Source organism: Lagopus muta, chromosome 3 (genome assembly GCF_023343835.1).
Source record: "Lagopus muta isolate bLagMut1 chromosome 3, bLagMut1 primary, whole genome shotgun sequence".
In the NCBI taxonomy this organism is placed as follows: Eukaryota; Metazoa; Chordata; class Aves; order Galliformes; family Phasianidae; genus Lagopus; species Lagopus muta.
Genome location: NC_064435.1, coordinates 13857655 through 14001833, shown reverse-complemented (window position 1 = coordinate 14001833; position 144179 = coordinate 13857655). Strand labels below are relative to the sequence as shown.

The 144179-nt window shown below is 41.4% G+C and overlaps 3 protein-coding genes and 1 long non-coding RNA gene across 8 annotated transcripts; 2 read left to right on the top strand and 2 right to left on the bottom strand.

Annotated features, from left to right (window-relative positions):
• Nucleotides 1-18917: 18917 nt before the first annotated feature.
• On the bottom strand, nt 18918-36604 carry TNFRSF11B (TNF receptor superfamily member 11b). Of its 2 annotated transcripts, none has more exons than XM_048940832.1 (5): nt 36298-36604; nt 26803-27172; nt 22036-22230; nt 21391-21615; nt 18918-20098 (listed from the first exon to the last, which is right to left on the bottom strand). In XM_048940832.1, the coding sequence occupies exons 1-5, from the start codon at nt 36325-36327 to the stop codon at nt 19710-19712; spliced, it is 1209 nt and encodes a 402-aa protein (XP_048796789.1). In that variant the 5' UTR covers nt 36328-36604; the 3' UTR covers nt 18918-19709. The 2 variants fall into 2 exon arrangements, with proteins under 2 accessions (XP_048796789.1, XP_048796790.1); XM_048940833.1 differs by lacking the exon at nt 36298-36604 and adding an exon at nt 36046-36286.
• Nucleotides 36605-59206: 22602 nt separating this feature from the next.
• On the bottom strand, nt 59207-93913 carry LOC125691446 (uncharacterized). 2 transcript variants are annotated; one of them, XR_007376132.1, is made up of 5 exons: nt 83456-93913; nt 74372-74590; nt 69580-69773; nt 66837-67173; nt 59207-59298 (listed from the first exon to the last, which is right to left on the bottom strand). It is a non-coding gene; the product is annotated as an uncharacterized LOC125691446 (long non-coding RNA). The 2 variants fall into 2 exon arrangements; XR_007376131.1 differs by lacking the exon at nt 59207-59298 and having other exon boundaries at nt 60183-67173.
• COLEC10 (collectin subfamily member 10) lies at nt 82684-102499 on the top strand. Of its 2 annotated transcripts, XM_048940841.1 has the most exons (7): nt 82684-83018; nt 93920-93991; nt 94971-95001; nt 95890-95961; nt 97947-98000; nt 99075-99170; nt 100615-102499. In XM_048940841.1, the coding sequence occupies exons 1-7, from the start codon at nt 82956-82958 to the stop codon at nt 101004-101006; spliced, it is 780 nt and encodes a 259-aa protein (XP_048796798.1). In that variant the 5' UTR covers nt 82684-82955; the 3' UTR covers nt 101007-102499. The 2 variants fall into 2 exon arrangements, with proteins under 2 accessions (XP_048796798.1, XP_048796797.1); XM_048940840.1 differs by lacking the exon at nt 94971-95001 and having other exon boundaries at nt 82688-83018.
• A 16189-nt stretch (nt 102500-118688) lies between these two features.
• MAL2 (mal, T cell differentiation protein 2) lies at nt 118689-134904 on the top strand. 2 transcript variants are annotated; one of them, XR_007376127.1, is made up of 5 exons: nt 118689-118966; nt 121012-121182; nt 126121-126279; nt 128487-130545; nt 131566-134900. XR_007376127.1 is itself a non-coding variant. In XM_048940842.1 (4 exons), exons 1-4 carry the CDS (start codon nt 118826-118828, stop codon nt 128556-128558), a joined length of 543 nt encoding a protein of 180 aa, XP_048796799.1. In that variant the 5' UTR covers nt 118689-118825; the 3' UTR covers nt 128559-134904. The 2 variants fall into 2 exon arrangements, 1 of the variants encoding a protein (XP_048796799.1); XM_048940842.1 differs by having other exon boundaries at nt 128487-134904.
• Nucleotides 134905-144179: the final 9275 nt, after the last annotated feature.

Sequence of the window (144179 nt, the reverse complement as noted above, 5' to 3'; positions counted from 1 at the left end):
AAATATGTCTAGCTCTTGGCTCTCAGTGTATGCAATTTCTGAAGTCTCGCATTCTTAGGTAAGAATAATTTAAGCTGTAGTCTCACATTTGTTGCTGATTTGAGTTCTGTTCTTGTATAGAAAAGATGTTTAATCCCTGAGTGGCAGTGTGTGGTCGGCACCATGAACAACTGCTGGGGAAGCTTCTATGAGTATAATAGGGATGTGTTAACAGCATCATTTTGCACAGCTCAAACTTTATTTGAATGCTAGTCATTCACAAGGAGGTAATTAATTCATAATTATGGAGGGAACTGAAGTTTTTTAATGTTCTTTGCTGAAATGAAATACCATAATTCAACACCTTGGAGCTCAGGGAGCTCATGTGAGACATGGCAGCTTTGGTGACATCTGTATTTTACATTCAGACCATGGTCTCAAAGCTTATTCTTCCCCATTGTAAGTGCCTTCATGATGCATTCTTGGCTTTCCTAAATTAGGGTTCTTGTTCTCTCCTTTTGGAGCTATTTTTCTTCATATCACATGGGATATGCTTTCTGGAGCCAAGAACTTTACTGTGGCTCTCTCATACCTGAGATATGTGCCTTGACAAACAGGCTGTTGTGGAGACTGAGCCGGCTGTTTTCACTGGAATGTACAGGTAGGTTCAGCAAAATTCTTCCTGAGGAAACTGGCACACAGGCTCCCACTAAAATAGGATGGTTTTGACAAATACACACTTTCTAACAAAATGGAAAATTCCATGCCGGTCCTCTACTTGCAGATTTGCCACTTAAGTACAGTTTGCTTGAGAAGACAGGGCAGTACTGTCTGACACCTTAAGAAAATCTTAAAAAATAGTATGAGAACAAGAAAGCAAAATGCAGATGCACTCATAACACACAAAGTCAATAGCATTGTAGCATCAGCAAGACAAGGTTAAATGTTACACTTCTGACTGAACTTCATTCTCATTTCAACTGAACAAAACCACAGTACTCATCTGTTCCCACCCTTTTTTGTCAGGAATCTTTTTGCAACCATTTGGTGATCAGATCCTCTGATTGTTCTGCATCAGGTAGGTCCGATTTCCAATACAATTTTCTTTGTTTTTCTTCTCCCCTTGCATCAAAGGCTATCTACATTCTGAACATCCATGCAGTCATCTCTGAGGATAAATTTTATGTTGAAGGGAATATATGAGGAAAGAGAGCTTCAAGAAAAGACCGCACTTCTCCTTCTCATTACAAATCTTTCCAGTATATTTTCCTTTTCTCTTGCCTGACCCCACTGTTATAATCTGCAAATGATCTTCAAGGGCTATGCAAAGCACTACAGCAAAAGAGCAAACAATTGGAGGACTGTTTAATTTGGAAACAAATAAGAACGGACAGCCAGGTAAAGGACACCTTATTTGCCTTCTTGCAAGAACAAGGAGATATTCAATCATATTTAAAGCAATGTAGTGTAAATCCTACCACAGGGAAATGATTTTATATTATGCAGAAGCAGTAATGCACAGCCACAGGATTTAAGTAAAGCCAAGGTCAATAGGAATAATGAGGGAATTCAGCATTTGTATGAGTAATAAGACTATAAAATTATGTCTGATGGGAATTTGTGTTTTGTTAAAGAAACATTAAAACAGCATGTTTTTAAAAACCATCCGGGGGTGTTATTAAATATAGCTCATAAATGAAGCTGGTGAGAAATGTAGGAAAGACTAAAATACAGAAAGGGTGAGGAAAGTGATCTAGTTCTTTTCCAATATGTGAGCCTGGAGACAGGACAGAACACAGCTCCAACCTCCTCACATCCACCTAAATTATGTGTGCTGACCAAAGATCAGGCAAGAGCTGCCCAGTCAGACTGTGCTGACCCATGGCCACTGTGGAGGGATTCAGTCCAGACAAGGTTGTACCTACTGTGGCCAAGGGAAGAGGAGCACAGAATCATAGAATCATAGAATGGCCTTGGCTGGAAGGGACCCCAAGGATCACCAAGCTCCAACCCCCCTGCCACATACAGGGCCACCAACCTCCACACTTGACACCAGACCAGGCTGCCCAGGGCCCCAGACAACCTGGCCCCAAACACCCCCAGGAATGGACGGGGCATCCACAGCCTCCCTGGGCAGCTCTTCCAGCATCTCACCACTCCCTCCATAAAGAACTTCCTCCAGATATCCAACCTAAATCTTCCCTCCTTCAACTTCAAACCATTTTCCCTTGTCCTGCTATTATCTACCACAGAATCACAGAATCACAGAAAGGCCAGGGTTGAAAAGGACTTCAAGGATTGTGAATCTCCAACCCCCTGCCACATGCAGGGCCACCAACCTTCTAGACCAGGCTGCCCAGGGCCCCATCCAACCTGGCCTTGAACACCTCCAGGGATGGGCATCCACAACCTCTCTGGGCAGCCTGTTCCAGCACCTCACCACTTTCTCTGTAAAGAACTTCTCCCTGACGTCCAACCTAAATCTTCCCTCCCTCAACTTAAAACCATTTCTCCTTTTCCTGCAGTTATCAGCCCTTTCAAAGAGTTGATTCTCCTCCTGTCTGTAGGCTCCCTTTAGGTACTGAAAGGCTGCAGTGAGGTCACCCCACAGCCTTCTTTTCTGCAGGCTGAACAAGCCCAGCTCCCTCAGCCTGTCTTCGGAGGGGAGGTGCTCCAGTCCCTTGATCATGGCTCTCCTCTGGACCCTTTCCAGCAGCTCCCTGTCTTTCTTGTACGGGGGGCTCCAGACCTGGACACAGTACTCCAGATGGGGCCTCACAAGAGCAGAGTAGATGGGGACAATCACCTCCCTGTCCCTGCTGGCCACCCCTCTTCAGATGGAACCCAGGATACCATTTGCCTTCTGAGCAAATCCATCAAGACCCCCATGTCCTTCTCTGCAGGGCTGCTCTCAAGGACCTCTCCTTCCAGTCTGTATGGATGCCTGGGATTCTTCTAGCCCAAGTGCAAAACTTTGCACCTTGCTGTGTTGAACCTCATCAGGTTCACTCAGGCCCACCTTTCTAGCCTCTCAAAGTCCCTCTGAATGGCATCCCTTCCTTCTGCCGTGTCAACTGCACCACTCAGCTTGGTGTTGTCAGCAAACTTGCTGAGGATGCACTCGATTCCATCATCGATGTCATTGATAAAGATGTTAGAGAGCATCGGTCCCAAGACAGACCCCTGGGGACTCCGCTCATTACTGGCCTTCACCTGGACGTGGAGCCATTGATGACCACCCTCTGTCTACAACCTTTCAACCAGTTTCTTTTCCTTCGAGTAGTTCACCCATGAAATCCACATCCCTCCAATTTGGAGATAAGGATGTGGTGAGGGACCATGTCAAAGACCTTGCTCAAGTCCAGGTAAATGATATCAGTCGCCTTTCCTTTGTTCACCAATGCCATCACTCCATCATAGAAGGCCACCAGATTGGTCAAGCATGACCTTCCTTTGGTGAAGCCGTGCTGGCTGTCTCGGATCACATGCTCATTCCTCATGTGATCAAGCATGTGGTCCAGGATGATCTGTTCCATGATCTTCCCAGGCACAGAGGTGAGACTCACCGGCCTGTAGTTCCTGGGTCCTCCTTTTTCCCTTTCTTGTAAAGAGGAGTGACGCGAACCTTCCTCCAGACATCCGGCACCTCACCTGACAGCCACAACTTTTCAAATATGATGAACGGCAGCTTGGCAACCACCTCAGCCAGCTCCTTCAGAACCCTGGGATGCACGCCATCCGGCCCCATAGACTTGTACACATTCAGTCTTATGAGGCAGTCTTGGACTTGCTCTGTTCTCACAGTGGGGGGGGATTTACCACCCCGGCCCCCACCTAGAGGTTTAGGGATGCAGGGCTCAGGGACATGAGAAATACTGGAATCCTGGCCACCAGTAAAGACCGAGGCAAAGAACTCATTCAGTACCTCAGCCTTCTCTTCATCTGTTGAAGCCAGTTCTCCTTTTACATTTACCAAAGGAGGTACACTCGCTTTGGCCTGTCTCTTCTGGCCAATGTACCTGTAGAAAGTCTTCCTATTGTTTTTCATGTACCACACCAAGTTCAGTTCCGCCTGCGTCTTGGCTTTCCTGATCCCACGTCTGCGAGTCCAGACGGCATCACTGTATTCTTCCCAGGTGACATGCCGTTTCCAGAGCTTGTATGCACCTTTCTTCACCCTCATAGAATCAATAAGACTGGTAAGACCACTAGGATTATGTAGTCCAGTCAGCAACTCATCATCACCATACTACTATACCATGTCAGTGTGTCATCTACCCTTTTCTTCAAAACCTCCAGGGACACTGACTCCACACCTCCCTGGGCAGCTTAATCCAATACCTCGTCACTTTTTCTGAGAATAAATTTTTCCTATTATCCAAAATGAACCTCCTCTGGCACAACTTAAAGCTATTATCTCTTGATCTATCACTAGTTACCTGGGAAAAGAGGCGACCTCCTACCTCACTATAATCTCCTTTCAGGTGGGAACATCTTTCATCACATTGGAGCACTGTGCTTTGTATCTCTTTGCCAGAAGACAGGATTTTACACATCTTAATAAAGAGAAATGCTAACAAAAGCTCCACAGTGTTGCTTTCTGTAACATCTTAAAGAGATGTTTCACTTGCTTTCTCATTCCATTCTAAATTTCATTTGTTATCTATGTAAACGGATTGACATGACTTAGCTTGCTAATGAGGTCAAATCCCTTTATCCTAAATCTCTAGAAGCTTTTACTTTACGGAAAAAAAGGCCTTTGTGAGAAATAATTTCTTTCTTAATTTATTTTTATCATTACTTTATCTTAATAACATAGAGAAAACATTAAAGCAATTTGAAGATATTTATTTAAATATGTTTTATTTAAGCAAATGAGGGATTTTCTTGTAAAATATGCTTACTGAAAATGAAAATATTAGGATTATTTAATAGCTGAATGAATTACAACAATGACATTATTCTGCATATATCTATAGCTTCAAGTGTGCACTCTGAATGTTGAGCTGAATGTAGACTGCGTTAGATCTGCATTAGAACTGCAGTATTTGAACAGAAGTATTTTGGACAGCAAAGTCCAACTAAGCCAAAATTTCACATTAGTAAAAAAAGTGACATGCTTAAAATAAAGCCAGGCTTTATTCACCTGTCTGCTTTAAGGCTGCTTTCGCACGTGTGTTAATGAAGTAGACAGTGCAGTCAGAATAACAAATGTTGTGAGTACTGGGTGTGTAACAGGAAGGAATCTTTATTTTTATTTTTTGTTCAATGGAGAAAATAGAAAGATTTGCCCACCCTGATGCTAAAAATATAGAATAATTATCATCTGAGGCAAGTGCACTTCTGACCTAAGAATACATACATGCTTGTCTATTTTCAACTCCACTTTGTTATAATAAACAGATGAATTTTTCTTCAAACACAGACTTGAAAAGCAAATACAAGTGACTGTTGAGGTAAAAAAAAAAAAAAAAAGTCCCAGATGTAGAGCAGAAGAGAGACCAGCTGCCTCCAACTCTTTCCTACTGCTTCCACTGGTAGATGAGGGCTCCAAGACATGCCACAGTCTCTCTGCAGATAGTGGTATCAGTGGCAGTGGCCTCAGTGACATAGCTCTGCCTCATCTGTGGCATCTATGTTCCTGGACAAGGTTCAACATGTTTCATAGCATGGACGTACTTGGTTGCTTTCAAAGAATCACAGAGTCACATACGAGATATGGTTTAGTGGCTTGTGGTAGCAATGGTGGAGGAAGGATGGTTGGACTAGATGATCTTGTAGATCCTTTCCAACTTCATGATTCTATGATTCTACGATAATGGCTGAGGTTGGCAGGGACCTCTTGTGTCCATCTGGCCCAACCCCCGCTCCAGAACTCAGAGCAGGGGGCCCAGGGCCGTATTCATGTGACTTTTGGAGATCTCCAAGGACGAGACTCCACGGTCTCTGGGCAACCTGTGGAGGAGATGGGAAAGCAAACACAGAAGTTCTGGTGTACTCATAGGCACTGAGGTAGATCTGAAAGCCTGGACCCAAGAAGTGTGCCAGAATCAAAAGGTGGATCAGATCCTGGATATGGGTCCAACCTCAGCTCTTTTTAAATGTCACCTCTTCTGAAGTCTTTCGTCCTTACATCATTCCTCACCCTCTAATCCAGTGCCAAAGGAAGAAGGACAAATTGCACTCCCCAAGTATAAAGGTCCCTTTTTACTTAAGGCCATACGAATGCATATAGGCTGCGAAGCAGGAACATCAGCAGTTATTAAGGAATTATTCTGTCTTCCAGAAGGGGCTAAATAACCGATTTCCTCCAGGAATGCTCTTTTCAGAATTTCCATAGAGGTTACAGTTATTCATTTGCGCCGCAGAAAAGAGCTACGCTTCTAAGAAACAATCTTAAACAATGTCAAATAAAAGCTGCTTTCACTGCCAGCTGAATACAAATCAAGTAGTTTTTGTCTGAAAAAAAAAAAGATGGATAACCCAGTCCAGGTGAAAAAAAATGAAGTGAACGTAATCACTCCAAAACCCGACTGTTGTTTTGCTTGGTAAGAAAATCTCCTTTCAATACCTTCTGCCAACTCTCTTCAAAGTTTGGCTTCTCTTCTGAAGAGATGCAGAATTGCAGGCAAAATCCCTCTTACTTTGCAACTTTGGGCCCTGTTTGTTTTGGATGTTGTGATCTATGTATTTGACTCACTAAGCTGACTCTGTGAAGGGGCTGTGCACAGCTGTCCCACACAGACCCACCTGAATGCACAGAAAGACATGGACACAACAGGGTAGAAAGCAGGATGAGGACCTGTAGAAGTCAAATGTATCATAATGCAGCTAACTGGGCATCTTTAAAAAAGAGGATCTAAGCCAAGGGGGTAGCGAGGAAAACCATAAATGCTGGCTTCATTTAATAAACCACTTGCTCCCCATTTTGGTCCCCACCATCGTCTCTGGCAGGAGATGGGGGCAATTAACAGAAGAGAGCTGCTGCAGCCAGGAACACAGGGATGCTTTCAGCCCCCATTTTCTCTTGTCTTTCTTCATAGCAGGCAGTTTTAGGCCAGTACATTGTGTCCTTCATACTCAGAGGAATTAAGCAGTTCTGTTCCTGCCCTGCAAATTGCCTGTGACAGTGCCTGCTAAAGGAAATGTTTTCTCTTTCACTTCAATCTCAGAAAATATATCCACAGTATGTATACACAATGAAAGATAACATTTATTTTCTGTCCTCCAGTCTTCTAAGCAATCCAATCCAACCATTTGATGTATAATCAGAAACACATGACTTAATTATTTCTGAAGGTTTAAGTACACTTTATTTCATTTTTTTTCTGATGTTGCAGACATACACAGTTTTGTGGAACCATTCCACCCACTGTATTCAAGTGGAGTTGCCTTCCATTAAATCAGTCCAGCTCTTTTATGTTTAGAAAATAAAAACAATGGATTGCTCTCTGTCTCTCTCTTTTTAAATTTTAAGTCCTTGAAGTTGAGCGTATTACATTTTCTCTCTTTATTTTTTTTTTTTATTTATTTCTTGGCTGGGATGAGGGGAACGGAATTACCTGCTTAACTTAAAATAAATGAGTCTCTTCAGAAGCAAAATTTCAGCTTAACCCCTGGCTTTGCATGTAAGAGTTCTTTCAGATTTTCCCATGTGAACGATATAAATCCATTGACTTTCTCTGAGGGGGGCCCCTCAGCTCTTCCAGACAGAATAAGGGGAAGTCACTCATGGCCAGAACACCAGAGGTTTTGCCTCCCAGCAGCAATGGCCCTTCCAGGGCTGTGGGAGTGGAGCAGAGCATTGGCCAGATGTGTGCAGACAGTGCACAGCTGAGACAGAGCTCACTCCCCAGCCTTGTTTAAGCAAACCCAATGCCTAATCCTTCTGAGCACAAAGGTGTTGGGCTGAGCAGCAAGACGTGAAGTGTTAGCTGTAGTTGACATAGAGAATATGAAGCACTTCACTTCTCTTCAAGTACACTGATATTGGTTTAATCCTCTTTTAAGAGGAAACAAAACTCATGTCTCAAGAAAACACTGGAGAAGTGACTGTCAGTGCTGAGGAAGCCTTGGTAATATGAATTCGCAGACTGCTTCTCCTAGTGACAACCATACCCTGTGGTACCACAGGCCCAGCACTGCCAGCCAGTCAAGGGAAGGGGTTGTCCTGCTCTGGTCTGTGCTGGTGCAGCCTCAGCTCGAGCACTGGCTGCAGTTTTGAGTGCCACAATATAAGAAGGACAAAAAACTATCAGAGAGCATCCAAAGGAGAGCCACAAAGATGGTGAAGGGTCTATAGGGAAAGACACATGAGGAGAGACTGAAATCCCTGTGTTTGTTCAGCCCAGAGCAGAAGATCTGAAGAAAGGCCTCATAGCAGCTACAGCTCTTCACAGGGAGCAGAGGGGCAGCGTTGAGTGACTGATGGTGTCATTACTGGTGACAAGATGTGGTGTCACCACTATGGGCTGGAGTCAAATTGCAGTCCATGAAGTGGTGACACGACTTCACCATTGAAGAAAAAGTTTGACACACCCCTCAACAACTAAAGTGATGTGCACTGTCCTCTGGGATAGGAAAGGGGTGATTCTTCTGGATTTCCTGGGACCTGGACAAAACATCAGCTTGATCCAGAGTTAAGCCAGAGAAGAAGTCTGTCCTTCTCTTGCAACACAGTAACACGAAATCCAATACCAGTTTGAAGACTGTGGAGTACAGCACAAGCCTGGGCGGCACTGTCCTAGCACACCCACTGTACAGTCTGCATTTAGCGCTTCCTGACTTCCGTCTCTTGGAGCCAATGGAGGATGGACTGCATGGGCAACATTTTCCTATATAGGATGCTGTCATAGCAGTTTTGAAACAGTGGTCACTTCTGACAGTGCAGATTTTTATAAGCACAGCACGCAGGCTCTTATTCACCACTGGTAAAATGCATAGCTTCTGGTGGCGGCTGTGTTGAGAAATAGTGTTTTGTAGCTTTAGAATTTGCTCTGTCAAATAGTGTTTTTGTGCTCTTTGCATCTCTTGTATTTTCCACAGAAATAAAAGGAGGTACTACTTTCCGAGCGACCCACATATGAAGCCTCCTGAGATCTTCTGGTCTAGCCCACAGTGCTGCTCTAGCCACCCGATAGCTAATTTGCTACTATTTTCTTATTATTCATGGCCTCCTACCATTGGTGGAGCTGCAGCAGCATGAGGAATATGCCCAGGTAAGGGTGCTGAGCCCAGCTGCTCTTACAATTTCAATAAATGAAATAAAACTCCAAGTCAATACAGGCAGCCATGCAACACCAATTTGGAGCAAGACCACAATCAGGTCTCCACTGAAAGATTAAATTTCTCTTCACAGTGAAATTCACAAAAAAAGTGCTTGCAGAAAAACTTGTAGACCAGACTTAAACCAGACACATGAGCATAGCCCAGAGATTCTTTGGGCAATCAGGTGCCCGTCTCTGTGGGCTCAAAATTCCCCTTCATCACAACCATTGAACAGTCTCCTGGAGGGAGAAATGAGCAGCCAGTGGAGCTGAAATCTGAGCTTCCACAAGAATTTCTCTGGTCGTTGCTGTTTTCAGGATTGAAATGGCTGTGAGACATGGAGTGGGGCGTCTGGGAGGACTCCCAGCACTGCGGTTATTGCTTGGGTCATCCCAAATGGTATGGTTGCGTTAGAAAGAAATTGCAGTCGTTACTCCTCAACCCATCTTTCCAGAAGCAAGAAGATTTTCCTACTCTGAATAAACACTGAAATAGCATTTTTCAGTATAATTCTTCATCTGAAGACTGCAGCTGTCATACTGCAAGCATTTCCTCTAGCAGCAGTGGGTATCTGCGCTGGCAGTGGTGCAGATTGGCTCTATTTTACTTGCCTGTGGCAATCTTTTTTTTTTTGATTGCTCATTTTTTTAGAGCTTTTACAAACCCAATAGAAGCAAAATGAGAAGAACTACTAGCATAAACCTTAAAGCATAATTGACAAGAAATGTGATACGCAAAACTACATTTCATGGGGTTGAAATCGCCTTATCCTTCTGCCCATGAGCTATAAGAATGGGCACAACAACGAACACCACACCATACATCAGATGCCCTCCACAGAAGGCAATTTTCTAACACATTCATTACAGATCAGTACTTTCTCCTCCATTTCAGTTTTTTGTTTGTTTGTTTGTTTGTTTGTTTGTTTCGCAGAGAAATGAGGATGATGTGATTTTCAAAGTCTGACTATAGAAAAAGGAGAGGAAGAGAGCTAGAGCACCTCCCCTATTGGGATAGGATGAGAGACCTGGGGATCTTTAGAAGAGAAGAGAAGGCTGTGAGAAGATCTTATAGAGGCCTTTCAGTACCTGAAGGGGGCCAACAGGAAAGCTGGGCAGGGACTTTTTATAAGGGCATGTAGCTACAGGATGAGGGGAAATGGCTTTAAACTCGAGGAGGGTACATTCAGAGTAGGCAGGCTGGATGGGGCTGTGAGCAACCTGGTCTTAGAGGTAGGTGTCCCTGTCTATAGCAGGAGGTTGGAACTAAATGATCTTAAAGGTCCCTTCCAACCCAAACCATTCTGTGGTTCTATGATAAGACTCTGTTCAAGGCTTTAGACCCACCGTTTAAAATTTAATACTTAAATTATATTCCTCAGGCACACCACAGAAAACTGAATGAAACATATGCAGATCAGCTAAATACTTATACTAAAACTGAGTCTAAACTCACCCTCCTTACAGCCTTTAATCACAAGAAAACACAAAGTCCTCCTTTCCTCCCTCTTGCTTTCCTACTTCTACAGCTTTCTTCCTCCTTCCTGAGGTGAGCTCCCGACAGTGATAGCAGGGCTGTGCTCCGAGCCACCAGGACCTGTGAGTCAGCATCCTTTCCCACAAGGCTCAGTAATTGGGATTTTTCAGGAAAACAATGCCAGCTTGTTATGTCTCAATGATTTGGGGTTTCTTTTGGAAAACACCTTACATTCAGAAGATGAAAAAAACGCACCACCTAGAACTTTGTAGGTGAGCCAAGGACCCAGTGTCTCCCCAAGGGACACCTTACCAAGACAGTTCTAAAGTGCTCAGGATGGGGGGAAATGACTCCATCTCCCTCCATGCATTTCTGAATACTACCTGCTGAACAGAGACATCTCTGGAGCGAGGTTAAAAATCTCCAGCGCTGGATTTTAAGTCTAGCGTTCTGTTGCAAAAGAGGAACACAGTTGACTACGGAGGAATGGTAGGAATTGTCTTATTATAATCCTTCTAATTTGCTGCTTAATTAGCCAACTCTGGAAGCGCACATTGATTTCTACCATTAAACATTCTATGGGATGGAATCCCTGAGGCATGATAGGAAACTCAGGAAGCTGCTGATTAAGTATTTGCTCATAGGCGTTTTAACCTTAAGCAGGGCCGAGCAGCTAACAGGATGGATGCTTCGTTTGTGTGTTGGATTTATTGTTGCTCCAATTTCACTGGAGCATATTATAGACCTTATAATACCTGCACTGTGGGAGTGATGATGATTCTTCTCAGGACTGTATTTTCCCACTTGAAGGGTTTTCCTAGTCATTACCCTTCATATAACCCAGGCATCTTTGTTGCCAGATTCTTTCTATTCAGCATTCTGTGAGTGTCTGAGTTTGTCCTACACCCTTCAGGATTGTAACCACCCTCCCACTGTGGTATCAGGGGGAGGGGGAAGATGTTTGTGGAAAGAAGTGCAGTTTCCAAAGCACCTTGTAAATACAAAGCATAGCAGGGCACTGCTCTCTGTCACAAGCCGCTGTGCAGCCTTGCATGGGTAAAATGTGTCCAGTAGGTCCAGTTGCTCAACCAGAACAGAACCCCAAACAAATAGCAGCTGATTTTGAATTCATGTTTGCAGTGCTGAACAAGGGGCTGATAGAGTCTCAGGCAGAACTGCAGATGAAGCCCAGCCCCATTGCAGGCCTATACCGTGCTGCAGGCACCGGGAATATTGTGCCAGCATTCAATATCACACAGGGAGAGGTTTGCTGCTTTGAAGGAACTTCTGGAATTAATATGAGGTTATCACAGTTAAAATAAGAAGAAATATTCTTTTTTTTTTTTTTTTGTCTTTGAAAGAAAAGGGCAAACGTGTGGGTTTTATAATCCTTATGGATTCTTGCAGCTGGGTAAAATATAATGTTCAGTCTCATGCTCCAGGCTCTGAAATTAGCGATATAAGAGCTCCTCTGTGTGTTGATTAAAACTTCCCAGGTTCCCCTGGTCAGGATATGCTGCACGTTAGGGTATCATTAATAAAAATGGAATATGTGAGCTAGTTTCAGGCTTACTGTCATAGTTGGGTTACAAAATTAGCTACAGAAGTGACTGTTTCTTCTGGCTGATAAATGAATCCAGAGCTCCTTGGGTCACAGACGTCTTTCCAGTCCCTAAACAACTGCTGGCTGCCCAGGCTCACTTTCTGCTTTACATACTTATCTTTTCTCATTGCCCTCATGCCCATAGAATTCTGTGGAGTCACTCCAGATCTATGTGGACTCAAACTGGGAATGAGGGAACAAGACCCACTACTTTTGGGAGCACATGGGGGACCAGTGATGTTGCTTTGGAGGCACATGGCATTTTAGAGACTACATTCCACCTTATGTCCTTGTGCATCCAAAGAAAGGTATCGAAGCTGTGAAGAGCACAATTTTATGGGGAGCAGCTGAGGGAACTGGGATTATTCAGCCTGGAAAAGAGGAGGCTCAGGGGAAATCTCTCTACAACTCCCTGAGTGAAGGCTGGGGTGAGGTGGGGGTCACCTCTTCTTCCAGGTAACAGGCACAGGGTGAGAGCTGATGGCCGCAGGTTGCACCAGGGGAGGTTCAGGTTGCATATGAGGAACAACTTCTCAGAAAGAGTAGCCAGCTATTGGAACAGGCTGCGTAGAGCTTTTCAAGAAAAGGGTAAGAGTTAAACACAGTTACATGGTCTAGAGTGGTCACAGGCATTGATCCTCATGTTTTTTTCCAACCTTAATGATTCTGTGCCCTGCATGGTACCCACCAGCTCTCCTCTGTCCTCAAGACTTAAAGCCACATCCTCACTGCCAGAATCATCCACCATGACCCTCCCATCCTTTTTTTGGAAGCTGAGCCACCAGGCTGATGGCAGAATGGTGGGTTTAGTCAGGAGGGAAAGCTTGGACCCTGTCCCAGGTGCAGGCAGGATATGGGGGCATCCTCTGCCCCAGGCTGAGTCAGGCCTCTTCCCAGCAGCCTCTCAAGACTGAGAAGTAGGGAATTAAGCCTGGCAGCCTCCTCCTGTCTGGATCTGCTCATGGGCAGGAGGGAATCAGCAGTACCAGGTGTGGCAAGGAAGTGGAGCAACCACCTGCACCCAAAAGGCTCGTTTTTTTGTGTGCATTTTATCAGGAGGTAGAGCTAGGCTATGAGTCCATGTTTCACAAAGGCAATTTCATCCTGGTCTGAAGCCTTTTCTGTGGGGTTGGGCATCCTTGTGTTGAATATAAATTATTAGAGCCCTTGCCAGGTACAGAGAATCTGGGAGCATCACTAGGTCCCCACTTTTACAGCTTGCCATTGATCTTCTTATTGCTACCATTTGCTTGTGAGCAGGCTCTGTCAGCAGAAAATCACCCTAATACTGCTACAACCTCTTGGTTCTTAGTTGTCAAAGCAATCTCAAGAAACAGGTATACCTGTTTCTTCAGCATGCTTTTTTTTGTGATTATTTCAACAGAGGCACTCATTTGGAGGCACAGAGGAATTTTCCTGCATCATTTCTCTAACTTCTTGTGTTTTCATAGAATCACAGAATGGTCTAGGTTGAAAAGGACCACAATCATCATCTAGTTTCAACTCCCCTGCTGTGTGCAGGGTCGCCAACCAGCAGACCAGGCTGCCCAGAGCCACATCCAGCCTGGCCTTGAATGCCTCCAGGGATGGGGCATCCACAACCTCCTTGGGCAACCTGTTCCAGTGTTTCATCACCCTCTGTGTGAAAAACTTCCTCCTAATATCTAACCTAAACCTCCCCTGTCTGTTTAAAACCATTCCCCCTTGTCCTATCACTACCCACCCTCATGAAGAGCCATTCCCCTTCCTTTTTATATGCTCCCTTCAAGTACTGGAAGGCCAGAGGTCTCCCCGGAGCCTTCTCTTATCCAAGCTAAACAAGCCCAGTTTGCTCAACCTTTCCTCATAGTAGAGGTGCTCCAGTCCTCAGATCATCTCAGTGCCCTCCTCTGGACCTGCTCCAAGAGCTCCACGTCCTTCCTGCATTGGAGGCCCCAGGCCTGGTCGCAGTACTGCAGATGGGGCCTCACAAGAGCTGAGCAGAGGGGGACGATCACCTCCCTCTCCCTGCTGGCCACCCCTTTTTTAATGCAGCCCAGAACACAGTTGGCCTTCAGGGCTGCAAGCTCACACTGCTGGCTCATGTCCAGCTTCTCATCCACCAGGACCCCCTGGTCCTTCTCTGCAGGACTGCTCTCAAGCAGGTGTTCCCCCAGTTTGCATAAGTTTTCAGCAAGTCAGTCTTGTTAGACTTTCAAAACACCTCTGACCAGCAGTAACTACCCATTCCTTGAATCCTTATGATGTCTCCCAGCCCACGCGGTGTAAAACCAAGCTGCTCTTCTCTACCTCCCAGAGACCGGAATAGCCTGGTTTCCCGCTGGCTTCACCTGCTGCCAGCCACTCTCAGCTTATTTTGTTGCCATCCAAAAAACACACCCTTCTTGAAGCATTGACGCATCTCCTGAGTGTGGACGCCCTTCCCGAAAATGTGGATCTATGTTCGTCTTCCCTTGCTCTGGCCAAGCTCCTGCAAGCCCCGTGGTATTGAGGCACCTTAATCTTTGATCTCTCTGACTTTCCTCAAGGCGAGGATCTGATCCATCTCTTACTGACAAAGAGTTTCCATTGCCGTGGGACTACTCATCCGTTAGGATTCACCATTTCACTCATCCTTGGTGTCATAGACAAAGCTGAGACATGATACAAATACCAATCCATCAATACTATCAATAGAAAGAAATCTTGCTTTGTGTGCTGAGAAAGTTCTGCACTATCAGAATGATGTATGTCTTAGTTGCCAGAACGTTTATGTAGTTATTTAGAGGTGGATGAAGGCTTTCCTTCTTAGATTAAGGGGGGAAAAAAGAGCAAAGTATTCTCCAGAACTTTCTGTGTTCATGGTTATTGAACCCCACCCAGCTCTCTTCATATATGAAATATTGCCAAAGCCACAATCTTTCATCATGTGGTTCCTTTTAAACAACTTCCTAGGTACTAAAGGTCATGGTGATTTTAAAAAAATAATGTGGTAGTATGAAAGAACTTTTTTTAAACGTGAAAAGACAAACAGAGGAATCCTACGCAAACTTGCCATAAATACAAGGGATTGTATTTGATGATGATGGGTGGAATAAAATATGTTCAAGTTGCATTCACCTGCTTTACTTTTTCTCAATTCTAATATAAAACTAGAATTATTCAGTTCACTGCAGTTCTGAGCCCACTCCAGTAGCCTTTGCCCCTAGATAGCGTAGACCTTTGACTGCTCAGGGAACAGTCACTTCCACAGGGACTTACATCCTTTGCTTTACAGACATTTCTATCCCTAAGTATAGCCAGTACTGGTTCTACCACGTAGGTAGAAGGAAGAAAAATGTAAAACTCTTTCTCTTTTTATTTTTTCTTTCCTTTTTTTCCTTTTCTTTTTTTCCTTCCCTTCTCTCATCACATTATATGAGTGAAGGGTGGGTATTTCCCATATTTGACCTATGCCCAAAATTGAATAATTTCTGATAGTCTGCAGAAATTTCTTTTTTTCTATAATTTGCTTACTTCTGAGACACCATTTGGAATTAATTCAAGGCTCAAAATTTAGACTTTGAAGACGATATACATGCAAATCAGATGCTTCAGCCTTGGAGACTGCAACATTGCAATTGTACCAGGATGTGCAGATGGCTGTCTGAGAGTGATGAAGGGTGCTGGTCGGGCTGAATTCATCACTGCAGCCTGTTAGAACCCTGGTACAAGTTATATTCATGGTGTGAGTGAGTGCAAGTGCATGTGTGTGAGTGTGTGTGTATGCAGAGTTTGGTTAGAGATGCATGCACACTCCTGACCAATCTTTGGAGCCTTAATTATCCATTTCAACTTTTTAAGAGTTACTAAATATCAAGCACTATTTAAAATGTTCAGGCTATAGCAGACAATATTACTGATTGGCAATTTTTCAATGAGAGCATTCACAAGTCACAGCTGGGGACCAGGAATTTATTGTGCTCAGTGATGTGCACAGCGTAAAATATCAGATGATTAAAGAGCTCAATATCTAGTTTCTTCTTTAATTTTTCATCTACCTCAAAACATCTTGTATTTTCTGAGACACAGGAATCTGCCTCACAGGAGGATAGTCTCACAAAAAAAAAAAAAAAAAAAAAAAAAAAAAAAGAAAAGAAAAGAAAAGAAAGAAATAGATTTTAAAAAATGGGTTATAGAAGACTTTGGGATTGCAAGGTTCTGTTCTAAGCCTGCAGTATTGCTTTCTAACATCCCCACTTTCTGAAGCCTGACCAAATATATCCCTTCACCTGAGCCTGGCCCAAAGTAAGGCTGAGAAGGGAACAGGCACAGCTACCCTGGTCGGAGCACCTGGAGCACAGCATCCCTCCTCCAGACACCCCAAGTCTGAGTTCTGGCTGCTGCCACATGCCCCCATCCCTCAAGTCTCCCTCCTTTCCCACCTCACACCTCCTCTTTCCTCCTGCAACCTTCCTTGAAAACAAACCACCCCCCAAACCCACATTTTTTTCCAAGCAACCCTCCCACTTCTGTTTGCCTCATCTCTCCCTCATTATCTTGGGTCTTGCTTTTGTTTGTCTTGGCTATTTTGGGCTGGAGGCTCTTTGGGGAAAGGAATACAGTTAAAACATCGGCTGCTCATCATGTGAACTGTTTGATTCCTTCCAGCTGAGCAAAGCTGAATTGATAAATGAGGCATAGCTGGCTAAGAAGTGCCTACCTTGGTGTGGACACCTGCTTAGCTGAATCAGCTTTAAAAAGCATAATTCATCAAGAATGTACCTTTATGTCTAGGCAAAAAAAATAAAAAATCTTATTTTAAAAAGCACAGGTAACAGCTTAACACTGAAGTTTCAAAGGAAAACTAATGCAGGCTATGCTGTACTGATGCTAATGTATAGCATGTGAAATATAAAGAGGAGTTTATTACTGAATACTTGCACTTGGATCCCAAAAGGGATGTGAAAATTCAGAGAAAAATGAAAGCCAAGTATTTTAAGGCAATATATCTCATTTGCACTCTCAGTAAGAGAGGAAGTATTGCACGAGGCAGCCACAGCATGACTTATACTCAGTGGCTCCGTGCATCTTCTGCAGTACTGTTATTCACAAAGGTCCACAAACATTCACTGTGTTATTTACAAAGAGTTATACATAATGAGTTGCAATATGGTAGTGTACATGCATTCATTAAAAAAGAAAAAACAGATCACGTGTTGAGCAAGAAGCAACTGTGTCGTCCACTGGCCTTTTAGTCTGATAAATTAATTCCAAAGATATTTTTACCACGTTGCCTCTTGAGACTGTAAGCACACTACCAATTGGTAAATTCTTGTATTAGATAGATCTAACATAGAAAGGATCAAGATGGAAATGTTTGTAAGGGGTGTGTAGCATCCCTCTCCATTGTGCTGCAGCACCCTAATGGTGCTGGCAGCAGGACGAGGGTTCTATTTTTGATACCTACATCCCAAACTTCTACACCTGGCAGAATCCTGGAAAAATCTAAGCTCTGTTTTCTAATTTGAGACTCCATCGTTATCATCTTTCAACCTATTTAGTTATATGCTTACATAATTGTCTAACAGCTCCCCTTGTAAAAGCGTGTAACTGGTTTTGAATGAACCAAGACAAATGTAGGATTTTTTCTGTGTGTTTAACATCATTTTTCAGCTACACTGGTAAATGAGATGCTAATATATAGCATGTGAAATATAAAGAGGAGTTTATTACTGAATACTTGCACTTGGATCCCAAAAGGGATGTGAAAATTCAGAGAAAAATGAAAGCCAAGTATTTTAAGGCAATATATCTCATTTGCACTCTCAGTAAGAGAGCCCTTTTGATGAGAACCTATCACTGCTACCAGGATTCTCTTCCTCATTCTTTGCTTAAAATCCTATCATCTGCTGTACTGGAATATTTGTCACGCAAGGTTAATGGCTTTTCCTTCCTTTACACAAGAGAAAGGAATATGTTGAATATCTCAGCTCCGTTTGTGTAGATTGAAGAAAGAAACAGAGCAGTCTCTCCCTGCAACCACCAAAGCCTTTGGCTTGCACTGTGAATGAAATCCTTAAAACTATTTGAGATTTAATAACAGCATTCATATTCTCTCTGCTCCCATTTTTAGTTGCCCATCTCTCTGCAGGTGCCTCATTCTGCAGCTGAGGGCAAAAGTGAATTTTTTTTATATGTGACCTCTCTTTGCTCCCTTCCTTTAAACACAGTGGCAATATGTGAGGCTTTCCAAGCCCCGCAGGGTCAGTGCATCATCTTTCCTCCATGAAATTACAAGCTGTGGTCAGGGCAAAGGTTGTGAGCTCTCCAAGAACGACACCAGGCCAAGAGTGATGCTGGCCACGTATGTCTACAACTCTATAGAGTCGTAACCAGCTGCATCGCATCCACCCAGGCTCTCTGAACTTGGACACTCTAATACGTTGTACATTCTTTTACATTTGTACAGTAACCATGAAAATCCAGTGCTGGTCAATATTTACTTGGCTCACATATGAACTACTAGACCAGGCAGAGAGCAGTGGAGAGCCAAGCCCAAGATAAGCACTGAAATCCGCAGGGAATGTCTTTGTTAGTAGTCCCTACTTCAGTCAGGAGTAAAACACGAGTCAAAAAGCAATCTGAAAAATTTAATTGTTTTATAAAATAAGATTATGAAACTCTATGTAAAAATCCAGCTTCTTAAATACGATACATTCACTTCCTCACAGAATATTTAAATATTCAGGTCACTTATATTTTCACCACATTTGAGATAAAATCATTGGATAAATTAAAACATCCCTACCCAAAGATAACACAAGTTATACAAATAAAACTAAGTAATAATACTTTTTTAAATACCAAATGTAAAGAAATAAACATTTTTTTAGAGCATGCTACAAAATTTTGCCAGAAAAATATATGGGATCATTTCTGTTTAACTAGAAAATATACAGTGTGCTTTTCATTTCTCTCCCCCAAATTCAGTCTCATACAATTTCCATTTAACTTAATAAATATGTACAACAAAAATGTTTATATCTCAAAGAATATAAATAGCAAATACTGCATTAGAGCCTGGTCCAGCATTCTTTTCTCCTTTAGGGACTACAGTGGGGCTTTTCAACTCTGAATGTGCAAAAATGCAGAATCAGGCTCTTAGTGTTACCAACAGGGCTAATAGCTTTTACAAAAATTGATTAAGAAAAAAAACAAAACAAAACAAAAAAGAACAAAACCAACTGAGCGAACAAACAACACAATAAAAAACCTCCAAGAACACTGCAAAAGACTTAGAGCTATTCCAGTCTGGCATTTTTATAAATAGAAAGAGATAATGTAGGGAAACAACGTTCCAGTTTAATTACTGCTGCCAGTAATTAGGCAAAAATTGTCAGTGGAGAATAAAAAATAACTTGAATTAGACACATCTTACTTTCACTGATTTAAGTTGATTTCCTACCATTTCTAAAAAGAGTTTCTGGTATAATCTGTACACTGGAAATCGGTGAAGAAACTTAATGACTTTCTTCAGACTTTGGATGATCCTTTTTGGAAAGTGGTATGTTTTCAAGTGCTTCAGTCCATACATTAAACCTTTAATGGTGTCCTGGTCTCCATTCTTTATTCTCCACAGATTGAGAAGTTTCAGAACTTGCTCTGCGTGTTGACACAGTTTCATTGTGCGCTCGATATCTTCTTTTCCCACTTTCTTGCCTGGCAAACTGGCCATCAGTGTGTTGAGATGTTCAAAGGTGAGATTTGGTTGGCCGAGATGCTTTAAGACACTATTTTCACAAAGATCAATATCTGTAGAAAGCAAAAAGAAAAGAGACATAAGCACAATTTGGATGGGGCCCTGGGCAGCCTGGTCTAGTCTTCAGTGTGGAGGTTGGCAGCCCTGCCTACTGCAGGGGGGTTGGAGATTCATGATCCTTGATGTCCCTTCCAACCCAAGACATTCTATGGTTCTACAGTGCATGATAACTTTAAAATGACCTGCAAAAAAGCTTCCAAAATATCAAGGTAAATATTTCTTCTCAGTTTGTGTTTTTGTTTTTTTTTTTTTTTATTTCAAGTAGTTCTCACAGCAGTACTGGCTTTTTTAAGCTCCAATTTTGAAAAGAACTAAAGAATGTAATTAACTTTGCAGATGCAAACAGCCCCAAATTACATACAAGGTTACTAGCAAGTATTTATTTCAATAAGCCTGTTTCATTTATCTTGCACAATGTTCTGTGTACATGATAGGACTTCTAATATTTGGTTCCAGTGAATGAAAAATTTATTCTTCCTCAGAAATATTTAGGCAAGCTTTGTTAAAGTAGTCATTTTAAGTTCTGAAGTGTTCTAGACACCTCACAATCTGACATAGCCATAAATATTTAAAAGGAGAGGCAAAAAAAAAAAACCCAAAACATTTCTGTAACATTTTTCAAATCTATTCCCTGTAGACAAAAGGTCATTCAAATGTGGTGGTTGTTGATGGTGGCTTACACAAGAGTTAGACTGGCTTTCATACAGCCCCCATGTTAACATTGCGGCACTGCTTCAGCTTCGACACCTGTCTTGGCAGATTCAGCACAAACAAAGCAGTCAGTTGGTATGACAAATAGGTCCCGGAAGGGAAAAAGAAGAGAAAGCATGTCTGTGTATTCTGTATTCCCATGTGCTCCCACTCTCTGTATAGATGTCCTGGTTCAAGCTGTCAATCTCCATTTCATAATAAAAACAAACTGCACTCTCAGCTGCACACATCCTGCTCCCTCTAACCACTGCTCGGATCTAACAAACAGTGGGAAATGCTTTCCCCTGTCTAATCAGAATTCTTCGTATGCTGTACAGCCTCAAAAGGGAATATGGACTGTGACACCACATGTACTCCCAAGGGCCTATGTGCCTGTGAAGAAGTCAGTTCTCTGAGCCGATCAGTGAAGTTTCCTTCCCTCAGCTTCACAGTGCTTACTGCATCAATAAATTTCTGCCAAGCCCTGAGGGGCCTCCTCAGAGCATAACACATCACCAGAAGGAATTCGATCCCAAGCAATTTTTAAAATGCCAATTAGGTTTCTCTCAATGGAAGTGCTAACAACATCAGGTACCTTGAATAATCTTTTTGACCGTATCCTGTTCCTTGTTTTGCTGCTTCCATAATTTCAAAACCTGGAAGGTCTGCTCTTGTGAACTGTGCCTTTGTTTAATCTGTTCAATATTTTCTGTGCTGATCTTTGTCCCAGGCAAATTGTCCGCAAGGGTGTTCAGCCAGTTGGGTGTGAGATGAGTAGGAACAGCAAACCTAAACATAGCCTCTTCACACAGGGTTACATCTGAAACAAAAAGAAAGAGAAAAATAGAATAATAGAATCATTTGAGTTGGAAGGGACCCCTGAAGGTCATCTAGCCAAATTCTACTGCAATGAACAGGGACAACTACAGCTAGAGCAGGCTGCTCATAGCAAAATAATATGTCATCAGTGTCATCTCTGTTGCCCTGCTTGTCTTTGGACTACACAGCATGCAGCAAGAGTAATAAGGAAAAACAGTTAAAATCACTAAAATTAGGAAGCTATCCTTAGTGTTGTTGCTCTCTGTGCTTGAGTTCCATTTAGTCTGGCCTGAAAGAATCAAGACTCTACTCCAGCCACTGCCATATCAGGCAAATGGCTATTTTCATCATAAATGCTGATATTTTCATGTTAGTGGCAGTCAAAGGTATGTTTTCAGACTTTGTTTAATAGGATACACACCTATTCCACATTTCTGAGGTGACGTATCTGTATTTTCCTGACAGATGTTGTCACGAACTGCATTTCCTTTTAATGTTGTTTTGAAACCCAGAGCACTACAGTTTGTGTGCTTTTGACAGACTGCTTTGGATGATGTTTCATTGGAGAAAAATCCCTCTGGACATCTTTTACAAACAGTGTCACTCTCAGGAGTACCTGTGGAAACAAGAAAAAAAATGCACTCAATTACATGTGAACTCAAGTGGTTAAAAAAAATGAAAATATACATTCTTTATAAAATTGTGATCACTTCGTTTTCTTATTTCTAATCTGTAAAGGACTCATTACGGGGAAAAAAAAACACTTCACGTTTTAAAAACAAATAATTTTTTCAGAGAATGATGCTCCTGCTAGACTAATGGAATAAACAGAACTCTTAGATGCACTTATTATCAACTCCTGTAAGGATCTTTAAGAAACTAATTACTTGAATCTATTCAGATATTATCTGACGCCTGACCTTCATCTTTCATCCACACTAACACTGTGTAAAATAATTAAATGGCACAAGACTCTCTGCTAAACTGTACTCTGAAATATCTGCAGAGAACCTTACGCAAATGGATTACTGCAGCTCTAGCCAAAAATAACTCAACTACATATCAACTAAAGACCCTCTGATAAGTATTTCCACTTCTGAAGTATAAAATTACACAGGAAATCATAATTCCACCAACATTTTGAATTTTTTCCTGGCTTGAGTAAAATACTCCAAGTACCATTGAATATATGAAAAACATTTAATACACATACAGATATATTTACACGGTGCTTTAGAAGACATTGTTATGCCCTCAGCAAGTTTGCTGATGACACCATGCTGAGTGGTGCAGTTGATATGACTGAAGGAAAAGATGCCGTCTAAAGGGGCTTGAACAAGCTCAAAAAGCAGAGCTGCTGAGGTTCAACAAGGCCAAGTGCAAGATGCTGCACTTTCGAGTCAGGGATATGAGTACAGACATGAGCCAGCAGTGTGAGCTTGTAGCCTGGAAGGCTGACAGTACCCTGGGTTACCTCCAAAGAGTGGTGGCAGGAGGGAGAAAGAGGTGATTGTCTCTTTCTGCTCTGCCCTCATGCCGCCCCATCTGGAGTATTTTATCTAGACCTGGGGCCGTAGCATGGGAAGGATGTGGAGCTGTTGGAGTGGGTCCGGAGGAGAGCCAAGAAGATGGTCACTTGGCTGGAACACCTTTCCTGCAAAGAAAGGCTGAGAGAGTTGGGCGTGTTTAGCTTGGAGAAGGCTTTGGAGAGATCTCATTGTGGTCTTCCAATACCTAAAGGAGCTTATAAACAGGAGGTAAATTAAGTTTTTATTTGGGTTGATAGTGATAGCACAACAGGGAAGAGTTTTAAAGTAAAAGAGGGGAAATTCAGATTAGATGACAGGAAAAAATTCGTTATTCAGAGTGCAGTGAGGCAGTGGCACAGGCTGCTTAGAGAAGCCGTGGGTGACCCATACCTGGAGGTGTTCAAGGTGAGGTCAGATGGGGCCCTGGGCAGCCTGAGCTGGTGGGTGGCAGTCCTGCTCAAGGGAGGGGGCTGAAACTGGGTCAGCTTTGAAATATCTTTAATTGCTTTATATTCACTCTTAATTCACAGTTATGCAGACATCACTTAAGCAAGTGCCTAAGCTCTACTATACAATATTGCATTACTGAACACAGACTTAAGCACATGCTTAATATTATTTGCAAATAATAATTAACAATCTTATTTGAATATGAAAGTGCCTCCATCTAGTGTATCTTGGTAGTATTTACATGTGGATGCTTACTACAGCTCTAGTTTTGAAGTAAATTTTATTTATTTGCGATATTTCCTCAGAGAAAAGAGTCAAGAGTTTTCAACTAGCCATGAAATACATAATCTGATCTGATACAGATCTGTTGGAACGCATTTAGAGGAGAGCCACAAAAATGGTCCAAGAGATGGAACACCTCTCCTACAAGGACAGCTGAGAGAGCTGGGGCTGTTCGGCCTGAAGAAGAGTAGGTTCTGAGGTGATCTGAGAGCTGCCTTCCAGTATCTAAAGGAGATCTACAGAAAAGAAACAGGCTCTTTAGCAGGGTCTGCTGTGATAGAACAAAGGGAAATGGTTTCAAGCTTAAAGAGGGTACATTTAGATTAGATATAAGGAAAGAGTTCTTTGCAGTGAGAGTGGTGAGGCACAGGAGCAGGTTGCCCAGAGATGCGATTCATGCCCTGTCCCAGAAGAATTTCAAGGTGAGGCCAGACCAGACCCCAGGCTATCTGATCTAGCTGTGCATATCCCTGTTCATTGTAAGGGAGCTGGACTAGATGGCCTTTAAAGGTCCCTTCCAACTCTAAGGATTGTCTGATTCTACGATCTAGCTCTTCTTCCATTAGACCCGAGGTGAAAACAAAGGGGAAAAGTTTAGCTGCTGTGCACCTGGAAAACAGAGGCCCTAGATACTGTCAAGCCCAAACCCTGCAATTTGTGCAGCCAGCAGCAAAGGCTCTGGGTAAGGCTGCATGCACAGCAGCCCTGGCGCTCACTTCCCCAACACACACTGCTGGAGACTCCAGATGATACAAAACTCAAGCCAACACCCGCACCTGAGCAAGCAGCAATTACTTTTTCTGAGAAGTCTGAACTTATATCAGTTTTTCCTTCTACAGACACTCTGTGTTTCATCAGCAAGGAAGAGGAAGAGAGGAGAGTCCCTGCAAACGGTAAGCTGGTCCTTTCAGAAGTTCCCCTGTAACCTTTGCAGCACAAGAGGGAAATAAACAGGCAATCCATTGCTGAGCACAAAGTAGTCCCCCCACCTTTCCAGTTTCTTCACTGCTTATCTGGCTTCTCTTGTTCAGGGCCGCATCACAGCTGCCCTTCTGCCGCTCCCTCCAGGGTAACTGGAATCCCCCTCTCCTGCAGGAAGCAGCAGCACAGCTGGGAGATAACAGCCTGGCAGAAGTCCTGATTCCCAGTGGATTGCTTTGGAAAGCTCTGCCACACACAGGGTTGACTGCAGCAGCAAGGAACAAAGCCTTAATGCACATGCAGAAATGGGGACTACCGAAGTAAAGTATCTTCCCAATGTAGCTGCCATCAGCAGGGCAACGGTCAGATTTCATTTCTAATTCTTTATGCTTTGACCTAGGCTCTGAACCACACTATCACCCTGTGTGGCAGTGGGAGTGTATTCTTCTATATTCAGGTTTTCTTCCCTCTGAATTTAAATCAGTACAAAGTTCAACAGTATAATGTAGCAGAAAGTGGGAAGAAAATGTGGTCCATGCTTACTAAATTCCTAGCCAATGCCTCACTGCAAAACCTGACTATTGGCACAGGAGGACATAATTCTTATAGTCTTTTCATTCCTTATCTGAGGTCTTGCTGAGGTTTAGCTTGTTCATTCTGATGGGCTTCTGGAAACTGACATTCCAATAAATACATGGTTCAACAATTTATCTTCTAAAGTTTGTCTTGCTACAAACTTAGGGATTCTTATCTGTCCACTATGGTTTCACTGTGTTTGTAGGGTTATATCTTTGTCTCCTGGGTGGGCTTTCAGAGAATTTTGTGTCCCCTTTTGACTTGCTGTCAAGGTGTGATGCAACTTCATTAACCCAAGCCACAAGATGTGAAGACCTAGGTTAATGACAGTTTATAATATGGAACCATGGTCACTGCCATAGAAATGCCTAACGGTGGCAAGAGCAGATGTAGGATGAGGGTAGAGAGCTCAGCCAATTACTCAGGGAATGGTGATCAGTAACACTGCTCCTTACATCAGACTAGTTCTGCAACGTAATGTTCATAACCAGAGAGAGGACTCCTGAGCTATTATTCAGCATGTCTCTAAATTTACAGCCAGCCCTTTTGTTTCTCACTTTGTATATGTATCACCTAGGGCAGTCATTCTGTAGTTCTGGAGACTGGCTGCCTACAGGTTTTTATTGGAGGTGCTTTGATTTTCCATATTCCCTTCCTTGGGCTGTTACCAGTCTCCAATACAATGACAGTATATAACTCTTTCAGGCTGTATTAAATATTGGAGCTAAACGCTTGCCAAATGATAAATAATGCATTTTGTTTAGAGAGAAGAGCTTACTACTGGTTTAACAATTCATGCTGTCTCAAATGAAGAATACACTCCACTGGAACGCATTGCTTCACCCTCTATCCCCACCAGACGTACCATGCAGTGTCATTCTGCTTGACAAAAAAAAAGTAGTTTGTATGATAATTGTAACAGTTTCCCTAAGAGTTCCATTTAGGATGCTGGTAATTAATTATTACCACATATTGCTGTGCTTCTAGAGCTATATTAATATTGTTTTAATTATACAGTTGGTGTCAAACACTTAGTGGTCCCGGTGTTTGTTAAGATACACAGTTGCTTGAAACAGCAGATTTCACAATGAAAAACCTTATTATTTATCACACACACAAATACTACATTACAGATAATGTTCCTTTAAAAGAGGCAATCCATCATGTTTCTCATTAGAGTGCAATTTGCTACATTTGCTGCTGCCATTAAGTTACTGCCATTAGGACAGAGGAGGGGGTATTCTACTGAGAAACATTCCTTTGGCTACAGTTCAAATGCGGCAGCCTAGGAGAGGGTTCAATTGCCTTTGTAATTTACTGTCCTGTAACTTCATCTGGTCAAGCCTGTTTCCTAATCCAGTAAGCACCATGAGCTCCAACGTACTGCAGAGCAGTGATTAACTCTGTGCTTCCTGACAAATGGCACATACCTGGCTGTGCAACGCCAAACCCAGGAGGGCACTCCGTGTGCTTCAAGCAAAACTCCAGCTCCAAGTACCGGCCTTCAATGCACTCGCAGACGCGGTCCTGCGTGCTCGTGCACTCCTGCTTGACGTACTGCAGCTCTTTGCAAACAGCACTGCAGTACTGGCACTCGTCGTTGCTGTTCCAGTCTTCGGCGTAGTACTGATCTGGGCATGGGGCACACACCGTGGGGCTGGCAGCCGTACAGTGCTGCTTTACGTAGCTCCCGGGAGGGCACTGGTTGCACATCAGTTGACGAGATGTCCCCGGGTCGTAATGGAGATACTTGGGGGGAGAGATGTCCTGGATGCTCCACTTGACCGAGATGTCCAAGAGCTAGCCACAGGAAAAGAAAACATTGCTTGCTTCAGTTCAGTGAGCACCACAGTCACATACAAACCTACATTTTGGTGAGCCTAACCATGTCACTCTCTTCAAAAACACGTTCGTGTTAGACCGGCTTCTGGTCTCTCCCACATCTGTTTTAGAATGAGAAAAATTTAGTATCTTACTGAGCCGTTCTTCTCCCACCCTTTCAGTATCACTGGGCAATGACCTTTTGCCTCTTGGCACCTGCAGACCTGGCCTGTCAGCTCCGTTGGCATCACATTCCATGCATAGCAAGTCAGGGATTATGCGCTCTGGTGTTCTTGAGTATCAATCACTTCAAACACAAAAGAAGTAGCAAGTATCTGAGCAAATCTGACACATACCAGTAGCACAGATACCTTTAAAAGACAGTACCCAGCTAGAACAACATAAGTGACTTTCATTGCCTTCCATTTAATCTTGAATTGAAATGTGGCAGCTCTGGGGGGCACCACAGGGCAGTTCCTGTCAGTAGTATGAGGTAGCTTCAGACAGAGGCAGAGAATGCTATGATTAAAGGTGCGATAAGGATTTATTCTCACAAACTGGAACAGGTCTGGCTAATGCTTCCACTTCCTATCTAAAAGCACAGGCAGGAAATGCTCAGCACCACTCAAGGACCCAGTCCAGCTCTGGCCAAAAGCCCTTCTGCTTCCTCCAAGTCTGTTTTGCTGGCACAATTCAGGACCTCATGGTCTGAGGTGGCCCTGCCCTTCTGTAGAGACAGCCTTGATATCACGTCATTTTGGTCTTGTCACTAAAATTTTGGTTACGTGATCCCACCAGCCTAAAGTTCTCTCATTTATTTCCCTCAGCACAGCCCCAAAGGGTTTGCCAGGAGCTTGCCCTTCACACTGAGAACCCTGACATACTTCTTGCTTCCCTTCGAAACTCGTACATTTTAGAATCATGCAGCAGACTCTGAATGAAGAAACTTTTCTATGTATCTGTTCAAAGATCCAGCCCTGATGGTCTTTACTGCTATTTCTGGCCTAGTGAGTTAACAGAGTCACAAATTCCATTTCAAGAATGTATTTTCCTCTTTTCCAATGTACAATCCTCAAAGTGTATGTGGAATTAACTCTTCCTAGTCATTCAGATTCTAAATTTTCTAAAGGGGTTTCAACTAAGGGCCTGATTTATGCCACAGAACTGCAGCATTCTTATTAAGGCTGGAAAGGACAATGATTTGCACTAACAAGAGTCATTGAATTTGCACTAAGTAACATTAGGTGCCTAAATTAGGAATTAAAAATATTCTTAACTGCATTTTCATGCTGTCTTTGAATCCATTGTTACACAGCCGTACTGAGACGGGCTAAAGAATGAAATGCACACAGTATGGATTTTCCCCACCGCTTCTGGCCGCTCTTGACTAAGCTCAGTAACTTCTCTCTTCTGTTTGTTGGGTTTTTTTTCTTTACTCTTGTAGAATCCACTTTTCTTTTGGCACTTTCGATGAACGGCCTCTTTCATTGTAAGAAATTCCTTATTGCTCACTGAAGTTTACTGATGATCTATAGCTCATTTTTCTTAAATGACTAGATCTGTTCCATGCAGTCTGTTTAACAAGAGGGTGCAGCACATTTTTTGAATGTGAATGGCTTTCCATCTATGAAAAATGCACCCACCCTTGGTAAATCTACATCTATTACACTAGTAATAAGGAAGTCTTGATAAACACATCAACTGTTGATGCGAACAGTCAGTTTTTCTTCAATGGCTTTTATTCTGTAGTAGATACTACAGCATCCCACAGAGTCCAAGGCACTCCATTTGCAGAACACAACTGTCTGCAATATGAAGCACAAAGGCTACAAAGACAAGAATAAACCCATGTTTTGTGCAGATATGCACGGAAACCCAAGGCAGTATCTAACTCAGATGAAGATCTGACACTGTGAAAATGATCAGGGACAGCAACCAGACAAGCTGGTCATGCCTTTTCTATTTTTGCTTATACGTTTTCAGGCACTGAATGGTTAGATGAACCATTTCAAGGCTGATCAACTGCCTCTGTAACAGGCAGAAGTAGGAACGACAACGTGTGTTTTTCTTACTTGGCAATTTACATTGGAAATCACAGACAAGAGGCAAGTGAAAGGATTAGCTGCCTTTCTCTTGCCTCTTGTGAAGGCAAGTTTCCTGGGTTAAAAGAATTCAATTTCATTAATCCAGACATAAGAGCATGGTGTTTTGTGGGGGAAAATGGAGGTACTCCCTTCCTGAAGAGCCCACTGCCATGAGAAACAAGTCAATTCAACACAGCTGCAGAGAGAAACTGATTCAAATTTTCATTATAGCATCATTTGATTAAAAAATTATTTCACTTTAAAGGTCCAGACTGAGAGGAACAAAAACATACCTGAACAGTATGTATGAGACTGTGCTAAGCTTTAACTCTGGAAGAACAAATAGCTGCCAAGCAAAATACTATTAATCTAAATGAGTGTAACAAATAAACATGTTAATAGGATTAATATATCAGTGTCACCAAGACTATCAGTCTTTGCATTTCATTTTTTTCCTTGAATTTTTAATAGAAAAGCACATCAGACTTGTCTTTCCAGAAACACAAATTATACAGCTGCAATAATCTGTCAATCGCAGGCTGAACCTCATGTATGCAGAAACTCTTTCATTTCATAAATAATTATGGCTAAAGATCTCCCAGTCAAACCAAAGCTATGAATGCAATTAGTATCTCAGTATTTTACCAAAACATCTCATACATCATTTTCAACACAGAGCTGTATTAGACACTGCTACTATTGTTTGACATTTGCAATCCTATCAGTATAGCGACCTGCCATAATTCATTGCCACAAGACAAGTAAGCAGCTGGGTGCAAAATTCAGCAGGACAAAGTAAAGGAGGAACATTCAAATAAGGGGCAATTAAACACAAACATCAGCTCTTAATCAAGAAATCCCAAACCACAAATTGCATGAGTCTGAAAGAGTGTTTTGGAAAAATATCACTGTATTTCCACCTTTCGCTTACATCTCCTCTGTGTATCAACCCTTGCTATAGACAGCATATGGGGCATTTTAGGGATTTTTCTTGGATCATTTTTTTACTCAGACCCAGCACAGCCATTAGTATGTTGCTAAGTGCATTTCAAGACTCCAGTATCATCCTTCTTCATAGAACTGCTATAGATCCCTTGAAAATGCTTAGATAACAGAAGATTGTCTTCTATTCAGACAGAGAGCAGCTAACACAAGTGACTATTATGGGTTTCAATATATAACCTGAAAATCAGAAGTTATCCTTGAACCTAAGCCAAGCATCAAAATAAAGGCAAGCTATTTTTCAGAAGTTTTGCAAAAAAAGGCAGGGAATGTGGTGGAAGGTAATCAAGTATTTTTTAAAGTTTTACTGCAGTGACATGGCACAAACAGAATGAAAAGCTTCCTGTCCCTCAGCCCACGGAGTAAGTCAGAGGGGAAGTTCACTAAGTTGTCCAGTCTCCTAGCGTAAGACATGCTAAAGAACATCCCCCCACTTGTGCTTGGATAACAAGTTAGGTCACCTGTTATAGCAGATCTGTGGTGCAGAACAGATGGTGCTGAACACCTGACATCCACATGAAGCATGATTCAGTGGGGGTTGTTTGGGACTAACTTTAGGCTGCTACCACGCAGTTACAGCGCATCTGGTGTGTCTCCAGAGTCCATCTCTCTGGATTTGCTTTCATCAATCCAGGTTATTTTTGTAAATCCACCTTGCGCACTCTAAGTCTGCTCTGCTGTGCAAACTAAACTGCAGCAAATAAGGATGATCAGGAGAGGCCATTCAAAGACTTCCTGGACCAAATTAAAATGCTAATGAAATGTATTTATGTCATTCCTGCCATTTCTCCTCCTAAGCCACGCTAAGACCAAGTTGAAAGCCAATCCTCTGTCATGTAAAGTCTCTGATTGAACTAGATGCCCACACATAAAGACACACTAAGTATTAAACTCCTGAATCTCTGCTGTAAAGAAACAGCAGTGCTGGAGTACTTGTAAATGTGTCGATCAGAACTTACTAATCCTGAACTGTCAATCTTCCTGAGAGCTGCAATGAAAGCAAGATTTCTCCTAAAATCATGTTGTCACTGACCTGCTTGCACTAGTAGGAGAAAAAGGCATGTTCTAGCTTGAAAGAAGTGAGAAACTGGAAGTCTGGCCTCAGTTTACCTTTTAAACTCTTAAGAAACTGAAGCTGGAGTCTATCAAAAATGCCCTTGGCTAGAATTATGGATTTGTCATTCAATACATTGCACAAAATTCTGTTCATTCTTGTTTAGAAGAAGTTAATGCAAATAAGAAGAAATGTCAGGAGAGATGAGAAGGAAATGGAGAGCATTGCCATTAAGATGTTAACTGTTCAATAGCTTGGCAAGTTAAAACAGTACCTATAGATTCAGTACAGACAGGGAACACAGGGCAAGAGAAGGATTTTCTCAGTTAAAGAATAATGTTAGCAAATAAAAAGGGGATTCTCTTGTCAGAGAAAGTCCAGGAACAGCCTTTTACTGAGAAGCAGGTGCAAGAAACCCAAGTAGTTTAAGTATAGGTCTTGATGCATTTCTGAAAGCTGCTCGGTTTCCTGGAAGAGCTGAGAGATGGATGCAATAGACATAGGCAGTCTCTTTCAATTTTAAAACATAAGCATTTCCTTTCTATCCCAACACTCAGCGCCTTGTTCATCTCAACAAATTAACTGTTAGACTGATTCAGAAAGTCCTGAATTGCAAAGGATTTTCCCATGCTAGCAAAGCGCAAGGTTCAGTTTAAGAAAACAATCCCCAGTTCGTTCATTTATTTTGTTCTGCAAATACGAAATGCAATCAGTAACAAAATTATTGCTAAAACAACAGAAAAAAAAATCTAGCATCATTGACTACAGCTATCAGCCTATTGGGTGAAGTTCATCTCAGCTGGGCACCTCGTGCCCAGTTCTGAAAGGCCTGAAAAACCCAGTCCTCCATCATCTCCGTAAGGCAAATCCTGAGCACCTCTTAGGATGGCCATCTCCATGCAAGTAGTTGGGACGAACTGTAAATACCAAAACACAGTCCTGGTGTAAATCAGTGCCACGCAAGCATATGCTGAGACAACTGAAGGCAGGACTTGCTGATAACCATATTGGAGTCTTTAGCTTAGAGGATGATATCAAAATTGGACTCATGTTTTAAAATATTCTAATAGCTCTGGGTTTATGTATTGGTACTTACAATGCTTTAGCCAAAATGAGTTACTCAAGGCCAAACAACATTTCTTTGATTCTGTCACTCCATACATTAGGCCTAAAGCAATATTTTTCCATACTATCTTCAGTCAGCATACACAAAACACTCAATCCTCACATAAAAGGATTGTGCTTTCCATTTATTTGCGCCCTTCGAAGATGCTTTTGAAAGAGAAATAATGTGATTGTAAAAGGGCATGAAAACAGCACACACCCTTTTCTTTCATCTTTAAATGTAAGGCAAAGAGCTGCTTGTCTTTTCTTGTTGAATTAAAATGAACTGGAAGACAAAGCCCATAAAGCAATAATCTTTCAAGCATCATCCCCTTAAATCACTGCTTTGTGAAGGAAAAGAAAGTGTTTTTTCAACATATGAAAATATTATTATATAGTTTGGTGCTGTGGTTTGGGGTTGTAGACCAAAGGAGAATGTTTAATTTTCTGAGAAAGATAAATCTGTTTCTGTTTTGCATTCCGCAACTATTCTGAAACATATTTTCCTGCTTGATAAATAACTGTTCAAGGCATTTGTCAGATTGCTCCTAGTGTTTGCGTTGGGTTGAAAGTCAAAGCTCTTCTACTTTGATCTTTACACAAGGTATTGGCACAAAGCTAGGGCAGGAGGCCCTCTGTCCTTAGAGCAGAATGCCCCATGCCCAGAACCCAGGGAAATCCTACTGACAAAATATGGAACTGAATGGCATTAAAGAGGTTCACCTAACTAATAGCTTATAGAATCATAGGATCATTAAGTTTGGAAGTAACCACTGCAGACCCCGTACAAGACACTTTGTGCTGAGTCTGATCCATGGCCATCTACTGCAAATAGCCAATGTTAATATATTTTTTTTTCATCTAGGGAAAAAAGAGCCATGTCCATCTGGCCAGCTGGGAGATATTTCATCCTCATCCCCCCTCTGTTTCAGGTGAGAGACCATGCAATCACTAAGTGTAAATTATTTGGGGTGACAGATACGCAGAACTGTTTAGCTCATAATTAGCAGGCTCTCTTAGCACAGACCAGGGGAAATATTTTTTCAGCAGGGCACAGTTTAGCACCAGGCACACAACAATAGCTAAAACAGTTATTTTGGCTGGTTTCAGATCTGCTTATAAAGCTGCTCCACCATTTTGCCAGCTATTTCAATGCAATCCATTCACTTTGCATATTACAGGACCTACTTTTGAATATAGGATACTTTGCAGACTGGTGGCCACTGTCTTATTTAAGAAATGTAATTAGTGACACTTTCGAGCCGTCTGTATTCAAAACTGGATATGGACCACTATTTCTTTCTCTCCTGGGATATGATGTTAGCAATTCAAATCTTGTAGAGATTTTCTAACACAGTTGTCACTCACAGAGCAATTTTGGGGTCTAAACAATTGTTTCATTTCCAGTGGTAGGAAAATAACATTCAACTGAAAAGCAGCTGCGTGCCTTCATTTATGACAGTTGCACTTCACTTGACGATTGTGTTGGGAGAAAGTAGGAAAGACTAACTAGCTACTCACCAAAAGATGTATCTTAACCATAAATCCTATTTTTGAACGTAATTCATCAGTGTGACATCAAGACTTGGAGCTAACACAAACTTGAGATGATACCAACATGACTACAGGTTGCATTGAACAGAACTAATAATATCAGCTAGCAAAACAGTGTGGCTGATACTATGTGCAAACAGGTGTTTTTCCCCCGGAAGACCATCAGTTAGTGAATCTACTAGTATGAAAGTTAACTACCAAAGGAGCAAAATTAAAGTTTCTATGAGATTAGAGAAGTGTGTCTAATTTAAATTCCAACAACTTTTAAAGTTCTTCTGGTAACTTTGGTGCTTTATTTTTATCCAACACACGTGCAGGCAGACAGACAGACAGAAAGAAGGAAAGTCAGACAGAAAGATAACTCCTACCCTCTCAGGCTGCAAAGCCACTGCTGCCTACACACAGCAAACCCAACAGGCAGGCCAGAAAAAGCATGTCACATGCACCCGGAGATCCAAAATAGAGAAAGGTCAAGTTTAAGGGTCAAAATAGTTACGTGACAAGTAACAAGATCCAGCTCTGGGGAATTTCTTTCAATTCAGCCTATTTCATAAGGCTTGTATGTTTGTAAGCTGTTTTAGTGTTCCAACAAACAACACATACATGCGTGCATTACCACAGCAGGTCTCCTTGCTGAAACTTTCAGCAAAGAGGCCAAGGCTGAAAGTACATCATGTCCAAACCATCCTTTTCAGTGATGGTAACTCCAAAACCAAGGCGTTTAAGCCAAACACACACAACTTTGAACTGCTGCTGTGCCTCCTACAAGTGTTCTTACAGAAGGAGTACTCAAACTATCCTCAGAGCTATGGAACATCCAACAGCACTTAAACTTCACAATAACATAAAATAAATTGCCTTTAAATAGAAAGAAAAAAAGAGTTGAATGATGAAGCTCTCTGATATGCACTCCTGTCACTGTGATATATTTCAGCACAGAGACTCCACTGCCCAAGATCATGCTGAACATCACCCAAAACTATGACTTTAAGAAAGAACATGAATAGGCACATTACATTTAAGTAGAAGCACAGTGCTAATGTGAGCACTTTATGGCAACCACAGATAAGAAGCCGAAATGTCCAAATTAGATTTCTGTGCTTCCTCACAGACAAAGAAGGCGCAATGTTACGCCTTAGATGAAAAAGTTGTCTTGCATTTTAGCTTGCCAACCACGAGCCTGACAATTTTTGCTTCTCTTGCACCATTAATTATTTTGGTTTGTTTCTCAAACAGCTCTTTCAGAAAGTCCTACTGAAAGTAATAAACATGCATTACTCATCAGATCCTGGAAATCTTGGTGCATTTATAAAGAGCTTTCAGAATAACTGGAACTCAGTTCTAGTGTTCCACCACAAAATTAATGTCCCTGCACTCACCAAAACAAACGAGAAACAAGTTATTGTGCAGACACACATAACATCCTACTATGAACAGTACTTCTTAAATGTTTTCATATGAATGTTTTCTTATCCAAAAGGTGAATAGTCTCCAAGCAGATGCTACACAGTATCCGGCTGCATGCAGGTTTTAATTAAACTGGCGTCATATAAAATTCCACACAGCTAAACAGATTAAATGGTCTTTTGAAAGATTTATTGCACTGCTAACATCTCTAAATTTGCATCTGGAAGTATCTTTGTAAATCACCAAGTAAACAAAAACTTATTTAATAAGGGGCTTTACCTGATTTAATAACATAATTTTTTTTCCGTAAAAGTACAGACACAGCTCCCAATTCATCATTTTCTTACACACGAAGCTGGATTTTCTTAGCCAAAATAAGCACACATACTTTTTTTCTGGAGTCACAGTGGTTTTTCAGGGAAAGAAAGCCAGCCCAGTATGTGAGACATTGCCTTGTGCCACTGTAGGAACGACTACACAGACAGGCAGGGATGGAGCTTCTGTAAATCAAATACAAACATCCCAGCCTGCTGTTTCTAAAACTCATTCCGACGTACAGTATTTTATATTAGTACAGCACAACGAAGCCTTGCAAAAGGTGAGAGGAAGATAAGAAAGAAGGCAAAAAAAGTAAATCATGCCACTACCTTAAGAAACGGATCAAAATCTCTGCTTCCTTCCTGACGTGAGACGTGTCCAAACCTCACCAGGAAAGCCCAGTGTGATGAAACAAAAAGTGTTCACCAGGAAAATGAAGAAAAGGCAAAAGAAAAAGAAAAACAAAAACAAAGGAAAACACCACCAACAAAAATACAATAGAAAAGCCCTGTGTCTTTTCTGCCTCATCTCTGAAGCTGCAATCCATCTCAAGCCCTATCTACCTCTCTGAAGGGACTTACCACAAGCGTGCAGCACAGGAACTTGTTCATTGTGGTTGGTGGAAGAAACCTCAGCGCGCTGGGAAATCAGGCAGAGCTAGCCAGTGCTCCAGCCTCCTAGCAGCCTGCTGACATCCCCCAACATTAAAGACACGGTATATATATAGTCCCGGTGTAACAGGAAGCTTTGGCTCAGCTTTGATCACTCATTCCCTACTATGACCAAACTTTTCTCTCTCTCCCTTTTTTTTGTTTTTTTTTTTTTTTTTTTTTAGGAACCTGTAAAATCTGATGATTTAATGGAACTCTTTGAGTGCTGTAACCACAGACTGGAAAATGCAGGAGGGAGTGTCAGGGGCCGGCCAGGGGAGGGTTTAATTGGGCTCTGTCTGTCTGTCTGTCTTTCCCCCCCCCCTCTCCCCTATGCAGCTGGCTTGGTGGGGAGACACACTTCCAGGACAACATGTCTCAGCAGTCAGGCTTATAGGGGACGTGTTTAGAAATCACTGCCAGCGGGTGAGCTGCAGACCCCACGGCCCTACAGCCAGCCCCCACAGGGAGCCTGGAGCTCACCCAGGGCTGCCATTCCCCACCGAGCCCGCAGGCTCCTTTCTGCCTGGTTGCCCAGGGATTTCCAGGAGCGGGGCTGGCTGGGAAACAAAGGTCGGGAAGGGGGAGGTGGAGGGGAAGGAGAAACCCTGCTGGTTTCCCTTCCCTGCCGACGTGGGAACGCCAGCAGCGGCTCTGCTGCCTGGCCAAGTGCCCATGCCACCCTTTGGGCAAAGGGCCCCGTGCTTCTTCCTTCTTCCCCATGCGGTGTTTTTAATCAGAAAAGAGCTTTTTTTTTCTTTTCTTTTTTCCTGCAGATCAAACACTGATGATTTTGCATTCCTTTTCTTTGGTAGGCCCTCAGGTACCAGCCTGGAGCTCTGTGGGGGCTCTGACCCGCTGGCCTTCTCTAGGCTGGTACCCCAGGAAAGTCAGCCTGGGTGTGACTTTCCTCTCAGAGGTCTGAACAAAGTATTCCTTTTCCTAACCTACAGATACCCAGAAAGTGATTATCGTCCGTATTTCAGACTCTGTGGGATCCCGGGGTAGAAGCCAAACCTAGTCGTGCATCCAGTTTTCACAGATGGTTTTCTGCCCTTTTTCGTAGGCCAGACCGAAAACCTCAGCTCTGGATATTCCAGCTCTCAAGCATTTGAAATCTGGGGCCCACACTGCCTCTGAATTGTGCAGTTTTGCCCCTCTGAGTCACGAGGCTGTGTGGGATTGGCAACAGGGAGGTGGAAAAAGCCTGCACGTTGTTTTACAAAATCCAGCTATGCTAAGTCAGGAAGCCATAGTCTTCAAGGACAGCCCAGCACATTCCTCCTTATACATCTGTAATGGTCTGAACACCCATCAAGCATAACCTGAGACTGAAACAGATGCTGATTATACTCGTCAACATGATAAAAATTCAAGACACTTGAATTAGTGATGAGTCCTTTCTAAGAGGCAATGTGAAAATTGGCATGGAAATCCAGCTACCCAGAGGCGTATTTCTGACATCTGTCAGGTAGTTGTTATCACTTCATTACTTAAATGGATGCTCTAGATGTTCCTGTAACCTTTTCAGAGACTTCTAGTACTTTGGTATCTACTCTTAGGCATGTTAGTGGACATGCTGCCTAGATAAAGACGCAGCAGTGCTGATAGTCTGGATCTACCCGGATATTTTCTCCGTGGTGTGAAGAGAAGGACCATTTTCTAAATGTCCATCGTTGACCACGTACAAGTAGCTGTACTGAGTGCATTATTTTCCATACAGGGGCCAACTTAAAGTATTACAAAGAATGCTACAACAGCTCCATCAGCAGAAGTTATTTAAGCCAAATTAATGTTGTCATCAAGATCTGGGACACAATAATGCAGTCTTCTGACTGGCAATACCCAGCACCAGAGTCAACTTCTGACCCTGGGGGTAGGTGATATCAATTGCTCCCCACTCAGATACCAGAGAAGGAAAAGCAGCAAATCCATAGCAAGCTCCTACAGATAATCAAACACTGTAAGCTAGTTTCAGTGGGCTTTGAGTTAGGCTTGTCATCTCATTGCTGGTGCCCGCCATAAATATACAACAGCTGGATCTCTGGAGAAATAAAAATGCAGCTCATAAGCCTGTGCTTCTGTCAGTTAATGTTTATAGGGAATACTCTTCGTAGAAGACATTTCTAGAGATCCAGTTTTTCTTTTTATGCAGTGAAACAACTGAAAAAATTAAAAAGGCAGTCAAGTAGCTTAGCTCAAAGTGTGGCTATCATTAAGAAGTGGCATCTTCAATAGGTCTGCTTTTTTTTTTCTTTTGTATATTTGCATTCAGAGTATGAGAATAAGGCAAATCTTCCCTGAGCTCATTCACCTTAATGGAGGTGAAGTGTACCTGTTTCGGTGAGGATAACAGCTCTGGACAGATGCTAAGGAGACCATCATCTTAAAATACACGAATAGGAAAGTTTCAGCTTTCTAATCCCACTGGGATCTGTGGAGCTGGCTGTGAATGGTACAAGGGAACTATATAGCTGTACTTAGCATGTTTGATCTGAAGATCACAAATAGACAATAAATACAGAATCCCACAATGCCATTTTTAGTGTCACTTTCCAGAGAAGAACTATGCTTTAACAAGGTTTAAACTGCAGTTTGAATGTTTTCACAAGAGCTTTACAGTGTTGCCACTTTGCCTTGGGGAATTAGCTAAGATGTGTTTTGCACAGAACAGAATCATAGGACGAGGCAGCAAACCCTGTAATAAACACTTGTCCATGCTACGACCGAGTTGTTCTCGGCAGTGTTTAAAAGAACCACGTTTGTGACAATATGCCATACGGCAGGGAAGAGACACAGCCTGGATTTATTTTATAAAAGTTAACTTCCTTTAATTATTCATTATCCATAAGATAATTTACAAGATGCAATAAGAAAAGGAACTTAAATACCAGGATTTTTTCTTTTTACTGACATACCTAATATAGAAACTATAGGCATTAAGTAGTCTGTGCCACATTACAGGAATATGAGTAGTTTGTTTTAAATGTAATTAGTTATGGAGAAAAATGACTGCTATTATTGGGCAGACTGAAAGTTGCTGATACCACTCTGCCTTCAATCTGTACTGATGTGCTTTTGGTAAGACATCAGCTTATTGATTCAGTAGTAGTCATATTTCCAGACACGTATTTATCTTTCCCTGTTTTTTATCCTGTCTATTTGTAATGCTGTCCTGGATGTTATGATTGTTATAAATCTATTTTTATTCTCATGCATCATTATAATCACCAGGTCTATAAATGGCTTTGCTCTTTAAGCCAGTCTGCTATCTGGAAAAACTCACAAGTCCAAACCAATGAGTTGGTGCTGGCAGGTGAATGCTGCATAGCTTAGTCATCTCCGTATATCAGTGTGATGTTTATTGAACCCAAGCAACAAACAGTGGGAAGATTGTGGCTTCAGGCTTGGGACTCAAGAGTTCACCACATATTGCATTTAGAGAACACTCAGAGCTTCGTCATTAACAGATTTCTGACAAACTAAGGGGAAGAGAGATCTCAAGAAGATCGATTGCCTCTGAAAACAAACATATTAGTAGCTGCAAAGGGAAAAAATTTGGCATTCTACCATGTTACAGCAGTCCCTTAGAAATTAATCTCCCTCTTTAAATTTAAGACCGATGATCTGAAGCATCGTTGGAAAACCTGGGAAATGGAGGCTTAGAGAAACCTGATCATCTGCAAACAAGAACGTGGGGTAGGTAACAGGAAAACGTTTCAGATTTTGCTCCAGTAGGTGAAGCACCCCTGCAAACATTTCCCCATCCGTGTTCTCTCATATAACTCAGGAGCCGAAGAAAAGACTGTGCCAACATAGACTGAAGGAAGAGAAAAGGTATTCAGCTCATAATGTTGTCAAAAGAAAACTCACACCTAGGTGGTTATCTTTGTTTTAACTGTGGCTTATTTTATTTTGCAAACGATTCTGCCTTTATTTTAATTTTTTTTTCACACTGAGATCTTAGCTCCTTTTATGAATCTGAGCCCGTTATGAGGTGTTAATATGCCCAAAGGAGAACTTCATTTGTCAAATATGTATCCAGAGAAGGAAGGTAGATCTCATCCTGTCAAAACACATTTTTATTTGCATTATAGGATTTGAATGTTGCAATGGAGGAACTGAAAAATTAATCACAGAATGTACATACAGTTGCATAAGGATTTAAGTACAAAAATGTCATCCAAATTCATACTAAAGAAGGATATCTGTTTTTTGCCATTCTAGGCTTGCCTATCTAGTGAATTAAGCCAGCTTGCGAATCTCAAGAGTGCTGGTTACCTCTGTGGTCACCCTCAGCTTGCATATAACATTACATGCTCAATTTCCCATTCAAAGTGGATTCACACCACGTCACCAATCTAGATTTGTAAATTTTTCAGGTTGCATAAGCAACCTGAAACAGGTAGGATCACACTTCTTACTTTCACATGGCTGTAGATGAGAGTATGCCCTGTAACTCTGAATGGGAACAACCAAACTGCTGCACTGGAAATATGCATCCCATTATCCTTCACTGTCACTCCCACCTACAGGCAAACAATGGTGAGCAAACGGGGTGCTGGAAAGCTGTGAACTGAGAAATGGCAATTTCATTTATTAATTCCTGCAGTGGCTTTTTTGGCCTTTAATTTCTTCCTAACTCGATCTCTGTGGCACCAGGAAGCTTCATGCAATGATTCAGACCTTTCAAGCAGAAGAAAATTTAATGCCTTCTGAAAAATTTGGTCATAACACCCAACCATTTGATAAGAAGGAATTCATTGTTCCCAGAATCAACATTTCCAGTTAACACCAGTACTCCAAAGGAGACAGCACATACTTTACGGAAAGCTAAGGAAATTGGAACCGAAACAAGACAAGCTGTAGCCAGTAAGATTTTCTGGCTAACAGGTTTTTCTTTTTTGTCTCTACTAATTTGCTTTCTACTCTGTAATTGAAGGTCACTGGTTAAGGAAAATGGTCCCGTTAGCTCATGAGGAGCGACTGTAATTTCATTGCTTTTAGTCTGACTTCACTGTGTATACTTGGGTGCACTAATTTTCCATCCTGCTGGTTTTCCACATACGCAAGGATGTCAGGCCAGCAATGATGCCACGCTCGGCCGTCAGTGAATTTTGCGTGGACGTTTGATTATTTTTGCTCCAGGCTCTGAGTCTCCTAGGTGCTGGGTTCACTCAGCTGTGAACCAACTATCCAATTGTACAGCTTGATGGATGGCTTGCATCATTTACATCCAAACACCTCCACCACCTGTGGATTGCTGTGCTCTTTCCTTCCAACCAGGAAGGTGGATGAAGGCAGTTGTCATCGATGAGAGATTGGCTGCTCCTTGGCACAGGAGCTTGGTTGCTTATTATGGCACTAAACCTAGCAGGGTAGCAGGAACTTCAAGTGCTGAGGCATCTGAAGTACAGACAAGACAGGAGACTGGAATATCAGGTGAAGACTTTTACTGAGGTTCGACAGAAAAAGCACCATGAGAGAGTGCAGCCATTCAATGAAATGGAATAAGAATATTAGGTGTAAAAGTCATATTTTCCAGCTGCAAATACCAGAAAATCTGTGTGTCAGTCTTGTGAGGTATGTAGACAACATTACAAATCCAGTAATTCAGACACACAGTCTGTTCTGTTTTCCCTTAATTATGAAAGGCCCTAACAATACCATACTCCTTTCCTCCTTCCACGGAATTTGTGCAGAATTACCAACAGAAAGCCCCACTTATGACTACACACAGAAAGAATCACAATAAAGAAAGAAAATCAATAATGAAGACTCAATGTTTGCTCCTCAAAAGAGCTATCAGAATTTATTTGTAGTTCCTGCTTTGATGTAAGCTCTACAGCTTCTGGTTTCATAAGAATTGCCATGGTGTAAGGCAAGTAAAAAGGAGAGACCTCTGAGAAGTAACACAAAAGGAATATGCAATTTATGGAAGATGGCACGTCAATCGGAAAGCTTGCCATCTCCCTTCAGAAATAGCACAGTTCATGTAGTAAATGGTCTAAAGCACCTTTTAGGTACTTTTGCTTGTGGCCAGACTTCAAGCATAATGAAGCTTTTGTCCTTTTCTTGGCAGAGAAGCTTCAAAACCAGAAAATGCAGGGGAGAGAAAATGGAAGGAATTTCAGCCTCCTCAGAAGATTCCTTACAGCCAGCGTAGACGGTGCGACATCCTCCCTGGATGCTCCAGCACATTCCTTTGTTCCCTCTGACCACAGAGTTTCTTTTGTTTAGACCATCAGTGACCTGCAAAGTATTTTTTACCTACAAGTCAATGTGGACTGCATTGAACAGTCCTTGTCTCCCAGCACCAAAGTTTCCCTGGATTTAATATTTGTATCATGTGCTGCTTCTTTACTCACTGTGTTAACAGAACTATTAATTATTGTTATTAATTTCTGTTGTTCAATACTGACAAGTGAGCAAAATTAAGCTTTGATGGAAGTGAAGCTAACTGTCAACTTCATGCATATTTAATCCCCTGCCAACACGTGCACAGCAGGGTGGCATAGCCTGAGAGCAACAGCACCAGTGCATTCCAGTGCATCAGCCAACATGGACCAGCGCTTCAGACAAGAGTTTTTAAGGAGGCTGTCCAGAGACAAGTGACTGTTGGCCACAGGGGAATGCTGTTGATTTAAAGATTTTGTATCTACCACACTGTGCCGCAGTTAGTACCGCCAGTGTGCTGTATTTCAGGGGATGTGAATTTCAATTGGACATCTCTCTGCGTAAGATGTACCTCTTCCTCAAACTCACCTTTATTCATCCTCGAACAAATTCTCATCTTCCCTCAGTGCTTTCTTCTAAGCTTATCTGCTCGAAGTGCTTGGGGGCTTTCACCTTTGATTCTCCTCCCAGGTTTCTAGCCTCCACTCTTCTTTTTGTATGGGGATCTTCATACATTCTTCTGGTCTGCTATCAGAGTGAGTAATCCAGCGATGTATTGTGAAACAACTTTGCATCTTAGCACATTCCTTTTGAATCAGGATTCAAGAATATCACTAGTAAAACAAATATCAAGGAAGCAGTCCGTAGTTCATGGTGGTGGGCCGTGAGCCACACTTGTCTCAGTGATTGATAGATCAAAGACTGCTTCCTCATGCCTGCAAGTAAGAGGCACTTTTATTTATTTTCTTAATCGAGAGAACTTGTTTGATAAAGCCATGTATTGCAGACTATCCTATCCACTTGATCTTTCATGGAATTGTTTTGTACATGTTTCTGCAGCTGTGATTTTAAATCTAGGAGCCAGGAGCATGGCTCGTTGGCTGGGTCTGCTCTTGGGCTGGCTCTGAGTCAAGAGTCTTGAGAACTGAAAAGTGAAAAGATGGGAGGGAGGTCATTGTTCACCCTATCAAAAAGGATCAACATAGCAGAGACAAACAGACTTCTTCCTGTGTTTCAGCAGATTTTGCAAACAAGAAAGAGTAATAATCATTTTAAAGCGCCCTCTCAGTTAAAGAATTGAGTGCTGCTACTTTAAATGGTTGATGTGGGCCGCACGAGGAAAGCTAACAGTACTCTGATTTGTTGTGAGAACTTCTGCCTAAAATGTAAAAGCATTTCTTATCAGAGAAAGCCTTTCCCTTCTGCTTCTGCATTCCTTTTTTCATATTGCTATAAAAAGGCTAACATTGATTGTCGATGAAAATGAAAGCAATGTAGAAATACATAGAAATGGCTGCTCTATTTTTTTCCCTCCTGCGAATTCTTTTAAATAATTTTGATCTGCATCCAGAGCAGTTTATGGAGGCACAAAACAGTGCATGTGGAACAGCAGGCAAGAATGTGGAGTGAATACTAATGCGCTTGAGCACCCACCCCCAAGCTCTCCAAGCTTTTTGCAGCATAACTAGCAGTTCCTGTAGGGGTTGCTTATATCCTCATGGAGAAAAGTCCTTTAGCATTTAGTAGAAAATTATTATTTTTTCGTACATGTTTTGAGCTGTTAGAATTTAATGTAAAATTCTCTCCTTGCCATACAATAGTTTAAGAAAAAGAAAAACAAAACAAAACAGACAACTATAAAGAATAAATTCTAAAGGCTGTTTAGGGCAGATTTTGCAGAAGGAAAATACATCCTCATAGGACATGCCTGAATACCTCTTGTTAAATATAATGGGATTATTTTTTCACACTGTTAGCATCTAAAGCTAAGTGGATTATAGTAGGTAAGTTTACCGTGGTAAATTTTGGCTTTTTCTTGCAGCAGAAGAGAAAGGGCCCCTCTCTGAAAAACAGAAGAAAATTGAGAAAATAAAAAACCTGACTTTTTATTTTTCCCAATGATAATACTGTTCTGGAAGCCCAAACACATCTTACACAAAATGCCACAAAAGGCCTTTCTTTATTTTTCTAATTTTAGAGACATAATTGTGGTCCTGTAACACAAAGATGCTGCTGGGTTACACAGAACACAGTTTGGGGCTGAACTGGTATCAAAACACTTCATTTCAGTGAAAAAAGGGATCATATGATCTGTGGATTGTGATAGCAGAAGACTGCAATCAGTGACATCCCCTTTTCTTCTCCCTCAACCTCTTATTTCTCATGAAACATCGACACATTTTTCCACCCGTTTCACCCCTGAAATGCTATTACACATTCAGCCAGAGAGAAGATACACTTAGGCAGCAACATAACAGTAAAGATGTAAAATTTCAGCAGAAGTGCACGTTGGATGCCTCTCTTCTGCATAGACTTCGTCAACTCTGAGGACAAAGCGGCCGCTGTTCCTGCTCACAAGCAGAGCTTGAAATTGCACAGAGATGAAAAGCATCACAGTTCCATAACTAAATGCTGCATATTTACAATTTATAAACCTTGCATGTGGGTGGCTTGGGCTGTAAGCAAATGTTTTTCTGCATTGAATGGCCGGCCTCGTGCTTCTGGGGCCTGGAGCTGTTTGGGGACTGGAAACATGGACGTAAAAGGAGAAGGAAGAAACTGCACATTACTTCCCCAAGGCCGCTTCTCCACAAAAGGATGGGTGGCCCCGTGTACTGCTCTTGAAAGAGCTGACTTCAGATCTCTGCTGTGGCTCCACCTCTCTGCACACTCCCAGCAAGACATTTCAAGTGATGTCCAAGTTATTTTGGTTCAATGAGCAGAGATGGGATCTGAGCTTCTTGCAAGATCAAGCCTGATGTCTATTTTTGTATTTTTGACTTCTTTTTTGTATTCTTTTAATTTTTATTATTAAGTCTGGGTAAAATGCCATAAGCTGGGGTTGTTAACAGATTAATACTTTGAACTGGATGCAGTGAGAAGAGTTGTATAATTACCTTGGGGAGGTAACGAAGAAATGGTGCTGACAGGCCTTGGCATTTACTGCGCTGACTGTGACAATGGAAAGATTTATTCAAAACTACTGTGTCAATTAAAGACTGTACTCTGTTTCACTGCAGTATGCTCCTTGGTGTTTTGCTTTGTAGCTTCTTTAGCAAAATAAGTTCCCTGTTGAATACATCAGCTGACTGTAAAATGAGTCAAAATCTATGGACTGCACAGAAAGCAGAAAAGCAAATCTAAGCCAAGCATTCTGTACAGAGAGATGAAGAAGATTCATCGGCCACCCTGTCAGCAGCAAAGCCAGTGATGGTTATCTCCCCATCTCTTCTCCCCTGCCACTGGGTGGGGACTGAGTTCATCCAGAGAGGGGAGGGAATCTGGTTGTTCGAAGCAGAACCCAGTGCAAGGGCCTCTGCACGCTCTTCAGTGGATTTCCACTGCCCTGCAGTGGTTTTGTCCTCTCCATCAGTCCCCACATTTTTCAAGCAGCCCTGAAGCGTATCCCCTCACTCCTCCCAACTTTACCTCGTCTTCCTTCCAAAAAGGAAGAAACATGAACCTGTGCTGTTGCTTAATGCTATTTCCTCCTCCATTTTGCTTGCATGTTATATAACTTCTTTTGGGACCTCTCTTGACTATTTCTATTTTATACTTCTGTTTTATACTACTCACAACAGGGCTGCAGCTCACTGAATATCACCCGAATAAATAGCATGGTCAAGCACGCAGCAGCAGCACCCCACATGTCAGTTAAGAGTGGCAGGCAAAATCTTCAGCATCAAAACTTAATTGAAACTCAAATAACGTGGTGGTGTCCCCCAGACACCAATAAGTTTCACTGTATCTAAAGCCCTGTTTCCCAGCTCAGCTCCAAGTGTACGAGCAGGCCCTCTGACTTGGATAAACTTACTCATGGTATGAAGCACCTTTCTGAACGGAAGCTTCAGCATTAAATTGAAAAACAGAAAAAGCCCTTAAGATCCAGTGAAAAAGCACTAATTCAAACCCTATGTAAAATGTGGGCTAGTTTGAATCAGCAGCATTATTTCTCAAAAAAAATATACAGCCACCTTGGCAAAGCTTGTTTGTTATTGAATTTATTTTTATACTGCAAGTTACGGGAAATTAAATAATACCTCACATTTTTCTTTGTTATGGTAACAATGCGAAAATATTTTGAGCTTAAAAAATGCTTACATTCTTTAGTAGTCTTTAAAACATAGCTGGAAAATTAACATTCTTTATGATCGTCCTCACTCAAAATCACAGATAAACACAAACTCTTTCTCCCGAAAGAATGGGAAGCCATTTTAAGTAGTTCCATATCCATGAAATGAAATGAAAATTAAATGTAACAGTAGATGTGTTTCTCATTAAGTAACTTCTTTTTTTCTTTTGCAGTCATCTTTTCCAGAGAGCCTTTGCTTTCTCACATAGTGGAAGGCTGCATTGGGAATATCACTCTTACAAGACACTGTACATTTGCCTACCACTGCATTTGTCCTAATTACCTTTCTGTAGAACCACAGTTTGTTCCCCTAAGGGTATTCATAGTGTAAACTTTGTGCATCATTTTAGGGTGTTAAAATAACTGAAGTAAGGGGAATTGGGGAAGATGCAGAGGAATTTCCCTCACCAGTAGGAGTGAAGTAAACAAGCAAGAAAATAAAATTTCATCACAAACCCTCTGAGGTTGGAGTTGGGTCACCATGTCAAGCAGCATAGCAAGAATAGCTTGGTTTTCATGCTCATTAAGTACTCCTGTCTGCTGACATTGCAAGCAAGAATGCTAATTAGCACTTGCCACTGTACGCTGGACTGAAACCTGCGGGAAGTCTAAACGCTCATCGTGTAAAAAGCTGCAGTTTCTTGTGACCTAAGTGATTTTTGAAGCAATGACTTAAAGGTAAACAATTGTTTTCTCTCCTCAAAATGTCTCTTCTTCCATTTTAAGCTGTTCTAGTCTCGCAAAAAAAAAAAACAAAAAAAACTTTTTTTAAAAACCCAATCAATTATTACTTCAATAATAACTACTGCATCTTGCTCAAAGCATCAGTTGACAGCTGTACGATTTTGCACTGAAGCTATCATACTGGATTCAAACAGCTAGAAGGAACTACCACGCTAATGGATTCCAGAGCCAGCAGGATCATCTTGCTTAGCAAATCTGATGGCTTGTGCAAAGCAAATTGTAGATAGAGAAGATCATGGGGAAATAGATCCCATTTTATTGTTGTTCCACTGCTTAATTAGTAACAGTGTAAAAAATGTGTGATTCATCTTGCTTGTATACATGCAGTATCAATTTCCATTTTAAGGAGTTTGCAGAATACCATCCTGCCACCTCAGTATTGAACTCAGCAGCTTTTGTGCACTTTTTCCAAAGAGACATCTAGTCTGTACTCAAAGACATCGAGAAATGGAGAATACACCAGAATTCTTGGTATTTTGTTCCAATGGTTAACCACCACCAAAATTATTTCCTGACTGCTTATTTTCAGTATCTTCTGATTTAAATCACGCAGACAGATCTTCCTGATGTCATTTTGAACAACTACAGCCTCCATTCAACACCTATTTAAATCAAGGGAAACATTCCTATTAATTACAAGGAATAGCGAACCAGGCTCTGAATTGTATGTAACACATCTCTGTGGTTTATGAGGTGAATGCTAAAGAAAGTCTCTCTTCATATTCCAGCAGAGAGACAATATAAATGACAGAGAGAATGCTGCCCTCTTACGGTTTTGTGGTTGAATTTGTCCTCATAATATATTAAAAATACAAAAATAATATTTTTTGGTTGCTGCATGCTGTTTTGCTCTGTTTTATGTATGGCACTGAACAGCAAGTATGCAACAAGCAGGACTCCTTTCACAATAAATAATCTAAAAGCACTGAAAATGCAGCCCATACTGGCAGTACTGAAGGTGATAATGTACAAAGACAGTGGGTGATGTAAGAGACAAGTATGGGACCACTGTTTTCCAGACAGCTTTGTTAGCTGAAGTGGGCTGGGACACAGCTGGGTACTCGTTTTGTTTTCCATGCTTGAAACCAAGAAACCTGTTCCCATGATGAGGACTCCTTTGTTCTCCAGAGGAACTGATTCATGCCCCATGCCTTCCCTGCTGGGGAATGTGGCATCCATGGATACCACTGAGTAGGACGTACAGGGGGACCTCTTCTAGTTTAAGAGTATGTCAGTTCAGGACTGTGCACTCAAATTACTAGAACCTTTTTTCCCCTTCAAATAAGTGATCTCCTTTACATGCATAAAGGAACAGGCATAGGTATAAAATGACTGCAAGCAAATCCAACATGTTCGTCGTAGCTGTTGAGCAGTATGAAACATACACAGCATACTCTGCACACATAACCTACGCAGGGCCAGGGCAGCTGGCCTCCTCTGCCTTCCACGTGCACCCACTGCCTTGCTGACAATTTGACCATTATCGCTTCCATGACCAGTTGAAATTTCACAATGAATCACGTGACATTACAAGAGCAGACCCTGTGCAGTGACCTCCCTGGAAAAGGATATCTGCAGCCTATTCACAGAAGCCTTCTATTTTTTGGTAAGAACTGGGTATAACACAGTATAACCTCAGACCATGAGCTCAGTCATGTCCCACATACAGCAAAGTCCTTCATGTGCAAAACCATGAAAGAGACCACATCAAGATGTGTAGATCATTGAAAACTTTAAGAAAACATCACTCAGATTTATCTATCACTTCTTTACTAGAAATAACCAAATTCTGTCATGACTAACTATTTAGACACGTAGAAATGGGAAAAATGCATAAAATAACTAGTTCTATTTAAACAATTCATATGCCAGAATAGACCATTAGGTCATGTAGCTTCATCTCCTGCATAACATAAGCCACTGAATTTCACCTAGTTACTGCCAACAAGCTGTGTTTAACTGTAACAGCAAAGCACTGGTGTGAAAATTTCAAGAAAGATCATTTTGATCTTCCAGTGGCAGTCTGTGAAGGCTGAATCTCTCTCATTCTTAAGTGTTTGTTTCTCCTTCACTTCCCATTGCAGGACATCTGTCTACCTCTCTGTCACTGTTTCATGACCTTACTGACCAAAGAAATCTCTTAATTTTACAGATGGATAACCCAAAGAGGTGTTACTCAAAGGATATGTTGCTTTTTTTTTAATGCAGGCTTTCAAAAAAATAATGCCTTTACCTCCACAATGGTGTTTCTTAATAGTTATGGCTGTAGTCATGACAACATTCTGTAAAATAAGCTTCTGTTCTGATGTGGGGTGGTAAACTCATGATGTTACTGCACTGAAAGAGGAACTTCACCCTCAGTGCAATTTAATGATATGATATTCCTTTTCTCAAAATAGAACTGAAAGGTTTGAGTTTGGTCAGACATGAAAGGAAGGCTGAAAAATGTCTTAGATACCAAATATAAGTATTCAACACATTTCAGTCCACTTTATTTTGGGACAGGTTATAACCCTGTAAAGGACTGAATGGCAGCAGAGTAATTCTGGTTTCTAGTTGATCTCAGCATGGAAAATCTTCTGTCACTTTTCTCATTTAAGAAGATACTTCCCTCTGAGCATAGGCAGGGCTTTGCTGCTCTTTGGTGTCCTACAGAAAGTCAGAGGTCAGACCTGCCCAGGTATTTGCCCCTGTCTCTTTCTTGTGCCAATATTGTACGTTTTGAAATGTTAAAATAAAGGTAGAACAAAGATATATTGCAAATAAGTTTTGTGGGCTTTGAGAGTCAACCTATACAAAGTCTTACTCAAAAGTTCATTTTAATTCACATCACTGTGCCCTTTCTCAACATAATGACATCAGGAAGAAAAAAAGAAAAAAAAGCAACAAAAAAGCAACAACAACAAAAAGAACAGCACAAAGCAAACTTTAATGTTGCTGTGCAGACCAAAGCACTGTAAGTTCCTGTACTGTTTATGTCTACCCAAGAAAAAAATCCACGCTGACTAAGCAGGCTTACCATGGCCTCAAGTTGCATCAGGGGAGGTTCAGGTTGGATATTGGGAAAAATTTCTTCTCCAAAAGAGTGGTCAGGTGCTGGAATGGGCTGCCTAGGGAGGTGGTGGAGTCACCATCCCTGGCAGTGTTCAAGAAACATCTAGATGTTGTACTGAGGGACATGGTTTAGTAGGGAAATATTGGTGGTAGGCAGAAGGTGGACTGGATGATCTTGGAGGTCTTTTCCAACCCTTGGTGATTCTATGATTCCCTGATTCTTTAATCCTTCTCAAAAGATTCAAGTGGAATAGGTGTCTGGCAAAGCTATCAGATAAGGACCACAGACCTCAAATCAGAGACCTCAAATTTCTATTCCACAAAGATATCTGATGGTGGCAAGCAGCAAGAGATACACACATAGAAAATCCACAGATTTAAAGGGAAATTTTCACAGATCTGTATCTTCTTTTGTCTTCATAATGGTGTATAAGGTTTGTGACTTACTCATACACACAGCTTACTAGCAAGGCTATCTTGTTAACCATGTACTCTGGGTTGAAATTATAAACATTTCCTTAATAGAGGGTTACACTGAAATATGACCAGTTTGCATTTCTTATACTACACTGAAAATGCATATAAGCAGTGATGCAGGTTAAATAACGTTTACCAAAAACTACTCTGGTATTTTGATTTACTCATTCTGCTGGTAAGTGTTCTTTCTTCTTCTCCACAGATGTGGTAAGTGCAGCATGGCATATTTTATACATTTTGGCTTGAAATGCATTTAATTGTTTATATCATGTATTTTCAGCATCTTAACCAGAAATATTCCTTGCCAAGTGTCTGTATTTATGTCACTGACAAAACCTAATGCTACAGGGAAGAACTTCAGAAGACTGTGCTATCTTCACAAATGAAACACAAGTTCTGTATAGCTTTAGTGATGTGGCTCATGGCAATGTTGTGGACTCTCCAGCTTCACACTCTGCATGTGGCCAAGAAAGACTACTGCTACTAAAACTCAAGCTGATGGGAAAAATAGATGAAGTTATTCTAGAAGACACTTCTCGGTTAATGCCACTCCTCAGAACTCCCCTTGAAGGAGCTGATGGGGGGATGCCATAGAACTATCCACCACTGTACAAGAATGCAGGCTCTGAGATAAAAGGAACAAATCATAGGAAGTGCCAACTGCTTGTAGGTATCTTTGGGTGCACTGAGCCCCACTTTTCCCTGACCCTTGACCACAGTGCAGTGCTGGAGAGCACATGGTAGAGACTATATGCCTGTCAGCTGTACCAGACTCAGGTGTTCTCATTTACCCTGCCGTTGCTGCCCTCTTCTCTGTGGAAATCTGTTTACTGGACTTTCAGAGATGAAAATAGCTAAAACACCTCATATGCTGCGAGGTGCTACAAAACAGACTTACCATCTCCTTCTTGCGTGTTTTGCATTATCTGTGTCTTGGGCTTTTATTTTTTTATCCATACCTCATCCTTCCTTATTAGTATGGATAAAGGAGATGATGATTACTGAGATTACAACATTTTTATTGAGTCCCTCAACAGACATTCTGAGCATTTTTACAGCTATTTGTATCTACTCAAAACAGAAATGGGCAAATGAAAGAGAGCTTTATGCTAAGAAAGGACTGAAAGCAATGGGATGACTTAATCTAAAGATGTGAAGGGCAGAAGTCTTCAAAAATAAGTGAAAAATGGCTGTTCTCTACCCACACTGAGCACAAAAGAAGAAGAAATCAAGTTAAATGACAAGAGAGATATGGACTGGATTGTAGAAAATACATTATGCTTGAAAGACAATTAAATGGAATGGACTGCCCAGGGAGGTGGTGGAGTCACCGAGCCTGGGGGTGTTCAAGGAAAGACTGGATGTTGTGTTGAGGGTTTAGTGGGAGCTATTGGGAATAGGTGAACGGTTGGACTGGATGATATTTTAGGTCTTTTCCAACCTTGGTGATTCTATGATTCTATGATTCTATGATTCTGAATACTGGAGGAGACTGTGTGAAGCTATGGCTTCACTGTCACTAGGGTTTTATAAGGAGAGGTTAGACCTTGATCTGGTTAGGCTGATTTTATCTGTTGGCAGCAAGAGGTACTCGCTAATTTTTCAGAGTCCTTTCTAGGGAACAGCCACAGTCTGAACAAACTCTGGCAACATCAGCTCCCCATCAACTGACGCTGAAAGCTCAAGAGCTGAAGTAGGTATGAAAGTCTCAGGAAAACCAGGCAACATTTCCAAAAGGGTTAGGGAAAGGCTGCACAAGCACACCTGAAGACCATGAGCCTATTATATACACTGTCGCCATCCTGAGAGAGGGTTAGCAGACGTGGAAGGATGAAGTCATGTGGTTAAAGGACATTTGCTAGTCGATGTTTACACCAGCAGACAGGAAACCAAATTAACAAACTCTTGGCAGAGTTACCAGGAGAGGGCTTTTTATTTATCACTCATGTGGATGTATTGCTGTTTCCACCCAGCAAGTCTGTGTTCCTTCTCTGAACACAGTTTGACGTATCTCCTGTAAGTTCTAATGCTTGGAGGCAAGGATGTGTTTTGTTTTAGGGGCACATCAGGTGAGCACAAAATCTGCAGGAGAACTTCAGCTGGGGATTTTGGTTTCAAAAGGAGATCCACCCAAGAGCTATTTAAACCTGTCCCTTGTTTTTGCCAGCAAACCAGGAAGAAGTCTTAACACACAGAAAATCTTTTTTTCCTAATACTAGCCAGAGGCCTTGTTTGGGAAACAGAAAACAAAAATCTCTCCCAGTAGAGCTTCTTTTCCTGTTTCCCAGTCAGTGCTTGCCTAGCAGATCTGACAGGAGGTAAAGAGGTGCAGAACAGGTTTGAAAGGCTTGATTAGATATGGAGAGAGTAATAAAACTCAGATTTTGAAGGAGCTCCAAGTGCAGGGCTGAGTTCAGAGTCTGCTCTCTGCAAAAAAATGGGAAGGTGATCATGCCAACTGAGGAAACGGGGAATACACACACAGAGTAATCCCTATAAAATCAATTCACATTGACTTTAAGCCTCTGAGTTGCTTTGAAAAGGCGAGGAAGCATCTTCTAAGGGACCCTTTGTTCAGAATGCAAGTGAGCTGAGAGAAACACAGATGCACATCTGGCATGTGAATCTTTCTCCTGATCACACCAATCTCTGCTGGTGAATCAGGAAGCAAGTTCAAGGGTAGCTGGGCTCTTGAACACACCACAGTGCTTTTCTCTCTGAATGGCAAATCCTCTTCCTGTCCCCCAGGCAGTACCAGGTACTATGTTTCCCAGATATCATACAGTCTGCCATTCTCAACACCCAGTCCATTTTTCTACTGGGCCTTTTCATCTTTGCCAAGCAATTTAAAAGTAAGATACAGCCTTTTGCTGCAGTCTTTTCCAACCATTTCTAGGATTCATCTCAAGTGCGCCACAGCCATGCTGTAGGCTGTGCTCCAAATTAGGTTTAAAGGGCCATTTGTTTTAGTCATTTCTGTACCTCCCAGCACAGCCTAGTCCAGACACTTGCTATCCCAACACAAAAGAGGCTCGCTGTGCCAAGACACGGTCTTCTCCACCCCTTCTCTCCTGAGTGAACTCACTGTCTCCAAATCATTTAATCTTCCCACTTGGCTGTAGGATAGCAGCTGTCTCTTCCAATCAAACTAAAGCCACTGGCAAGCAAACCTTCATTCCTGGGAGTCACACCAAGAACAGTCCATCCGCCTCTTCTGTGATATTTCAGAGCTGTTTCTGCCAAATAGTTGGAGATGGCTATAGAAGGAAATGCATTCTTCAGTCGCAGCAAATTTAGAGGACAGGCCTGGGGAGAGGGGAAGTAACTCGGGAAGGAAAACTATAAAAGAAAATAAAATAATAACAATAAACAAAATCTGATGTTTAGTGCCAGAATCCATGTGGCATTTAAAATGCACAAGAAAATCTAAGTGTGTATGGGGTCTCAGTGTTTTGTGAGTGTAATAAAACTAATGTGGATTCAGTCCGATCTCTAAAATCTTGCCACAGCAGGTTATTACTAATTCTTGAAGATTAAAGCAGTCTTTGGCTCTCCCTCAGTGGCCCAGTATGTATTGCAGGCTGCCAGAAAATAAACAAGCAGTTTTAATTGCCCTCTCTGGTGGTGTTTTTTTACAAGAATGGCTGGCAGTCTCACAGTAGTCATTGCAAGTTGTCGCCACAATTAAGAAGTGGACGAGTGATTACGTAAGCCTTTTCTGGTTTCCTACATTTGCCAGAGATTTATCATACTACAGTGAGTTTGATATTAATGATACTAAGAGTGGACCATATCAAATATTTCTCTTTGAGCATTCATCATCTTGGTTTGGAGTAATCCCAGACATGTACACAGACTGGGAGAACTCCTTGAGAGCAGCCTTCTGGAGAAGGACCTGGGGGTCCTGGTGGATAAAAAACTGAACATGAACCAGCCGTGTGTTCTTGCAGCTCGGAAGGCAAATGGTATCCTGGGCTCCATCAGAACAGGGTTGGCCAGCAGAGACAGGTAGGTGATTGTCCCTGTCTACTGTGCCCTCATGGGGCCCTATCTGGAGCACCGAATCCACGCCTGGGGCACCCAGTATAGGAAAGATGTGGATCTGTTGGGGAGGCTCCAAATGAGAGCCACGGAGATGATCAAAGGGCTGGAGCAACTCCCCTATGAAGACAGGCTGAGGGAGCTGGGCTTGTTTAGCCAAAGAGATCTCATTGCAGCCTTCCATTATTTAAAAGGGGATTATTAACAGGAGGGGAATCAACATATTACAAGGGTAGACAGTGATAGAAGGGGGAATGATTTTAAGCTTAAGAAGGGAAAGTTCAGATTGGATGTCAGGGGGAAGTTCTTTACTATGAGAGTGGTGAGGTGCTGGAACAGGCTGCCCAGAGCAGTTGTGAATGCTCCATCCCCAAGGTGTTCAAGACCAGGTTGGATGGGGCCCTGGGCAGCCTGGTCTAGTACAGATCTAGAGGTTGGTGGCCCTGCCTGTGGCGGGGGCTGGAACTTGATGATCCTTGGGATCCCTTCCAACCCAGGCCATTCTATGATTCTATGATCTACAAGAGAAGCACTGCTTAAGGTACCCCGAGGTTACACTTGTCAGTAACTGAGGATTCAGTTTCATTAAACAGTGGAATTTGCACTGGAATCACAACAGCCTTCTCCTTTTCTGAGCAAAGATTTGACTGATTACAGGATTTTCCAGAAAAAAAAAACACTCAGTGGAGCTTTAATCTTTTAGTTGAAGACTCTTAATTGTAAAACATCTGAGAACTACATTCCAGGGAACTAGAGAGAAAATGAAATAAAAATGGTGCATTTCATTCCATTGTGAGAATTTGGGTGTTTTTTTTCCAGTCTGTTTGTAATATATATATATATATTTTTATCAGCTCAGGTATCAGTTCAGATAGAAGTTCTCAGCTTTTACAATTTTCTGATATATTTCTTATGGGAAAATTGTAAATGTGGTCTTGGATTCAGACTTATTTATGATTCTGTTCTTTTCAGTACCCAAGGGAAACAACCCATTTCCAAAGTTCCTTCAAGATTTATACTTTAGAGATAGTAGCTTGCATGTGAGATCACTGAGCATGCCTCGCCTTTTCACTTTGAGGCCATTCACATAAATTATATTAAGGAAAACATGTTTTGCAAATTGCACTGTTTCCAGGACCAACAGCTGTTATAATGGTTCACGCTTTGGTTTGTACTTTATGGGGGTTTTCTCTGATTTTTAGGTAAAGTGGCAAGAGGAGGCAGCAGGTGGTGTGGAATATTGACATAATTTTCTGATGATGGTAGAAGGGAAGCTTGCAAATGAGATCTGACAGTTCTGAAAAGTTATGTGGGTAGAGGCAAGAATAAAATACAGATCACTGTATTGAATTTCCATTGCATTTTATTTAAAATAAAGGAAGTAAAAAGAAACTGATGGGATGCATAAGCTGTTATTCATTGTGGACTGCAGCTCACGCAAAAATATAAAAAAAACATCACTTTGGAATAGACTAAAAGAAAGGTAGCATTTCCCCAATGTAACCAATAATCTTGAGTAAATAACTTGTGTTGTATAACATACATAGGAAACTAGTACTGAATTCTGTGAGAATGAAAAGCATTATGTTATCATATTTCACTTATGAGATACCTGTATATTCTGGAAAAGGTTAATCAGGCCCTGGGGATTTCAGCCTAGTGATATTTAATAGCCACCTCATGGAGACAGCAGGATACAGCATACACTGCAGATCTGATTTGTTTGTTTCTTGGTCTTTAACCTCTGGTTTTGGCCTCTCTGCTATGCTAGCTTCATCATTAGTTCTGGAGCTTGGATTTGAGAGAAAGGAATCTTTGGAATTCGGCACTCGTGAGTTCCATACACAATCTCTTTGCTTTTCAGTAGCAGCTCTTTTTTCCACTTGATGGCTTGGGAGCAGTTGTAGAGAGTGAAAGAGAGAAGGGTGTCATTCCAGCTTCAGTTTAGCTACAGCCTCACATGAACCAGCAAGGTAGCAGCTCCCAGCTTGTTCTACATTCTTGATGCGGCTGAACACATTTTGCTTTTGGGGACAATGATGAGGCCCAGCCTAGCAGCCATCTTCACTGCAGGACCACAGAGGCACTGCTTTGCTCAGCCCTACTCTGCCTCTACGTGGTATGGCCTAGCCTATGCTGGTGTCTGAAGCATGGCTGCCCACTGCCTTACACTGCCATGCCCTCGATTCAGACAGTGGCACCATGCCACGCTCCCATGGACATGAAGCACTTCTTGGGAAGATTATTCATCACAGTAGTTGCATGGGGATTTTCACAGCAGCAACTCCTTGATGTATTTGTTGTTTGTAATGAAGGCACTGCAGGAGGGCAGCCACGGACTTCCCTGTGGCTGGAGTTTTCTCCTGCAAGAGAAATGCATCTCTTAAATCAGAGGAAATGGTTTCTGGTTACTGGTAGTTTGATTCAGAAACTTACATGAGCTTTCTCATAGAGTTACCTAAAATGTTCTGCTGTGAACAATTGGGTTCTCGTACCCAAGCACATCCTTTCCCTTTCCTCTCTCATTTCTGTGGTTAAAACGTTGCTTACAGGAGCAGGCAAGCAGGAGGTATATTACAAGTCCTCTCTTGTCTGTGTTGTTGGTCATAACAGAGACAACAGATACTGACAGGTCCTGAGACACTCTCAGGCTCTCCTTTCATCAGAAAAACTGTTAGCAGCATTTTCTCCTTTCCCTTCTAGTGATACAAAGGCTATGTTACAGGACGAGGACTCAAAGGTTTGGATCAACAACATCTCAGTATAACTTTGTGCAAGTTAAGAAGGTGTTGAGTCATCAAAAGACTCTTTCCTTGCTAGTGGCAAAACCCAACCAACCTAAAAAACAAATTCAAATGTTACCCTACCTGATTTGATTAATTAGGTAAAGGAGAACTCTATTCAGGTTCTTATGTGATCAAGAAAGACTTCTGGCTAACTTCTTTAGAATGAAGTTAAATAAATGAAAGTAGAACACAGTTATGGTAAATTTTAAAGGATTGAAAGTGTAATATATTTATTTTAAAATCACAAACACATACATAGGCTCACATACACTGTGTCTAGCAAGAAATTGTCATGGTTTAAAAAGTAAAGCCTTTGATAAAAACCCAAAACTCTTGCAGCAAATGTGAGAAGAATGTTTGTGTTCAGCAAAGGAAATACTTGGTGTGTTTTTCCTTAGTGGAAGCAGCACAGAGAACAATTCGTACTGACCTGAAATTCTGTGGTGTCTCAACTTTGTTTAAAACACTTTGTAGAGTCCAACTTTACACCGACTGCTGAAGAATCTACTTTTTTGTTTAATAATTTAGCTGACACACAGCGTCATTTGAAGGATGCAGAGCAGTCAGGGCAATGATAGAGCAACTGCCTCTAAGACATGAGCAGACACAATAACCTCTTGAAAAAGCCTCAGCTCTGTTTTATTGAAATACAGTGTTTCTTATTCATTTAGTTGAACTCTGGGTCTCAGAAGTCTTACAAAATAGTTCTGTTTGTTTTTTTTAATGTCTAAGAACAAATTCAATAACAAAAATCTTTGCAGTAAAGAAGACGAGTACCTAAAAAGGAACAAAATGCAAAATTTTGACTCCTGGTGATTTAGGAAAGCTGTATTTAATTCATACATGCACTTGTAATTGGCTGGGCAAGTCCAGTTACTGCTTTTACTCACAAAGACCACGACTAAGGCTGAGATCTGCGTTCAGAAGCCCTTCTTCTGCCTAAGGCTGTTAGGGATCTATAGAAAAGACAACTGCAGCCATAAATGTATGGATTTGCTAGACGTGCTCACAACACAAGTAGAGTGCACCGAGAGCTGCATTCACAGCTACCTTCATTTAAAGACAGCAGGAAGAAGTGAGTTGTGAAACAACACGAAGATTTCCTTGCCCAAGTAGGAGAGTTGACTTATAGTCCTTCTGACAGAGCTTGAATCTATGGCTCTTGCTTCTCAGGAGAGAGCATAGCCGTGGAGTCATGGGACACAATGAGTAAGTAGCACCTTTTTCCTTCTTGTTGACACAAGGACGCTCTGCAACCTGAATTTGAGATCCATGAGACCAGAGAGGCAGCTGCGAGGAGAACTACAGTTGGAATATTGCAGTTAGGGAAGAAGAGCTTAGCTTTCAGGTGTTTACCATCAAAACACTCAAACTTTTTTGGTCTTTTTGCCTCATGAAAGGGAGTGAATCTTTGATAGTGCTGCCTATGTGCGATATGGACCAAAGCTTGCCCAGAATGGAGCTGGATTGAAATTAAGACCCATTGCAAAGCTTTAAATGAAACATAGGTTAACAAAATTATCCCTTACCCCCTGAAAGTTTTCTTTCCACCTTCCTTCACAAAACAATTTACATTTCCCTTTACTTTTGTCGTGGAGCTCTTTGAAAGGCTTAACAGAAGGCTGCAGACCACCTGTGTGATTTTCCTGCACAGAGTAACTTAAAACTAGCCACAGATCTAAATTATTATTAATTGCCTAAGAATACAAACATATAAAATTCATGGATGCATTGTTAATTTACTCTACAACATAGCCAAGCATTCTTCCCTGTTATTGCTATCTTATTGTTGGGAAAATGCCCAATGCTACTCATTTTTACAACTCAGCAGGTTCTTTTAAGCCAAAAGAATGTTTCAGTGAGAGATGAGCTGGCTTAAATTCACTTCTAAGTTTTTGTTAACTAATTTCATGTGACCTTGGCAATAAGATACTTATTAAATAATTTCATGTGACTATGATGATCAGTGCAGAAATAAGATTTGCAGACAGAGGGCTGCTAGAAATTACTGGCCCCTAAGGCTGAAACAAAGAAACTCATTCTTCTAGGGAAAAAAGAAAAAAAAAAAAAGAAAGAAAAGAAAAAAAAAAAAAAAGGATACTACTTTGCCATTCCTCTGGTTTTGCAATAAACTTTTCCATTTGTGCTGTGCTGTTTGTGTCTGGTGATGAATTAAATTCAACAGAAAACAACAACATCGTGAGTATTTAAAAAAATATATTTTATTTTAAGCCTATTGAAGTAGATAGTACTAATGGATGAAAAACAAGCATAAAATGCTGAAGAATTAACTCCTCTGAGAAGAAGTCAAGAAGCAGAAACTTTCAGTACGAGTACTGTAGTTGCAGGCTGCAAGGACCATTACAGAGACAGAGGATAAATGCAGAGCTCATTAGGAACTGACTACAGCAAGCCAGATATGCTAGCTGGGTATTTCCATCTCTATTTCCTAAATTCTAGTCATTCAGGACACAGAAGAGTGACTTCTCTGAAGCAGTGCCCAATTTGATAAAGGACCAGCTAGCTGAGCCAAATCTCAGTAGGAAGACCATTGATATTTATCTGCTATACAGCTTTGAATACAAAAATTATGATTAGCTAATTTGAGTCTGCATAGATATTTTCTTATCGTGCCCATGTTTGTGGCCCCCCACTCACTGCTGCTCTCAACAAGGCAGTAGCGGCAGAGAAATTCTTTCTTGGGGCTGTTTCGAAGACTGGAGCAGTGAGGAGCTGCTCTGCACTGTCTATGAAGGATTTGGCTCAGGATCTTGGTAATAAGAACCATCAAAAACCCACAGTATACTTTTGGGTGATCTATAAGTAAAAACAAATGCATTTTGGCATCTAGTTTATTTACTTTAGTGGTCATTCAGGAAACTGGCTAGATTAGAATAACGAACTCATTCCTCAGTTAGTTCCTCCTTACATGCACTGTTTCTCAGCTTACGTATGAATTAAGCTTCCAGGCTAGAAATGCTATGTCTTGTTTCAGTTTCATCCTGTTGCATTTCACAAAGCCAGCCTACGGATGGTAGGAAGTCTAGCAATAGCTCTCCTCCAGCAGCGAGAATAAGAGAAGCTTTGGCACTAAAACATCCATCAAAACAGAAGACAGATAAACAGAAAGGGATCCTTTATCTGCTTCCCTGCATGTATTACAGACCTTGGACCTTCCTGGTTTTCAAGATCAGAGAGACTGAAACGTGTGGCAGGATATGAGGCTGAAAGTACTACTCAAATTCTCCATGTAGGACGAGGGCAGTAATGAATTTTATGCCAGCTCCATGGGCAGGTGTGCTTTTCTCTCTGGCTAAAGGACACAACATTTGCTTAACTCCTAACAACTGTGGAATGCATTGCTAACCTCACCACAGCCTGCCACAAGTGCGAATGGCAAACTACTACAGCATGACAAACCTTCCTCTGTGACTTAGCTCCTCGCTTAGGGCCTTCTCCTTCCAGCCACACGCAGCCTGGCAATCATTCAGTCCCTTACTGTCCCTCACCTGCTTTTTGTGAAAACAATGTAATTTCCATTACTGGCATCCAAAACCCAAGGTTATAAATATAAAAATCAGATGGCTATTCCCTCTTTCTTTATGGGATTTTCCAAGATCGTCTTGGATATATTTAGTATTCATGTGTAATGAGTCAGAGTGTCCACCTGTGGTCTCCATAAACCAATTTTGTAAATAGCATTGACTGATGTGACTAAAAAAAAAAAAAAGAAAAAAAAAGAAAGAAGAAGAAGAAGAAGAAGAAGAAAAAAAAGGCCTGTTTCTGTTTTCCAGTTTTAGTCTGAATTCAAACACTGTTTGCAGTTCCAAGAACTCTGTGGGTTTCATACTCTAGGTCAGTGGGTGGAGAATACTGGAAAAGGCCACTCCATCCTGTCCCCTCGTTCCGGTGGGCTGTAGGTCTCAAAATGATGACTTTAGTTTATAGCACAGTGAGCCACCTTTTCATTTAGGAACTGTTTAATATGCAACCTGTAGATGAGGTCCCGGGATACAACATTCCCTGTGTTTGTTCCTCACTTGGAGGTTGCTGTTGAAAAATTTGAATTTTTGCTTCAGCACAGAAAGAGCTGTGGTCTGATTTTTACGGGTGCTGAAGAGCACAAAAGGATTAAGTCTCACTGACATTTCAGTAACACTTTGAAGAACATGGGAGAATAACTTGACTTTGTTATTACGTTATCTAAGCTCAGGTTATCCTCGTGCTTAGATCCAGTACTGGTCACCCTTTGAAGTGCCACCTGAATTGCTTTCTTTGGATTGAAGCCATCTGTGCATGGTGTGAAGCCCTGTGGGGCCACAGGACATGCTCTCAGTCTTTGGACATACAACTTGTAGGTCTGAAATGCTTCTGTGCAAATTGAGAGAAAACTTCCCTGCCTTTTTGTGCAAGAGAGGAGTTTTGGGAAGACAGCGAAGGAACAGCAGCAAGGAAAAGGAGGCAGCTTGAGTCCTGTTAATAACTAATGAGCTGTGTTAACCAAAGCTTGGATTAGCCTCTCTGGCAATATGGATCAATATCTCAAGTTAAAAGTATCATCATGCATAATGTCAGGATATAATGTATATTTAGGTTTATAGTAGACTATAAAAAGATAACTGAAATCAGCTCTGCAATGCAGACAGTCCTCAGCTCCAGAAAATCATACCTGAAATGGAACTCATGGCCCATTTTAAAACGACATTCTTAAGGCTTAAGTTCTTGCCTTGAGATATAGTTTCATGTGCATTCACTTACAGTCTTTGCACAAAAGCAGTGCTTAAGACAGTACTCCTGTACTCATAGTACACTCGTAGTTGTGAAAGGATAAGTTGCCAGTTTGGATGAAGTGGTTAAAAGGACCTGCATAAATGCACAGGTACCAGCATTGAGAATCTGTAAATGATCAAAGAATAACTGAGGAATTGAAGTAAGATGATATGCTTGCTGAGTGCTCCAAAGTTCTGTTGACTTTAGTGGGAGTTTTGGCAAAAGCTAGATGCAGGCTGGCCCCTTACTAACAGAACTGAGTGAAACAGTTTTGACTGTGACCATATTGATATTGCTTGTTTCAGGGTTTCAATGAGGTGTGCTGTGATTGGGATCTAGAAAGCGATTCCTAACTCACAGCATTTGTATCAAAAGGACCGTTAATATTGACATAGCCTCTGAATCTGCTCTGAATTGCAAACATAATGATACTGCATAGTTTTCTTTCACCAAAATTTTAGGAAATTTACCGTTTGTTTGCTTTCATTGTGAAAGTCAAGACATGTGATACCTTGAGAAATTTTTACATTAATGCCTCAGAAACACTTGAATTTGAAGCTCAAAGCAAGCTTCCAGGCTTGCAAAGCCATTTAGCCTGGAATGTATAATACAATAAAAGGCAACAGTTTGCATAAATTTTTGCCAACTGAAACCACCAGGCACCACATAGATTGATGAAGGGCACGGCTCTGCCAGGTGCCAACGTGTCTTGTGAGTCATTGAGTGCTCAGCTCTTTCAGACCTACAGAACCAAGCAAAAAGACACTCAATACTTACCGAGATCAAGTTTCTAACAAGTAAAAGAATGTTTTCTGCTACATGTTTTGATTAGAAGAATAATTTCAAAAGAACCATTCTCAGGCAGTAAAATTAATAAAATTACCAAAGAACCAACATTTTTCCACATCACAGTGAAAGCAAAGCAAGCAGCTGAGCAAGCAGATAACAAGTCGTGTTCATTTGGAATTACAGCAGCATTTGATAGCAAGGCAGTGGCTGAAGTTCTATCAGATTTTCCACTATGTCACCATAAAAATCAACTGAAAACAGATATTGTTGTACATTTTCTGAGCCTCAGAGTCATTTTAAAATTTACACTTGATTAAGTAGTTTCCACTGAAAATAAATCAGTTATTATTACAGCCTTCTAGATAAAAAATCAACTTACGTTCAGCAGAACTATGTTTATTTGGGCTTTTATTACCTAGCAAACTTTGGTCCTTAGCATTAATTGCAATGCTTATTCTTCCATGTTTACAAAAAGCCTTATTTAAAAAATAAGCTGCAAAGAGTGAAGTGCTCATTCTTTGTGATCATGTGCTGAGTGTTCCTGAGGTAGACACACACAGCTAACAATTAGCTGGTAGTGCTTCAAGTATATGCTAGAAATAAACTATAATAACTGACTCCAGCCAACTACATGGGAGTGGAACCCTATTGTACTTTGTGCTCTTGGATGCCTGTGGTGCTATGTATTATTTACTGGTACAGCACATGTCTCCAGTGCACCTCAGGCAAGTGGTATCCCTATTTTGACAAGAACTCCACCACTTTCAAAATATGAAAGGCAAATAATTTGTTTTGTTTCAGTAGAGCTACAAGCTAAAAGGGAACAACACAGAAGAAACATCTCAGCACTCACTGAAATCTAGCCAGATCCCATTGGGCATCAAGCAGAATTCATCACCCCTAGAAATGCAGCAGCTTTTGCAACTGTGCCAGCAGCATGACACAGAGCAAGAGGAAGGAAGCACAGAAGAAACAACCATGGGTAATTAGAGCAGGCAAGACGTTAAGGTGATTACCCAGTTTGTAATATAACCAAAACCCAAGACAGACGCTGCTATTCTTGTGACAAATGTCAACCAACATTTCATGGCATGCAGAAGTCAGCTCTCAGAGCCTCAGTGCTGGGACTCACCTGCAGGAGAGCAGCCCAGCAGGGAAGCTGGCTGTTGTTGCATGACTGACTCAGGGTGAAGAATGTCATCTGCTGAATCACAAGTGCCACATCCTACGGTACTGTTTTTCTTTCCATGATTCCCCTGGCTGCCTGATACTAGTTAGATTGTAAGATCTTTGGAAAGCTGGATATAACTAAACTCTTGGACCAACTTTGTGATCGGTGCAATACAGCCAGCATGGCTGGCTTTGCTTTTGGGTTGAAGCTGAACCATTAATTTCCTCTTGTCCATATAAAGGTAGGATTGGTAGATCTAATTGTGAAATATGCCCTAGTTTTTCATAAGCATCGCCTAGCATTCTTGTTGCATAGTCATTTAAGGAGCAGTCAGTGTTTCCATGACAAACTTTTCTCTCAGGGATTTATCATTTGCAATAAGAACATATTCTAACAGCAGAAATATACTCTGCATGAATTCTCTGGTGAAGGAAGATGAGTTTAACTGTCAAAAATTGCTAGACTCTCCCTAGTGGAGGTCTCCTACTCTCTAATGGAGACTGGTTTGATAACACATAAGTTTTGTGCATCGTCCTTCTACTTGCTTACACAGATGTAAGTGGAAAAAGTAATATATATGACAGCTATTGGAAGCAGTCTAATCTGTGACAGAAACTGAATGACCTTTCTGTAGATAACCAAGCCTTCTGCTGAGGCTAAAACTCTAATCCAGCCTTTCAGCAGTAGAAATTGCTCCTTCTCTCATTAACACGCTCACAAAATGGGATCTATTTTGTCAAAAGTATTTCTCTAAACAAAGCTAAGAGAATTGTATCTGTACGATACAGTGACACAGGAAGAGGCTGACTTAAAATAAAGGCTGAAATTATTAATTTCTGAGACACAGAGCAACTTACTGAAACATATTCCAGAGTGCTAGAGTATTTTAAAGGAAGAGCAGCAACTTTTCATTATTAAGGGAATAGTTGCAATACTAATCCTATATTTAATGTAACAAAACATGGATTCTTTCTACAGTAGTTACAAAAATTGTGTGAGACGTTTTATAAATACTTATGCATAGCAGATGCACAATACTGCTTCAAGATGAAACTAAGATACGGGGTACAAAACAGATAGTGACAAAATAATTCCCAATATTTTAACATTTTAATAATCCTTGGAGAAAATAGAGTTTGATAGAAAAGTGAAAAGAATAAAAGAGAAAGATCAGTAGGCATATTGAACCCATTTGTAGAGTTTATGCCTCTTAATTAAATTTTCTACTGCAGTTACCACAAACCCACATCAAATATTCCAAGAAACTGCCATGCCCAGCAGACTTAGCTGTAGGCCAACTGCATATGCCTGTGGGAATCAAAGAGGAAGGTTTTGGACAAGCAAGACTACCAACTTTTTTCTCCTCTTCTATTGAATTATCTGTGGGTATTCATAAACAGCAGTCATATCCAAAATAAAAATCCCACTTTCAACAGCATCCATTGAAACTACACCTTGACAACAATTTTGGGTTTTTTTCCCTGCGTGGTCCATTTTATCTATAGAAATAGCAGAATAATAACACTTCTAGCTACTGAAAATGCTACACCACAGTTTATTAACTACTCAGGTGGTTTTAATATTTACACCCTGAGTGAAATGTAGTGAAGTGACTGCATTAAACCTTGCACTGCTCAGCCTTCCTCTTCACGTTGCATCTGTCAGTCCTGGTGCTTCAATCTGATTCCATAAATTATTACTAAGGGGCCCATTTTTAGTGTAAAATAGCTGTATGTCATGGAAAAACTGCTACACAACATGGCATTCTGAAATTTACCTTCATTTTCTTCTGAAAAAGAGATGTTACAGTTCTTCGTATATTGGAATGGCAGCCTTCTTTGAGAGTTTTCTCCAGCTCAGTCACCAACCAAACAGCTCTACATGTTCAATTTCAGCAGGCTTTGATCAACTTATGGAGACCTTACTGGAACAATCTTTTTCATATGTTTGGCCTGCAAGGCCAGAATTACCACAAGTTAGCTGTAGTGACTGGAAAATCACTTTGAATGCATTTACAAAAGAACCTATAATATTTTCACACATGGAGACAAAAAAAAGTAACAAACACACAATAACATAAAAGCATAAACCAACCAATCAACAAGGATACAGAAGGCTGCAAATCAAAGAGGTAGATGTGTAGGTAAAGCTGTTGGACACATGGTTTGAAGAATCAGGACAAGCAGTGGATGCTCTCAGAGCCAGGTGCTGTGTTGGGACTGAATCAGAGTTGACTCATTTTTTTGTTTAACATTGAAGCTTGAGAGCCTGGAAGAGTATCAAGATGAAAAGAAAAACTACAGCCTTTATTGAAAATAATTTTAAAACATACCACAGAGGTCTTAATTTTCAAGAAAGATTTCTTGAGAAATTTACCTTGGAGCCAAATTCCCCTTTCTGTATCACACACCTCTCTCTGTGGATTGCAAGTGGAAGAATATGCGTGCCTGGGGAAAAGATATGAGGAATGGTTTTAATTTAGTTAACTTAGACCTTTTTGTCAAGGAATTTATCTAAACCTACTCTTTTCCTATTGGACTCTCATTCCACTGGGCAGTCTGTTGACAAGTGTTCAAGGAAGTGGAGTCACCGAGGAATTTTTATAGGAGTTCTCCGTAATAATAAAAGACACCTTAATATCTAATCAGTTTTTTCAGCTCATTTCCTTTTAGCCAAGGGAAACCTGAAAGTAACAGGAAAACATCATAAAACTGACAAGGAAGGGCTGTGTGTTCAAGGTTGAGCACATCAACCCATCTTTGACAGTCTGTGAAATCAGCCAGCTGTGAAGCTGGACTATTAAAAGGTTTTATTTCCCCAAATTACGTATAAGGAGATGTTGCAGGCTTCCCACCTGCCCTTCCCAAGGGACTTTCTCTTCAGAGCAAACTTCACTTTAAATGCAGGCTTAGTAATAAGTCTTAAAGAGGCTTTATGCATGTGGTACCTATTACAGAATCTGGAAGCAGTGCTATTTCTCCTACAAGAGCTGCTTTGAAGCATAAGGCAAGAATTTGGGTCAAGCCTCATCCCTTTTACACTACAAAAGTACAATAGCCTGCACGCTTTGTGTGTTCTGTGTCCAGTCTCAGGACTGGATGTATCCCCAAGATAACAAAGTGCTGCACTCATTTTGCTGAAACAAACCCAAAGTAACAAACAAACCAGCTGATGATATAAACCACCCCTAACAATTTTCCCCATGCGGATGCTAGGCTGTTTCTTTAATACTCAAAACAGTGCTTAGTCACATTTAGTCCAAAAATGATACCAAGTGTCATTCTGTTTCAGATAAACAAATATCTCACAGTAATATCTTCTCAAAACTCAAGTCACTTTTAACCACTTTAGTTTATAGATACAAACAGCAGGAGTTCACATGCCTTTGGGCACTTAGAGCAAACAGCTTTTACTTCTTGTAAGGGGTCAACACACACAGACGCAGCAAAGTACTGTTGATGCAGAAAACTTTCTCATATTTAGTCAATGTATTACAACAGAGAAAAGCCATTTGGGAAAGCCTGTGTCTTAACAATTCAACTTCATTTCTTCAGCTCCACTGGCTCTGCAGTACAAAAAAGTCAGCAAAGGATTCTTTGCAGAAAAAGAAAATAAATTAGAGCTGAGAACTTCTAGGATATCGTTATTACTAGATTCACTTTAGACATTCACATGAAGGAAAGGGAGAGGTTACAATAAAGGCTAACCCGGTAAATAAACAAAACACTGAATGTCCAGATCTGCAGCTGGTCACTAACCAGGGCAAAAGCAAGGTGCCAAGCCTCAGCTCAGCAGCCTGCTGCAGGACTCAAAATAACAAGAATTTAGAAGTGTCTGTAATATTTGGATTTTGTTCTGTCTGAAGTTGTTTTCTAAAACTTCTTAATAATTTGTTTTGGGTTCTGGAGGGGTTCTCTTCCCATTGATTTTAAAATACCTGCCAGTTTTCTTATAATTCTACTCCTCTATTAAGTACAAAGGCTGAATTTCCACAGACAACCCAAACATTATTGGTTTTTCTCATTCAAATGTCTTGAAGTTTGTAACAGCCTTGGTTTCAGTTACTTGAAAAGTGATGACGAGTGCATATGAATGAATGAACTGATACATAGTGCAGTAATGTTGTATTGGTAACCCACAACCCATTCACACTGCTGATCCTGTAAGATTATTAAGATACAAGGGAATTTTTCTATATCGTTCATTACTTACAAAAAAGAAAAAAGAGTATTAATGGACTGCAACATTTACAAAATCAAACTTTCAGAAATAAGGAAATCATATTTTTGCATTTGACCCAATTGCCTTAATTTTGACATTGTTTATTGAAGTTAGGAATAAAATTGAGAAGTTGCAGAATGAAGGATACTTGGGAAAGCCCAAGTTTCATACTTCCTAATTTCAAAGTGTTGATTTTGTAACCAGACTGAACTTAATCTGGGCCCCTGGGAAGACAGAGTCCACAGTGAAGGCAACTGAAGATCATACCAGAACATGCAAACACGACACTAAATTTAAGCTGGCTAGACAGAAAAATATCTGGCATTTCCCAAATTCAAAGCACTTGATTTTCCACTCATAGAAAGAAAGAAAAAATAAAGGAAGTGTGAGTTTCAAGTGTGTATTGCTAATTTGTATTTTAAAGAAAGCCTAAATTCCCCCACCTCTTCTGTATCAATGGGATTTCAGTTCTGACTGCTTGTGATTGCTCCACAGAAGCCAGCTGACAGAGAAAGCCTCACTACTAGCCACACACACTGTGTGGAGAGAGCTGGTGGAAGAGAGGTCTTGGAGAAGGGCATAAGAGGGAGCTGGACACGGCTGTTCCAGCATCCCATCAGACACTGGCTCACCCTGTGCTGCTGCACTGGCAGCAGTGGAGCTACAGGCACACTGGCTGTGGTGCTGCCAAGCTGTCACAGCTTTCCTCTGCTCCACTGGATCTCTGGGATGCTTAAGATCTCTGGAAAAGCAGTTCTGTGCAGTCCCTCCTTTTTCTTCTACCACATTTGTATGTGCACACCCTTCTCATAGCTATTTCAAAGACCTGTTGGAAGCAAAAGAGATGTTAGAACTTCTCAGGATGGAGTAACAAGTTTTTGTACAAAAATGGGTCAGGGCTTCCAGATGAGCAGGTAGCACAGCTGCCACCTCAATGATTAAAGCAGTGTCAGGTATAGCCTACTTCAGTGCACTGGGTTCAATGAAAATTTCCTCCTGTGTTTTAGCCTTTCCTCCAGTGTACACCCACATATGGGGTGACCACTGCTGGTCCAGATTATCCGAATAAAAATGCTACCTCTGACTACAGGATGACAGGAATCCTAGGCAACTCTGTTATCCAGATTTCCTGAATGAATCAGAATTTTAAATGCGCAAATGAGTGCTGAACATCTGCCACATCTTTTACAGGAAGGAAAAAAGAATAATGCCATCATAATAGCACATTTCGCTCCCAAGAAGCTTTGATGTCAGGAAACGAAGTATCCAAGTACAGCTATTTTTCTAACTTGTTCACCTTTGGGGGTTGCCAGAAGGAGGTCTTTTTTGTCTCATAGACCACTACAAAGTTTAGAAATGGAGAACAAGTGATCATCCGCGTGACTGTTCTGTGAAAGTTCTGGATTTCCCAAATGTCAGTTTACAGTCACATGTTTATTCATTTTTCCAGTCAGTGAGCATTATAAAAATAAAAGGCAGAGAAACAGAGGTTATGCTAATAGCTCCCAAGTGACTATCAACAGCATTGCGCAGTTTTGATCTCTGATGCAGATGGTGGTAGATTCTCTCAGGGAGCTGAAGAGGACACAGTTCTTAGACAGAGTTGTGGAATGATGTAGAAGACAACAATCTGCAAAATTATTATTGAATCATAGACTCATAGAATGGCGTGGGTTGAAAAGGACCATAAAGATTATTCAGTTTCAACCCCACTGCCATGGGCAGGGTCGTCAGCCACTAGACCAGGCTGCCCAGATATGGTCTGTATGGTCTATAAAGCCATATCAGCTACTGATTTTTAAGGAGTTATTAGAATTACTGGTAGCTTTCACCATGTTCTCCCACAGACACCAACCCTAAGAGGCAGTAGGAAACTGTCAACGGAGCTGAAAAGCCCTTAGGTGAGCCAGTACATCTATAGCTTTTAAACTGAAGAAACTGCCAAATTTTTGATCTGTCAGAATTATTCTGTAGTTGAGGATTGACATTTAGACTGTTTTTCTTTTTAATTAGATTTTCTGTCTTAAGAAAAATCAAATCAAATTAGTAAAATTCTGTGTAATTGACTGAGAACGATGGCCTATTTTATGGCTCTGCAGCATGATTCACTGAACTGAACTATGCAACAGGTAGTCTTCAAGTGGTGGAATAAATTCCATTGCTCCCTTGTTGGGATGTTGACATTAGATAAACTGTTTGTAAACATTAAATGTAACAAGCCTTCTTTGTGATTTCCCCTTCTGCAAACTTCAGAAATTTCAGCACCAAACATAATACAGATTTATGAGCCATGACAAACTGCAAAATTTAAAGGACACAAAATTGAACTGCTGGGTTGTCTTCTGCTTAAATCTTGCAATCTTTACATATAATTTCTTTTTTGAATGCAGCCTGCATTTTTTTTCTTTCTGCTTTCCAAAGTAGGTGAAAGGCAATCACTTGGAATGGAAGGACCTTTGGTAAGTCCACACTTAAGTTCTTCTGTATATACCTTTTCACACTGTGAGTTTATGCCTTTGTGTAGAAGTGAACCAGGTGAAGAGGGGGATTGGGCTCTGTATTTACACATTCTGTTTTTCATGTTACATAATTCACAAGGATTTAGTACAAAGCTGAGAAACACCGATGTGCTTTTTTGCTTTTCCATCACAAATCTTTAACTCTTCACTGTCCTTCTGAAAGTGCGCCTTCAAAACTTCTTCTCTGGAGTTTTACTCTTTCATTCAAAGACCCACTGGGGAAGCTTACTCTAGTTCTGTAGATACTCCCCATGTTTTTCTCTCTATCTGATCTCCACAGAAAGGCAGCTTGGGATACTCTCTGTTGTTCTCATCTCTTTTCCAATTTCACCATGCACCTTTTTCAGACCTCATGTCACGTGCCTCTGCAGTGTAAAAAGTGGGAATAAAAGAGCTATCTGGCTTTACTATTGTCATTCATCATGGAATTTATGTTTCCCCCAGATAGAGGTACAGAGTCAAATGCTTTACAGAAATCTATTATAATTAATGCTCCACCCTTTGAAGACATGAGATACCTCAGGGGAAGGAAAAATACAGATAAAACTCATTTTGGACCTGAACTTTTCTTGGGAGTAATTGCATAAGCAATACTGTGGCACTGAGCTTGAACTCTTCAGCTTTTCTGGATCCAAACTGACTCACATAGAATTATCTTAGCTCTCTCTTTAACCAGTGCACTGGCTGTTTTGCAAACCAAATCATCTTCTCATGCATGATGGGGAAATGACTCTTTCCTTTATCAAACTGGATGTCTCATCAAAAAGGATATTCAGGCAAAATGTTGAGGTTTTGTTCCAAATAATTGAGTTCAGTTTTTTCTTGACAAAGACTTTACAGAACATCAAAACAGACCAACCAAAGTCACTAACAAACACCCAACCAACATCTCAGTCACCTCCTTCCATGAAAAACAGTGATGATACTAAAGCCACCAACTTAAATAGCTGAGGAGTTTGTCAAGAACACTGCATGCTGCAACAAGATAAAATCATTTTACCTCAGGATTGTTATCTAGTGTAAAGGAGTAAACCAAGAAACCTGCATCGCTATGTGCCAAAAGAGTTCACCGGTGAGAACTGCAGTGTTTCAGGATGAAGGTTGCTCTCTGTGATGCACGGTGCCATCACTCAGCTTTTGGGATACAAGATGTAGAACTGTTTGGCATTTGTGCCTACAGTTGATAGGAAGTTGTGGATACTTTAACGCGCTGTTTTATTAACACAGCCTCATGCATTAAGTATGCTGAAATAAATACACAGCGGAATGCATAACGGAAGAACTAGCAGGCTATATAATTAGCGTAACTGGCCCCCAGAACAAGTTAGTTGGTGCATTTTCACTCACTGGACATAGTTAAATAAAAAATATACATTTTTGTACATGAAACTTCCCAGCACCACCTGCAGCTGTGAGCAGGAATCACTCGGTGACATTGCAAGGCTTCTGTTACGTAGGAGGTCAGCAGGGATCATCATAATGATCCCTTCTTGTTTTAAAAGCTGAGAATGCTATATGTAATCCCTGTAATTAATCTAACTCCATAGGCTTCTATTTACAAGTCCGTTATTTTGGCTGTCTGTATCAGGAGAAATAACTAGTTGCAGCCAGTCAGAGTTTATTGAAAATAGGGAATTACTATTTGGAGCGAAGTCTGTTTCTAAAAAGCCTGCTGTATAAGTCTCTGCTCTCTGGAAACGCCAGAGTTGATCTCTATGACACATCCTATTTGCCGAAAGTTTACGGTAGATTGACTCATGCAGTTTTATGTTGTGCTCTGTTTAAAATACTACTTTTTTTTTTTTTGGTTGAGTGGTAGCTGTTTCAGTGGTTACCTTTTGGTTTGATGGTTTGTTTTTATAGGGCAGAGAAAGTTTACCCAAATTACGAGCAGTTGCCAGTACTGCCTGAAGAAAAATGTCATCCTGACATTGATTTCTTTGGGGAATGAATCATGCAGCTATACAACTTATAGTAATGCTGTCTGTCTAGATTTGTGATCTTTTTTCTTTCTTCTAGTGCAACGTTTGTCACTTGTAACAATGCGTGATGTCTGTCTTAAGCATATTTATAGTTTACCCTGTGTTTACTAACAGTTCAGTTCTGTGTCATTCCTGTCTGGCATATGCATCATCAGTAGTTTCATTTCAGGATGGAAACCTGTAATTTCACGTTATATTTTGTCCATATGCATCATTTTTGTGGCTATCTTTTAACCATTATGGGGCATTAAAAGGAGGACTTCTTAATGATAGAAACCATAACATGTCCCAAATATAGCACAACAGGGTTAATCATAGACAGAAGTTTATAGGTATCTTTGGTTTTGACAATTAATGACTGCCTGCATTAAAGTTTTAATCCATTGCATCACATAAAAAACCACGGACAAAAAGCAATGGCACATTCCTTCAGAGTTCCCTTGAGCTCAGCTAATCCAAAGGAAATCAAAATGGCCAAACCTTTAAATCAGCACAAAAAGAAAACCTAAGTAATGAATACAGTTTTATGGATTACTTCAGGTCAGATCCTGCTCTCTTGAAGTGCTCCACTTAGGAGGAAAGACTGAGCAATAAAATCAAAGTAGCAGATGTTTCTAGTCTGGTTTTAACCCCATGCAATTAGAATAACAGACAAATAATAACTTCTCGTTTTCCCATCCCTGTTTTCCTTTCAAGATTGCTTGATTTTATTTTTTTTCTTGCTCCATTATTGTGTGATGTTGTTATTTATGAATTGCTGGTTCATACAAATATTTGGAGATATGAATCCATCATACTTCTACCATGATGTTTAGGACCTTCCAGTCAATAAATGTCAACTCTTGTCTCCTAGGAGAACAGTGGCTCAGAATTTAGGATGTGCCTCCATCACTCTCCCCGCCACAACATGAAGAGACACTCACTGAACGCATACACGTGGCATGGGATGACAGCAGGGATGGTCATCGCATCTGATGGAGTCAGCAGAGAGTGGCACCAAGGTCCTGGCATCCACACACAGGGAAGACTCACAGTGCATGACTCATTCCTCACCGCAGATCCTCCTTAGAGGAAAGCACGTGCTGTCTGTGAATAACTTCCTAGTGCTAACAGGCAGTCATTCCTTTCCAGATAGATTCAGTCTAGAATTTAAAAATAAAAATAAAAATAAAAATAAAAATAAAAATAAAAATAAAAATAAAAATAAAAATAAAGTTATTGCAGAAAAGAGGCCAGTTTCAGCTGGAGAACTGGCATAGAAGCAACCAGCAGGATGCCAATCTAAATCCACTCGCAGTGCTCATCTGTACCCTCATTAAGTTGGCTTCCCACTCCTGTGAGCAGGCACCATGCCATCCTATGGCATGGGCATCGGAGCAGGGAGCCGAGCAATCGTGCACACACACCGAGCAAGCAAGGCAGGAGGCCAAGCCCAGCGACAGGAATGCTGCAGCATGGCTGGAGTCTCTGCACAGATTCAACAGTTAATGGACCGTGTCAGCAGCATGAAGCTCAAAGTACCTCTGAGCTCAGCCAAGCAGTCTCCTCCATTGCCTGAAGTCGTTCCTGTCAACAAGAGATGAGGGCATAAATTGCGCAAGAAGAGGGAAGAGAGGAAGAAGAGGGGTGGGAGATTTCTCAATGGTGGACCGTGCGATCAAGTTCTGCTTTCCCTTTGCATGGTCCTTGTTCTTGTGATCAGGCTGTTGGTCTTTGGGAAGAAAATATATCTGATATATGATGCAGCACTGTGAATACTTGCATAGCAAATCTCTTCTGCACTATAAAAACAGGGACCAGTTGACATTAAAGGCAGCTTTTTAACCATTAACCCAGCTCTTCACAACTTCAGCTTTATTCTGAATTCCTTCTGCCTAGTGATGGCCTAAGGGTAAGACCTCTTCCCTATAGCATAGGACAAAACCCTGCCAGGATCAACTGTTTAACCCCACCACATGTTGCCCTGACCAAACTGCAAACACCTAGCAGGGTGTGACAATTTCCTATCCCTTGGTCTGAAAGTGACTGTGAACATTATAACAAAGTTGGAAACTCCAAAACACTTGAAGAAATGACAGTGCTACATAATGCTTTACTGATAATGTTGGACAAAGTCCAACATTGTCCTTGGAACTGATTTAATGTTATTTCTAAAGTCATAAATTCCTTTGAAGACTGTCATAAAAGCCCACATATTAAACAAAGCCATGCACCAGATTTTGGTGATGAGAAATAGTGGGCTGATTTATGAGCCTTTCTTCTGTATCTGTGTTGCTATGGCCAGAGAGAAGACAGATTAAAAAGCAAAGCACCCAAGCATATGTCACTTTCTATGTGGGGACGAGATAAATGCAAACTTGAAGTTAGGAGAAAAAATGCCTTGGAGAAAAATGCTGAAAACTCAGTAGTTCACAACACGTTCCCATCAATGGCAGAACAATTGCTACTAAGAAATCTTTCTGTAAGCCCTGTAGCTCAAATTTATCCTTGCCAGGGATGGCTGAGCAGCAGTTCCAAGTGACATGTTTTACTCCAAATGGTAGAAGTCACAGCAGCCCTTTTAGCCAGTCCAGGGTAGTGATGTACTTTATATGCTAACCAACTTTTAAACTAAAATCCTGTGCTAATGGCTCCACACTGCATGGGCAAACAAGTATCTACAGTTCAGAGACTTGCATATGAAGTGGGGACTGGAATGCAGCCTTCCATTTCTCAAAGCTCAACAGTCAGATACTACAGAGGTGCGAGCAATAATCACAGAATCACAGAATGGCCAGGGTTGGAAGGGACCTCAAGGATCATGAAGCTCCAACCCCCTGCCACAGTCAGGGCCACCAACCTCCCCATTTAATGCTAGACCAGGCTGCCCAGGGCCCCATCCAACCTGGCCTTGAACACCTCCAGGGACGGGGCATCCACAGCCTCTCTGGGCAGCCTGTTCCAGCCCCTCACCACTCTCTCTGTGAAGAACTTCCCCCTGACATCCAACCTAAATCTCCCCTCCCTCAACTTAAAACCATTTCCCCTAGTCCTGCAGTTATCTACCCTTTCAAAGAGTTGATTCCCCTCCTGTCTGTAGGCTTCCTTTAGGTACTGAAAGGCTACGATGAGGTCATCCCGCTTTGCTCCTTCTTCCTTCTTTGCTCCAGGCTGAACAAGCCCAGCTATTTTCCTTTTCTAATCTCTCTTCCTTACACAAAACCTGGAGTTGTAAAATGTCTAATTTGTTTAAGTTTAAAATTTAATTTGTCAAGTTTAACAATACTGCTTTCTGAGTATGGACCAGGTGGAGGTTTTTTTGTCAAGCAGAAAGTATGCCACTTTCATCACCCTCCTCCCCTTCACTGCCAAACAGTCTGGCAGCCAATACAATAAGTAGGAAGGTGGGAGAATAAGGTTCAAATTTTTCTTTTACTTGCCAGAAACACACCCACACAGACATGAAACCAACATTACGATACATGTTACACAATACTGTGCATCCCCAGACACCAAGGAAGCAGTACAGAAGGTAGGAGAGAGTTCACTGAGCAGTACAGCAGATGTCTGCACACATTTGGTAGCAGGCTTCAGGCAGTGAGCAGAGCAGGGGCTCTTAGAGCAGCAAGGCAGTCCCTCAGAAGCAATAGGCAGCCTCTGTCGTCACTGGAGGTGTTCAGCAGGACAGCAGAAAAAACATCATGAATGCCTGTTTCAAACTGTGAACATATTACATGCCCATGGGCTAAGAAGGAGGTCTTCAAGATTCCTCTGGCCTCCTGTGGATCCTTTCTATTATGCCCCCCTCCTGCTAGCTTCCTTGTAGCCTTGCCTTTGCCTTTTACCAGAGAGTTCATGAATCCTCCAGGGCAGGTAGCTGCTCCCTAGTTTCCTGGTTTCATTTGTCTCTTTTTTTGCAAAGTGCTGAAGAAAGTGGAAAAAGCTGCTTGGCTCTAGCTGTGTTTGGAAAGTATGTGGCAGAGTTTGAAGTGAAGGGGGGGGGGAAGAAATACTCTGTAAATCTATATGATCTATAAATATGTGTTCAATTAGAAGGTCAAATGAGTAATGCAACCGCCACAGCTGAATAACAGGAGCAGAAGACTAAGAACTGAGACCCCCTATAGGACTATAAGCTTGTGCTTTTAAGTTTTGTCAGTGCTCAAGACAAACAGGTTTCATACGAAATGCACAGGTCAGCACAGGACCTGGGTACCATTTATTCACATGCATTGTACCCTGGGCACAAGCTTGATGTTTGCCTTCTCCTCTGAATGTCTCCTACCATCACACAGCTTTCTCTGCAGCACCCTAAAGAGCTCACCACTTCATGAAAGAGTTGATAGTGAGCTGATGAGCAAGGTTCAGTTTTGCACGAACACAAGACTTCACACTAGGCTTCAGCAGTGTGCTTCAAAATCAGTCACTCTTCTGTTTTCTTAAAATGTTGAAGAGAACATCAACCTTTTTTGTTTTGCCATGATGGAGAATATTCCTATTTTCTTGCAGCAACTCATGCTCAGTTTTTCTGCTAAGCTAGAAGCTTAGAAAGCAGATGCAAAAGACTGCATGCCAGTTCTATTTCAGTTCATATAAATGTGTTTAGGTCTGTTTCTAAATATAAATACTTCCATTAGTCATGCAATTCCCTGTTTAATTGCTTGCATTAATTTTTTTAGAGAGCAGCCTCAAAGCAGCACGGGAAGGCCACAGCTGGGTAGGACAGAAATGTGATTCCAGGCTGAACATCACATTTGGCTCTCCTTTCTTCAGCCCAAAATACCAATCCTAGAGTTAGCACTGAGGATATTTGAAATTCAGAGACTAAGCACTACAACACAAGGCATTATGTGATCTCTAGAAGGAGTGTAGGAGAGTTTTAAAAGACAGAAATGCCTGAGATAAGAGTGTAAAAATCCAAGGCCGGGTAAATGACCACAATCTCTCATGTGTAAACAAACAGTTAAATTTGTGTCAGGGAGCAGCGTGCTCAGTTTTCTGAAGAAGACATGTTTCCCAGAAGGAATTACATAAATATTTATGAAAAAGAAGCAGGAAATATTTTCCCAGGGTAGGGCACTGTTCAGCACTACATCAGGTCAGCAGAAGCCGGGGTTTATTTTGTCAGTCTTCCCCTGGAACTGAATCATTACCCTCCTGTTTGCAAAAATCTGTTCTGACACAGGAAAAGGCTGCACTTAGATAAACACAATTACAAACCACACTGAGTATTTCACTTTCTATCGCATCTCTAAATACATATCTGAATGCCTTACTTTTTTTGGACAGCTTCTCTGAGTGATTGTATGGAAAATAACAATAGGTATCTGTCTCAGGCTTCTCAGGAAGTCTGATGCCCTATGAGTAAAGTCAAAGGCATCTTCAGTAAAATTAAAGCCAGCAGACTAACTGTCAGAGAAGTATTCTCGTGTGTTTAAAACACATGAGCCAGTAAATTTTTGCAAAGAGCAAAAAAAATTTGGAAGCATGAAGATATAAAGCAGTACTACCTGAGTAAGCAGAAGTTGCATGCAATTGAGGGATGTTTAAAAAACAAGGTACAGTGTCTGTTTAGCACCTCACAAGGAGCCCAGAAGCTCTCTCAATCTATGGCCTGACCAAGATCCTTCTGAGATTTTGGTACAGAGCAGCCGTCTCGCTCCCTGGGCACCAGCTGTCTCCACATCCCTCCTGGCTTGCAGTAGACAAACTCTTCCAGCTGGAATCTGGTCAGCTTTGCTGTTTAAAAGGTAAAAAGATGAAAGCATAGACAAGAGGAGTAAAGGAGAGGTAGAGCACCGAAAAAGACACTGTCAGACCCAAGTTTCTCCAGAAGAGCCATCCCTGAGGCACACCTGGGAACACTCAAGACCATCCCTCAAGATACCAAACTCAGCAAACTCACTTGCAGGAAACCAGTGGCACATCTATTTCTACATTGCTGGTGCTAACAAAGCACCTCAAATATTCAAGAAAAATTGCCCCAACTCATTACTGTCCTTTCAGCTCTGTTTACTGAACATAGAAGCAAGGAGATTTTGGAGAATTATTGTCTTTGTTCAGTTCTTTTTTGTAGCCATTTGACAGCACATTAAGGTCCAGTCATTGCTTATGCCTTATTCAGAGGAGTAACAGTGGTGAAGCCTGTATTTATGGGATCAAGGAGACAGTGCATGGTGTCAAAACTAAAACTGATTTTATAAAATAGCCTTAGGTTTACTTTTCTCCCTACATTTGGCAAACTACATGGTACCACTTTTCCTCTTTCATTCTCTCTAAGCTTTGCCATCATGATTGATGCATCTACTATGACTTCATGATACAGTCCGAATCACCGTGATCAGTTTGCCATACAAAGAGAACAAAAAGCCATGTAGGAACCCAAAGCAGAGAAATGTTACCCTTTTTTTTCTTTTACTTCAGATGCCTCCGGGATTATTCAGTATAGTGAGGAACAGAAAAGTTCTCCTTAGTACTATATTGGGGGTAGAAAGTATGCCAGCAGACTTCCAGCAGTTCTGTTTGGATCAACGCATGGTAATAGGCAGCATGTATTAACATGGAATTCAGTGACATAGGGTCAGGAACTGTATGAATTATTAAAATTTGCTGTAGACCTGTTTGCCTTTTGATGAACACTATTTCAGGATGTTGTCTGTACTACTCCTTCTATCCTTGTAATTTAACAACTACCATCTGAATATCCAAGCGGAGGCAAAACAACCTACCATGGAAGTACTTGAGATCCAAGGAGGAATAAAGGTTATCTGTCTGCTGCATGACTCAAAGCAACAGAATCATTCAGGATTTTCCTTTCTGCCTTCTGAAGGTTCTTGTAAAACATTTACGCCTTAGGAAATGTTTGTTTTATGTCTTTTACGTCTGGACAACACTGCCTAGTTTGTTTTTCTCTCTTGCTTACAGACACTTCCCAAAGCCTGATTCAGTAAGAATTAACATGCACAATAGGCAGTGTGCCTCATTAAATCTCCATCAGTGCTGAGGCTGCTTGAGGATTTTTCGATGAAACTGGTTTGATAAATATTGATTTGCCAAAATCCAAGCTTTTGTGCTAGCATTATGTTGTGATGGATTTCCTGTTAAGGCCGATTCCCAGCCTCGGGATAGGATTTCTGGTCCAACATACAGGAAGACATAACTGATTATCAAACAGCCCAGTAATAAGACTATATATCCTTAAGGCTGTAAAAAACTAGTTTGAATTATGGAGAGAAAAAAATTGATCTCCTACATTTTAAGTAGCTTTTGTATGTATTAAACTTTATTACTCACTATGTATTTAGGGTTTTTGTGACTTTCATGGAGGAAAAAAATGGTAGGGATTTGATTTCATTTCTAATGTGGAATGAGAACATTTGAAAATGATTGTTAACAACAGTAGTATCAAAAAAAGGCTATCTGTTTTGTCCCAGTCAGTAACTTAACTGGTTAAATGACTGGTTTCCTCCCTTATTTAAACATATCCCCCTTTATCACTGATAAATAACAAAAACTCTGAAGTCTCACAGTATTGTGGAACAGATAGCATCATTCACGTCATTTTGGCAACATTTCCCAAAATGCCTCCTCCAAAGCTAAGTACACTAGCTTCCCACTCCTACACTCTCTCTATTCTTGCTCTTACATTGACCTTCTGGTCACAAAATGGAAAGTGAAGAGAAGAAGAAGATAAATAAAGCAGATTTACAGTGTACAAGTCAGAGGCACAGTGCCCAGCGCAAATCACAGAGGAACAAGTTTATTCTTGGTACAGCTCTATCCATCTCTAATCCCAGCATCCACTTCTCTAGCTGTGGTGTATCTGTTATCAAGGCCATGTTTGAAGGTGTTAGTTAGATTACATTTTTTAGGGATGAGACCACTATTTATTTATGAAAACTACTGTACATAGTTCAACAAAAGAGTTTTGAAAAGTGAAACAGACTGTGACCAGGATGGAAAGAAAGAGAGAGAGGAGCCTCTTGACCCTTCCGAAGGCTCTGGCCAAATTTCATCCCACATAAGAGCTTGAAATCAAAGCATTTCTGCAATACCTTTAAGAAAAGTTAGCCACTTTCACACCAGTATTGCTACTTTTTCTGTCTACTGACAGACTAATGTGTGAAACTAAGGAACTAATATTGTCTAAAATAATGAGAAAGGCATCTCAAAAGCTATTATTATGGGAAATACATTTTTTTATCTGAGATGGAAAGCAAACGCACACACTAAAAGTACTCAGGCAGTACTAAAGAGTTGCCCTGCTTCAATCTGTAAGAAATCAGAAGTTAATGAAATTCCTGGACAGATTATAAACAGTCATCTCTTTTATGCTTCCCTGTTACTGTGTTCTTACTAAGGAAAAGCTGGAGGCTGCTCCAGGAGGAGATTTCACATGGATGGATAGCTGTGACAGTTCCTTCCCAAACGATACATATTTGTGTTGCATGCTACCCATTCCTCTACGCTTGAGGGCTCCTACTCCTACTTTCAAAGTCCCAGCATCCTGCTGAAAAATTGACAGCTAACTCATGCAGATTTGAAACAGTGACATCTTCCATGGCAACCCAGGAAAAAAAGCAAAGACAGTATGGCCTTGAGGCATGTGCTATACCATTATCCTGATATATGGTCTGTCCTAGTTTGTGAGTAGAGGAGAAAGATGGTATGGGAGGACATTCTGCACTCATTCAATCTCACCCTACTCTGGATTTAACGTTGTAGTTTGTCCTTCAGTACTGTGTCTAATAACAGAATTTGGGCTTGGAAAAAAACACTGTGGAAAAATTGGTAAATATAAAACCATCATTTGTGGGTTTTTGGCTCAAAAATCTGTTGTTAACATCAAACTTTTATCCCTCATATGGTGGCTTCTGGTAGATGGCATCCAAAAGCAAACTGCACCATAGACATCCACCCACAGTGGACTAGGAGCTAGTCCGTCATCCCTAAAGATCTCCTTGTCAGAAAGCTCTCATGGAAGTCTCTTCACTCATTATAAGGAATCTGAATTATTTTTACAGCAAAAGAACAGCTACAAGTGTCCTATTACTAATTAGTATCCACTTGGATAAAATACCACAGTCTTTTGTCTCTTGAGTGAAAAGCTGGGCATGAAGAATCAGTGCCAAAAAGAAAAACAAATGATAAAAAAGATTATCCCCATACATTGAAGAAATTTTCCAAGGCAAAAACAGCTAAACTTCTCACAGATAAGAGATAAATTGTAATAAACAGCTGTCAGTGTAAAATAAATATCCTGGATAATGTGCAGGACAGAAATAACTACAGCATCGTCAAACTCCTTTCTTCACTTTATTTAGCTGTTCTTGCATGTAGCTCTCAATCTTTGCACTGCTTTAGTTAGCAGAGCATTTATTTTTGATTCAGCTGCATTTGTTAAGACTGTAACAACGAAAGGCATTTCCTGAGAAGCTGCAAGGATGAGCAGAAAGAAAGAACAACAGCTAAGGAAATATGGGACCCTAGTAGTGCTTTTCATCTTCCAAGTTCAGATTTTTGGTTTTGATGTTGACAATCGACCTACAACAGATGTCTGCTCGACACACACTATTTTACCTGGACCAAAAGGTGAGGAAAATCAGGTTACTAATGCTGAGACCAATAGTGATAGAGGCTGTTTTTTTAAAAAGAGAAATGTGGAGGGCTTGCAGCATGGGATGTGGATGAAAGATCTCAGTTACTGCTGTCTGTAAAAGCATCTAGAAAAGTGAAATTGTAACGGGGGAAAATGGCAGAGCAGGGAGATTTGAATTTGTTCAGTTACATATTCTCACATATTTTCATATAAATTAAATGCATCTTTTTTCAATTTTCTCCAGCCACATAAATCTTCTCTTATTTCTTGTATTCCTCCCACAGCCAGTACTGTTAGTAGCCATAAATTGAGGAACTTTGTCTGAAAGTAAGCACCTATTCTGAACTGTTAATAGCTCACTCTGCAAAGAGTTGGAGAGAGAAATGCAAAACTTAAAATGCCTGTAATGACATTATTTCCAAGTGCTTACCTGTAAGCAGAGTTCTGCTGCATTCATTCAGACCTGATCCAGCAGCTCCTGGACCAGGACCTTCTCTACAGACCTCAAGAAAAACTCGATCAGCTCTGGCATGTGCATCTCTTTTATCTTCAAAATTCTTTGCAAATATATAAAAGCAAATTTTCTGCATTAACTTGCATTTTGTGTAATGTATCTAATGTCAGTGCAATTGCCTGAAGGCACCACAGCTGAAAATTGGGACTATGACATACAAATCTATCTTGCAGCGACAGATCTAAAATCTATATTCAACACTACAGCTATTGCAGTTTGAACTATTGCCTTCTTTTTAGCAATTCATTGTATTTTTCTACAGGCTCTAGAATAAGAGAAAAAAATGCAATTGATTTAAATTTTAAGCAGAAAAAAAGATTATCAAGTCAAAAGCATTGCTCCAGACTAATTTGTTTTTATGATGGATTATTCAAATGCATGTTGCTTAAAGGACTATTTTTAATCAGCAAGTTAATTTCTTTGTGATTACAATCCAAGCTTTAGCTTTTGCTGCCACAGCATAAATGCAGAGAGATGTAACGATCCTGAAGGGAGCAAGTAGAAGTTTCTTTAATTAATATATGAGTAATGTGAGCTGAAGAACAAAGTTTGACAGAATTGTGTTTAACAAGTCACACGGCTAATGAGTTGGTCTCTGGACAAAGTGGGAGTAGTGGGATTCCAGTTGGTTTCTCTGGTCTAGTTGTGACAGGGAGCATTTAAAGGTTAGATACGATTCTCTGCAAGTGTGATACTGAGAAAATCAGGATTTAGCCATTATCAGCTTCCTGGCTGATAACAAGATACAAGAGGAGCCAAACATCTATTGGCAGGGTCCTCACTACCACTGTAAAATTACATTACCATAGCCAAGATCCATGACTGTTAAAAGTGTTGAGCAAATCAACTCTAAATTACTGGCTCAAATCCACTGCAGATCATCAGAATATCTTGCAGATAATGTGATATGATCCTACAGCCTCATTTCAGTTCCTACCAGATTGAGCAAGGCAAGCTATAAGCATCCAAGGCAGCTATAAGCATCTCTCAGTGCAGACTGATTGACTGCCAGTCATTTGGGCAACTACAGATTGAGCAGGCTAGGTGTGTGACTATCCTGCTATTCCTCAGGCACTCCCTGGAGTTGATGAAACACGTTAACCTAGTATGACAGAAGAAAGTCTGATCTGATCCAGTTTTCCTCTAACTGTCTTGTGCCTAAGGACTCAGAACACAGGATCCAAGCCTAGGACCACACAACAGTCACAGACAACACTTTGCTGCTCAGACGATAGTTAAACCCTGGTAATGGACAAACCTCTGACTTCCATTGCTGTAAGGTTTATTTTCTGCGCTCTATTTGTTGTGATCCTTTGTTAACCATTTGCCTCTAATTTGCTCAGGGTCTTCAGCTATGGTGGAACACAGTGGTGCTCTCACAAGATGGAGGTGCTGAGCTTCTGTAGTACATTGGTCAGCTTCTCCTACCACAAGCCAGGTTGCTGTTGTGGCAACTTCCTTCTACATGGGCTTTAGTATCTAATGGAACTAAGCACCTAGAACTGTAAAGAACTAAAGAGTTTTGAATAGCTTTGCAAGGCTGCAGTGGCACAAACTGTTCAGTAGGCTAGATTAGGCTGTGAGTGAGATTGGCCTTGGTATTACACAGCAGTAGTGCTGCTTTACCTATCACACAGCAAGGGAGGTGAGAAGCTGAGGGAAAAGTGGGGATATTTGTAGAGATTCTGAACTTATCACCCTTTCTTTCTTGTACCGTTGAAGGTTTCATTACTCACTTCATCATCTAGGCATTCACAGTTGCTACAAGAGCAGGCACTTGACATTTCTGCATTGTCACCCTAAAGATCACCTGTTTGGTGTCCTGAAAATCAGCTGCTGCTTGTCCAATCTGCTTGTAACTTGTCTGGGTTAATCTGTTAAGACAAAATCTTCCCCTTCAGAAATACACCCTTTTATATGCTTAGACTTGGGGTGTCACACGGGAAGTATGATATGAGTGCTGAGATGAAAAGAAAGGGTAATTCCAGATTGATTATCAGGAAAGTCTTCATACCTGTTGTGCTGCACTCTCCTGCTTCTGAAGAGTATCAGCAGAACCAGAAAACAGACAGCAAGAAAATACTCTGGAAGGATACAATCTCCCAGGAACAGAAGGAAGGCAGTAGATGTTCTTTAAGTCTTTTGCACTTTCAGTTACTAAGATGAAAGTCTGTCTGAATAAAACAGGTCAGAATCACAAATAAATAGGAGTTTCAGCCTGACCTCTGCTGGTGAAGTGTGATACAAACCCAGCACTCGCAGTCCCCTCCATCTGCTGCTTTGCCATCATTGTTGAAAGCAAAGGAAAATGAAAACCGTTTTGACAGAATTATAGAAAGAAAATTTATATATTTTCAATCCAGAAAGAAAAAAAAAAAGAGGAAAAAAAAAACTTTAAAAAAAGCAAAAGCTGTTACTTCTCTTCCAGTCTCCTTTTCTATGTAATGCTCAAAGGTCTCAAAAAGAGAGCAGTTATTTAAATGAACATAGCCCTAGCACAATGGCTGTCTTGTCCTGCCTTCATAAGAAAGCTGATGAGGTATGTCACAAACTGGCTGATACGGCAGCTAAAAAAAGAAATCTGAGAAGCAATTTCTTAGACCCTTATTAAAATATTAAAAAAGAGAAGCAGATTTGTTCTTCTGATCGAAATACATCTTCAGTATTTGTAACTGATTTTGGTGTTTGACCTGAGGTGTTTATGAATGACTTGGATTTAGCTGGAATGGCTTGGTGTAAGATCTCTGAAAATATAAGGTAGGTGATGCTTATTCACAGTAGATTAAGTAGGATAATAATGACCAAATTCTGCACTCATTAACTTCTTGGATCCAAACAAAACCAGATATAGCATAAACAAAGCAATGAATTTTTCAGGGAAGCCAATTACTTGGACTAACAAGGTTAGTCATGGCTCTGTAGCCTTCCAAGCTTCAAAATAGGCTGGTGGCTGCTGCTTTGAGAGGAACTGTGGGGAAGCAGCTTTTAATGCTATGAGAGAAAAAGCATCAGTTGTTGGTCCGTGCTTTTGCCACAGTAAATCAGTCATCAACAATATTAGTGAAGAAAAATGCTAAGGCCAAAACTTCAACTCCTAAACTCTCATCAAAGGTAGGAATGGGGGTAGAAGAAGAACAGGGATGGCTTTACAGAAGTGTGGAATAAGACTGCAGTTGATTTCATGTGGACTTGTGGGAGCTCATTGTTCCTGAAGTCTGACTCTAGATCTTGCTATCTGTCCCAGGTCTCCCAGCTCATTTCCTTTGAAATCCAGACACAGGACTTCAGAGACCTTGAGTAAGATCCAAGTCGAAAAACTGGAATGAGATGAATACTGAAGAATACAGAGTTTCCCATAGCAATTCAGATGTAAAGTGTTTCCTTACTATTACTTTTGACAAATGGTGCTTATAAACTCTATGACATTGGCTAGCACCTCAAAAATAGCATTTACTGTGGTCTCCTGTATAGCTGTCCATCTCTTAGCTTTAATTGTTCTTATGCAATTCCACTCCTGAAAAACCTAAAACTCTCTCAGAAACCAGATATGCTGCTATCCACATTTCCTTCCAAAAATAAGAAACGCCTTACCACATCCTATAGGCTGCTCAAACCTATAACTAAGCTTCCCTCTTAGCGCCTCATGTTCGATCTGAAAAGCAGCTCACAATCAACACATAATTCTGTTTTTTACACATTTTTACCTTCATATATTTTAGCATACGCTAAGCTTTTGAAGTTTTTCAGCCTGAGCTACAAAACATGCAGGAGGGCACTTAAATGCAAATTTAAAATATACTGGGTTTGTATTTCTTAACAGTGTAGGTTTGATTCCTCATTCAGACCACTGTAGTCTATGGGTCTTTGAGATCACATCATAACGGCAGGGGATCTGGCTTGGAAGCTAAAATTGGGACAAATCAAGTGAAAGGAGTATCAGAAATAATGCAAATTATTACTGTGCTATTAGGGACACAATATATATCCTGTTCATGCACAAAGTCCCACAGTTTCAAATAATACAAGTCAGCAGAGCTCCATTGACCCTACTAAGAGTTTGATTCTGACTCATGAATAGAATGAGGGGCTATTTCAAGTGAAGTCAATGGATGTTTAGAAGCAGAAAACAGAAAAGTGAGCAGAGAATCCAATTTATTCTTGAGATTCTTTCCACTTCACCAGGAAAAGTGACTGAGTCTCCATTCTCTAACGGAGATGAGTGAAAAAAGATAAGAACCTGTGAGCAAAACACTTATATTTCTCATGGTACAAACCAGTGGTACCAGTGAAGCACTGCATGTTTCCTGCAGGGCATGGGGAAGAGTGGTTGCAACTGAAGTTACTCATTATAGCTGGATGAGGCAGTTGGGTTCTTTTCCAAAAAGGGAGAGCCATCACTCTGACCATAAGCTTCTACCTTCCCCTTGTACTGGCTCAACTGTTTATTCATCAGACTTCTCACTGAGCTAATTCAGCTCACTAAAAATGGGTATGATATGCATTATTAGTGTTTCCCTTCTCATTTCCATAACTCATTAAATGCAGGGTGAGATGAGTGCTCAAAATCAGACAGAGTAGGAGGGAAGTATGCAGGTCGGTGCTGAGGGCTGGTGGGAAGAGGAATGAGGCAGGGACATTGCGTTGAGTCAACTCCAGCCAGATGACTTCATTTAGTTTCAAGACAGCACAAGAAATCCTGTCCTCACTTGTCATATATAGCTTGGAAACAGAAATCCCCACAGCTACGGGAAATTTGCTAAGGATCTAAAGGACACTGAAAGTGAAATTAGAGGAAATCTTGAGGCTTTCCATTGACGTAGCTATGACACACTTATGCAATGGAAAGACAAATGGTTTTATTTGTTTATTTCTTAGAGTCTGTGACTCCCTCTAGTGACCAAACCTCTCAAATGGATTGTATGCATGCAGGTGCTGCAGAAGCTTAGTGAGCGCAAAGCTTTTCCAAGGCAGTCAGTTCCTCCTGGAAAAGCTTCAAAGCTTCAGAATTACACAGGTCATTATTCCTTTATTTTAACATTCAGGGCAACGGCATCACCTCACCTCCCCACAGTGTCTGCAGAAATGGAGAGGGTCCCCGTGCCTGTAGCAGGACTCCAGGCATGAACCTTGGAGAACAGCAGCACTCGTAACGTGCTCACAGGGTACAGCCACATGTCATACTGCATATAAAGCCCCTGTGATGGGACTCACTGACAGAAATGCTAGATGCATCCAAGGCAAGTAGTGCAAAGCACCCATGTCCAAAAAAAAACCAAGGTTAACCACCCTCTCTCCCTGCAGTATATCAGCCATGACCCAGGAATTCTCTACTTTTTTCAGATTTGGGCTTTAGCCTACCAAAAGAGGTTTTTCTGTCATTTTACAAGGTAGTTATGCCCTGGAGCATGGAGGTAGGTACCAGGAGCTGTGATGTCTACTAAATGAGTTCAGATAGTGGCAAAGAATAGGGCTCTAAAACTGATACAGACCCAGACAGTCTGCTTGGTCTTTCTGCTTCACAGGATGCATTTTCATTGATTCACTGTAAAAGAGAGGCTTAGAGAACACTAGCATCCATGGAGTATTTTTGGTCAGAAGTGAGGAACTGCAGCTAACTCAGGCCATGACTTATCAGCACACATGGAAAACTCTCAGTTAAATCCAGCTGGAGGGTTTTGTGTGCTCCCAGAGACAACAAGCCTAAATCCAGTTCAGGAGTTCCAGCTTTAGACCCCACACAGCCTGCAGAATTGCTGCCATGCTGTCATGGGGCAGCATCCACAGATAGGTACAGTCACTATAATCCATCCTGATTCTCTAAGAAGTGGGGTCAGCCCTTGATCACAAGACTTGGGAAGCCACTAAACATAAGTGAACTGTTTAGCCTGAATACTTTCTCCATTTGCGAGTACAAACCAGACAACAAAAGACTTATTTGAGGATAAAGCATGCCATGCCAAAAAGGAAAAGTACCTGGGGGTATTGGTGCATGGCAAGCTGGACATGAGCCAGTAATGTGCTCTTGCAGCCCAGAAAGCCAACTGTATCCAGGGCTGCATCAAAAGAAACGTGGCCAGCAGGGCAAGGGAGGTGATCCTGCCCTTCTGCTCTGGGCTGGTGATGCCTCACCCAGAATACTACATGTGAGATGTGAAGTCCACAGTACAGGAAACACATAGACCTGTTGGAACGCATCCAGAAGAGGGCAACAAAAATGATCCAAGGGATGGAACACCTCTCCTATAAGGATAGGCTGAGAGAGCTGGGGATGTTCAACTTGGAGAAGGCTCCAGGGACACCTGAGAGCAGCCTTTCAGTATCTAAAGGGCAGCTACAGGAAGGAAGGGGACAGACTCTTTAGCAGTGTCTGTAGTCATAGAACAAGGGTTTCAAGCTTATAGAGATTAGATTTAGGTTAGATATAAGGAAAATGTCTTTTACAGTGAGGGTGGTGAAGCACTGGAACAGGTTGTTCAGAGAGATGGTGGAAGCCTCATCCCTTGGGACTTCCAAGGTCAGGCTGGATGGGGCTCTGAGCAACCTGATCTAGCTGTGCATGTCCATGTTCACTGCAGGAGAGTTGGACTAAATGACCTTTAAATGTTCCCTCCAACTGTAAGGAGTCTATGATTCTATGATTTAATGATTCTATGATATTTAAAATCTGTGACATAGAAGTTAACCAGCTTGCAGGAATATGAACAAAGTAGAGTGATACTTGTTTCACCTATTTGCTACTAGTTCTCCATGCTTCGGATGCTAATGTAATGCATTATCTGAAATCCTTGCAGGAACAGTTTTAAGGTTACAATTTGCTAATAGGGTTAAAACATAACCTGATACTTCTCCAAATGTACAGCAGCACAAAGGAGGATTTAAATTCCAGGCTGTTTTTCCCTATAAGACAAGTCACAGAGCACAAAGCACAGCAGTACAACAATTCAAACACTGTCCAGAGCACAGCCAGGAGTCAGATTCGGAATTCTATCAAATTAAAAACAAAAAACAAACAAACAAAAAAACTTAAAAGTGTCTACTACAGTGAAATGCTGTCCACATGAAGTCCAAGAAGGAAGGGAAAGATGCTTATTAGAAATTGGAGAGAAAGCCAACTCAACCCCGTTCAGAAACACGGTCAACCAACCTTTCACAGTCCCTCCTCCCTCCTTGCAAATCATAGCAGAACCACAAGGGGGGAGCCTAACCCAAGAATTCACATTTCTTGCCAAAATTTGACATCACACAATACCTACGACTGGGCACAATGGATTGATAATTAAAACACCATACAATCAAGCATTTGGCTTAATTCATTATTAAATTAACAATGAAATGTACCACTAATTAATACTGTTGGCTTCTACACTTGCCTATCCATACTTAGATGTGATTTTGGGGGAAAAGAATTCTCCTTCTCTTACAGACAAATTCATCTTATTTCCATTTCCAGAGTGTGGGAACTAAGGCAGAGCATGTATGCCAAGATGAAACAGGTGATAGATCCTCCTGCCCTGTTCTTTAGGTTTTCTCATGGCTTGAGCAAAAACTAGGACCTCGTAATTTCTCCAAATGTCCAGAGCAAACTTTCCCACACCTTTTACCCCTTTAACCTGCCAGCTCTTAGTCTAATGATTGACAAGCAAGAACCGAGCTTCATCTCTGGCAGCCTCATGTGTGCAAAACTTGCTCCAAAGTTCCTCAGAAAAAAAGCCACTGCAGCTTTTACTGGCTCTGTATGGTAGCTGAGATTGAAAGAAAACACATTTGGAAAGTAATCACAGCTTCTGTGCTGGTATATTGACTTTCTTTCCAGGGCTCTAAGATTAACTGTTTAAGCAATATTTCTTAATAAATAAACAGATAGATAGATAGATAGATAGATAGATAAAAGATAGATAAAAGCTTCTTTCTGCAGAAAACAAGTCTCAACAGAGTCCTTAACCCAACAGAGCAGTCTGTGAGACACACAGAAGGTAATTCACCGGGCTGACAGGTGGTGAGGACCAGGGTGACAGGTGGAATTTGGAAGGTTTGCAAGAATCTGGTTTGCTCTCCCACATGACACAGGCCAAAGAAACTCTCTTAGCTGTTTTTACACCAGAGCCAGAATTGCAGCATGTACATAGGGGAATTCACTGCATAGGTAAGGACTGGAAGTGAAGCCTCTTAGGTTTGCCTCCCCTGCTGGAGAACGTGGCCCACTTTCTAAATAACCTCATGTTACCTTTCTAGTCAGAACTCATCCAGCTTTTCCAGTCTTTGAATCACACCCTGATTCCTTTCTATTATCACACATTTCCTCCCCTGCATGGGTTTGCACACTATGATCACATCAGCTCTTAACCTTTTCCTGGAACCACATTTTACAAGGTTTTTGTCAGCCTCTGGGAATCTTTTCTGAATTTCTCTCCTACTGAGAAGTGACTCTTACAGTTTTCTCAAGGGCTTCATAGCTGGGTTTGGAAAGGACAATTGCTCAGTTTCTCAGCCGTAAATGATGCTTACACTGAGGTCAACAGCAAAATTAAACTGCAAGTTCTCTGGCTCTGCTGTTTGATGACCTCTAGGCAAGAACTCAGTACAAGCAGGCATCTTTCCATCAGCTCGAGGCTCAGACTTACAGCTTCATCACAGCTTCAAGAAGCTTGGTTTTTGGAAATACATGTGGATTTCTCAAGTATCTTTGAAGAATCAGTAAGAATAAAAAGACGTTTAAAAATTCTCCTGTTGGCTGTTTATAACCTTTTCCCTTCCAGTTTTGTCCTGTGGCAGCTGGTGTTGAAAACAAAGCAGCTGAGCATACCAGCACACAATATGCCATGTGTCTTCCTTGTCCCTTCCTCTAAGGAGCATTTCCTCCCCAGCTCAGCCTTGCATCACCACTGCCCACCACCCCTAGGACACCGTGACTAATGGGGTGAGCCTGATTTCCTCCAAAAGGTCCCAACACTAAAGCTTTCTGTGGCATACGGGACAAACTCAGTCCAGTCCCCATATCCAACACACAGAGGACCTAGTACTATGTTTTATATGCTGTAGTTAACACCCGCTGCCTCTCATCTCTCATCACCCCATAGAGCAGCCCATGACATGCTGCCTGTTGGCTACAAGAGTAGCACAAGGTAAATGAAAAATGAGTGGGTGATGTTTTTCATAAAACAAGAATGAGAGAGGGTACTCAATGAAGCAATCGATCTGAAAGCAACATGGGAAGCTACTTTCTCCCCCAGCATGTAACTAAATCTTTGGCCTTTTTGTCACAGGATGCTACAGAGACAAGAAATATAAATGGGGTTAAAAGGCACAGAACTAACCTTTGCAGGGTAGAATAATCAGTTGCTCTTCACATGTTGACTACTGGATGCAGTCCTTCAGCCAGGTAAACCCTAACGACACTGCTCATGGGGAAGAGTCACCCTCAACACTCAGTTGGAACTCAGTTCCACGAAAGCCTTCTGCTAGGGCTGGAGACTCTGTCCTCAATGAGACAGGTCATTGGTCTTGTCATGTAATACAGCAAAGAGGAAAGATGTTCTTGGGATCAAAACTAAGAATACAAAGATACAAAAATCATCCCCATTTGTACCTCTGATTTTCTGTTTTCCTGCATAAACCCAAGAAAAATCTATATGCAGTGTTAAAGTAGATGATATTTCTTTCTCATTCCTAATTGCAGTCTTGCTTTTTTAGACTGTAAGCTGCTCAATAATTTCTACACATATACACAGTAATCTGTGTAATAGGTCCTTGATCTCATTTGGGGAAATCTCTGCACTACTGTAACACAGTGAATTTTCCTCCTATAAATACTCTGTGACTAATTCAAAATAAAATATTGGAATAACTGCAAAATATGTTTGCTATATTAACATATGCCACTTGTCAAAAAATGAAGGCAAGACTTCTGCTGTACTAAATGCTATGTCCATGTAAAGAACTATTGCAATACATTTACATTCTTTCTGTTTCTATAGCATCTAAATACCTTGAACTCAAGAGTCATGAGGAAAATTAATAAACTCCAATTGCTTCCGTTGGCATTTCTCCCAGATTTCCCAATAGGTAAACGCCTGTTTATTTATCTGCTTTACAGCTACTAGGCCTTGAAGGATAAGAGTTGGAGTTGATGTTGTAGAATTCCTACACCAGAACAATTTCTCCAAAAGGGAAAATTTTTAGCTTTTCCTAATAGTCAGATTTGTCAGCTCTTCTTTGGAAATTTGTCCCATGGCTACACCACCTTCAATGTGAAATACAGTTTTGAATAAAGGTGACTGTAAACTTGACTTTCTGAAGTTGTATTGCTGCATTTACTACACTGGGTGAAATGTATCATGATGTTTCACTTTCTGTTTGGTTTTTGTTTTTTTTTTGTGAAAGGGGATGATGGTGAAAAAGGAGATAGAGGAGAAGTGGGCAAACAAGGAAAAGTTGGACCAAAAGGACCTAAAGGTATTTATGATGGTTTGTTGGCTATTATTGGTATATGAATCTCAATACAGAATCACAGAATGGCCAGGGTTGGAAGGGACCTCAAGGATCATGAAGCTCCAACCCCCGCCACAGGCACATTTAAATCCTCCACATTTAATACTAGACCAGGCTGCCCAGGGCCCCATCCAACCCAGCCTTGAACACGTCCAGGGATGGAGCATCCACAACCTCTCTGGGCAGCCTGTTCCAGCACCTCACCACTCTCACAGTAAAGAAATATGTACAACTGCATTTAAGATTAGTGCTGTTTAATGCTTATCATTCCTTTTGCTCCAGTGGATTTCACAATGCCTGTCAAACATTAATCAGTGAACCTAACCATGTTCTGAGAGCTTGGTGCAATTCCTGCCAATACATAATGAGCAATAAATGTAAATAGTCACATAATAAACCAGCACATTGACTGCTGCTCTCTCAAGTTGTGACCATGAGCGAGATCCAGAAGACTGACACCCTCCCAGATCACATGTGTAATTGGAAAGATTACTGTTACGTTAGTGAAATGATCTCACAGGTGAAAGTGAATTTTGAATCATGATGCTCAGCAAAACTCAGTCTCAGGTGTCCCTCTTTTATAGAAAAGCAAACAGAGGCACACACTGAGAAACACAGTTCCTCTGATCAAGCAGGAACATCAGAGCTGAGAGCAAAGAGCATAAGATGTCTCAGGACTCAGCTCTGTTAAACAAATCTCATACCTTCTCAGTTGCCTGAGCACAGCACTTTGCGCCACCAGACAAGACAGCATCAGTTTTGTTTGCATGTATTAACTCCAAAGCTTAAGGTGCCAGTAAGTGGATAATGCATATCCATATACTTTCTCCCTTGACAGCGGTCTAATATTTTAAGAGTGAGGTTTTCACTTGTACAGAATCTTTTTAATTGCCCTGTTATTACTATTATAATAAAAATCTTTTTCATTTTTAAATGCATTCAGAGGACTTTGGATCTTACCTTAAATAGATCAGGTAAGACTCAAGCAGATCAGGTAAAAAAAAAAAAACCAAAAACAAAACACCAAATCCTTAAGAAGCATCTTAGTGATGTTATCTTCAGTGTGAAAAGTGAGATTTCCTAAGCTGTGCTCTCATTATCAACCAGCTACTTCAGAACTTACACTGCTAACCAGTCGGAAAGGTAACCAGTATTTTGGTGCTCCTAGGACTGGAAAGCAAGCACAGTGCAAGCAGCAGCTTCTTACGTACATTTCTACTTCCAGAAGGATTCCCAGCAAAGCCATGAGAACTCCTCCTCCAGAGCAAAGCAAAGGCTTTTTTCTACTATAGAGAAATAGTAATAAGGTAAATTAATAATAATTAAAAAAAAACAAAACAGAAAAGAGACACACTTCCCAAGCAACTTGCTGATGGTATAGTTTAGTTGTGAAGTAAAATCAATATCTGAATACTCACTAACAGTTTTAGTTTGTATTTTCTATACGAAAATATGAAGTTTCTGGCAGATGAACAGGCAGTTTTACTAAGCTGCCTTGCAAAGTCGTACTGGTCCCCCAGCAGCTGTGATATGAGCTGCATGCAGCCACAACAGACCCGGTTTAAGTGCTTTTCTGGCACTGGAGTCACTTTGCTGTTCCCTGCCAAAGGTGGGGCTGCCAGCAGCCCTAAGGCTGACAGAAGAGCCTCAGCAGCCCAGGTTGGTACAAGCAAGTCTAAATAAAAACTAAAGCTGTGAAGCTTGCAGTGTGTTCATGTGTATATTCACACGAGCATGTCTGTTGTGTCTGTCTTACACTGGGACTTGCCATGCTCAGGAAAAACAGCAACAGTAGAGGGGTTGCATTTCGGGGAAGAAACGACAGAAGTAATCCATACTCTTCATAAAATTTCTTCTCTCAGGAAACAAAGGAACTGTAGGGGATGTCGGTGACCAGGGAATGCTTGGGAAAATCGGTCCGATTGGTGGAAAAGGTAACCCCGACTTGGGAATTTTCTTGTGTTTTTTCTTCAAAGTAAATATGTGTTTTGTGTGAGTTCCAGGTATGGAGTATCATCAAATATTGGCTGCAGCTGGTGCTCTCCAAAGAAAATTATGCAGAAAGATCAGTGATTAGAGCTAACTGAAATATTTATGTTTCCCATATGCAATATATCGCTTACTTGGCTAAATATAGTTTGCTCAATAGGTTAAGAAATCAGTCTTTGGAGATGATAGAAGAGAAGGGGGAAATCTGGGCCTGGTGAAATAAATAGCACAAATCCTCTGTTACCTCAAAAAGAGAAAGCCAGATTTGTGCTCCTGTATGCAGTGCTGAAGGGCCTGAGCCAATACCTTGCTGCTGCTCAGGATGCCACACCTGCACCGTGCAAGAAGTGTGTAGGATAGCAAGGTAAGGAGAAGAGTTTAAGAGTTTTAAGAGAGAACTTACATAACAAAGAACAACTACTCCACGCAAATGAAGGTAGACTCCAACTCTAATCATTCCATGAAATTATTGCTCTAGCATCCTGAAGAGATTAGGCATTCCTTTTAGAGCTGAAGAAGAAGAAATATTACTTCTGCCATAGTGAGATCTGCCTTAGCAACTCACCAGGGATCCACTATCCTAAGGGAAACTCTGTGGTCTCTAGCCAAGCAATTGATCCAGCCAAGCAGGTGAGTGGGCAGAACAACTTATCATGGGAGCTTCTCACACCAGTGCCTTTTAATAAACCCACGATGGCCTCCAGCCAACCCCACTATCAGAGAGGAACAAAAGAATTTGGCCTAGGGGATGCATTTTCAAAACACCTAGACAACTGAAGACACAGATAGCTGTATCTCCTAAGGTGTTTTCAATCACCAAAGGAAACTAGAATATAAGAATCCCACAAATTGTTTATCTGAAAGTAAACCAGTGATCTAAGCCTTTAAACAAGCTGTCTGTCAACCCGACTGTACAATTTATTGGCCCTTTGTACATGGGTCTTTTTTTCTCATTTCCTTTTTCATGTGCAGAAGCAAAGGCCACTAAGTTACTCTTTAGACTTACCATTAAACATTCAAGTTCTTAAGGAAGCAACCCTGAAATTTCAGCATATAAGTGGGCAGGGTGCCAAGCAATGCTAACTGAAATGCCGGTCAGTTACTGACTTCTGTCTTTAAAAAATACAACCATATAAAAGAATAATCACATCAAAACATAGCTATCAACAAGGGAGAGCATGTATTAACACTAATTGGCCTCTGAAGGTTTTAATTCATAAAAGAAGAGCTGACATTAATTTCAGACAAAGTCCATCTGCTCCTGCGCTACACAGCTGAGACTTCTGACAGCTGTCAAATTATAGCTGAGATCATTAAAAAACAGGCTGGTCACCTGTATTTAGATATTAGCATGGCATTTGGAGAAGCAATTCTACCATTTTTTTTATGATACACAGAACTAGAGAAAAGCAAGAGGAAAATAAATCATCTTTCCATAAACTATATCTGAAATGAAATACTGCTCCCTAGTGACCTCATTTTGTGCAGGTGCTAACTGCTGCCCACAAACAGCAGTTGTACACATGAATTCTGAGCCTCACTGCCCACCCGCCTCATCCATTGCCTTGTCCTGATGTGAAGCTGCCAAACCTAGGAAGGTCCTGCAAGGCAGTGAGTGGCCAGGTTTCACCTGCCACAGATTCCTGAGTGCTTGCAGCCTCTTGGGATCATGGTGCAGTTTATATTTAAAGCAGTACCAGGAACCAGCTGCACACAACATGCCTGTGTTATCGGCGGGTTAGTCATTAAAGTGTTCTCACTTATTTTCATTAATCATGGCTTGTTTGACTTGGCGCAGTGGCCAGTACAGTACATTAGGCCTTCCTATTAGAAGCACACCACTAATATATTATTAAACAAGTTTTTCAGATATGCTCCCCTGACATATGCACCATATGAGATCTGAGAATATATTTTCCTCTTTATCCAGGTGACAAAGGAGCCAAAGGCATATCAGGGGTGTCTGGAAAAAAAGGAAAAGCAGGTATGCTGGGCATCTTTCTCTGAAGAGTGCTTGAGTTTGTTTATGCTGGGTCTTCAGTTTCAGGGTTGGTTTGTCCAGAGTTTTACAAAATGTTAAGACCCATAGACAAACTTCAGAATGGGTGAAACAAGCAGGAATAGTGTGAAAAGTTTTTGTTTAGCAAAGTAAGGCTAGTGACATGAGTGATGGTGATGCTACACAGCATAGGGAGAAACTATACAAATGAATGGGCAATGGTTGATAACATAAAACTGAATGCATCAGCAGGTAAGGAGAAGTTTAATACTGAAAACTGGAAAGTTTCTGAATACCAAAAGGAATGAACTCCTTTAACAGTCTTCTCTTAAAAGCACCAAGACAAAAACTTACGTAATTTTAGAAAGATCTTAATTTGTTGTCAAATGAATGCAACACATTGGCTTATAGGAGGAGAATTTGGATTTGATCACCCAGAAGGTTCTTCTCAGTCCTAATAACCATGGGTGTTTTCCCACCTTCAGTGTTCATTTTTAAGGCATTCCATATGGTTCATCAGATTAGCTTTAGTGAGAAACCATCACCAACTTGTTTTCTTCCTGAAAATTAGAGAGGAAGAAACAAACACTATATCGAGTCAAATTTCAGTTTAACAGCCAAAAATACAACCTAGACTTCAGTGCTTGACAGCTACTGATTATTTGAGTTGGCATCTACTATTTCTGCTGTACCACAGCTGCATGCAGCTAACGTGGTCCATCCAACAAGGTTTTTCCAGTCCCACCTCAATGCCTATTTTGAATAATCTTTCACTGAGAAAACAGTGGTGAAGTTATTTCTATCAGAAGTCTAGGGAATCGCTGCTGTCAGTGGATGCAAAGGATGCAAAAGGATATACTTATCATTCAGATGTAACACTGTGAGATCTTCACGGCAAACCACACATCCACAGTCAGATGGATGTGATGATAAGAAGGGCACTGAATGCGCAAATGCTATACTGATATGGGTGGAAGGAAGATGGCAAACCCTTTCGTCTGCAAAATATATATATATATTTCTGAATAGATAAATTCTCTGTCCTTTGTATTGCAACAGGCACGGTCTGTGACTGTGGAAGGTACCGCAGAGTTGTTGGACAACTGAATATCAATGTTGCTCGGCTTAACACGTCCATCAAGTTTGTAAAGAATGGTAAGGATCATCATGTATTTGGTGTGATTTATTTGGCTCTTACAACATTTACCACAGCTGTTCTCCCACTACTGCTGTTCTACAGCAGCATACAGGCCAAGACAGAGGGTCCCACTGTGTGAGGCATTCCAATAGCATACAGAAAAGAAAGTCTGGTACCTGTAAGAATATGAGCAGCTGGTGAAAGCAACTACAGAACAGCAATGATCAATAGCACAGCAGAAATAATCATGACAGAACAAGACACAGCTTGCTAACTGCCTCTGCACTTTCAGCCTGCTCACCCGCAGACTCAATGGCCATTCACACAACGAAAGGGAAAAAGTTGTGCCAATCTGATCCATAGAGCCAGAAAAAGCTCTAGGAACCTTTTCATCTTGCTGCTGCTGCACAGAAGAGCTGCATTCTTTCACAGTGCTCCTTTCATGCCTCCCTTCACTGAAAGCATCTTTCTCTGTAATAAGGGAGATACCAACACCCCAAAGACACGGGTTATCATAAGTCACGTCTATAGGCAGTGCTGACAGCAGAACAGTGCAAAATGCCCCTTTTGAAAGGAAAGAAGAGCATTTCCTGTTGTAGCAGAGATTTTGGAAAGGCTCCACAACCACTTATTGGACTCAATCTAATCTGGAAATTAAACGTGTCTGAGGCAACTCTCTGGTTCTATGGGCAACTGGCACACTCTCATCTGTATTGCTAAATCCTACAGAACTGAGTGGTCCTCTGCTAACTCCTTGACTGTTTCTGGAGTAGCTCCACAATTTGGGGATTGTTATTTGCCTGCAGCCAAAGCTGTGACTAGGACTACTCCAGCAATCCAGACTAGCACCAGCTACCCAGGAATGCTTCTTGGCACTGCTAAATTCACTAGGATATCTGCTGCCTGAGAGATCTGCCTTTTAAAGTTGCTGAGCAGCTACACTTTTCTTCCTATTCAGTGTCCCTTAGTGGTTACATCAGCTGTGAACACCAGGCGCTACTTAAAACGACTTATTTTAGTAGTCTCTTTTACTTTCATCTACATTGAAAAGGCACCAGCTATTCAATTCCCCCATTTTGCTATCTCACAGCACTCTTCCACAATCTAGAACACAATATAGCAATAGTATCCAAAGCAACCAGGGTGATCCAGAGTTATTCATTGCTACTTGTCCATTCAGTATGCCTTGATTTGGTAACTTCAAGGATGTCCAGTACAAAACAGTCACAGGGGACACATGCCACTCAGGACTGAATGTATGTAAGGTTCTTGTCATTCCTACTGGTAGCATCAGTCTCTGATCATGTCTTTATTGTTCACCCTAAATTCAGTGGTGGGAACAATTTACCTATCTTCTTTTCATTAATGCTAATGCAAAAACCATCTTCTAGTTATAGTGGAAAAGAAGAACCTTCAATAGCTGTTAAAATGCCATTAAAGATTTATTTTTCCCCTTTAAAGTTATAGCAGGTATCAGGGAGACGGATGAAAAATTCTACTATATTGTCAAAGAAGAGAAGAATTACAGAGAAGCCGTGATGCACTGCAGAGACAGAGGAGGAATACTGGCCATGCCTAAAGATGAGGCAACCAACGCCCTTCTTGCCAACTACATCTCCTCAAGTGGCCTTTTCCGAGCATTCATCGGAATAAATGACATAGAAAAAGAAGGGCAGTTTGTATATGCAGACAGCAGCCCACTGCAAAACTACAGTCATTGGAAGGATGGGGAGCCTCACGACTCCACAGGACATGAGGACTGCGTGGAAATGCTCAGCACAGGAGAGTGGAATGACTCTGAGTGTCAAGTCACCATCTACTTCATCTGTGAGTTCCTCAAGAAGAGAAAATAAATATGCAACAAAAGATGTCTGGCACCTTCTGTACACACAATAACAGCTCCTCATTCAGACACTGTAGGGAATGCAGATAAACAAGGACAGGGCTGAATCTAGCATAGACTGGGTTAACTAAGACTAACTAATGCAATATGGCAGTGACCATAAAGCCAGCCCAGGTCTGCAGGGGGCATCCAGCCAACTGTGAATTTTTATTTCATTTTTATGTGTAATTGAAGGTGGTTGGGAAAATTTAAAGCACATGGAGACAAACATGATTTCACTAATGCAGCGGAGGACTCACTTATCTCTGCTTCTCACTCAATCACCTGCTTGGTTGGTTGAAGTGTGAGGAACAAAGCAATGGCAGTTCTGCAGGTCTGCACAGTTTGCCTGCAACCTGAGAACAGAAAGAACACTTCTAGCCTCTGATGCCTTCAAAAAAGCTGTACAAGACCAACATAAACCAACATAAAGAAAACAATACAAAGGAAGCACAGCCACTGCTGTAGGAACAGTGCAGAACTTGCTGTCAGAGCCTGGCTCCTCAGTTATCCATGTCAGCATGTTCATAATGGATCAGATTTTCATATCGTTGATAATAGCAAAGGAACACATTCCTGCATACAGTGGAAGAGCTCACATTCACATGGCTTCTACGACACCACTGCCAGGACTGTTCTGAAGTCCAGGATGCTTCTGAGACACAACATCCGTTTTACCTTCAGAAGTGATCCTGTTTATTGTTAGTCTTTCCACATGTTGCTTAAAAGTCTCACCTTTCCTCACAGCGGGACATGCTAGTAAAGACTCCCGGTTCTCTACAAGGAAGTGTATATTTTCTCCCCCACTTGGGACTAAAAAGGAAAAAATGCTATCTGGAAGCTGAGAACACTGGGCACTAGTCATAGTGCAGCCAATGCACATTGCAGGTCACTTTCAGCATTAGTTGCAAAATGTTTCTCTGGATATAAAGAGCTGGACACAAAGGCAGTCCCATCAGCAAGCAGTGCAGAGGGTCAGCTCTAAATTTCCCTTTTGCAGCTGTATACAGCATTGCAAAGGCAACGAGACAGCTGTCATACTTAGCCAGCCTGCTCTTTGACAGTAAAATCCTCCGTACCATTTTCCAGCTGGTAGTTTGCCTTCAAGCTCATCTCTGAGCAGTGGCCAACACCAAAGCATCCCAGGAGACTGTGACTCAGAGCTACTTTTGTAAGCCAGTTTATTGGCTACTTGTTATTCCAGAAAACCATTTGTTGTTACCAGCAGGAAATTACCTGTGTTGCTACACACCCTCCAGGGAACTATTCAGTCCCAAGAATGCAGGTGTGTGACCACGTATATTTTCATTGCTTCCCAACTATGCTATGAGCGTACTTCAGCAAACAGGTTTGCTTAGCACAATGTACCTCATCCTGAATTGTTCCTTTCCTGAGAATTTATACTCCCCAACATCAAGCAGAATTACACTTTTTAGGATCTACTGTAATAAACTTGTTAAATTATTTGGGTTTTAGAATCATTAATAATTAATGATAAAGAATTAATGGAAAAAGTTTCTCGAGGAAAAGTACTGCCTTTTGCAAGGTCGGGTCCAGACACTCACAGTATGTCAGTTCTTACTAGTCATGAGGAAATGGCACACTGACATTCCAGTGGGTAGACACGATCACACTAATACCTTCCCATCCTCCCTATTCCTTACCTCTCACCTAAAATGTATCAAAACACGCTTGCCAGATTTGGAGTGGAGGGGTCTACAAGTGTCTAGATTGAAGCTAGGGTCAAAGTAATAAAAAGGTAGCTGGATTCCATTGACCCTTCTAGCAGACAGCAAGTTACAAATAACCCAGGACCATGCCGGACACATAGGAAGGAATGACTTCCCATGGTGGAGGGAAATAAGTGAGGAACTTGGGCTGGGTTTCTGCAGTGGAGAGGCCGCAACTGCCTCAAGCCTCCACCTCACTGACCACACCAGTTTCACTCTTTCTTAAATAGAAAAAATAAACAAAAACAACCCTTCTAGCCACTGTACATTCATTGGGCAAGTAGACCCTGGCTGGCTGTTTCTTTGCTAACTACAGAACAGGGACAGCAGAGGATAACAGCACAGATTTTCAAACTAGCAAGGCATACTCAAGATCATGTGCTCGTGCAAACCATTCCTGCATCACTGGGTCTCAGTTAATTTTGCCAAGAAGTCTAGCTAAGAGGCCAAGCCAAATAAGACACTACACCATACAGGAAACCTGGCAGGTAAGTCCATATAGCACTGTACCATGCAGACACAAGCTTAAGCTTGCACTAACTCAAAGATTATAGCTGTGTTTTGCAGGAAAATTATGCCAGTTATAATTAAGAATTTGGGTTATATCACAGGTTTCATTGCTAGCCAATGGAAAATCACTGTGGTGGGTAAAGGTTCTTAGGTTTCTACATGAAGTGGCTGGATCCAGGAGCACAGGAAATGGTGTCTGACTATTCAGGATTTGTGGTCTGTTGGCGTAGGGTACTTAAACCATTTTACCTAATCCCAATATTATGCTTTTCCCATGTTTTTCTTTTCCTCATACCCAGTCTGAAACTTTCTTGTTTCAATTTATACCCTCTGTTACTTGTACTTACACCAGACACCACTGTGTAGAGCCTTGCTTCACTTTCTCAAAGACTCTCCTACAGGTCCCAGCAGACAGCTGCCAGGTTCATGCAAAGTGACTTCTATAGGCTGAATAAATCCATTTCCCTTACCTCCTCCTCACTATCCTCAGCAGAAAATGGCAGTTTCTCATGCCTTTTCTGAATGGGGTTGCTTAAAAGCACACAGTGGCTAGATGTGGTCTAATAAGTGATGACTGGGAGGAAAATCCCTTCAATCTCCTGGCAGTGCCCTGCTAACACAGTCAAGGGTGCTGTGAGCCTTCTCTGCTGCCGGGCCCCATTCCGTGTCATAGGCAGTGCTGTCTGCCAGATTTCCCAGGGGACTTCTCTGTAAAGTCAGCACTAGCCTGTCTCCATCTAGAGTTCTGCCTTCCTAGCTGCAGGAAACTTTGCATTTGTCCTTGCTGAGCTCCTTAAGGTTCCTGTCAGTCCAACCCTCCAGCCAAGTTGGCTTCCTCTGCATGGCAGCCTTCCTGTGAGTGTACTGGCTGTTCCCTCCAATTTGGTGGCATGTGAAACCTAATGAAACCTGACTTTGTCACATCCTCCAGCTAATTGAGAGATGTTAAATGTGACAGTTCCAGTGTATAGACCATAATGTCCTAAATTGGATACAAAAATACTGTTGGAGACAGTGTCAAAATCTTGCTAAAGTTGAGATAAATGACATCCACTGCTCCCCCTCATCCACAGATCCAGTCATTTTATTGCAGAAAGCAGCCTGGCTGGTCAGGCATGATTTACTCTTAGAAAATCCAAACTGGTTGTTCTGTCAGCTTCTCATTTACATGCTCCACGAGGACTACTCTAAGTTCCTTAGGGACCAATGCGATGCTGATGATTTTAAAGCTACCCAGGTTATCTTTTGGCGTTTGTGATGAAGGAACATTTGCCTATTCCAGATATTAGGAAACTGCTATGTTCACCATAACCTTTCCAAGTTAGAAAGGCCTTGCAACCAGTTTCCTCAGGACCTTGGGTGCCTTCCGTCTAGTCCCATGGAGTTTTCTGATGAAACTCTCACAGGAAATCCCTTACTCAGCCATCAGCTATTGCTAATCACTCTGTGAACACTTTCCCTAAGCACAGAAGAATGGGATAACATGTTGATAAGGCAAAGAGACCATAGAATGCTTCATTTTCAGGTGTCTGTTGTCACTGCATCACCTGCTTCGTTCAGCTACATTTTCTTTGCTCAGCCTTTTTTGATTGATACAGGAAGTGGTAGAAGTTGTTCTTGTTGCCCTTGCCTATGCAAGTCTCAACTTCATTTAAGCTTTGAATTTCCTAATGCTGCCCTATATACTAAGGTAGCATTTCAAAATTATTCCACTGCTGCCCATCCCTGCTTCCACCTCCTCTTTTCTACCTTTTTGGTACACCAGGAACAGCCCCCTTTCAGCCACACCAACCTCCTGATACATCTGTTTGTATACAAATCAGCTGAGTAAGATCTTGTTATATCATACCAGGAATACTTCAGTTTCTGTCTTGCTCTAAGAGAATTGGGACTTCATGATCTCCTACATTCTGTAGATTGTCACCTCTATGCAAGCATTAACCTCCTGCTGGCATCAGGAGTAGAATGCACATAATATGCAGATACTCATGGTAAGTATAATATTCTGAACAATAATTCTAATTAAAAAGATTACAAAACAAATTCATCTCATTAGGAATATATTTATTTCAAGCATCTCAAGCAATCTCACATGGGTATAAAGCAGATCCACTTCTTTCACTGCCTTTAATGTAGTCAAGCACTTTAAAAATAAAAAAAATACTTAATACTAAAAGCAATGGGGTTCCACATTCTTGACCACAGCCACAGGAATATACAGGCATCTTTACTTAGTTTCATATACACTCTTCAATGGTACATTTCAGTTGTAGTTCAACCATATGAAACAGTTGTAAAGAGAAGTAATTTCACATTGTGTGACCATGAAAATGGTAAATCTGTCACAGGGAGAGCGATCAGCTTCTGGTTATGTTGGAAGGCGTTGTTCTAGAATTGTCTTGGTGTAATACATTTGCAATTTATACAAAAGGCATGGATTGCCATTTCCTTTTTTCTTTGTTAAAGCCACACTTAATCTATTCAACATGCATAAGAATGAGGAAGATCAAAGCAGCACAGTAATATGGGTTGGTTTGTACTTGTGGGAGGAGAGAACAGCAAATCGTAAAAGAATTCTGTGATCTTGGCCTACCTGCTGCACGCAATGCAGCCCCACACCCCACCCTCCTGGGCCAGGAAAGGTTCTCCACGTTGATGTTTCAACACAGAGGAAAAGTTTCACTGCATTTTCATTACGTGGGTGCGGCCAGGAACTTGCATCACCTTGTTTTGCAGAAAGCAGCAGTGACCTACCAAAACACAGTAGTAGCCTACCAGAGCACAGAGCTAACCTCGCAGAAATTTCCCCGGCTGGGAAGTGTGTGCGATCATGCTCATTTTTGAATTCTGATCTGTAAGACCTGTTCCATTCTCCATGTCACAGCTACACTTAAATCCCATGGGTCTTGTGCCTAAACAAGAGCAGATCTCCTGATGATGGGACGGTATAGGGGCTGCAGCTTCCTATTAGCACAAAGCAGAACTATCTGTTTGGGCCTATCTGCAGAGCTGTGACCCTCCCATACATTATAATTTCATTTCACTCTGTATCGTCCCTCTACACCCAGATAATAGCTGTATTAGTTTTTCTTACGTTACATTACCTTTAGAAAACAGCCATCATTTTGCAAAAGTAGCCAGATGCCAATTATTGTTTTGGTCTTCATGTTTCAGACATAGTTCAATCCTTAAGAGTATAATAAATATAAGTCTCTTTGGAAATTTATTTCAGTCATGAATCCTCTGTTCATTTTTTCCCTTTAGTAGATGTTTCAAGCTATCTTAATAACCTCTCAGCAGCATATTGTCTAGCAAGAGATGCTAGTTTCCCCAGCTTCATACAATAGAAGCCTTTGTTGCCACACAACATTCCAGGAGCACGTGGGACACTACACCATGCAGAGGGTGGAAGGAGGAACAATGATCAACACTTAGGCAGGAGATTACATAAAACACTGCAGAAAATGTGAATATGGGGTTGGCGGATGCTTAGCATGTGAACTGTGGAATTTGTTTCTCACTGTGAGCCAGTCTTTAAGTCTTGAAAATGCTTAAAAGCTCATCTGAGAAAAGCTAAAAGGCTGTCAGGAAATCCAAGGAGAAATCTAAATTCAGTAACTCAGGAATCCCAGAGCTGCTTGTAAGTTTGTGTACGTAACTGACAGAGCTTTCTCAGGGCCTGAAGAAGTAGAACTATGTTTTCTGCAGAAAAAAAAAAAAAAAAAAAAGGACAATTAAAAGAGTTTCCTTGGGAAAGGTGCACTTTTTCATTCCTATTTTCTCAGATATTAACTTTTTTGAGCATAGACATATATCGCTGGGCATATTGAAGTTTATGCAAGGAATGCATATGACTGTCTTGCATATGGTTTTATCCCTGGATAGGGACAGTGTGTGACAGGTGATAGCTAGTGGACATGCCCTACCATGACAAGACACTAGAAGATCTCATCAAACAGAAAATAAGAACAGTATAATAACTAACCAATTACTACTATTACTAGAAGCAGAACATCTCTACATCAAAGCTATCCAAGTAGCCACAAGTGTTTGGGAAGCAGAGGAACGAGAAAGATGGAAGGTTATGTAATAAGGTAAGTATCCTTGCTAATCCTTCCCAAGTTGTTCCAATTACATATAACTCATTTATGTCAGAAGATTCAAGCTGTGGTTCCTCCTAATATACAGGGATCTTATTTGTAAAAATGGGACACTGTACTAAGTGGAGACTAAGTGGAGGGTAGAAGGAACCAGCAGTAATGATCAGTCAGTCAGGAGAAGATGGCAGAGACGCTGGATTGCGTATTCTGTTAGCAGTCTCTGTACTCATCCCATTTTGGTCATTGCAGTCAGGGAATTTTCTCTGTGCATGGATAACAGCATCAGCCAGTTCCTACTCCAATAGAGATGAGGCTTTCTTGAAAAGCTGGAAGCGAGAGCTAGAGAAAAAAAGAAAGCGGAGTTTAGTCAGGAGAGATCTGGAAAAATATGAAGCCCAGCCTTGTGTCCACTTCCAGGAGATCACTTCCAGGAGAGGAAGAAAGATTTGTAGGATCACAGCACAATCTTACACTAGCAAAAATCTGAACGAAGAGATTTTCCAAAAAGCCAGACTGGGACATGTAATGAAGTACTGGGAGGAAAAAGGTTGTTTATGTCAAAGGTTAAGGTCCTTCAAATATGGATAATTGCAGATTCCACTGACCACCAGCTGATGACAACTGCCTCTGTAGGGCTGGGAAGCTTTGAGACAGAAGTCACGCACTCAACTGAGTGCATGTGGGGGAGGCTGGAGAGGGTTTTATGTCTGCTGTAGATCCAAGAATGTCTGTTTGCTTCATGTTTGCCACAGAACATGCAAGTATTTGCAAGACAACACCCACACTGCTTACAGACACAAGAGGCTGGGAAGATAAGCTGCTTCTGTGGCAAAGATTCCAACTGCTAGCAACACCTGTCCTACATTGCTTTGTGCTGTAGGCACGCTGGAGATGGGTTGATGGTTGGACTTCATGATCTTTGGGGTCTTTTCCTACCTTAATGATTCTATGAACTCTATGAAGACTCTGGAAGGAAGCCAGGACAGGCTGATAAAGCAACAGGCCTGAATGGGCTTGCTCTAGCAACTTACACTGCCAGGTGTTGACATAAAGGAAAACACAGACTTTGAGGGCAAAGATAAACATCAAGATTTTTCAGTCATCTTGTCAAACGCACTTGGAATCATGGCATACACAGTCTCTTCAAGCTATGTTCCATCAATCATGTTAGCCAACCACTCTGGAATTCTATCTGACGCATTCCGGAGTCAGACAACATTGGAGAAAAACTGCAGTTTGGCCTAGGTTTTTTTTCACACTAATTTTAATTATCTGCAAGGTAAATGTCCCAACGAAGCCAAGCCACTGTAATATATACCATTATAGTTGACAATCAGACACAAATGATATTTTCAGTTACCTACTTCAGCAGGAAGAAAGTCATTCTTCAAATGTAGCCATTTCTTTGCCAATTTCTACTTCAGAGGTACAGATACACTTGGTCAGTCAAATCCATCTCTTCTATTTCTCACTGTGCATCAGAAACCTCAAGGATTTCATTCTAGGTTAGTAATTTCCTTGGGAGTATAGCTAAACGTAGAAGTGTATGAACACTATATTAGCTCAGTACAACAAATTACATCTTCAAAGCACCATATAAACATTAACTTCAGACCAATTAGACTATTCTATTAGTAAAATAATGCACAGGATACTGACCTACTTATTTTGCTATTATGTAAAACTAATGAGCTGTTTGATTTGGGTTTTTTTTTGGACCACTTATTCCTCCTTCTTTTAAATACCTGTGGATTAAAATGTAAGCTATTTAAACAGTTCCACAAAACTAGTGCTAAGAAGAAAATGGAAAGGCAAGTATTTGAAACACACACTACATATTTATATTTTAGACACTCACGAGGATATGCAAACATTAGATCCCACCCTGAATCTGATTCCAGAGTAGAGGACTATTTCTGTTTGGAATAAGAAATGTTCAGGGAGACTGCACTTGTAAGTTCAGTTGGTTTTGGTTTTCAGTTAGTCTTGTAAGTAAGCTACAAAGTTTTTCTGGTAGCTCATTCATCTTGTCTTTCCCTCCCCTCATTCCGAATCTACAAGGTCAAATGTTCAGCTCCAGCCTAAGGAGCGGCAAGTCCACTCTGCCCTCATGAGGTCCCCTCTGGAGTACTGGCATTCTGGTCTGGGACTCCCAACACAAAAAAGGCATGAAGCCGTTGGAATAGGTTCAGAGGGCCACGAAGATGATCAGAGGTCTGGAGCACTCCTCCTCCAAGGAAAGGCTGATAGAGCTGGACTTCTTCAGCATGGAAAACAGGAGACGCTGGGGAGACATCACTGCGGCCTTCCAGTACTTAAAGAAAGCTTATGAACATGAGGGAGAGTGACTCTCTACATGGGCACATAGTGACTGGACTAGGGAGAAACTAAAAGTGGGAGAATTTAGGTTAGATGATAGGAGGAAATTCTTCACTCAGAGGGCGGTAAGGCAGTGGAAGAGGATGCCCAGAGAAGTTCTGGATATCTTATTCCTGGGGGTGATCAAGACCAGGCTGGCAAGGGCCCCAATCAACTCGATCTGATGGGTGGCAACCCTGCTCAAGGTGGGGTGGTGAAACTGGGTGGGTTTTAAGGTTCCTTCCAGCCCAACCCATTCTATGATTCACTGTAAAGGATGACAACACTCACAGCAAAGGAGGAGCACGTACAAGAAGCGAAAAGACAGCACAGGAAAGCACTGATGAACACAAGACTAGCAGCTGTGAATGAACTAGAATATTCACTGGTATTATTTGGGTTAGTAGCTGCTGCGGTTGTCCCATTAAAATCATAAAGTGAAATAGTTGTTTTTTAACTTATTTTTCATAGTCTGAACCACATCATAGCAGTGTGTCTCAGTCTGAGGACAGCACAAACCACATCACCTTGCTTTATGAATCCTAAGTTAAAGAATGCTAGTAGAATGATAGATTGCTTTCTATCTAGAAATTGCATGCATATGGTGAGTAATACTTCTTCATGAAGGATGGCAGGCTAACTGGAATGCAGTGTAACTTGTTTAGGATTTATGAAAGAAAAGAAAAAAAATCTCAAACCTACTTGTGTTGTGAATCAAGACCTACTTGATTAAATGCTTCAACTTACCAAAACACTGTGTAAGAACCAGAGGCTGAGTTCAGTAGGAATCTGCTGCTAAGCTCACTAGGAATAATACTAGAGAGTTCAATAGGAGCTGAGTAGTTGAGATAGGTCCGAAGATATATACTCACAGTAATTCCCTGTTTATAAGTACTTGTCAGTTCATTGTATTTGCAGCCAAGATTCCTCAAGCATATTCCCCAGAATGGAATCCTTATGCACATGGGACTAATCACAGTTTTGCCTAAACTCACAGTATGACTAGAAATAAAGATATTGCTCTTATGTGTTACACTAACTTGGTTGCATCAGGAACTACTGAGAACCTGCCATCAATATTGGGGCTTGTTTTCAGAAGACGTAAGCACATTAATGAGCAGACTGACATAAACTCCTACAAATAGGGTTCATGTTTTCTAAGAGGCATCAATCTGCAAACACCTGAGTGCTTTATGAAAGTTTATCATTTTAGTGGACTGACAAGCTAAAAAAATTCAAGGTTACAGAACATCTTGTGCTTACTCTGATTATCAAAAAAGTGAGACACATGCTGACATTACATTCCATTTATCTCTACTGAGACCTTTGGAGTTTTCCAGGAGACAAAACACTGTAAATTTGGTGCATTAAAATAAATTTCTGACACTAATTTCACTAAAATCATCTATACATAAGAACGTACAATTGTTTGTGTATAATTTATTCACCCTGAAATCATTATTATTTCAGTATAAACAGATCACTGCAGTGACACAGCTGATGAACAGCTTTGCCTTATTCTGACCCACTCTGTACCTTCATTGACATCAGCTGTGATGCAACAGAGGCAGAGAGAAACCGTGGCTGGGGGAACAGGATCACTTCATTTGGCAGTAGCCCAGTTACACTGGCTTACATGCAGCATGAACTATCACAAGGCAGTTCATAAGCATCAGTGGCATAAGATTCCTGGATTCTGGGGTTAAAAACAGTCTTGAGATGAAGCACAGTCAGTAAAAGGATTGTGGATCTGCTCATTGTTCAGTGCTTGAAGAAGTCCCTCTCAGCCTTAAAACTCCTGTAGTTACTTTGAGTAGCAACAGGTGCCAATAGAGTGCAATCCTACTATTTGAATCAAACTGAAATTACAAATAAACAGATTACTTATGATTCACTTAATGATACCCATAATTACATTCAAATAGTTATGTTTACCATCCTACTAGTAGTCATCAGATAAAGCCTAATGATGCATGCATGTAAATTCTTACACTGAGATTAGTCCTTTTTTACTTACAATTGACTAAACTCGGTGTTTCAAAATCTGAAGGCTTGCTCTTTTTTCAAGTGTTTTTACATTATTTCAAAACATCACAGAGCATTTATATAGAAACATATTTTGTCTCCCTGTTTCTCTTTTCTGAACTCATTCATCACAAAATGAAGTCACCTTTGTATTTTTCCTAATTATCCTTTGCCTTCTATTGGATTTTTAGCCAGGAATTCGCTCAATAAAACAAACAGTTTAAAGCAAACAAAATGCAACTAGGAAAAAAAAAAAAAGTGACTCTGTCAGCATGGACAGTTCATCAAAACACCAGATACATACTTCTGACCAGAACGATAAGAGCAGAGGCCATGGCATTATGATAACAGGCCACTACGCCACGCTCTGACTGAGGACAACTGAGCAGCCACATGCTATCACCAGCCCTACTGGCACAACGCTGTGCTGCATCCTGTGTTGGCAACACTTTGATGATGCCTTTCCACCATTGCTACCAGGCCTGGGTTCTTTTGTAACCAGATGGACTACTCCTTCTCTTTACCATGGAGCTGAAGGGTGACCAAGAGAATAGGAAGTGTTGCTGCTATGCAGTTCCTCTACCAGTTTTCCTGGACAATGCTGTCTTAAACAATTAGTGCCATTTACTCATCCCTCATCTACAAGCATGACATGTGTTGATTAACACCTCTGAGACTTTCATGTCCTGACTGGGGACATCCATGCAATCCATTTTTCCTGCTGGCTAACCTATGCCAAGAGCAGCAGGCTGATTTCTGACAGTGCTTTGCCACTTGGTGGGAACTGCTCTACTCTGCTATTTCAGTCTCCACCCACCCAACCTCCTGCACCATGTGTGTTCAGAATCCTCCCTTGTTCTGGTGATGGCACTTTGCCTTTTTATCTCTGCTGCACCTTCACACATCTAAGAGGAATTCCTCAGTGTAAATGAAAGGAGAATTGGCCCTTTGCATCTGCTACTAGAGAACTGCAGTGCCATAGAATCAAAGAAATGAAGTGCTAGAATCATTAGGGAAATAGACATGATGTTACAGGAGCAGGTAAGAGACCCAATTCCTTTCCAAGGAACACCAGCTACTCTGCCAGGGAGGGTCTCCCTCTCCATACCAGCCTCTAAGCTGTGTGAAAGGATCCTTAGACTGTTTTAATTACCAGCCAAGGATTCCATCCTTTAGAAAACATCCTGGAATCATGGACAGCTAAAGCAGGCAGATCAGCACCTTCCCTCTCTGAGCTATGGGCACAGAAGACACTTCCGTGGGAAGTGTCATAGCCAGATTACCACTGCAAGCTTATAAGTGAGCCAGAATCATTGCCGAGAGTAGTCCTGAGACTACTTCAATCTGCTCTGGTAACCAGTCATCCCAGGAACTGATGGACCAAACAGGTTTCATATACATTTCCATCTCACAGAAATACAGGTAGGAATGGACCTCATGAGATCATCAAGTCCGATTTCCCTGCTAAAGCAGGTTCCTTACAATAAGTCACACAAGCAGGCATATAGACAGGTCTTCAAAATCCCCATAGGAGACTCCCACAGTTTCTACGGACGAACTGTTCCAGTGCTCCACCCTTCCTGTTTTAGGCCATTGCTCCTTGTCCTATCGCTACACCACCTCCCCGTAGATATTTATCAAATTTAGATGCCCTCTCATTCTTCTTTTCTACGGGCTGAACAGACCCAGGTTGCTCAGCCTTTCCTCATACAGGAGATGCTCCAGGTCCTTTGTCACCTTTGTAGCCCTCCACTGGACTCCTTCTAGGAGATCCCTGTCTTTTTTGAACAGGGGAGCCCAGAACTGGACACAGTATTCTAAATGTGGCCTCACCAGGACAGAGCAGAGAGGCAGAATCACCTCCCTCAACCTGCTGGCCACGCTCTTTTTAATGCACCCCGGGATACCATTGGTCTTTTTGGCCAGAAGGGCACACTGCTGGCTCATGGCCAACCTGTTGTCCACCAGGACCTCCAGGTTCTTCTCCACAGAGCTCCTCTCCTCATCCCCTGACCTGTACATATGCATGCAGTTATTCCTCCCCAGGTGAAAGACTCTATGCGTGATCTTGTTAAATCTCTTCAGGTTCTTCCCCACCCAGCTCTGCAGTCTGTCCAGGTCTCATTGCACAGTAACACAACCTTCAGGTGTGTCAGCCAATCCTTCCAACTTTGTGTCATCAGCAAAGCTGCTGAAGGTGGACTCTATCCCTTCATCCAGGTCGCTGATGATCTCATCTTTACAGCAGACATGCTAAGCACAGTTTCACTGGATCAGGCAAGTTATCTCAATAAGTCACTTTTCCTTTATTTGGATGATGCAAAAGGTGCAAGCACATAATCAAAATCCTGACCAAGCATATTAAAAAACAAAAACAAAAAAACTTCCAGGCTGCCTTTTAAGAAACCTCAACAATGTGGTATTTGTACACCAATTCATAATGTGCACTGGTCTGAACATGACCCTAAAGTTCTGTTACCACTGGGCAAATACATTACGCAAAAGACATTAAAAGGTTTCCCTATCATTCATCTTATGCACACCAGCTTTATGTCAGTTTAATTACAATGGCTAAAGGGTAACAATTCCAAGTTTCCATCACTATGAGATCAGAGTCCTGCATGCAGTTTCCAGGAGCATATTAAATGAATTAATCCACATACAAAACAATCTGCATTTTATATAATCAGCTTCTGGTTTTCTGCCATTGAAACATACCTAACTACAGGACTAAGAAATAGCAACTTTGAGAATCTAAAAGAAACACATAAGGCTTTGATAGACAAATTCCTCTGGATCAATAAAGTAACTGGAAAAAAAGAGTCATATCCTGATACTGTTGGCAAAACCTTGCTCTGCTCTGTCTTAGGAGATCTGTTCATGCAGCTCTATGTATCAGTAAATAGAGTCCCCTGGGTACCACAAAAGATAGATTGATACACAGAACTGCAATATAATTAATTTTCATATCCACTGTGATGTATGTCTATGTTTTAAAAAAAAAAAATTCTCTCTTCTAATCCCTACCAATGTGGTAGATAGTAGCTTAATACAGAGTTTCATGTATTTGTGCATTATGTCTAATGGTTGGTCACTTCAGGGAGGAAGATAATTAGGACATTCATATCCAGATATTTCTTTTTCAATATATATTAAATGTAGGCACATATTATGCCAATATACTTGGAATTTAGATCCTCAGCTGCACCCTTTGATACTTGCTGCATCTTGTAGATTATTTAACTTCCTCAGCCATATACTTTGCAGGAAGTCCAGCTAAACAAATACCAAGGCTCTCTCTTCACTTTGAAAACCGACTCACTATCAACAATTTATGAACTTGTAGCCAAGTGCCATTCTTGGTGTTTTCACTGCCGTAATTACTGACTTGCCATGTGTAGTGACCTACACACACTTGGGCTTTTTAAATGCTGGAATTGTAATTTTTTTCACTTGTACCTCCTCTCATCTTAAAATGACAGAAACTGATCTGCAGTTCTATGACAATCCCAACTTTATATTTAACTGCAGTAAGCAGTTAAGAACATTAAAGGGAAAGTTCAGCCTATATTCATGTAATATTTTAAGAGAGGCTTTTAGCCCCTTTGGTGGTATAAACAGACATTCTTATGTAGAATGAATTAACATACTTCCATCTGGTTGTTGAGTCTGGTGGACTTACGGCAGCAGTAGTTTGCCCTACAACATAAAAAATAAAGATAATAAAAAATGCTACAAAGACAGTTGTTCAACACAAACAGATGCTTCTGCCATTGGAAACTTCAAAATGAAATACTGATACTGATGTCTTATAGAACTCAGATTTTTGAAAGATTCAGCCTATATCTGAATCGATATAATCGATATAATCGATATAATAATATAATCACAGGTGGCACTGTAATGTGTATAGCCCAAACAACGTCAAAATAATTTAAACTACTTTCATTTAAAAGATTTGTATTTATGCAAAAGAATTGCTATAGATCTGCTTTCATAGAATCACAGAATCATAGAATCACAGAATGGGACCTCAGGGATCATCAAGTTCCAACCACTTTGCAGTAAGCAGGGCTGCCAACCTCGATATCTAACACTTGACCAGATTGCCCAGGGCCCCATCCAACCTGGCCTTGAACACCTCCATGGATATAACAGTAAAATTTAGACTTTACTGTGACAGCCTACTAAAAGTGAAGAAGTGCTAGAAGGAGAGTGCAGATTAAAATGAGAGGTATTCAAAAGGGAAAAACAAACAAACAAACAAAAACTGTATATGGTATGTAATCATCAAAAAAATCCCTTGCTTTTGGAGTCCACACTGATTGATCGTGTGGCTGGATAATAAAGATAGAAACGTTTATGACTGAGTGTTACTTGTATTTCCTCTGTATAAGATAAGCATAATCACATTTCTTGTTCCAAATCATAAACTCATCAACCTAGATTTCCACCCTCTCAGATTTCAACCTGTGCAGGGCAATCTCAACAGATTTATGGCCAGACTGTGCAGTTAATTGGACATATGGTCTCCAGAACACAATCCCAAGAAAGAACCACCTATACGTCATTAATTAGGCACAAGTCCTGCTGCCTTCCAAAACACAACCAAGACAGGACCTACTGACATGTGCCTCCAGAGTCTAGAATCCTTCCTTGAAAATAAATGAATGGAACACAACGTTCATTTTTCAAATACATCTAGAGGAGGTTTAAGAGGTATCACTCCTCTCATCTGGTAACTGACTGATTTAACTGTTCAGAAAAGAAGAGGCCAAGCTTCTCTGGATCTGAATGGGGATCTACAGCTTGCACCTTTTAGGAGAGAGTCATCCAACTACAAGGAATGCAGAAATGAGGAGAGAGCACACGATAAAATACAAATTGATGCTTCTTTCTTCTCTAGCTGACATGATTTCAAAGCTGAGCTAGTATTACTGCCTCTTAGAAGCGCCCTACCTAGATACTAGATGTGCTGTAAGCACACGAGTTGTGTTTATAGGAGTTGACTGCTTCCCTACCTACATTTTGGATTGAGGTGGGGAGGACAGGCATTTCAGGTTGAGGTGTTTCTTGTTATTGAAAAAGCAGAATTCTGAGAAACATCATGCATCTGACAAGAGAGGAATGCAACATCATGCATCTGACAAGAGAGGAATGCAACATTAACACCCTTGCTGGTTCAACGTCCAGAGCAGCTACACTTGCAAGAAACCTTAAAACATAGTCTTTTAAATCATAGATGAAGACATGGAGTACTTTGTCATCACAGTGGACACCTTCAGTCTTCAGTCTCTGGGAAAGCAATGGAACAAGTCATCCTAGAAAAATTAGAAGATAAAAGAAGCAGGTGACCAGGAAATCCAAATCATACCTGACTAACCTTATCACCTTCTGGAACAAAATAACATCTAATCCGATGGGGTGAGCAGTGGACACTGCTTCCCTGGACATTAGCAAGGAACTCAACATCAACAGCCCTCTCCTAGACAAACTGGCAAGGTACAGATTGGATGGGTGTCTGCAAGGTGGGGTGTGAAATTGGCTAACAGGCTGCACTCAGAGGTGGCAATTAGTGTTTTTACTTATGCTGGCAGCCTGTCACAAGTGGGATCCGCCAGGAATCTGGGCCCCACACCGTTCAACATCTTCATAAGTTATCTGGATGTTGGGCTTGACAGCACCCTCACCTTATCTGCTGATGACACTAAGCTGAGTGGTGAGATGGAGAGATCAGAAATAAGAGCCCTATTACACAGAGACCTCAACAGGCAGGTAGAGCGGGAAGCAAGAACTGTATGATGCTTAACAAGCTCTTGCACCTGGGATGACATAAGCAGAGCTCAGTACCGCCTCAGATTTGTTGGAGAGCAGCTTTGCTCTAAGGGACCTTGGAGCACTAGTGGACAACAAGCTGAACGTGAGTGAGCAGTGTTGCTGTTGCAGCAATGAAGACAAATCAGATACTGAACTCCGTCTGTGGGGGAATAACTAGCAGAGACAGAGAAGTGATCAGCCCACTTTACTGAGTGCTTGTCAGATGGCAGGCGTATGGAGTACTGCGTCCAGTTCTGGTTCCACTAATCACAGAATCGCAGCATGGCCCAGGCTAGAAGGGACCTCAAAGATCATGAATCTCTGACCCCCTGCCACATGCAGGGCCACCAACCTCCCCAGGGCCCCATCCAACCTGGCCTTGAACACCTCCAGGGATGGGCATCCACAACCTCTCTGGGCAGCCTGTTCCAGCACCTCACCACTTTCTCTGTAAAGAACTTCTCCCTGACGTCCAACCTAAATCTCCCCTCCTTCAACTTAAAACCATTTCCCCTAGTCCTGCAGTTATCTACCCTTTCAAAGAGTTGACCCCCCTCCTGTTTGTAGGCTCCCTTTAGGTACTGAAAGGCTGTAATGTGGTCACCCCACAGCCTTCTCTCCTCCAGGCTGAACAAGCCCAGCTCCCTCAGCCTGTCTTCACAGGGGAGGTGCTCCAGTCCCCTGATCATCTTTGTAGCTCTCCTCTGGACCCTCTCCAACAGCTCCCTGTCTTTCTTGTACGGGGGGCTCCAGACCTGGACACAGTACTCCAGATGGGGCCTCACAAGAGCCGAGTAGAGGGGGACAATCACCTCCCTGTCCCTGCTGGCCATCCCTCTTCTGATGGAACCCAGGATACCATTTGAACAGTCTGGAGAGGGCCCAAAGGATAAAGATGACCAAAAGGCTGGAGAACCTGCTCTGTGAGGAGACACTGAGGAGTCGGGTCTTTTCACTCCGGAGAAGACAAGCGGGGTAGCTCTGATTCTATCCTAAGCCATCCCGCAGACACCCTGCGCACCTCCCAACACCCCCAGCGGCGCTGCTCCCCAGCACAGTCCGCAGCGGGGCTGCCCCTCCAGCAGCGGGGCGGGCCCGGCGCAGGGAGGGCAGGAGAGGGAGGCGGCCGGGGCGGTGCACGGAGGCCCGCCCGCACCTGTTCCCTCCTCCCGCCGCCCTCCTCTTCCTCCTCATCCTCGCCCACCTGCCCGCGGCTCCGCGTTCCCGCCGCGCTCGGCAGCAGCAGCAACATGTTGCCTAGAGGATCCTCGTCTATGCCGCCGCCGCCGCCTCCCAACACCGTCGCCTACTTCCCGCCCCCCCGGGTCACGCTGCCCTCCGGCCTGGAGATCCTGCGCACCTACTCGGGAGCCTTCATCTTCCTGGAGATCGTGAGTGCTCGGGCCCGGCTGCCCCGGGCTCCCCTCGTCGGGCGTTTCGCTGCCCTCCCTGCCCGCCGCCTCCACCTGCCGCACTCGCGCCCTCCTGGCTGCGGCTCCACCGCGTGGGCAGCCGTGCGTAGCGCCGCGCTGCGCCTCACCTGCCATTTTGTGAGCGGCCGTGTGGGGAAAGGCGGAGCTGTGCGTGGAGCCGTGCCGGGGCGGCTGTGTGCGAGCCTCGCACCCAAGAACCGACCCTGAAAAGTTGCGCTGGTCGTGTTACGGGTTCTGTGCGAACTCCTTCAAGTGCATTTAGCGTGTGTGGAAGATGTGTTGAAGTAGATAGGGCTGATGTCCTTTGAGTTTAGTGTCTGGCACGAGTAGTGTGGAGGGGAAGAATCTTGGCAGAGCTCATTTTATGAAGGTACAAAGTTCCACCTTCTGAGTAGTGGGAGCGTTTCGTACGCGTCTGCGTTCTGATTAGCAGACACTGCCTGCTGCCCTTTCTGCATCCTCGCTGCCCATCGCTGGCTGGTCTGTACATAACAGAGCTGCACCTGCGGTCTGGTGAAACTGGAGAAAGGTTGGTTCTGCACAGCAGCTAAAAACGGAACCCCCGAGAGCAACCTGAAGGCCCATCCACGAACTGCTGGGAGTTCTGAGTTGAGGCTAGCCATGCGTTTTACATGCACGCAGCTGCAACGTAAGGCTAGAGAGGACCCAACTCATTTTGTCACTGATTGTAACTAATTTTGTAGCGGCTTCTTTTGGAAGATGTCTCCTTTCCAACCTTTACTCAAGGAAAGTTCTCTGGCTTTGAAGGCATAGCCTCTGAGCTTGTAGTTTTAAATCTGTAGGACTTGAGCAAGAAAGTAGTAGCTTGCTTTGAAATTAATTGTAGATATCCAGCAGCAGGTTGGATTATGACCTTTCCATAATAAATGAATATACCTAGGATGCTAATTACTTATTTTTTCAGGTATCATAAAGAGGCATGATTTGCAGGAGAGATGATATCTTTTGCTAGGCCAGCCAGGCAAACCTTAGAGTGTAAATTCTCCATCAGATCATCATAGTACAGTATCCTCGCTACTCATTCTGTTGGATCTGTATGCTGAAAAGAAAATTAGCACTGCTGAATTCTTCCCCTAGCTAACAATAATTCTGGAAAGCTGTGTATTTTTCTAGTCAACACACCATTATTATACACTCATCTTACTCTTAGTCTAGCTTTCTCTTACACTTCATTACTTAATGTATTCTCTTTCAGTATTTTATTACAAATACATTAAAAAAGACGATGCCGTTTCATCTCCTTTATATGTCTCATCTGATTACAACTACAAAACTAAACAGTATGAGATTGAATCCAAATTTGATGTGTATCCCTATCATTCTAACTTGAGTGTGTGTGTGTATATATATATATATATATACATATATATATATATATATATATAAAAATATTCAGCAACAGCACAGAAGTTACCTGAGTTCATCAGTCCCTTTTGCAAGACTGTTTTAAGAGAGGCTTTGTCAAGCCACTGCCTAGTGTTTATAGTTTGTGAGAACAGCAGTTGGGCTCTTTGAAATCACAGAGCCATAGAATGGCTTGGGTTGGGAGGTACCTTGTAGATCATTTAGTTTTAACCCTGTGCTATGGGCAGGGCTGCCACTGACTGGATCAGGCTGCCCAGGGCCCCATCCAACCTGGCCTTGAGCACATCCAGGGGTGGGGCATCCATAGCTTCTCTGGACAGCTGTGCCGGTGCCTCACCATCCTCTGAATAAAGAATTTCCTGCTGACATCTGATCAAAATCTCCTTTACCCCATTACTACCCCATTACATCCTATTACCACCTGCCCATGTTAAAAGGGGCTCCTGTTTACATAAGCTCCCTACTTCAAGTAGTGGAAGGTGTACTCTTGAAGTGTCTCCTCTAGGTTTCTGAAAGCAATCTCAGGGCTTGATTTGTGATATAAAGTGCTAATTGGGGGGAGAGGACAAAATTGAAAGTTCTTTCTCAGTTCATCACCTGTGTTCCTTTCCTTACAGCTGTTTGGAACAATAGTCTGGATTTTGGTAGCTTCTACACAAGTTCCACTGCCACTGCTGCAGGGATGGGTAATGTTTGTAGCAGTGACTGCGTGGTTCCTGTCCGTTGTGTTCCTGTGTGTGTTTCTCTTCGGTTATGCAAACAGAATTGCAGTCAACTGGAACCAGACAGTAAGATATTTTAAAAATATATTTTTAATATAAATATATAGAAATATAAATATGTGTTCATTCATATATATTTGTAAAAAATATATATTCTGTTTTATAAATTGAAAATGTTTTGATGAGATATGTAGACTGAATGTCTGGATTTCTGTTTAACAGGAATTCAAAATTGAAAAAGAACAGAGTAGGACTACAAGGATGACAAGGACCTCTTTTACAATGGAGGCTGAAAGTACCTAGCTTTCGAAGGTGATTGGAAGCAATGTGCTCTTCCTCTATAAGCAAATGAAAGGCATAAGCTGCAGGACGAGAACTAGTTTAGTAAAGCAGGAAAATAAGTTAATTTAAATGGTCAGAAATAATTATGAACTGGAATTTAAAAAATATTTTCCAACTACTACAGAGGTGAATATTTTCCTTGAAAATATTACAAATATTTTTGCACACATTGTCTGATGTGGTTGTCTGGATAGCACCAGACCAAAGTGCCCAGGTTGTCTCCTTTGTTTCCTAAGAATGTCTTCAACTGCCTTGTGGGTCAGTTCCTTAAAGCCAAGGCTGCACTGACAGCTGGCTATTACAGCTTAGATAGTCGAAGAAGGCATGGGCTGCAGTGTGCAGTAGCTTAACGTTTTTGTAGGAGGTGTTTGTCATCTTTAGAGGAATCTTGGAGAGACTACAGACTTATGCTCTGCTCAGTTGCTGTCTAGTGTGAAGACAAGACTTAATTCATGCTCTAATGGAGCACTGTGGCTTGTGCCAGAAGTTCTCACAATCTGTACCTTCCTATTGAAAAGGGAAGCTGTGGTTCTGTTTTTCATCAGCCATGCAGATATCTTGGCTTATTGGCTGCTAATTTATCTACTCCTTGGTTGTCATAAGGTAATTTTTTACTTTGGAGTTTTGGATGCATGGTGGTATGGCTCTAATAATAATGGGAATGACTAATAACAGGTGGCTAAACTGTCATCAAAGTGTGAATCATAAAAAAAATCTTTCAAAAGAAAAAACTTGTAAAATATTAAAGCATGTTTATTTATAACTGCTGATCACCTTCACTTTGCTCCTAGGTCCCTTAGTTTTCTTACTGACACTTTTTGATCGTAGCTGGATTTGTGTTCTTCAGCATCAGTATAAGTGTTTATGTGTTCTAGTTGTTAACAGACATCTCCTTGAGAACTAATGTTCTTAAAAGCAAAGTCATAGAGCTTCATAAGTTTGAGGCTCTGACAGTTTCAAACGCCATTGATGGTAACAAACTGGATTATATTGAAATGAGCAGGATGCTACTAAAGCAAATGTGCATTCAGTCTCAGCTTTCCAACAAAATACAAGCAGTAATTAAGCTAATAATGAGTTACAATTACAGAGAGCCTTACAGGGATTTGTGCTCTGACATCCTCACAAATTATGATGCAACAAAGCCTTGAGCATGTGCATCACTTAAGTAAATTAATAGTGTCTTGGGTTTCATTGAAACTATTTGCCAATTTACAATTATGAATCTACTTAAGGGTTGCTGGATGAGGGCATAATCTTTTATAGATTGAAAATCTTCATCTTTAAACAACATTGTGTCTTCTACATTGGCTGCTTTATGCTGACAGTGCTAGGTTGTGCTGTTCAGTTTCTCCCCTTGTGCATGATAAATCAGTGAGAAACTTTCAATGTCAGGAAACTGCTGGATGGCTTGTGTAAAAGCTGTATCTGTGGGACTCTAACTTACTCCAGAAAACTGTCATAACTAATAACTAATAACTCCCATTTACTGTGGTAAATGTAGTGTGAATCCTTTCAGCTCTAGCATGGTAGCTGAAATCCACCCTATTCTAGTCTTGTACAAAAATAACACTAGGTGCATCATTTGACCACTGTTCTGAGGTATACAAATGTTCTGCAACTTGACAGAAGTGAAGTACCACTTCACAAGGATTTTACCTTTTGTTTCAAATAAGTGATTACCAGAAATACTTTAATTATTTTGTATTATTATTCAGTAAAAGGGTATGCCTGTTTATTTTAGGTTGACATGTATTTATGTAAATATGCATTTTTGCTACTTCAGAAATTGAATTTGCAATAGGACTCAGAAGATACAAGTCATTCAATTACATCAGAATGGGTAGAGTCATGGTTTGGTTATGTTAGAGTTCTAATGTTATCATATATAAATTCATGAAGAAATACTACCTGGTGTAGGGAACCTGCTTTGGCAGGGGGGTTGGACTCAATGATCTCTGGATCATTCCAACCCCTACAATTCTGTGATTCTGTGATATTGGCTCAGATTCTGGAAGTTGAACTGTGAATTTGAAGGACAGCATGGGATTTTTACAGATGTACATTTGACAATACATCATGGCATAATTAGCTCCACTGAACTCATACTTAAAAAGAATACAATGCTGCACAGTGAAAAGTTAGTGAAAAACATGAACCTTAATACATCGCTCTGTATCAAACCATATATAGCATGCTTTATATACCATAAATAGCATTCTTTATGACCTGACTCACAGCACTCCTTTACAGAATTACTTGTGAACTGACATATCGTGCAGATCTGGTACTGATTATATTTTGTTTGAGGTTGCAGTGATGATACAAGTGTTCATGTAGTGGAGAGTTAGCTAGCAGGTTCACAATTATTTTAAATATATATACATATATCCTTTCAGCAATAACATCTTGGGTTTCTTGGTTATAGAAACAATAACCATATGAATGTGAAATCTTACTGATGCTGTATAGCTTCACTGTAATTGCTGCCAGGAGAAGAAAATTATAGAGCTCGGCAGGAAAATGGAGGAAATTAAAGAGTTTGTCTTTGGAAAATGCCTCTCCTGTATACAGTCAGCATTGCCTTCTTCGTGGATCTATCTGTGCTTCTTGGTGAGCTGTAGTGCCAAATGTGTGCAGCCAGTAACACTGAAGTAGTTGCATACTCAGTAGCCCACCGATAGGAAATGTCCTTGATTATCTGTGGGTTTGTGCAGAGCTCTGTGTTGTTGGAAACCTGTGCTATGAGATTTGTGTGTCAGGCCATGTTGGATCTGGTATTTGTCACACAGCGACATCTGCATGTGGTCTGACATGGTGCATGCAGGTGGTAGTGTGAAAGATGCTGCTGGTAGTGAGAAGTGCTTCCTTTAGTTGCAGGAGTTCTCTGGTGCTCCTGAACTCCTGTGCACAGAGAGCTGCTGGTTCCTACTGTTTTAATATGAGGTAGCAGATGTTATAGAAGACCTGGAGACTGAGGGAATGTATCATGGTCAAAGCTTGAGATTTGGCAAGCCTGGCGCATGAAGGACATCCAGCCACCTGCTGCCCTTTTTTCTTCTCCTAGTTCTGTGCATGTCAGTGGATCTCCTATTGATTACTTCCTTTTGGAATATGACTGGAAAAAAGAAAAAAGGCAGCTGGTATGGAAGTTGGGAATTAGACCATAAGTTGGGAATTGCTGCAAAGACTTAGCCTGAAACCATTCTTAATTAAGAGAAAACTATTTCCTGGCTAAATGGAATTGAAAACTTTAGTTGCACCTCGTATCATAACTTACAGAACTGACCAGCATGCAGCATTAGCTGCTAACAAATATGGAGCAACTGATTAATTTGAAAAGGAAATTATTTCAATGAAAAGAACCTAATGCTGATGAAGAAACAATTATCTGAACAGGGAAATGTTCTCCGAATAGGGAAAGGCAGCACATTCCTACTTTGATATCAGATGGTCAGTAGATAAGGGTATTGCACAGTAACTTGCAGTGCATCTGAGTGCTGACTGCTGTTGCGATGAGTCACATGGAATGCTTCCTAAGTTCTCACTCCTGACATACTGGTAGCCAATTGCATGTGTGAATTACGGGTGTGTAATTAATTCATTAGTGTGTGAGATGTGGAATATTTATTGTGATTGTCATCAACAGGCATACCTATACTTGTGTGTAATATTCAAAATGTCTGTAGTTTTGCACACCTGCATATGTGTGTGCACAAAGCATGTGTTGTATGGACTCAGGAACTGAGTGTTTTGCCAATGTCTGCTTTGTAAAATGAACAGAGGGAGATTATTGAAGAATATTTTGCACATTTTGAAACCGTTCTGGAACGGGTCGGATCTTTCTGCACGGAACACTGTGAAACTCAACCCATAGAATGATTTAGGCAACAAAGCTGTTTTTCATGTACTTCAGCATTAGAACCCAGAAAAGTCAGATGTCTAAACCTTATGTTTAACTGGTATACATCCAAGAGCAGAGAATTGCCTAGAGAAGGCTAGGAGAGATGGGAATATAAAGCAAAGCCTAACTCCTCTCAAGACCCAGGCATTTTATTCAGCAGTATCACAAAGTACTTCCAGACTACTGTATTTTGCATAGGGCGAAGTCAGAAAGAATTGTAGAAGTGCCTCAGTTTTTGGACTGTGTGCCTAGAAGTACATTGCAGCTGTGTCAGGGCTGGTGTGTTTCTGGGCATTTCCAGAATCAAAATTGAAGCAAGTAAGGGGGTGCTTTTGGAGTTTAGGTTAGCTGAGAAGGGATTTTTGAGACTGCAAGCTTGTACTGGTTGTATTGTGGCAGAGCTGGCCTATACGTGTCCTGTTTTTAACCTAATGCTCACTAAGGGAGAATTCTGTAAGTGCCCACTTTTAGCTTTAAAGTGATTTTAAAAGGTCAGTATATGTGCATGTAGATGAGTGCTTGCCTCTTAATTTGAAAGAATGCAGGACTTGGGAGAGGGAGTGCTGCCCTCTATTTCTAATTATGTTGAGTTACTTATAACTGTAGGCAGATATGAAAATATGTCGTGCTTAAACATTGCTTATGAACAACTATTGTTATCACTATTCATTTCATGTTTCTGTGTTGGATTTTATTTATGCTGAGACTAGAAGAATTGAGTACAGCAGCCCATACTGAACCTGTTATTTGCTTTTCAGGACTTTCTTTTCCATGGTGCTACTTTTGTATTTTATTTTGGAGCTTTTCTACTGCAAGCAGCAACTACATCTCTGCATCACTACCCTCGCAGATTAAATTCCACAACATATGTGCAAATTCTAGGTGATCACGAATATAACATAAGCGTAGCAGCATCGGTATGTATTTCATGAAATTGTATCGGGCAGTGGAATTGTTGTAACTGCTGGTAACCAGCCTTTCAACTTGGGAACTGAGCTGGCATAGGAGGAGGGATTGTAGGGAAGAAAAATGTCTTTGAAAACAGCAAACATTCTTAAAGCAGCAAAAGTGCAAAAAAAGTGCAGTTATCTATTAATGGGGCCTCATGAGAGAGATGCTTAGATGATACTTTTCACAGTGGTGTTTTAGGTCTGTGATTGCTACAAAATCTAGTTTTTAGATGAGATATCTTGTAAAAGCAATGCTGGGTATTGGAATAGAAGAAAAAGATGAAAACTGAGCCTTCATCAAAGCGTCAGGTACGACTTTCAAGCCTGCTCTCAAACTTGTAATTGCTTGGGTTTTTTGATACCTTTTAGATAGTCCTGAGCATGCTGTAGGAAAGAATCTTGGACTAGCTCCTTATGAAGCTCCAGATATGTATTTTCTGATAAAAATAAAAAGTAGCTGCAAGGGGCATGCTATCTCCAGTGGTGAGGATTAGAGAGCTTTTATTGATCTAAGCTCCAATCGCCTTTTTATTGCTATAATTGCATCATCACTGAATCACTGTATCTGGTGATGTGAGTGTGCATTGCTGAGCCAGAAAATACACAAAGCTTTAGCTTTCTCCCTGGCTGGACTCCTGAGTGGCAACTAAAGGTGTGCCAGCAGAATTAAGCTGAAGAACCGAAACTACTGCTTGTTTTGTGTTTTGGGTCGGTCAGCTGGTTGGTTGGTTTGGTTTTTGTTGTATTTTTGGGCTTGGGTTGTTGAGTTTGTTTGTTTGTTTTTACATCTTCCAGGGCGTTTCACATACTTAAAGGAACTTCTTACATTTATTAAGTTTCTGAATCATTCTGGGGGTATCTCTTGTCCTCAAAATTAGATAACCATAAATTTTACTCAGGAAATACCTTCAGCTCATATAAGAGTGGATCAAAATGGATAAACCCAAAGTGTAAGATTTACATCCTCTCTTCAGGAGTGGAAAAGAAAGGCCCTTTATTTTGGCAAGTCAAGTCCTGAAAGAGCGAGTTGAGCATGTCAGTCTCAAGTCCCTCACCATTACCCACTTGCCAGTGACATAGTCCAGCACATCAAATTCCTGTATGGCCATGGCTGGTAGACAAGTGATGTCTCTCAACTGTGTCTAAACTGAGGGAGAGCTTTGAATTAATTATACATCTGAAATTCCAAGCTTTAGAGTAGCTCCTCAGTCCCTGTTTCAATGTGTTCAGATCTTACTTGATATATGGTAACTCGTGTGACTGAAGGAAAAATATTTTATCTTCTCTGACAGCAGAATACTGAGAAATACAAGGACTCTTTACTCCTTCCATACTTTTTTTTCCTAAGGAGAATTCAGTACTTCACAACCCTCGGATTTCTGCTAAGATGGAGAAAGAGGACATGATTTTGTAACTCGCCTTCACTGTTAATTAAGAGATGCTGGGAGATGGTGGATCAGATGATGTAGTTTTTAGTGTCTTCGTATTTTTTCTATATGTTCTAATGGAAAGTGTCCATGATCAGTACTGGACAATATGAGAAACTATCATTTCCAACAACTCAGTTTCTAACTTCCTCCTTCTTGTTTATATTACATATTCACTTTTGCCATGGCACGATCTGCAGTTCTTATCTGTTCAATTTCTTGAGTGTAGCAGCTTCCTGACATTTCTCAATAATCTGCTGTCATGTCTTTTTTTTTTGGCTAACAAGGCCCAACTTCAGTCTGTTTCTTTCTGCAAGTAAAGAGCTCTGCTGTTTAGAGGGACGTCTGCTTCATTGTTTGCCAGTGAAGGCATTCATCTGGATACTTTCTAATCAAACACAAATCATAGGTTATCAGTCTAGATAAGAGAAAACTGAAATATAAGATGGAAGTACGTGCGATTAATTTCTACAATGACCCACAAACATGTTCTGTTTATATCCTATTTCAAAATATCTTCAGCAACTAGCAACTAAATTAAAAACAGTGATGTGGGATTAAAACAGAGTTTATGATAGAGAGCTTTGGAGGATCCCAGAGTTATCTTTACCATCGGGGAGGTACCTTTTGTGGCATTTGTGTTATATTAATTTAAAATAGAAAAAAAAAAAAAAAAAAGTAGAGCAATATAATGTGTGATTCACTTTTTTTCTTTTCTTTTTTCTTTTCTTCCTGCTCACCCTTCAGATTTTTGCCTTTGCCACAGCTGTTTGTTACGGTTTCAGCACAGCCCTGGCATTGAGGAGATGGAAACTATAGCAGTTGAAGAGACTCTGATTCCTGAGTGTTCTACTTCAGATCAAATTAAGTACTACTTGTCTGTTTTACTGTAATGTAATTCTAAAAAGACTTTTTGCTTAAAATTTGTTTCCAAGTGCTGAAATGCAAATAACCCTTAATCAGGATTTATTTAACAGGAGATAAGTTTCTGTCTCTTCCTTTTTTTTTTACTTTCATTGAGAACTCCTTATAAACATTATTTGTTGAACTGTAATCCAGAGTTCAGAGATAAACAGATGTTACTAGTAGATAACAGAATTCTGGTGCTAAACCAGAAGAACAGGAAGAAAACTGAAACTAAACAGACATGTTACCTGCATAGGCAGCTAAAAAAGCTACCCCCCTTGTAAAGGCCTGGGATTGGGCTCTACGTGTGCTGCAGCATTACAGTGTGTTCCACACAGGTAGGGCCTTGAGGCTTTTTGTAGTGTCACTGATCTTGTGTGTGCTGCTCTTTGCATGATCAGAGTCCAATCTGACTGTGATATCAGCTTAGTATGTGTTATTAACTTTGTACAGAGACAATATTTTAAATATCCATCCAGTGCAATCTTTCATTGTTGTTTTACAAACCATATTCAGCTATGGTGATCTGATCATTCCAGCTTATTGTATTCTTTTGTAAATGGAAAATGTCTGGGATTGTTAAACAGTAAGTAGTTGATTAGTTTTAGAAAATCAACCCAATCAGATCTATTTATACTGCAAAACAAACAGTGCATTTGTGTGGTGTGTGTGGCATAAATTTGACAGGAATATTTGCACTGTTTTACTTTGTGGAAATACAGCTTTGTTTTTGTAACTTAAGTGCTGCTTTTGTTACTTATTATGTGAGTCAACATCATTTGAATGGAATGTTACCAAATGTTGACTACTGTCTGACCTCAATTCTTGCAGTGCAGTATTTGGTACATCCTGATGTTGTATTGTGTAAAGGTGTTTTTATTTGGACAGATGCCTATACAACAACATCTTTCTGGAAGCAGTGAAATGCAAAGCAGTCCGCCCATTACAGAGTTGGCTTTTGGCAGAAAGGAAGCTGAATTGAATATTCCAGTTGTGTAATGACACAATTATAAATATAAAATTAACTTGAATATAGCATTGTGCCCTGCTCCTTAACAACTCTTGTCGCTAGTGCCAAATTAGTAATCTGGGAGCATAAAAGTTCCCTGTCATTCACAGAACTTTTTACTCTCTGCTGCTTGCTGTTGCACCTTACACTTCTGCAGAGACTGCACCTTAGAATTCTACAGAGAACAGCAGTGGTTCGGTGAGGGAAGACAGGATGTTCCTTATTCCCAGACCTGCTCTTTCTCCTTGAGCCAACCAACGTGAGAGCCTGTTATGGAAGGTACTTGCCAAATTTGTCAGGAACAAGGATCTCTGAAAGCTGCCAACCTCATGGAGCCCTTCAGTCCCTGCTGACCCAGCACAGAGATTTTTATCAATGACGCAGCACTGAGTGGCAGCCTTTCCAACTTCTGGAACCACTCAGTCCTGAATTACTGCAGAAGGATGTTTTTGTATATCTTGTTTTCTAAAGTTTTTGTCTTAGAAAGATTTTGTACTCTGCCTGATTTTTCTTTTCTAATCCTTTACTTGCATTGGAACTTGTTTTGTGAATGTTTTATCTAGAGCCATATACTTTAAAAAATATTTCATATTGTATAAAATATGTACAGTAACACTGGAGTATATGGATGAAAATGTTTAACAGGCTTATCTAAGCAGCATTAAAGTTACATAAAATGTTTATGGCAGCAGTCTGGTTATTAATCCTCTGTTTGGAAGATAGCAAAAACACTACGTGGCAAGTCTGACCTTCTACGGAATCTCAGAATCGTTTGAGTTGGGAGACTCCTGAAGGCCATCTAGTCCAACTGCCCTGCAGTGAACAAGGGCAGCTACAGCTAGAGCAGGCTGCTCAGAGCCACATCCAGCTCTTTCTTCTGAAAGACTACTTGTGAGTACAAACATACACCCATGCAAACTCATATATATGTGCTTATATGTATGCACAAAGATAATGCATATTCATAACTGTGCAGAAAATGAACTTCCAGGGCACATTTAAAAATAGATGCTCTTGATGCCTCACATAGAAAATTAAGGCTAAGGTTTCTTAAGAAGGCACAGTTTCATTAGTGTTAGATTTGTTTAGTGATTTGCACAAATGTTATTGAGGAGAAATGCAAGGTCAGCTTCAACAACACTGTAAATGGGCACAGCACTTTGATATGGTTACTTCCTCACCCCGCAGCCTAGATGTGTACTGCACACCACAGAGTATGCATGCCACGGCCCCTGCAACCAACTGGGATGATGAGGGAGAAGTCTTAATTTTTTTTGCCTGTTCATACTTACAGAAAAGGAATGACACATGATGTCAGTTAAAAAGCTGACCAGATTTAGTTGGTCTTTGTACCTACCTCTGAGTTTGAACCTGAGGTGTAAGGATGATGACTAGTGGGTTTGGTTTAAATCTCTTTATCTACTTACAGAAACCCAGATAGCAGAGTGCAGTTAGAAAAGCTTGGGAACTATTTGCGTAGTGAGGAAAGGCTGAACTTTCCCTCTTAACTATCAAAGACAAACAAAGGGCAGAGAAGAAATAAAGGTAAGAACCATGGTAATCAAGAGGTGGCTTTCATGGCTAACAAGGGCATAAATGGTCTGCTAGTATGCAAGGAATCTTAATGGTCTTTGAGGAAAACCAAAGGAAAGATGCATCAGAGCAAGGAAGCAGTTGCATTCTTAAACAAAAAACAAAACAAACCCTGACCCAACAACCAGTAATTAATTTGATATTACCTTATACATAATGAACATGGCAGGTGTGACTCACAAATAGTACGTGTGTGCTTGCTGCAAAGTCTTTATGCAAATATTTACAGGAGAGTAACACAACCCTTGTGATAGTTACTACAGGTAGTATGCGTGGGCTGATTCTTACACATATCATTCTTTTCTCTTAAATGTTCAGAAATGCCCCCAAGCCTGTGACTGGTGACACCGAAGAACACAAGCTTACGTCTTCAAAGAATGGAAGGGGCTGGGAAGAAGATAGGGATATTTACTGTTGCAGTAAATTCAAGGTGAAAGAGATGAGGCTACAGATACCAAATGCTGTTCTCATCAGATGTCTCTATCTAATGTGAAGCTACAGTGCAGGAGAATCAAACATACCATACAGGTACCTAATCTTCTAGAATCAGAAAATATTTAATAGTATTTCATATTATTTTGTATATCAATGTTCAGTAGCTGCCGGTAAATAAGTAGTCACTGAGGAGAGACAGCTTGCAAAGGATGCAAGGAGAAGCAATAGTTCACTGGCTATTGCTGAAGAGAAATGAAAGGACACAGTTTACAAAGCTGAACCTTTGCTCAGACATGTTCAGCAAATGATGCACAGAGGGTACTTCACAGAAGTCCTAACTCTACTGACTTGCTGAATTATCTGGAAATAAGTTAAAGTGACACAGTTCCTGCGGTGACAACTGACATGTACAGGATCAGTCTGTTGTGATTTCTCACACCTGTGTGTGTGGATTAAAACCTATAAAGTGAGTGAAGTTTAGCTGCTTTAAAACACTGCTGTAAAAACACATCTGTAGAATGAGTGAGAACCAGGCAGAGATTGTGCAGATCTGTGTCCTCTGTAAACTGTTAAAGAAAAAGCACTGACAAATCACTAAGTGAATGCTTTATAACTTTAAAAAATGTTGACATTCCTATAATCACAGAATCACAGAATGGCCAGGGTTGGAAGGGACCTCAAGGATCATGAATCTCCAACCCCCCGCCTGAGGCAGGGCCACCAATCTCCACATTCAATACTAGACCAGGCTGCCCAGGGCCCATCCAACCTGGCCTTGAACAGCTCCAGGGACGGGGCATCCACAGCCTCTCTGGGCAGCCTGTTCCAGCACCTCCCTGCTCTCTCTGTGAAGAACTTCCCCCTGGTATCCAACCTAAATCTTCCTTGACTTAAAACCATTTCCCCTTGTCCTATTATCTACCCTTTCAAAGAGTTGACTCCCCTCCTGTTTATAGGCTCCCTCTAGGTACTGGTATTTTCCTGTCTGAATTTGAAGGAAAAAAGTAAGAGTGTAAAACTCTTTGAGAGCCAGTTTGCTCCACTTTTATTTGCGTTCTGTGAAACTGATCTCTGAACACCAGGATCCTGATGCATTTCATGCTCAGTTGCCAGTCCACCAGGTTGTACAGAAGAGCTTTCTGTGGTTTGCCTGAAGATAACGGTGAACCATGAGATGCCAGTGTAACATTGGACTTAATGATCTCACAAAAAGGAAAACAGGAAAGTGAGAGCATGTATTTTTTTTTTTAATATATAATTTGCTTCTTTTTTTTTTTTTTTTTAATGATCTCCTTCTTAGAAGAGAAAACAAGTCCTGAAGAATCTGCAGTTTTAAGCTGCTTCCTCATATGCAAGGTTTGAGCTCTATATCCTTGGCATTAGCAAAACACTACTGCATCCAGCCTGTCAGGGCATAGCACCTTTCAGGTCAGAAACCTGAGCTGAGTCTTGGTAACTGACTTGTAAAGCTGCATTTCAGGAAGCACAATGATCAAGTCATCAGGCTGTGGACAGGTATGTTTTTAACACCTTAGTTGCTGTGGGATTATTGCAATTATCTATATGGATTCTGGAGATTGTGAATAATTCAGACTGATCAGATTGATTGTGAAAGGCTGCAAATAGGCTCTTGTCTGAGAACTGCTGCAGACTCATACCTTATTGCAGCAGTGATTGTATTCTTCAAAGAACTACTGGACCTTTTAATCTCATCCAAACACATTTTCTGGTCTTCTCAGCAAAGTGTAACCCGTATCAGTGGACCAACAATCTGGAAAAATAAACAGCAGATGAGAGCAAGCCCAGAGGGCTCCTTGTGAAGAAAAAGATCTTTCTGCACTCTTCTTAGTGCAGAGCCAAGACCTCACACTGCCCTATTTTCCTGTACAATGGCACTGGGACTTCTAGTGATCTGATTACATGCTTGGGCAGTTCTACTCACAGTGCCCAGGGATGATTACTTTGTTGCAGGCGTTGTTTTAGCTTCAGTAAGCTTTTTGAAAAAAATTGAAGAGGCAAAAACTGTTTTCTTTAATGAAAAAGCCAGCAACTTTGCTACCTCTTTTTTCTGCCCATGCAAGTACTATATCAGTTTTTCTTCACAAATACTTTTGAATAGGAAAGCATACTGTAGAATAAATTACTGGTGTAATTAATGATACCATAGATCTTATTTCTTCCAAATTGAAGGGCCTAGAGATATTTTCAACCTCTTGGGCCTAGCTGAACATTTCAGCAACGTCACAGCTCTGAGATTCTAAGACTAAAAGAGGCATCTCCTCCTCTCCCTGCCTCTTGCCTGCTTATGGAAAGGAAGTTGGACATGCAGGCAAGGAGGGATCTACAGCATGATCTGGACAACCCAGAAACCAGTGTTGTGTATTTGGGTATAATCTGCTGTTAGGCAGCTCATGCGTGAAAGGGCACAAGATGGGCTCAAGATGGTTCCACCAAAATAATGCACGAAGTTAAGGCAAATGGAGGAACTGTGTGAACAGCCCACTGACTGTATGAGAGCTAAGACCATAGCACTTCACTACGCTTGTCCCATGTATTAAATCTAGCATCTTGTGTGAGTCTTGACTCCTTGCTATCCCTGTTTTGCAGACTGTAAATACCTTGGCCTGGGTTGTGATGCCGTGGGAAACCTGTAGGGCCAGCGTAGAGCCTTGGGCTGTTTAAATAAAAGACAGTCAATAATCACCAGATGATCCAACCCTAAATGCAGGATCAGAGAGGAAAGGGAAGCGTTCCCCACTTCCCAGACCCACTTCCCAAATTGGCACTAGCTCTAAGGATTGGAAAAAGGACAGAGTAGTTCTCCTCTTACTCTGTTCCATGACTCCAACTTGGTTAACATAGATTATCAGAAAAGAGGAGTAGGTAGACAGAGGTGTCATCTGAGTGCTGAGGCATGGCTGACCTGACCCATAGCAGTGACAGCTGTTCCTGGGCTAAAGAGCAAGCTTCAGTCAATGACCTAAAATGTAAAAGTAGATACACTGAATGATGATTTTGTTGACCAGTCCGAGTTGTAGCTGGAGCAAATTTTCTTAGAAAAAGGGATGTCTCATGATAAACAAGAGGCCAAATTTTGCTTTTAGTTATAAAAATGAATCTTCCCTTGGGGTCAAGTCACATGTAATTTCAGTGATGGAAAGAAGAGCAGAATTTTCCTTCGGCACTGAAGAGAGCTGACCTTTGAAATAAACGGCATTACAAATTCCTTGGCCTTTTGTCATTTGTCTTTTCTACTAAGGATCCTGCTGCTGGGATAAGCTCTTGCTGGAATAGCTGCTGCCATTAAAGGAAAAATAACCCTGGTGATTGTTGGTGAAAGTAGAAAGCATGAAGTCTCCAAGTTTAAAATCCAGCACCTGTAGGCTCCCATTGTTTTAGGGGACCTGACTGGTAGGCTGTGATTGGCCTAGGGTTGGATGAGCTGTGAGGTACAACGTTACATCAAATTCCCAAGATGGATTACCATAGAACCAACACTTCCTTGGTACCACCACGTTGGGTGTTTCAGAGACTCAAGTGCCTCTGCTGGATGAAAGGATATCAGGAGAAGAAATTAATGGTGAATTTAATTTCATTTTAAAAAGACCTGTGAAGGAAATGTTGCTGATTCCCACTCAAGTGTGGAGATCAGGTTGAATATCAGGAAACTTCTTTACAGAAAGGGTTGTTAAGCACTGGAATAGGCTCCCCAGGGAGGTGGTTGAGTCACCATCCCTGGATGTGTTTAAAAACCATTTGGATGTGGTGCTCAGGGGCATGATTTAGCGGAGGGTTGTTAGTTAGGGTAGTATGGTTAGGTCACTGTTGGACTCTATGATCTTTAAGGTCTTTTCCAAGCTGAGTGATTCTATGATTTTATGATCACACCAGTCAGTACCAGTAGATGGAGCTACAGCCACAGAATGCCCTTCATGCTGACCTAAGGGATAACCTTTCCACTCACTCTCCAGGGCTTAACTTCTAAATAAGCAAAGCTGCCAGGAGTGCAGTTAGGAATACTCCTAATAACTAAAGTAACTCATCTGAATGGATAGAACTCACATTTTCCTCCTTTTTCGATAGACATAGCAACATCTTAGTGCCATAAACTACTCAATTCATCTGTCTGAATGTTCATTTTACACATCAGATGTTTTTCAGGAATAATCCCAGCACTCCAATAGAAAGCAAAGTCTCCTTGCTGTGGAGCTAAGAGGCAGATGGAGATAGTATCCTTTCCTCTTCTCCTTACAGGACTTACAGAACTCCGTTGTCTTTACTGACTCTGTAAATCACACATGATGGCTCCCCTTGGTTAGACAAGTAGAAACCAGCTTTCAGGCTTCAAGGGGATTTTGGAGATATTTCTTTTTCCTAGGGAGTTATGAATGTTAACCAAGTCATCCCCTTTGAAATGGCAGCTGAAGAAATGGAGTCACAGAGTTTGCAAATGTTAGCAAGTTCTTTCAAATTCTTTAGACTTCACCAAACTGAACTTGTGCCGAGATGGCAGATGAACTTGAACATAGATAAATGCAGGGCAAAGGATCTGGGAAAAAATGATCTATACCAAATTTGGAATGAAGAGTTACAACTTAGGAAAGACATCTTGGAGCCATTGCTGATGGCTGTCTGAAATCATCAGCTCAGTATGCGATGGCAAGCAGAAGTCAATAAAATGTTGGAGCTCCTAGGAAAGTTATTAGGAACAGGACAGAGGGTGTAATGTTTTGTTTTGTTTTGTTTTTAAAAATGAACACACACACACAAAAAACCCTGTGTTCGTGTAGTAGAGTAAAAGGGAAGCAAAACTTGTTGAGGGGTTGAAGCTCTTATCTTACAGACTGAAAACGGTGGGCCTTGGATCTGAAGAGAAGCAGGCAATGGAGAGATGTAATTGTGATTTACAAAGTGATGAGTGTGCTAATTGAATTAATCTTGCATCTTGTTTCCCAGATTGTGATATGGGATCTAGGAAGCAACCAGCAAAAGATGAGGTTAAAACAGAAAATAAATTGCTTATACAGTGAGTAGTGACTCTCTGGATCTTGCTGTCACAGGATTTTGTGGAAATGCTCTAGTACTCCTTATCCAACCATTGTAAATGCTGAGTGCTAAGGGAAAGGGCTGCAGATAACCACCCACCTCACATTTCCTCCCATACAGCATCTCCTCTTGCCACCATCAGAAATGAAGCAGTGACTGAGATGGTTCACTTGGTGTGTGTGGCCCACAGGGAATTTCTTGCATTCTGTGGGTCAGCAAAGAAGTTTATGTCCTTTTAAAAAGGAAGTTGCCCTGCATGATGCAGCCTTACCTACACACTCCATCCCTAATTCATCACCAAAATGCTGAGTGCATTTCAACTCTAAGTGCCAACTGATAGTTTAAAATTGAGAGTCAGCCAAATTAAGATTTATAGGAAGATGTACAACTTGTATGTCCCAGCATAAACAGAGCTTCTTTATTTGGTACATATGAATAACAGTATTGGCTCCCAGTGTTTCAGAATGAAATGGAAGAACAAGAGGTAAAATCAGGTCACGCTTTTGTGCAGTTTTAGGAACAATGAATGAATACAATGCAAGCTGCTCAAGTTGGCTGGAAAAGTTTCCTTATCCTTTAACTACTTCTCTGCTGACTTTCCCTAACCAAATTTCTCAGCAGCGATAAGCTGAAAACTAACCATCTAACTTGTACGTCTACAAGGTTATTGAAAGAGGAGCTTGACTGAATTTTCTTGTTCCCTTCAAGATACTTTCTGTCCTGTTTTTTTCTCCCCCAATTCATTACTTTGCTTCTACCGCTCTGTGAGGACTGGGCTGCCTGTATGCACTTGCTCATGCATTTACATGCACACACGCATGGACGCACTTCCTCATCCCACTCACAGTCTTTGCCATTAATTCCCAGCCTCCCAGCATTCTGGTTCAGAGCGTCCATTTCCTCTGCTCCATGGTTTCTTTAATGCAATCCATGTTTCGTCTTCGCAGTGTTTTCAGCCCCAACAAGCCTTGCTGATGGTTTGTCCTTGCCTCTTCTCCCATTCTTTATCTCTTTTTTAAGCTTCCCTATTGTCAACATTAACTGACTCATTTCTTGTGTTAGGTACCTGCTTTTCCCTAGCAAGTCATGCAGCTGCTTAGTCATATAATTACAGGACTGTTTCTTTTGTTATAGGCAAAGCAGTGCAGCTTTTCCCAATTGATCTTTTGGAAAAGATTTAATAACTTCTGATTAAATCTTTCCCAGACAGCTCAGCAGAAATAAAGCAACCAGCACAGAGAACTTCAGCCTAATTTATTTAAAATCTAACAACTCGCAAGTACTAAAAAAGTCTTGTAAAAGAAAGTGTTATTTCCTTAATTATAGGCATTATATGCTCCCTCAGTTATGCTCTAGCCATAGCACATTTAACTCTTCACTCTCAGCAAGTCCTCTTGATACCTAAGGAATGCTGCCTTTTTTGGACAAAGCATCAGCTGTATGGTCATCACAGAAAAATGCTTGTATTATTATAACCAAATATTCTCAATTACAATCTGAGTGGCATTTTCCTCAAAAAAATGCTAGTGCAGTCTGCTTTTCAGACTGGCTGAGTAACAGAAGTATTTGCTCCCTTCCCAGATTATACCTACTTCTTCCCTCAAGGTGTGACGCTGTGGGGGGCAGCTCTTCCTGGCTTTGTTTGAGTGGTGCCAGCTGATATCAGCTGAGCATCCAACCCAAAAATAGTTCTTTTGGAAGTGTTCTGCTCTGTGTTTCCTTACGCAGCAGCTACCACGAAGGTGGGGGACTGTTTGATGGTGCCCACTGCCTGCCGACAACTGTTCTCCCAGACACACAAGTAGATGGAGCAGGTGAAGATGGTCTGCAATGGCTGGGTGATCAGGAGAGAGCCCCTGGCTCTGCCTGGACCAATGCTAGGCAGAAGGGAACAGACTTCTCACAGAAGTGTTTCAGAAGTGTTTCAGGGAGGTTTGCAGTGGCAAACAGTTTGCAGAGGTTTGGATAGGTGTAGCACTGTGGGACATGGTGAGTGGGCATAGTGGTGATGGGTCGGTGGCTGAACTAGATGATCATAGTGTTTTTTTCCAACCTTGATGATTCAATGATTCTATGATTCCATGAACACATGTCCTTCAGAGGCTGTCTTGTATGTGTTAAAGGGTAGCAAGATGCCATGGCATTCAGTGAAACAGTGAAATGATTGTTTTCCCATTGTGCCGTTGTCTTCCACACCTACAGAACATCACTGAAAAAAATCACAGAATTCCAAAATGGCTGAGATTGGCAGGGACCTGTGGGTCCATCAGGCCCAACTCCTGCTCAGGCAGGCACACCCATTGCAGAGGGCCCAGGACCATGTCCAGGTAGCTTTTGGAGATGTCCAGATGATACAGCCTCTGGGCCGTCTGTGCCAGTGCTCTGTCACCTGCACAGACTGTTCTTCCTGCTGTTTGAGGGGAAACTCCTGTTCTCCAACTTGTGCCCACCGCCTCTTGTCCTACACTGGGCATTACTTGCAGTTTTCTCTAGGATGCAGGCAGTCTATGTGGAGCTACACATCCAGTAGAAAGGAGAAAGAAAAAGATTTAAGATATTTCCCAACTTCAGCATTTGAAAAATATTGACTGTTCCATTGTAACGGTGTGCTCCTTGGGGCTTGCTCTGCAGCTCCGTCCAGCTCTTTCCCTTTGATGTTTTGCCCACAGTATAGTAAACTTCAACAAAGAAAAGAAAAACAGCTTGTCTCCTTCAGAGCAAAGAACAAATGAACTGCAAATGTGAGCTGAAACAGTACTGTGGTTCTTGCAGCAGTGGATTCTTTTAGGTTAAGTGGCCTAAAAGGGCAGTGTAAAATTCAACCAGGAGAGGACTGGTCAAGCTGGCTGGAATTTGCCTGGGTCCAACTGAGTAGAAAATGTTGTATTTAAGAAGTTTTGGTAAATTTCTAAATTTTGGTAACTAGAAAAAAGACATTTTTTCAAACTTTTTTTAGTTCTTTCTTCTGTTCAGACTCCTGTTTCAGGCAGCTCAGTATCAAAGAAACCAAAATGAAATAAGAATAATGTAATTTCTGGGAAACAATTAGTTGTGGGGAAAGCAGAACTCGGGTCTGAGAGTTATAATCAGACAAAAACAATTTCTCTGAGACTCACCAAAGTATATGGCCAAGTCCCCAGTATCCTTTAAGTTAAATGTCTAATCTATCTTGAACACTTCTGAAAGATATTTTTTCCTCTTGCTGTGTTCTTTGCTGTTTGTGTCATTCCTGGAAAGGGACTTCTTTTTTAGATATCGTCTAATTTTGTGGTGGGGATTGTGGATTTTGGCAAAGCACCAAAGTTTGAAGACTTTCAACACTGAAAGTTCTAAGAAAGAAATTATGTCAGATAGACTTTCTTACCTCACATGACACTTGGCCTGAGATTTACTGCTACTTTTTTTCTAGGATGCTGTAAGAAAGCTGTACTAGCTCAATAGAGCAGACTGGACCCCGTCATGCTCACAAAGTGGGCCCATGAGAACCTACTGAGGTTCAACAAGGCTAAGTGCAGGATGTTCAACTTGGATCAAGGCAGTGCCAGATGTTAGTACTGACTGGGAGAAGAGCTCATTGACAACAGCTCTGTGCAGAAAGACTGGGAGGTCTTGATGGACAAAAAGCTGGACACAAGTCAGCGGTGTGCTCTTGCCATCCGGAAGGCCAACAGTATCTTGGGCTGCATCAAAAGAGGGGTGGCCAGCAGGGCAAGATTGTCTCCCATCTACTTTTCCCTTCTAAGCTCCATATGGAGCACTGTGTCCAGGTCTGGGGATACCAACACAGGAACAACGTGGAACTGTTGGAGCAGATCCAGAGGAGGGCCAGGAAGATGATCAGAGGGCTGGAGCATCTCTCCCATTAAGAATGGTTGAGGGAGTTGGGCTTGTTTAGCTTGGAGAGGAAAAGGCTCAGGGGAAAACTCACTGAAGTACTTGAAGGGAGCTTGTAAGCAGGAGGGAGACTGATTTTTACATGGTTTGATAGTGATAGGACAAGGGAGAAAGACTTCAAACTAAAAGAGCTAAAATTCAGGTTGGATTTTAGGTTGGATGTTGGAAGAAATTATTTACCCAGAGGGTGGTGAAGCACTGCCACAACTGCCCAGAGAAGCTGTGGGTGCCCCGTCCCTGGAGGCATTCAAAGTCATGTTGGATGGGGCCCTGAGCAGCCTGAGCTGGCGGGTGGCAGTCTTGCCTGCAGCAGGAGTGTTGGAACTAGATGATCTTTAAGGTCTCTTTCAACTTAAGCCATTCTATGATTCTATGATTCCATGACACTAGTTTATTTTCCAAACAGTCATTCACAGGTTTATCCACATGGGAACAGAAGACTTCACCAAGAAAGTGCAGTGTCTCAGTGGGAGCAACATGCCTCATGAGTTAATCTGGGGTCGTAGTTTCAAAAACATGTATGTGATGTGGAAGTCTCAACCCCATTGCTTTAAGTGCTAAAAAGCAAGCTGCTCACAGGCCTGAATGATGACTGTTGTGTACATGCCTATCTTCAGGTTCAGCACTCAGGCTGGTGTTTTCTGACTGGATGCAGTGAGGGGGAAGCTAAGGTGTTCCGTTCTCAGAAGGTACCCTGAGAGGTACAAGTACCCTGTAGCAATATAATGGAAGAGATTCCAAGAAGCACATATCAAATATTTAGGAAACAGTTTGCTGCTACTTTTGCTTCTGTTTCTGTTTTTAATTTGTCTGTTCCCACACGGTAAACCCTTAAGAGGGCTTAATCTCAAGAAGTTTATATAGCACAGGATGCTATGCTCACCATTGGGATGTGCCTCATGCATCACACATCTGTTTGCATGCCATGTTTGAGCACATGCCATTATACACAGGACAATGGATCCCACAGCCTCACCAGGCCCAGGCAGGGATAAAAGTGCAGCACAGAAGGCAACCCCATGTTTTGTTCTCCCTGTTGGCATCTGTCCTAGCTGCTGAATTCTGTGTGGTTTTGAGCGGTACTGGAAGACCTGGACTGAAGACCAGTGCTAAATGAGAAGTATTGTTCTCTCAAACTACTGCAGAACTATCCTGTGAAGAATTATGGCACACTGTGGGACTGTGCATGGATCTGTTTTCAGATAGTCATTATGGGGATCTAATTCCTTCCAAAAAAGTCCCCATCTCAGACTCTGATTGCAGTGAGCTGTAAGTCGTACTGTGAAAAGTCCAGCACTATGAAGCAAGACACCAGCTACTTACTCACTTTCCATCACTGAAGTTGTACAGTTCTATGCACTGAGCTCACTCCTCCCTTGTCACTCTGCAGCCTCTGTTGACTCACTAGGGAGCAGATCATGAAATCCCAAAGGATCTGTCAGATCCCAAAGGAGGATGTCTCCTTGCTTTCCAACAGCCATGGTACCTCACAGAGATAAGAAACTCTGTAGTGTGCCTCTGTCCTTTATTTCTCTTTTGCAGAGTATTCCATGATGCCCCTAGCAGAGATCCTTCTGTGCTTTTGAGTAAAATTCCCATTGTGCAGTTGGCTTTTACACATTTCAAGGATAATTTTAAGTGTAGGTTTTCATTGTTAGAGACAGAAACTAGGTATATGAATCCATTCATTACTGTGCTCTGACTTTTCCAAAGTATCTCCCAATCTACGTTAATCAGAGGTAATGAGAGGAGACAAGAGTTAGAAAACTGAATTTCCATGAAGAATTTATTCATGATTTTTCTGCTATAAATTCCTTATGTAATGTAAACTCATGCAAAATGCCTCCAACAGAATGCCAAAAAGACATTTTTGGATGATCACTGACTCCATAATGCTCCAAGGCACTCAGTGTCCCAGAGCAAAAACAAGGACAGAGGTGCTGGGGGCAAAGTCTGAGATGTGGACACCTCAGAAGGCTGCAGGCGTGCCGCTGCAAGGAGTGGTGAGGGCATGTCGGCTTGGCTGGCAGGCGTGCAGTTTCACCACAGAAATGTCCATAGGCATAAAGAGCAAGCCTTTGGCAAGCTGCTTTTGTCCAACTTCCCTGCCAAGTGCCAGGGCTCACACTAACAATTCTGCATGCAAGTCAGAACAAAACCAAATCCCAGCTCCAATATTATTCTGCTCCCACATGGCTATCACTTGCATTCATCTTGCATTTTGTGGGTGCTTGGTATTAAGCATGGTAGAGCTGACAAGACCTAAGATTCACAGAAGCCATAAGCTAAAACACCAGGTTTACTGTTTGGTCAGGAACAACATTTCAGTAAGGCAGGTGCTGGATGCTGTGGCAGAGGACATCCAAGCCAAGTGACAGCAGGACACAGTTTTCAGTAATTACAGATAAAGCACCTGGCATTTGCTAGTGTTCTTAGAAGGTCCAGTGAAGGAAAACATCTGGGGAAGTAGTTTGTAGACTTCTGGCAAAAAGCTGTTGTTCACGTTTTATTTTTCAGTGAAGCTTCATCCTCCATCCTAGAGGGTGACACAAAAGTGGGACAAATGGTCGATACACCAGAGAGTTGTGCTTACCATCCAGAGGGACCTGAACAGGTTGGAGAACTGAGCAAACAGGAACCTCGTGGTGTTCAGCAAAGAAAATGCAAAATCTGTCTTCTGAGGAAAAACAACCCAAGGCACCTATCAGCTAGAAAACAGTTTGGCAGAAAAGGACCTGAGGGGTCCTTTAACCATGAGCTGGCAATGTGTTTTTGCATCAAAGATGTCCAGCAGTGTCCTGGGCTGCATTAGGCAGAGACTGCCAGCAGGTCAAGGGAGGGGATCCTTCCTCTCACCTCAGCTCTGCTGAGACACATCTGGTCTCAGCTGGCATTCAGTTGTGAGCTCCACAGTACAAGAGAAACATGAAGACACAGGAGAGGGAATCCAATGATGGGACATAACGATGATAAAGAACTCGGAGCGTCTGACACACAGGGAAGATCTGAGAGTACTTGTGCTGTTCAGCCTGGGGAATAGAAGGCACAGCAGGGTTTAGTCAGTGTGCATAAATACCTGATGGGGAGAGTAAAATAGACAGAATCAGTGGAGCAAAGAAGCAGGACAAGAGGCAATGGACACAGTTTGAAATTTAAAAAAAAAAAAGCAACAACCAACCAAAGAAACATACACCACATTTTTTTATTATTATTTTATATTTACTGTGAAGCAGATTGCTCAGAGAAGCAGTGGAGTCTCCATCCTGGATTATATCCAAAACCCAACTAGTTAATTCTCTGAGCAGGACAACTGGACCAGAGATGCAGAATGCTCTTCTGACCTCAACTACTCCATGATGCTATGACTTAGGCAACACAAACAAAGCAAACCTCGAAAGCAGAAAGGCCTAAATGTGTTTTGACTTACACTTAGATTTCATTCAGACAGCTCAGCAGCAAGAACACGATATAAGACTGGTCACAGATTATGTTGCTTGGTTAACTCCAGTCATTTTCTTCAATAGCAAATCATCTTAACTGGAGGCCCTATGCAGTGC

Excerpts from the sequence above, each read along its gene's own strand:
- COLEC10 (XM_048940840.1), top strand. The coding sequence starts at position 82,871 with ATGAGCAGAAAGAAAGAACAACAGCTAAGGAAATATGGGACCCTAGTA. Across the intron at positions 83,019-93,919 it reads TATTTTACCTGGACCAAAAG|GGGATGATGGTGAAAAAGGA; the intron begins GTGAGGAAAATC and ends TTTTTGTGAAAG. Across the intron at positions 93,992-95,889 it reads TGGACCAAAAGGACCTAAAG|GAAACAAAGGAACTGTAGGG; the intron begins GTATTTATGATG and ends TTCTTCTCTCAG.
- MAL2 (XM_048940842.1), top strand. The coding sequence starts at position 118,826 with ATGTTGCCTAGAGGATCCTCGTCTATGCCGCCGCCGCCGCCTCCCAAC. Across the intron at positions 118,967-121,011 it reads CCTTCATCTTCCTGGAGATC|CTGTTTGGAACAATAGTCTG; the intron begins GTGAGTGCTCGG and ends CTTTCCTTACAG. Across the intron at positions 121,183-126,120 it reads CAGTCAACTGGAACCAGACA|GACTTTCTTTTCCATGGTGC; the intron begins GTAAGATATTTT and ends TTTGCTTTTCAG.
- TNFRSF11B (XM_048940832.1), bottom strand. The coding sequence starts at position 36,327 with ATGAACAAGTTCCTGTGCTGCACGCTTGTG. Across the intron at positions 21,616-22,035 it reads ACCTCAGAAATGTGGAATAG|ATGTAACCCTGTGTGAAGAG; the intron begins GTGTGTATCCTA and ends TTTTTGTTTCAG. Across the intron at positions 20,099-21,390 it reads GGTCAAAAAGATTATTCAAG|ATATTGATCTTTGTGAAAAT; the intron begins GTACCTGATGTT and ends TGCTTTCTACAG.